We start from the raw sequence: 144,179 nt of genomic DNA, 5'->3' as shown, positions 1-144,179 counted from the left end.
TTTCAATATTGAACCAAAAGTACAGTGGGAGGAGGAAACTACAAAAGACATTTGCTTTCATTTAGGGAATCAGAAGATCAATTTCCTGTCATTTCTTTCTCTCCATTGATATTTCAGTTTGCAATTTGAAAATGAATCATGTACGAATAATGAACATGTGATTGCTAAAATGTATAAACTTTTGTTGAGATTTGAAATGGAAGGAGAGCAAGTTAAACAATGTATGGGCCAAAAAATTGATTATAATATTCAAATGGCTCAATGGGAAAAAATGTGGTTAAAAGTTTTGAAATATACATTGTCTTACAATTTAAAGAGAACATGTTAAAAAATGATATGACCATTGGTATATGACACCAGAGAAATTGTCTAAGATGAATAAAGGTATAAATACAGATATAAATATGTATAAAGGTATAATTATAAAGATATATAAATACGCCTCCCAGAGTTGCTTTCTATGAGATGGGCAGTTATATAAATGTGAGATATAAATAAATAAACTAAATAAAAGGTACTTCTAATTACTGCTGGAAATATGAAAAACACGAAGGGACATTTTATTGTACATGATGAACTTGTGAAAAGGCGAAAAGACGCTGGATACAAATACACATTGTGATACAGAGAGTTTTAAAAATTAACATTCAGATGAAACGGGAACTTTTCTTGTTAGGACTTATGGACACTCAGCTAGAAAAGGCCCAGGACGGTTGGTTCTGTCTCTGGTAACTGCGGCGAGGCTATTATCTGCCCAAAGATGGAAGACGACAGAAACACCCACAATGGAGGGAGGGATTGCGAAGGTGACTGAGTTTGCAGAAGTGGCTAAATTGGCCTCCTTGATCAAGGAGGGAACTACAAGAAACCCTTTATGGACGTTTGGCTGAAAATGGATAAAAATGAGCTGGTGATTTCAGGATTTATTGATTGGCAAGTTGTGTTTATGGGAAGAAGGGAACCATAATATGTAATTTGGGAGAAGGTAATTACTACGCCTGTAACTGCTGCAAAGAAGATCAGAAGTCGCTTCTTTAGATATCTTTCTTTTTCTTTCCTTTTTGTTATTTTTCACGTTTTCTTTTGCTCTTTTATATTTTCTTTCTTTTCCTTCTTTTCCTTTTGTTTCTGTAGTTTTTAAACCCTATGTAAAATCTTGGTTTTAAAAAAAAAAAGATATTCCCGTTTGCCATTTTCTTCTTTTGATGTGGATGAGTTACTTGTTTGGAGAACAGAATTGCCCCAGGATTTCTTGTTCTCTTAAATTATTCCATTTGGACTCTCTCTCCCTGAGAGGCCAGAAGCGAGGTATGCTTTGCATTCCTTTATGTGAAGCTTCTGCCTTAACGTCTGGTTTCTCCTTCCCAACACCTCAGGAGTGACCTTTTCTTCCACTAGGCTACACTGCCTCTTCTGTTGTCCCCCTTTCCTTGCTGTTAACCCCGATCATCCCTTGCCTTGTTGTTTCTGGGGTTAAAACCACCCCACCCAAAATAAACCTGCAATCTGTGTTCCACTGAAATCTGGTGGGGAGTTATCATGGCTTAGCCGTTGTACAGAGAGAGAAAGGAGGGAGCCAAGGAACCATAGATCAGGGTTTAGGAGAGTGCTTGCAGGGATCAGAGTTTAGGAAAAATGGCAGTCCCTAAACACTGTGAAAGTCCACTGTCACAATTTGCAGAGTGGAAGTTTTCTGATTTATGGGGAGCCCTGGCTGAGACAGTGGTAGCATAATGACAATGATGACGGCATTATGGGATTATAGGGGGGTGGCGCCAGTCTGGACGTTGCATCCCGAGCCCATACGAAAATGCCCTCCTTTCTGTTTGTATCCTGCCTTTTCTCTTTAACTTTGCTATTTTTGCCTTAAATACTGCCTTCTGTTACTGCCACAGTGTATATGGTGGTGCTTCATAAATGTGGTCCCTTGCTGTTACATCATCTTCTCACTGCTCTCCTGAATTTTCAGATATTAATCCCAAATGTGCATAGTTCTACTCCTGAGTTCCTGAAAAAAGTATATTTTCATCCAGAATATCTTGATTAAGGTTACTGACCAAAATCAGTAGAATGTCAACCTTCCTAAACAATATGCCAAGACTCGGGTAATTCAGAGAAGCTGAATTATGCATAAGTCCATTACTGCTGATTGATCCAAAATCCATTATGTATCTCCATTGGCTTTAATGTGTTTCTGGAAGACCACAGTGTACAGAGTGAAATTTCCCTATGCTCTTGTGAAATATGCCTCCAACATCATTAGTATCAAGTGGAAAGTGCATTTACTAGCATAGTGAATACATTATAAAATAAAGAATATCTGAAAGTTATATGCTGTGTGATGTTCTTTCCCCCTGTTCCCTGTATTCTTTGAAGTGCCTCCCAAAACCTCTGTATCAGGGATAGTCAACGTCGTGTCCACCAGTTGTCTTGGATTACAAATTTTACAATCCCTTTCCTGACCTATTCTAGCTAGGCCAGGTGACATCCAAAACATCTGGAGGCCATTATCACCCTACCCGTGACCTTTAAAATGTCTCATGTCCACCAAATCTCTCCTGGGTTGCACTACAGTATTAGAAAATGTTAGAAACCCATGCAAGACCAAATAGTTTGAGCAGTTATTTGATTGAACCCCCCCCCCCCAACCCTGCTGTTTTATTGTCTTTTGTTATTGTTAGCCCCTGTGAACTTTTAAGGTAGAGTGGAGAAATTAATGTTCTAAAGAAAAAAATGAAACAATATGCATGCTTAATTATAACAATGTCAGAAGTTTGATCTTTTATTATATCCTAAGATTCTCCCCTAACCCAAAATTCTTTCCCTCCTTTTTAACTGGGCAACCATGGTGGACTTTTACTTCATTCAGCTCAAAATCTGGAGGTAGATAAAAGCCTGTGCTGAGGTTTAGGAAGATGTTTTAGGCAGTCCTGCTCATAGGAAGGGCTAATTTGGACTGGGGACGTTGAGTGTACCTATGTCAGCCCCTTGAGATAGACAAGGTCTGGAACAGAAGCCAGAAGTCCTGGAAGGTACTTTAATGCACTTAGGGTGTTGTAGCAGAATACTTCAATCAAGGCAGCATTTCTTTCTCATCCTTTCTGTTTTCCAGGACTCAGATCTTTTTTCAGTAATGGCTAGGCATTCTCCTCCCTCTTTTCTGAGACAAACCCACATTCCTTCATAACATGCCAGCCTTACCCTAAAGGCTGGTTTAAAAGATCTTCATCCATGCAGTGTGAAGACCAGAAACAGAAAGAAAAGCACAGGTTTCCACTCACAGATGGAGGACAGGGGGGAAACATGAAATTATGTATATATTGGCTCAGTTTGCATATGGAATGAAGTTACAGAAATAAGAATGCTGAGACTTCATATCTGTGTGGTGGGGAATATGTAAAATGATTCCAGACATTTAATTTTTCTGTATAGCTGTCTTCTGTTCACTGCAATTGCCTTTGACTGGAATGATTGCAATTGTGTGGGTAATTAGATGCGCGTACAGCTATCTTGTAGGAAGCATTATAAATATGATGGGATACATATAAGTCCAAGTTTGATGGAACTTCCTGAAAAAGGCAGGGCCACACAGCTTTCTTTTTTTGTTTCCGTTCTTTCTGTTTTAAATTCATTTAAAAGACAGTAAGAAGCATGTTCAGCCAAGCTTTATCAGAACAGTCAAGCCCTTTCACTTCCCTAGCTTCACAAATTGCTTTCTTCTGCCAACAGTTCCTCTTCCTAACTGATATGTTGACACTGCCGATGCAAAAGTACAAAATGTATGTTAGGTCTCACAGTTCGGTTCTCACCCTTGAGCACTATGTGGACTTCACCCACTCAGGAGCAGATGACCTTTCACCAGTGCAGGAAACTGCTCAACCCATTTCAGGATCACTCATTCTCTGGATTAAGATCAACAGGCCATGTTCAGTCTTCATTTGGTATTTTACCCCTTGTAGCACTCTTAGCTGTTCACCATCTCCTCTATTGCCAAACTCCTCCTTCCCAGAATTCGGATGTTAATGTTAATCTTGGTGTTCTTCCATCTCTTTTGTCAGCTCCACCATGTCCATCCCTTCATGGTCATAGGAGAAAGGAGGCATAGCAGATATGGAGTTGGCAAAATTAAAGATCTTATGAGAAGGCCAACTATCTTCTCTTCCCAGTTTCTTAGCAGCAAAGCATAGCAGAGAGTGTTAGTACAAAGCTTGTTGGGGTGTTTATTTATTTATTTATAAATCATGTTTATACGGCCTATAGAGATGCAGGGATATGTGAAGAGCAAGCGAGATGCTATGGTAGAAAGCAAGCCCATGACAGTGATCTGACAGAGGAACTCAGCTATTCTGCTGTAGGGGTTCTTCTCTCTGATGTGCAATCTAGGTTGGCAGAATAGACCTCCAATTTATTTACATACCTACAGTGAACTTATGCAATGTCAATCTAGTCAGCTCAAAGCAGCACACAGTGAGTGATACTGCCAATAATAGCAGGAAAACAAAACAACAATATACAGTATAATATCAAGGCAGCTTTGGTACAACATCCATGGTGCCTCATCACATGAAGGGCCACAGCCTTCCAAAAAGGCCGGATATTTACAAGCTGATAAATGCTACAAAGGAAAGAGCCATTTTTTGCTCAGAGAGCAAGCTGATCCATAGACCAAGAGTCACTTTTGAATCTCTCCTTTTGGATTTCCTACAGGCATTCCCTATTTGTTGTCAGCCTTCAGGCCACAGGCACAAATGAACTCCAGATAAATAATATTTATTGAAGGAGGTTTGAAGCCATTCCAACGAAGTTCAGCAACTGCTTGAATTTGAGGACTAGCCCTGTTTATCTACATCTCCACCCTGACCCATCTTCTTGTTCTGTCCTGGGCAACTTATGCAAGCCAGGTAGGGCAAGGATAAAGCCTACTGGAAACAGAGACTATTTCCTTGAGATCCACAGGCTCAAAAACTCCCAGGTAATAATGCGAGACACATAAATTGGATTTTGCCCAGCTAGTTTCCAACTCAAGAGTGAATGTAAGTGATTTTAACCACACAGTGCCCACCTAAAAGGACACAGCAGCTCTTGAATGGATCTTAATTGTCAGAGAATGGAGCTCTTATTTGACCCTAATGTTTCTGTACTCCCTGGAGACATGTACTTGCTTAGAACTTTATTCTAAGATGTTGTCACTCATCCAGAATAAGAAGGCAAAGATCTACTACGGTAAGCCAGTAGCTGGGCAAGGAGATGGGACTTGTGAATGTAAAATAGGATTGTTTTCTCATTCTATTTTCTTTATTGCAGCCGTATTTGGAAGTGACTAGAGGTAGAGTACAGATATTAACACAAGAAGTTCCCTTTTCATAAATGGGGGAAATGGACTTTAGGTATCAGATGACAAATATTTGAGCGTTATTAGAGATTAAGATGGAATCTTATTCCCCCTTGTTTGGGAATTAGCTGTAATGAATTCAGTGAAATTAGACACACATGGACTTATGCTTTTCATTTATAATTAAGGATTGGGTCATAACTTCAGTATTAGATGGTACTTCTTGGTTCCTTTCAACTCCTTGAGTTTTTTCTAATCTGCAAATAAAGTCCAAAGTCCTGTTTATCCCTAAAAAGTGATTCTTAATGACACAAAAGTTTATAAGTAAGAATTATAAATGAGAAGAATAAAAGCCAATACAAAGTACAAAAAATACTAACAGAAACACACCCACACACCCACAAAGGGAGGGGGTGTAGAAAAAAGAAAGAAAAAAGAAAAAGAAAAAAGAACTAACTTCCCCCTTCCTTCAAGCAAGTAAAGACGATTTTAATCGCTTATCACCATCTCTAAATACAAGGCAATCCCTTTTCTCCCCGTAGCTCATCTCTTAAGTAAAATAAATAAATAAATCCAACTGCTCCATCAATCGTTCTTTGTCAGCAAAAGTCCAGTAAGGGCAACTAGATATGACTATTTTCTTCTTTTAGCCCTGATGGAACAAATCAACCTTGTATTCCTTCCCTGAGTTTTAAAAATATTCTTTAACCCCTTCAAAGAGAGTCTCAGAGGTAGTTTGTTGGCCATCTGTGTCTCAAGGCAAAATCTTTCAAAACTTTAACAAATTTCTTTTGTATATCCAATAAGTAACGTTTATCCTTTTGCTTGTCACTTGTAATAAAGTCCTTCAAAACCTTAACGGAGCTGTTTTGTATATCCAGTAAGAAAAAATTATTCAGATCAGTTCCCTGGTTTGATATATCTCCTTTAGGGAATAAGACATCCATCAGAACCATTTATGTTACATTTAAGTCCCCCTTCAAAGTAATTTCATAAACATCCTTCGCAACTTGCTCTTGTTCTATAACTTCAATACAAGTTGCTCTGTCCATTTTGTCAAGCAATTGATCCATTCTATCAAGAAGCTTGGTAGAGGGATATTCAGAAACTTGCAGTGTAGATTTCTGCTCCATATTCTTTATCTGCTCCATATTCTTTATCCTCTAGATCCTCTAGTATCCAACCTTCAAGGCCTCCTTACCGTGAAAAAGCCAAAACAGTAGAAAGCAATCGCTGTTTTCCCATGAGAAAATATCTTCTAATTAATTCAAAATTATAATTCCAAATCCCTCTGACCCCTTAATCCATTGTTAACTTTCCAAAATCCATACACTAAGCACCCTTTTGCTGCATAGTCCAAAAAAAATCATAGATTTTCAAAGCTTTTAAAATCAAATTTACACCACCGTCCTCTAAGGAGGAGGAAACTCATCCAATGAATAGAATAAAGCCTTGCCGGTCCGGAGAGTCTTAATCTCTCCAGTAAACCAAAATCATCATCATCCTCCAAAAAGGTGATTGAGAAATGAGGCTCAGTCAAGCTTAATGTCCGTTAAAGGCTGCTTTGCGAGAGTGAACTTGATGAAATCCTGACTCCCAGCAACTCCATCCATAAGCCAACCGTAAAACAGCAGTTTCTGCAGTCTACTCACAAGGAGTGGCTGCCTGGAGTCACGTGGATAATCTCAACAGTCTCTCCTTCTTCCAGAGAGGTTTTGCTGGTCTGGATCCATCATCCAGCCATGATTCTCCTTGCAAACGCTGTCCTGCTAACTAGCAGGACATCATCTTGCCATGGTGCTCACAGGAAGTCCCCACTGACGGCATTTTTAACTAGCTTTCATTAGCAGCTTTTAAAAATTGAAACCATGGTACGCTAAGGAACACATTGCAAAATCACTATTTTTAATAATGATTTATACCACAAAAACCGGACACTAAATTAATTGTTGTCACTTGGAGAGTAATTAATAGATACTTTCATTGGAACACCTTAATCTGTTCTAGCACAGCGATTATGTTTTTAAAGTGGATTATTCCAATTACCTTTTAAACATGTTAAAAATACTATCAAATCAAATCTAATTAGTGGTGGCACAGTATAGATATCCCAGTGTGTGTACAAAGAAGTAGAGAAGGCATAACAAAGCGAGATGACATTTATGCTTACTGCATTTCTCCAAACAGGGTTTCCACACACACAGTGTCAGGTGGAGGTCCAACAACGCACTTTTTCTCAGTGTCCACTTGAAATCGTTACTAAGAACCAGGGTCTTCCACGGGTAAAACACTCAGCAGACAATGTGCTTCTACTATACAGAAACATGATGGGCTTTGAGTTCTGTTTGCTTCAATGTATGGCATAGTCTTGAGACAAACTTCATTAGCAGAAATAATTTTATTTCTTCTTTAGTGAAAACCAACTTTATATTCCTTGCTTTTACTTCTAACAGTATTAATCTTTAATTCAATCAAATACTGTCATAGGATTTGATTTCTCTTCAATTCTTCTTTATGCCATCTTATAGATTTCTTCAAGGTTTTAACAAGCCTCTTTTGTAAATCCAATAAGAAATCATTTTCCAGGTCATCCTCGTGGTTTGTCATTTCTATTTCCCCTTTAATGTTTAAAACTTCAGCAAGTTTCTTTTGTGTATCCAATAAAGCATCCTTTTCCAAATCATTCTCTCAGCCTGTCATTTGTAGTTCCACTTTTGGTACTTCCTCTGTCTTGTCAGATAAAATTTTCTCCACATCTGCCACTCCCTCATTGACATCCTTTGGACATAGTCTTTCCATAGAAGCAGACATCATTACTGACAGTGTTGAATCTGTAGTTACTAATTTCTGGCTTCATTCTTCAAAGATTTCCTTTAATGTTTCCAGTGTTATGACATTTTGTGTTGTTTTGGAAGTCTCAGTATTAACTGACATCAAGAACAGACTTGTATTTTTTCCCTTCTGCTTAGAATCTTTAGTCCCCTCCAGCGTCCAGTTTCTAAAATCATAAAGTAACTTATCTGTGTAATGACTTGCAATAGCCAGGATAGACAAAATAAGTCTGTTTCCCATGAGAAGCTATTTATTTTTTATAGTTAATTCCAAAATCTTATAGTAAAAGTCAATATTCCAAATTTATTTGGACCCTTAGTCCATTTATACCCAGTGTACTCACCAGTTCCTTGATCTTTGCCACAGTTGTTGGCTCCGCTTTTGTGGAGACATCTTCAGTTCACCATACTTCCCCCAGAAGCCTGGTTCTAGTCTGTCTTCAATCAAGGAATTCACTGGGTGACTTTAAGGTGGTTAATCTCCGTCATCCCAAGAACTAGTATAGTGTAATGGTGAAGGTACTGGACTAGGTGTGAGGAGACCCTAGTTCTAGTCCCCCCTCAGTCACAGAAGCTCCCTGGGGGACTTTGGGCCAGTTGCTTCCACCCAGCCCAAGAGCCATTGCTGGGCCAGGAGCAGGGACCCCAGGTTCTAGTCCACCCGCAACCAGGGACGTTTGCTGGATGACTTTGAGCTGGCCACTCTCTTTTAAGCCAACCTACTTCACAGGATTGCTGTGGTGGGGAAAAAATAGGAAGGCAGTACTAAATAATCCATCTCATCTCCCTTTGATATTAGAAAAGGGGAAATAGGTTCTCTGGCTTCTTTGATCCATGTTTACACCTTTGCTTTAAGGTAATCCATAATGAAAGTCCTATTCACAGGAAACTTCTAAAAACCATTGCCAGTATTTGACTAAGATACTTTTATAGGACTTAGATGTGATATATATTGAGACAGACAGACACGACACACACATTCACGTGTGATCACTGCAGACAGTTAGAAATGCAATATTATGTTTATAACTGTCCTCAAAAAGCATCAGAAACAGTTAAGTAATTCTGTCTTATGTGGAAGATTAAAATGTAGTAAGCCTGAAGTCTAATAGATCTTGATGAAAAAATACAGGACATTAAATTTTCATGAAACTATATACCAGATAGAAAGAAAAACCAAAGCAGTGTTGGGTTAGACAGTTGCCCAAGCATTGCTAATTGCCTGACTCCTGGTGATTTTGTGGGCACAACCATGTAACTTCTTTGCCATTGCAGTCTTCTGCAATGATTTTCAACTTCCCAGTTTAGCCTATAACTCTAACGGAATCCCATTCAAGCACTAACCACTTGGCTTCCAAGTTTGGACAAAGTGAACCGGGTACTACCACAGGCTTGATAAAATTCCCATTTTATGCTTGCAAAATAGAGAGTTACAACACTACACAATCGGTGAATTTCCCTGAACTTAGGGAATCACAAACTAAGCCTGCACAGCTTTTCACTGTCTCTGTAGCCTTTAAAAAACTAAATTTCTTTCAAAGGAGAGCTATTTGACATACATATTTTGCTGCCAGATAAAATGGTGGGCACTACTGCAGAGACATAAATTAATATCACACTTAAAGGGATTTATAATTTTCAAAGTTTTTTTTTCTTGGTTTAGCATGACCAATAGTTTGCAGTGTGCAATAAATTTATAAAATGCCTTATGTGATCTCTACGTTGTCCTTCATACCAACATATGCTGTAAAGGAAGGTCAGTTCTACTGTTTTATATATGCAGGGCAAAGCACTTTCAGAGCATTCTAACTTGAATATATTTAAAATACACGCATCGTCCTTGTAACTCCAATCCAGGAAATTGCAAGTGGGGTTTAAGGAAGGGATTCTGTTCTCTGACACAGCTCTTGACAGAACTTCCGATCATCTTTCAAGCATTATGACTGGGGGATGTGAAAAGGAGTATGGTATGTGGGAATCTATCTTGGGAGACAGGGGGAAGAGCCACAGACAAGGCAATGGTCAGATAAGAGGCAGCTGAGCCCCCAGAAGGAATGAGGGCATGGCAAACATCTCAGAAGGGACCTTCCCTATTAAAAACGAGGGACTGTAAAAGCAAGGGGTGGGGGAGAGGTACTTTAAGACTTGCAAGATTCTGTTACTGTCACTTTACGATAAAGATAGAGCTAGTACTCCTGGGTGTGCTTCTTCTCTGGACTACCTCACAAGGCTGACAGGATCTAGCTTTTCCAGCCCATTCCCTCCCTCATGGCATCCTTTGCAACTGCCCTCCCCACAACACTGGTAGCACTGTCAGGTCACTTGATAGCACCCTATAGATTTAGCTGCCCAACTTGAAGGACTGGACTGAGCTGCTGCTGAGGACAGAGGGAAAGGCCTTGAAGGACAGGAGGAAGAGCCACAGACAGATAACTAGAGCTTGAGTCTGGGCTAAGAAAATAACATGAGAAATATATCAGACAAGCTCTTTCCTTAGTTCACCCATAGATAAAGTGAGGGGGGCGGGAAGCACATTCAGACTTGCAAGATTCTGTTCCTATAGCTGTTACAATAAAAGTAGTCCTGACCTATATGGCATTGGCTTCTTAGGCTGGTGTATCTTTTTGGGCTGACAGCTATACACGTAAGGGCTACCCCTGTCTGAAATCAGCACTGCTGCCCTGTGTCCCTACAGTGCCACGGGGCTTTGGAAAGTGAACTGATTATCAGCTCAGCTCCTGCACCATTGCAGCATTTCCACCGCAGCCGCAGCACATTGGCAGGGACTCCCATTTCATCCCACCTAGTTCAGGGATCGCATGACATGATTCCATGTTCGTTCATACAGGAAAGCTGGAGCTGCAGTTCCAGAACTCCTGATGCTTTGCTACCCTAGGGCATTAGGAATAAAAATGGGGAGCAAGGGGTTCCTTCTTTGTTACTTGCATTGTTTCCATCTGCTTTTCTCTGGCTGGGAATACTCTTAGAGTTTCCTTTTCAGCCTGCTTCCTTCTTCTCCTTTGACTTATTCTGAGCTTAGCTGTTGATTCATTCACTTTGATCATAGCTTTCAAACTTTCTCAGCCTAGTTATCTGAGAACTTTTTAACACTGGGGATGGGTTCAAGAAGTTCTGATACATTGCTAAGTAAGTTATTGTTCCTCTAGGTCAGTGTTGTCCAAACTTGGCCACTTTAAGATGAGTGGACTTCAACTCCCAGAAGTCCACTCATCTTAAAGTGGCCAAGTTTGGACAACACTGCTCTAGGTAAAGGAAATAATCTTATATAGATCACTGGTACAGGCAGGCTGCCATCAATGGGTGGGTGAATTGTAAGAGGAGAAGCATCACAGCTTGAATGGTCTGCAATAGACTGTTGTTGAAGGATGGGCCCTGCAGATATTCAAGGATACTAACCCCCAGCATCAGCCTTGACTTAAGATGTAGCATGGTTGAACCTTCATGATGGGCCCAGGTTTTTAAGGCAAAATTTTAGCAATTCCTCTGGTCATCTTCAAAGATAATATGCTCATTTTTATACCCACGGAAAAAGACATTGGTGCAAATCCTATAAATGAATTTAACTTGAATGTCTTGTATATATCCATTGCCATTTCTCTTACAGAAAGGATTATCTCAACCCACAGACCAGTGTGCCAACATATATGTGTCACCAATCACATTTTCTCAGCAATTTTTAGTCAGGAGCTGAAGATGATCTATTAATGGAATACCAGGAAGCTGGCAGAAATCTAGTGTGGGAAATATTTAGCACAAAGCTTAAATTGATTTTCTCAGGATTTGAGCACTTAAAGGTCCATGTAGTGCAAATCTGAATAGTTGTTGATCAATAATTTTTACATCTGATTCACAGCAATCTTTGTTATTTGAAATTTAAATTTTATTTAAATTAAATATAAAATTTAAATTTAAATTAGAGACAGCGAATTACCCAATGCCTCCAAAAAACTGGAAACTTCCTTGTCAACTTACCTCTTAAAACATACGTCTTTTCTCAAATACATGCTAATTATTTAATACAGCATGCACATTCTTAAGTGTCCATTGTCAGTTTTATCTAATCTGATTTATTTATGTTATGTAAAGGCTCCTTCAAATTGAAGGACTGGTGACTTCATGGATATCGTCCATGGAGTTTTCTTGACAACAGTGGAGAAGTGGTTTGACGGTAATTTTTTCTGAGATTCTTTGAACTTCCTAGCCTAGCCAACATCCCTAGAATTCTCTGGAGGTCTCCCATCCAAGTACTAACCAGTCCTGATTCTGCTTAGCTTCTGAGCCCAGTGAAGGTCAGCCAGATTTCAGCAGATAGCAGATTTATATTAAGGCTACAAATCTGGGCTACAAATATCTACATGCCAGCAAAGATATTTAGAAAACATACTTTACTGCCATCCAGTGCTTGTCAGGAGATTTGCATCCTAAATCTAGTAGACCTATTTATATATGTCCAGTGCTTTCAACTACCATTCTCTATAATAATTTATAAAGCTGGCTTCATCTCAATGGAGTTTTATATGTACAATAATTCTGCATTATCCACTTGAGCCTTTGATGATTTCCCAAGGATTGTAAAATTGTTTTATCATAATATAATGTCATAACTTTACTTTTATTTTGTCGCAACCCTGTACTCCTCTATACTTGTACATCACCAATCTCCATAATGGTCAGAACAGCAGTTTATAAATACTTTCGAGATAGAGATAGAGAGATAGAATGCATGAGAAGACATTATTAGGTATATTAGTTATAAAAAACATCTGCAACTTCTCTGGGACTGTCTCTTTTTAAAAAGAATCTATATATATTAGATTATAATTCCAAACAACAGTCAAGTTTTTTATAGAGTGAATGTATTTGGTTGCTGGAAACTATCCTGCCTCTTTTAAAATATAACATTTCTAAAGAAAATAGTAATTATTTCTTAATGGATTAACTATTCAGAAATATTTGCATAATATTCTGGTATGTTTGTTCAAGGTATGGTTCTTTGAAAGAGTAATTAAATGGAAATGATTAATTAATACAAGATTCATTTCACAGCTGAGGTTTCCAAGTAGAAACAATATTGCCTAGGGAGGACATTAAATGTGCCCTTATTATAAATGATGGCTTCCATTGTTAATTGAATGTGAGTTTGGTTGGGATCAGATGATGCCTCTTGATCCAACAACAATGTGAATGTTATGAGACAAATTAAATTATCTTTTAATTGCAACTTCTTGTGGATACCAAAGGATAAAACAATATATGAATGAAGATTATGAGGAATAATCTGTGGATCCCTATTTTCACACTAGAGTTTGTAGAAATATGATTCCTGTTTTTCATGTAATAAACATGCTGGCAAGAGATGTGTACCTTCCTCGTCCGCTTCTACAAATTGTTAATTTTGCAGATGCTTCCAGAGAAAAGATGATACAGAACAGATGGCACTCCTCACCATTTCCATTCTCCCTTTGTTCCATATCCATTGGAACAGAACTTGTAGACCATACAGTCATAGCATGTTACTTTAAAGAAGCCTCATTCACTCTCTTCTCTAACTCAGAATGAGCAGCAGAAGTTAGGAGAGCAAATCCAAAGGAGATTATTTCAATTTCCCTTTTTCTACAATTTATATTTATTGTACTATTGTATTTAGGATTTTACATAAAGTAAAAGACAAACCTAAAGAAAAAGATGAAAAGAAAGACCAAAGAAAGTAAGAAGTGCAAGAAAAGAAAAAGAAAGAAACTAAAGTTATGAAATATGACTTCCAACCTTCTCTTCAACAGATATTAACAAACCTCTTCTCTCCCCTCCCTCTTAACTCTTCCAGAAACCCCTTAGTTAATTCTCATCTCATTTAATGTTTCAATCATTAAATCCATAAATCACCATTTCACTTTTTTCTTCTTTTAGCAAAAAGTCCATAAAAGGTTTCCAGTCTTCTAAAAAGGCACTTGCTGTTTTCTCCCTTACCAGACAGATCAGTTTTGTGGTTTCCACTAGTTCTGACATTTTTACAATGGAATTTCAACACTGTTCCATTTTTGTGCATATAATAATCTTGCTGCTGTTACCGTGCACAAAACTAATCTTCTGTGAGTAGATGATTCTAATAGCTGCAAAGACATACCAACCACTCAGTTTGCTTCCTGGAAAAAAAAAAAACTACAGGAGGCCAGGTGTTCATCTGCAGATGTTTTTCTCCTACAGATTTCAGCCAGCTGGCCTCTTAACTGCCTTTTCTCTGTCAAATATTTCCTGCCACATGGGTTGGGACAGGAAGACCTAGAGAGTAATCTGAGAATTGAACCAAATTCAGCATTCTTAAGGAAGAAATCAAATCTTTTCTGGATAAATCTGAAAATGTCAAGCAAGCCACTATTAACAGCAGCAGAGCATTTAATTAATTTTTTTAAAAAAAGTATTGAGATATGTATGACTGTAAATACATGAGTTGAATCTTTTTGTTTATTTCTTCCGGCTTTCTCCCCTCCCCCATTCTTTTATAGTTTTGCATATTCTTTTTCTTTTCCTTTGTATTTAGTTAATGATATAAAAAACTATTAGGAAAAAAACCTATTTATTTAGTTAAATATATAAAAAACTATTAGGAAAAAAAGAAGTTAATTGTATTATTATTTAGTTTTTATTTTTATGATTATTATATTAAAAATTTAGTTAATGATATAAAAAACTATTAGGAAAAAAACCCTATTTATTTAGTTAAATATATAAAAAACTATTAGGAAAAAAAGAAGTTAATTATATTATTATTTAGTTTTTATTTTTATGATTATTATATTAAAAATTTAGTTAATGATATAAAAAACCATTAGGGAAAAAAACCTATTTATTTAGTTAAATATATAAAAAACTATTAGGAAAAAAGAAGTTAATTATATTATTATTTAGTTTTTATTTTTATGATTATTATATTAAAAATTTAGTTAATGATATAAAAAACCATTAGGAAAAAAACCTATTTATTTAGTTAATTATATAAAAAACTATTAGGAAAAAAAGAAGTTAATTATATTATTATTTAGTTTTTATTTTTATGATTATTATATTAAAAATTTAGTTAATGATATAAAAAACCATTAGGAAAAAAACCTATTTATTTAGTTAAATATATAAAAAACTATTAGGAAAAAAGAAGTTAATTATATTATTATTTAGTTTTTATTTTTATGATTATTATATTAAAAATTTAGTTAATGATATAAAAAACCATTAGGGAAAAAAACCTATTTATTTAGTTAATTATATAAAAAACTATTAGGAAAAAAGAAATATTCCATCTATATCCAGAACGAATAGCAGAAAAAGTAATCCAAGTGGGCTGAGCTTATCTCTGAGGAATGTTATGAGAAATAACGAGTGAGATAAACTACCCTAGTCTGGGATTAAAAAAATCATCCCGGTGGCCCGATCTGATGAAAATTCTAGGTTTACTGGCGTCTTGAAATGACGGGTCTATTCAGCTGCCTTGATCAAATAATAAGGGGATAGATTTTTGTCAATGCTGTGTTTAGTCTCAGCAGGTGGGTTGGCTGACTTTGGCCAGCCTGAAAAGCGAAGCGGGTTGTGGCTTCGTTAGTATTTAGATGGGAGGCTACGAGGCAGGGCGGCAGGCTGGCAATCAAGAATATGATACCAACAGAGGCGAATCAAGAATATGTTCCTGGAGGAACGCAAACGTGACTTGTTTTCATATTGTTCCCGAGAAAATTACAGAGATGTGTCTCTATGCAGTGTTTCTCAACCTCAGCAACTTTAAGGTGTGTGGACTCCAACTCCCAGAATTCCCCAGCCAGCCCTGGGAGTTGGAGTCCACACACCTTAAAGTTGCTGAGGTTGAGAAACACTGCTGTACAGAGTCAGATTCAACTAAAGTGCTTTCTTGCCTTTCCCTTATAAGAACTTAATTTTCAGCAAAACCCTTGCTATATTTGCTTCTCCATCATTCAGATAAGCCTTGCCTATTTCTACATCTTTCCTTAGCTTCCTACCAGATAGGTAGACAGGTAGCATTCTCCCAGATTCTGGCAAAAAGCTACTTTGAATGGGAAACGTTGGAATTTGTAGCAAATTTGGAAAATCCCTGGTTGGGAGAAATGTTTTTTTTCCATCCTGTGCTTGCTATTTTCCTCTAATTTCACTCCGAGCATCCCACATCTGGTATGAAGGGGTAAGAAGCTCTGAAGGAGCTAGGTCAATACGGCTCTGATGATGTAGCTTAAGTCTCTTAAATGGGAGTGCAACACACACATACACAGGCCAAACTCCAGCGGACATCTAGCTGCTTTAAAGTTTAATTAAGCTTCCTCCTGAAATCAATGTCTCCGATAATATACCCAACGTGAACTGAAAGTCAGTTTGCCTGAGTCGTTTTTGAAAAATTGCTTTTATTTCCCCCCAGCTGCATTTTCACATGAACTAATGGTTTATGCAGGGTGGTGACATCAGGCCGACTTCATGGTCTTTCCCTAACTGAGATCATGCAGTGAAGGTGAATGAAGATTTTTTAAAAACAAAGCTGCAGAACAGCCAGCCAACCCAGAGGGGAAGCGGCTGCAAACCATCATGAATAATTGAGGAAAATTCAGAATTATTAATCATAAACTGTTCCTTTGCCTTAGTTGATCATTTCCCATTTCTAATGGAATTAACATCAAGATGGCAGTTCTGATGAACAGACCTGTGTCAGTTGCAACCTGCTAAGCTAACGGCTGTGCCTTATCTGCATTTTTATAATCTGCCTACATAACTGGCAGATTAGAATCAAAGATTGGTCGGTTTCATTTGGATGAATAAACTATAAGTTATTTGGGCCAATTGTAGAAAGACAAAATAGTCTGGGACACAGCTGGCCCAATTTTTTCCTGGTGTGATGTGTGGATGACATCTCAAAGAATTCCCCAGCAGAAGTGTGAAGAACCTTTTCGTTGTACGTTGTTACAGTAAATCCACCTTTCCCACAGTTTCATTGAATTATTTTCATTGTTCATTTGTGTCCATTCCGGTGTTTGGATTTTTAGGGGAGGTCTGTACATTAAGGTTACACTAAAGGGAGGTGGGATGGCAAAAAGTTTAGGAACCCCTGATATTGTAATGGCATGTGGGAAAGACCTTGGGAGACTGGGCCAAGAGACGCTGCCTGGGGAACGGTCAGATAAGAGAGAGCTTAGCCTGCAGCTGGATACTGGGTTGGGCAAGGAGCTCAGAAGAGACCCTCCCTAGTTTCTTGGGCTGTAAAGGAGACAGTGGGGTGGGAGGTATGTTGGGGGGAGAACTGTACTTTCCGACTTCCAAGATTCTGTTCATGTAGCTTTACACTAAAGTAGAATTAGCTCACCTGGTCGTGTTCCCTGACTGGTCTACCTATTAAGGTGGACAGATATACCTGAAGAGTCTATTTTTTATTTCATTGTATTTTTTCCCTTCGAGATTGTGTGAATCAGGATCAATTTACATATACACACAAGCATATTCATCAATTGGTTGCCAAGGGGGTTAGTTACATGGGGAGCTAGAATTTGGCAGGGCAGAAACGTTGGTTGTGACAACAGGAGCAGTTGCCTCCAGGACTAAAAAGCGCAAGGCAAAATGCCTGTTAAATCAAGGTAAAGGTGGGTAATTAAACGGCTACTTCATGTTATCAGAAACAATCAACTACTCAGAAGGTCTTCATCCTATTTTGAAGATTCTCACTTAGTCGTGGCTTGCTTTTGCTGAGTCTGAGTTGGGAGGTTTGACACCAAGTCCCAGAAGAAGGACAGAAGACGAGATCTACCAGTATCTTCTGTCTCTCCCCCCTCTCTGACTCACAGAAAAGTCATCTTTCAATTTCATAAATAAATGCACAAGATCTGGGAGCTACACTAATCCTAATGGAAAGAGTGGAGAGTTTGGAGTTCATGGAAGTCTCCCTACTTTGTCCTCCATTCAGAGAGAACGTCATTGGATTAATTGGCTGTATTTTCTATTCTTAATGCTCATATTTTAAATGTGGCTAGTAGAATCAAAGTGCATAACATAATTACAAAGACAGTAACAGAAAATAACTAGGGCCATGGATACTGATGTTGAATATTTAGAAACACAGAAACAGAGAAGGTCCTTACTCTCCATCTAAATTGTTCTTGTGCTGGTAATATAGATGGAAAATGGATATGGTTCAGATCAGTGAATGTAAGAGATCCTAACCCTGTTTGAATGGAATTCATAGCTAAAAAGAAAGCATATACATTTCCTATTGTCCTTTGCAGTTTACTTAAAGTTAGATATAATTCTAATAACTTTGTGTTGACTTGCTACATGAAGATGGCATCCATTCAGTGAAATCATAATCTTGGTATGACTCCCTTTCTATTCTGGAGATCCCCAGAAGGCAAGACTAGATCTAATGGGCTTCAGTTACAGATTTCAGCTGAACTTTAGGACAGAATTACAAGAATAGTTTTACTATGGAGCTCACAAAAAAATAATTTATCCTTGCTCCTGGTGTTCAAGCACAAGCTTGACAGTTATTTATTGAGCCTGATCTAGCCCTGCACACTCCTTTTCTCTGTGATCTGCCCCTGAATATTTTTTTTGTCTGTCAAAGCCAAGCATTTACTTCTCTTTGATGTTGATGATGATGACCATTATTATTTCTCCTCTTTCTTGTATCAGTCATAGTGATCCCTCCACTTTTACCTTCTCTGGAAGAAGAGAGGTAGCTGCATGTATCTAAGTATTTATGGGCTTTGTCAGTAATGACTAGCACTTTGAATCACCCCAAGAGCCAAATGGAAATTAGTGCAACAGCCAAAGGGTACAGTAGATGTTATCCTTATGAGAGCAGGGTCTACAAGCCTGCAGCCTGGCCTCTGTATTCTGTACCAGCTGTAGTTTCTGAGTCACCTTCAAGGCAACCCCAGTTTGGGCCATAGTCCAAAGGCATAGAGATAAGAGTGTGGGTTGCTGTTGACAACATTTCCTATAGGAAAAGAGAAAACCGGCCAAGAACAGTTTTGGATTATCTGACATCTAACAAAGATCTCCATCTATTTATGTTACATTATACTTTATAGTCCTCTCTAGCAACAAAAACCCAAGAGTTAATGATGATCCTCTTCCTCTTCCTCTTCCTCCTCCTCATCCCCCTTTGCTTTACAGCTTAGCCTTCCAAGAGTTTATCAACTTGTATGAACCTTTCAGCTTTGTACATAACATGTGAAAGTGTTAGATTGTTCTAAGCAACAATATTAATTTAATCCCTCTGCTTATCAGTTTTATATTGATCTCTTGTTTGCTTGACTTTCCAAGTAAATGTAATGAATTTGGGAAATAACTACTTATAAAACCATCTAGCTTTTTTATTTATAAAATATCTATTGTTTTTCCTGAGCCCTATAGAAATAAACTGTAATTAATGCTACTCCTCTCTGATAGCCATTGGCCTGTAGATTTTTTAAACCATCTTATATACATTTTTCCCTGCGACGCTTCTTAAATTATTGAAAGACTTTGTTGAAAAGGTGTGTTATAAAAAATGTAATAGAAACCCTATGTTCCTTTTCTGAACCCTTCTCCATTGCGCTACTAACTTTGGAATTCAGAGTTCACCTGGGTCAAGAATACAGAGGAATGCAATAATTTCTTTGACATAAAGTAATTTCTTAATCATAGAGGACAGGTCGATCTTTATTAGAGACAGAAGACTGAGGAAGAGTTAGCCATTACCTAAGAAATCATGTGGGCTAAAGATACTACTTTTTCCCACAGAAGTCATTTATCTTTATGACAGAAATGAAAATGGCAATGTGTATATTGTTTCATAGTTAAGTTTTAAGCTGTTGGTTTACAAGCCAAAGTCTGAATTAAGACGTGGTCAAATCATCATCTATAAGGTCCATTTATGGGGAAAATATGATCGTTCTGAAGTTTGTTTATTTGTTTATATGGCTGCGCATCATAACTAAATAACTCTGGGCAACTAGCAAAGCATAGATAAAACCACTCTGTGTGTGTGTGTGTGCGCGCGTGTGTGTGTGCCATAGGCAATAACCAGATTAAAAAGAAATAATTGAGGCTCCTTACACACTGTCTGAAAGCATAAAATAAACACACATCCTGAACTACACCAACATCTTGGCTCCAACACCAGAGGGAAAAGCCAGGTGTTCAGCGCCTTCCAGAAGGCCAGCAGAATCAGGGCCGTCCGATTCTCAGAGGGAAGGCTGTTCCATAGAACAAGCACGGGGGCAACAATCATGCTTCCTGGGTCCCACTAAGCAACCTTGTTTCACAGAAGGCACCAGAACCCGTCCCGCTAGATCTGGTGGAATGGACTGAAGCCGCTTGAGCCGGGTGGTCCTGCGAGCCGTGCAGGGCTCCCAACGTGATAACCGGCATCTTGAATTGCACCCAGACGCCTATGGGGAACCTGTGCAGCTCACGTGGCAGTGGTGGTGTATGCATGTGCCTCGTTGTGCCCCAGCTGCATGTGCTGCTGCACTCTGGACCAGCTGCAGCTTCCGAACACTTTTCAAGGGCAGCTCCAAGTAGAGTACGTTATAACAGTCCAACCAGAAAGTGTCTAAAGCATGATCCAAAGGGGCTATTTGTTCTTTTTATTACTGCTCCCTCCAGCAGCATGGAGAGTCAAGCTGCTCAGTGTTAAAACTACTTAATTGTGACCTAAATACGTCCCCCCACTCATTCGCGTGGGGGCACTTTTCATATCACAAAAGCACAGCTCATGCGAAATGATTCCTCCTATTGAGCTGAAGGTCAATATTATTCCTAAATAGCTCAACAGAGGAACATTTTATAGACTGCATAACTACATCCTACTGGCAGAGGTGCCCACAGATTGGAATCGTAGCAGTTCTTCTCAAAGCTGAAAAGCTAATGATCTCTCGAAATGAAAAAGTAGGATGATCCCGTCTGGCTCACAAGGGCCGAATTGTTTAGAAGACTTCTTATCAAAACGGAATGGCACGTTCATAATTAATACCCAGCACTTGGGTTTGTTTTACACTGTTTTCCAAAGGAGGCATTACAAAATACCTAATCCAGATATTTTCATCATTCAACTTGCATCTAGGATAACCGTGGTGAATAATCTCTGATTATAAAGAGATATGCTTTATAGTGGTGATCACATTCAAGGCATTCCTTATAATCCAGATGCTTAGACATGGATTGTATAAAGTGGGAGAGTTTCCGTATTAAAATCTTGTACAAAGGGACTCATAGTCTCTTTATTTACATTAGTACAGAAAAAAGCAAAGCACTGAGACTAGAATAACTCAATAATGTTTAATGCAGTCTAATGTAAGACAGTTGTATTTCCATACAAAGTGTTAAATGATATTTGCTGACATTTAAAGTAATTATAGCAAGTAGAGTTGTGTAAACAACTGTTTATTCTCCATGAAATATGTAGGCAGAGAAACGGGGTGAATTTATCTGAAACAGGAGACGGAATTTATTTCATTCATGAAATAAATGAAAAAGAGAAGGTAATTTAAATAAAACAGCCAACGAAGGGCATCGTTCCCTGATGGGCTACGGAGAAATACATTCAGAGATATACCAGAATTTGAGGCAATGCTTACATCCAAGTGTGCTTTATGAATCTCTCAGCTGCATTTTTGTTTTAACCGTCTTTCCAAACAGATTCCAAAGTGATTTAAGGGGGGGAAAAAACAAAACAGCTAAAATAAATTATTCTGTTCTTCAACTTTGTCATGTTCTATATTGGATATACAGCATACTCAGAGAAATCCCGAATATTCTAGAAATGGCACCTGTTCTCCTTGCTTACTTTAATTATACAGGTGTCCACATCTATATCTACGGTGACCGTATTTTCTCGGAAAAAGTAAAGGAGAAACCTGGGAAAGGGGCAAATCTGAAAGAGGTTCATAAGGATAAAAACATCGTTTATGTCTGTAACTTTGCTTTACCAAGGAAAACTCAAGAGCAAACCCAAGAACAACTTTACCAGAACACATATCCTAATAAAAATATCTAAAATCAAGCAGCATTTAAACAAGACAATTCGATTTTCATATTTTTCACACGAACGGGAAAGTCTGTGCATTAAGCGGTACCATTCGCACGGCAGAAGCTAAATGGCCAAAATAAAGGACAAAAGCGAGTTGTTGAAAAATAAATCTAAGAGACGGTTTTCTGACATAAAGGCTTGTCTTATATGGCCACTGTGTCTATATCTGCATTCACATGTACATCTATGCCTGTGGCTAATTGGTCTGTCCCAGCATATTCTCTGTTTTCAGAACCTTCTGTGCTCACGTTATGCAACCTTGGCCTTGATTCGGTCGGCTCTGAGTTTCAAGTAGGCATTGCCAAAGGGAGTGCCCAGAAGCAATGATTAATAAAGCTTGATCGTGTAGTTTGGAGACCAAGAGTGTGGGAATTTGGGGGTGGGGGGTGCATTTTTTCCCCCCGCTCTGTTACTGAGGAAACCAAATAAGACAAGACAATTACAGAGTTTAAAAGAAATCTAAGAACAAAAGCCCAAAAAAGGAGAAGCCGAGTCTAAACATCCTCGTTCAACATTTTTATCCAGATTGCTATTTGCTCAGAGGAAAGTAGTCTGTTAGGAGAAACACTAATTTAGCGAATAAATGGCAGCCAGGTTTGAATAGCCTTTGTCGTAGGATTTTTGCAAACTACGCGCTGTTGTTTGTTTTTTAAGCTATTACACTTTCCCACGCTGATCCAATTAAAGGTGCATTTTAATTTTCCAGGGTTTTGCAAAACCAAATCTGGCAACTAAGGAAAAGAATTGAATCAACGTCTTATCTTGCACCCATTTATAGGCCTTAGGAAATAGGACAATAAACCAGTTGCAATATTGTGAAAGACGGTGGGGTGATTCCCCCCCCCCCCATTTTTTCAAAACAAAAGCACTGACTAATTGGACATTTCCAATAAGGCAATACGTTCCAGTTTGCTTACAACCCTGCCAACATAATCAAGAAATACTACAATTGACCTCCTGTGGATTTGCAGAGTGTAATGCTACTTATGGATTACCTTCAGGATCAATTCTTAACGATTGCTGAAAGAGATTTAAAAAGAATTCAGTGCCACAAAGGGTTCCAGTGAGATTTATAGATTTAATTTCCCCAATCTCTTTCCAGACCTTTAAGACTTTCAAGACTGTCATGCTTTATATGAGATTCTCTTGCTTTAAAACAGAATGGATCCACACCATTTTTCAATGCCTGGCTGAGAAAAGTTTCAGTTGATAATATATAGATAAATTTATGAAGATAGGGTAGAACTTGACTCATCTGCAAACTGTTGTAATAGAGTTTCCTGTTCAGGCTCATCTCAGAAGAATCTTCAGAAAAGGACCAAAGTTCTGATTCAGTAAAATCCTCTATTTCCCATTCTGCATGTTGAGCACGTTTATTCTCCCGCTCAAGAAAGAGAATTGAGGAGCAAAAATGCCATCAAGCACTTATCAAATAAATTTAAAAAGTGGATTTGAAAAAGTAGATGTTAAGTTCTTAATGTCGGGGAGAAACAGCATCACTCCGAGAATGAGTCAAAATAAGCCTCAAAACAATAGACATTATTTGTACTGCAACTACTACAATATGTTTGAATGCAGTCCATACTTCCTTTCCCCAATTATATACTGGCCTGTGAATAATGGACAGGAGCAAGGTGGTCTATTATTGCAGCTCATACTATGGTGGCTTATGCCACGTTGACGTCTTTTCTACTCCACGAAGGGGTCTTTCATTGACTTCTCTTCCCCGTTTCTTCCACCAACCTGCCCGCTTGAAATGTATTTTAAAGTTTTAGTAATGCAAATGAATTTATGACCTGTATGGATAGGTCTGTCAAAGGAAGTTCTTCCTCCAGTGCAGAAGATGCCAGTGACCTCAAGGACACAATAGATTAATAGAGGGAACTTTCCAGCATTATGAACATTATAGCCTGTGCTGCCTCTGTGATTGATTTCAAAGAGTATCTGTTATAAACCATTAACGCTGCGTAGTACTTATCCAAAAATTCTGCATGCTGGAACTTTATTTAATCTAGTTTATTAACATGGGACTGAGGTAATGTTGAGAGTAACTGAAGAGAGACAAGGATGTTATATCTTAAAATGGCTTGTAGAAAATCCTGACTGGGAATTATCATCCGCGTGATTCACCGTTTTAAGTACTGCGGTGAACTAGATTCGAGAAGGAAGGTTTATTAAGCAGTTGCATCTGTGGTGCCCTTTCGTACCTTTGGTCTTCCTTATGCACCGAAAGCCATAATATTCCATTCTAATCCAGCAGAGGAACAGAACTAGTGACCGCAGAGGCCTTCTCTGAAATCAATCGCAGACCCGGGGCTAAAACTGCCATTCCCACCATCACTCCTTTGAGTGGTTATGATTTTATAGTATTTTGGACACGAGTACCTGAAAGTTAATTTTTTAATCTGTCCAGTAGCAAAAGTTATAGGCTGAGATTACAGACAAATAATAACAAATACAGCAATTATTGGCATGAGAAAGAGGAAAAACTAAATGCAATCAAGTTGGGGAAGCGCGCAGCCACTGGCTTCTGGAATTTAGCAGCTCCGCCTTGGATCATGTGATCAGAAGGGGGAGGTGGCTTAAATGGGGCAGCCAGCAGCATTCTGAGTAGCTGCCCGATTGCCTCTCCCATAGGGATCACTGGGAAGCTTATTCTGGATTTCTGGATCCGGCCCATGTTCAAACCCAATCTCTCTTTTCTTTCCGGAGAGTTATGGATATGCCTTTCCCTAGGCAAAGGATATCCTGCAAAGGTATCCAAGCAGTTTCTCTCCTAGCTGACTTGGAGTTATAAATTCTGTTACACACAAGAGTGCCTGGAACTGATCAGAACCCACTCACTCAAAGTGAAATTAGCACTTGGCCAATAGTTGCCCAGGACATCTGGCACGAGACTAGATTTCTGCCAGATTTGGGGTTTTTTTTTTATTATTGTTTCTTTTCAGGAAACTGTATCCTTCCTCTTTCACGAGATATTCATAATCTTTTACATACTCGTCTGCAGAAGTTGTGAGAGAAAGGAAGGAATGCATTTATTCTCTGTTGCACTGCTGGGTGGGCCCAGAACATATTGAGACTGCAGGGAAACAAATTCAGATAAGATTTTAGGAAGAATGTCCTGCTGGTAAAAACTTTCAACCAATGGGATAGATTGCCCCATGAGATGGCACATACCCTTCAGTGGCGATCTTCAAATTGAGGCTGCGTGGCCATTTGTCTGAAATGCTTTAGCAGATCCTGCACCAAGCAGGGCATTACTCTACATTACTTCTGAGGTCTGTTTCAATTCAAAGGGCCTCACAAATGTAGAGCAATTATATCTGGGCTGTGACACTCTGGATGACTGCTCCATGGCAGCAACAAGTGTGAGTTTTCTACACCTCTCTGCTGCCATTGAGCAGTCATCCAGAGTGTTGTAACCCTGCACAGACAACAGTTCATCCCTTGACCTGTCTGACCCGGGCTGTTCAGCCTAGCCCTATTCATGGGGTTGCAGTAACCATGGAGTCCAAGTCACGCTATTGCTGTAGGCAATTTTACTTTCAAAATGTCGTGCAAATTTTTCACAGCAAGAGGTCAAGGGTGGGATCAATTCCTTTCCAGAGTCAGAACTTCATAAGCCCTGTACAACACAGCACACTTTTGCTGGGCAATACTGTGAAAGTGCAGTGGGGACTGAATGATCAATGAGAGACTAGGAGATCTCACTTCAGTTGACTCGTTTCAGCACAATTCTTCCTCCACTTGTATTCAAGCCATCGTTCTGTTTACATCATTGCCCTCGGTTGTAGAGCTCCATGAAAGAGGAGATGATCATTAAACACAATTACGTCAACTCTTGTACTAAGCTGCATGTGCCTGGCATGGGACATAACAGCAGTTCCCACTATGTGGGCACATTTGGAATATTGGGAACCTGTTCCAGGGACCCTCACAAAATGATTGCCATCATGGACGTCACCATTCATAAAAATAGGGTGCACCGGGCTGCAGCCACCCATCATTTTAATTTCTAAGAATGCCTCTTGGGTTAATGTGGGACCTAGCGGCATTACTAGAAATAAAGGTTATACCTCACTGGTAGTATACTGGTGCTTTGCTTTGAAGATCGCTGGCTTCACATTAAATAACAACAACAACAACGTATTAGCAAGCCCACTGTAATTTCCAGATGCCATGTAACACAGAGGAAGCATCTGGAGGTTCCAGAATCTACTGGATTTCAGTAAGAACTGGAATACATAGGAGCTGAATGAATCCTGGAAGAAAAGCTAAAGGGCTATGGTATTGGACTTTGTATGAACAGTCCCCATAGGTGCAGAAAGAAGACAACCAGATATGTAATTAAATAAACAACCAAACAATTATCCTAATTCATCAGGGAGGAGCAATATCTGCTCATTCAAGCTACGAGTATGGTGTTTCTTCTCAAAAGCAGAGGTTGTGCTTCAAATGTGATCTGTATTATCCAGTGACCCTTAACGCTTAACCTTTATCGGATTTTCAGAGCAGGATATCTTGAATGACAGAACAATCTAATGTTGAACACGAATGCTTATTGCATCTAGCCACTAGTTTTCAAGTTGGGCACCAAGGGGAATATAGTCAATGTTGAAAAAGATGAAATTTAGTGAATATTGAAAAAGATGAAATTTTGCATCAATACAGTATCATACTGAGTTGCTTCCCCACAAAAGAAAACCCATAACCACAGAGATACATGCTTACAACCCAACCCTTTCAGAATGTTAAGACCCAAGTGATTGTATGATGAGCATAATAAATAAATATGTAATTTATTTCTTTAATTAAAGTGGAATTACGGTGCCTAATGATACAGTGAAATGAAGCAAATCACGGAGGCCAATTCTATCTGATGTACATTTTAGACGAGAAGTTTAAACACAGAATATTTTGATGCATTTGTAAAATGGAAATGTTCACACATTTTTGTCTACCATGGAATAGAAACAAATACTAAGCCCTGCAACCCGGATTCCTGGTTCCATGCCTGTTTACTCCGCTGTGTCCAGGATTGCTTCCTTTCAATAAATGATTGTGACTTATTAGCATTTCAGAGACGCGGGTCTTGGAATACAAGAAAAAACTACCTATTGTTAACGCAGTCTGAAAATTTGCAGAGGGTGAAATTTGCAGAAGGTGAGCACTAAAAGAATCTTTGCATCATCGTAGGGTTCCATCCAATACCCTTCCATGTGATCATTTATTGATCTCACTAGATGTTGCTCATCACCACTAGCTGCTGGGTGGGAATGGTTACATTCCAGTAAGAACTCATGAATCTGACTGGACTCCTTGCTAATCTGTGTTCTGCATAACATTTCAATCCAACGTGGTCCTAACTCCGTGGATTGTCTATTTCCCAGTCCCTCAAAAGCAGGTTGAAGATGTACTGTACATATTTTTAGTGGGGTTCTCTGGGCTTAGGGACATCAGCAAAAAACCGATCCCGTTTTTTGCAAACGTCTCGCCTTGCATTCCAACAAGACTTCTGCAGGGCAACTGTTCAGGGGTGAGCATTGCCTTGCAGCATTTACAGTCTGTGCAGAATTTGGATTATGTAGGGTTAGTTGGTGATTGGATGCTTCTTGGAAAGTATCCGTTGATTGGGAACAGAGTTAGCTGCATTCTGATTGGTCTACCTCACCGATCCATGTGTAGTGTGAATCAGCACTTCACTGCACATTTAGCTCCATTCATCTGTTGAGGGCACCCTCATCTGAGTGTCAGGTTCCCAGAAATTCTTTGGCTATTGTACTATTTGCATGCTCACTTATTTCTGTATTATACTGGTTGAATTTGTGTTTTATTCTGAGGGTGTGCGAGTGGCTGTTAGGTACTCCTGTCTCAGTTCTTTGTTGCAGGTATGTGTTCTCTGATTCTTTGATATAGCTGGCACTCTGTCTGCGCTATCTAGGCTAGCTACAACTCAGGCAGTTGATTCTGCATATAATGCTCTTTCTTTCTTGGTGGTTCGTCTCAGGCTGAAGAAATCCACAACTGTTGTCCCATTTGTCAACCCTGAAAAGCTGAGAGCGAGGAGCAAAAGTCACAGTCCTACCTTGAGCTGTCACGGATCCTTGAAGTAACACCTGTCTTCTCACTCCTAGTCCATAGAAAATAAAGCAAGACGAAATGAAACGCTTGCACTATGCATCCCATCTGCCTCCTCACTTCTAATTGTGTGCATTTGTGTGGTTGGATGCAAAACCATTCCAGCAGCTCCTATGTGGGAGAGCTGAAAATGGGCCACCTGCAGAGCGCAGGATCCCTCCATCCTCAAGCCATTCTTTTCAAACACAATGCAGCTGAAACAGAAATAATTCAGCTCAGCTCTCCAATATAGCCAAAATCTTAAGATCATAAAAGCCCAGAGCTGCTTTCAAACTGGCTCAAAGTCAGCCTGAAAAAGAGGCTTGTATATTATGGGATGTAGTACATGCCAGAGAACCTGCATCACAGTGTATTGATTTAGAGCAATATGTTTATGCCAATAGCTGGGTAGGTAAGCAAGTACATAGATAGGTAGGTACATACATGGCTGGGTCTTGTTCTATGTGCATGGTGATGTGTTCTGTCACAGCTCAAAGAGAAGGGTGGCTTTCACTGGCTGCACCTGCCCAATCACCTCTGGAGTCAAAAGACTCAAGATGGTGGACATGACTGTGTGACTGAAGCGGCCATTTTGATTTTTCTTACTCCCCCTTCACTGCTGTCCCTGGTCCCTGCCTCCATATCTGCAAATGTTTATTCCATTGTTTTCCGTGTTTCATGGTTGCCTGAATATGCATATTGACAGGCAGTATTGCAAAACTAATAGAAAAGGTAAATGGTATAACAACATGTAGCAGCACAATTTAGAGCATCTGTCTGAAAACATGGTAAAGGTGAGTTTCAAAGGCCCGGGCCCATGCATGCATCTCTCCGTCCCTTCCATGTATCTGGTTTCAGTACATATTAAATTTTGCTCCAGTTTTCTGAGGGCTGACAATAGGGAAAATTTGAACAAACTGTATTCTATAATAAAATGTGAGCTCTTTCAAATAAATCAGCAGTGGGATGAAGTATTGGGACCAATGTTGATGCATTCTCGACATGCTCAGAATTCTCCAGAAAAGAAATACTAATTTTTTTTTAGTAGGCTGCTCATGACATGGGACGTATTAACCTGTTCTATACTGCCATTTTCCTCAGGTTATCTTCTGCTCCAACGCTGTTCCCAACTATTTATCACCCAAGCGTCAGCATCTCATTCTGGCCATCAGTCAGCCTTCTGTAATAATTTCAGGGGACTTGCTCACAGCCATCTGTTTTATTCCACTATGGCTCCTGGAGTATACATGTGCCATGAGGAAAATGAGTGCCATTTTCTGGGAAAAGATATGGTGGGATGGAAGGAACCAAAAGCTTTGGTGAATTTACATATGCAGAGCATTTTGTAGAAAATTCTGAAATAAGAACTGAATCATCCATCTGTTCATCCAAGTAATGTAATATAAATGCAGCTGGGGATTTATGCTGAGCAAGAACATCCTTTGACCCTCAAAACCAAATGTCTTGTTTCAGCAAGATCTGTTTGCCTCTAGAAAGTTACAGTCCTTGACTAAGATTTGTTAAAATGATTAAAAAAAAAAAAAAAACAGACAAGAAGTCTCATAGCAGTCCATTAGGAAACCAAGCAACATATTTTATCTCCCTTTTCATTGTTTCTAAAAACACGCCTAAAGGTCTTGTAACTTTTAATATTATTCAATGCTGTAATTTTACACCAACATTGTGTTTCCTGAACTACCTTTTGTATGCAAGTATAAAAAGAAACAGTAATGTTTAGGTAAGATTTCTCTCCCCTTTGCTTCATAGGAAGAACATAGGAAGGGGGGAAATGGCTGGGTTCGCCTGTTATATTTTTCCGTCCCCTTCATGATGGAGTTTACGGACATTTTTCTGTGCTCTGTTGCACAAAGTGTCCATCATTTTACTTTGTCAGGGTCTAGGAAAGCAGTGCAGTGAAGCATCACATAAATACATTTGCTGCTAATCGGTGATTAAGATTCTCCCTTGTCTTGAGACAGAGATGTCTGGAAAAGATCTGAGCTTTGCTGGTGTCACTGCTATGAAATAACCTATTATGAATCTGTGTTCTGAATGACAAGAATATAAACTCTCCTGCAATACGCTCCAGAAATCTGATGCACAGCGCACATCGGTTCCTAAAATCAAGGGCAAAAGAGAGGAGGAGGAGCAGGAGCAGGAGGAAGATGCTCGTAAATTTTGAGGGGCCAAGAAAAGAGAGAACAGTATTTTTTTCAGCCATTAGTAATCTGGTCGGTGTTTTAGATTAGGTTATACCTGGGGATGAACAGGGCTAAATAATTCTGCTTTAGCGTTACAGTATTCAATAGCGCATCTCAGAAATGTTTTTCCCTTTAGGTAACTGCAGTTTGTACATGCAGCAGGTGGGTGGGTGCTAAGCATTTTGTTGGTATCTTAAACATTTTTCTTTAAATCCATTGATTGCTTGACAAGTCACACCTTCAACTGTGTTGAAAGTTCATTATGCCTAATATGCCTTTGATAAGATAGGAGGGAATTCATAAACGGATGAAAGAAAATAAAACTTCCAGAACTTTCCCTGAGATACTACCATGGATACAGCATTGGCTGTTAAATTCTACCATGCTGACGCATTTTGCCCAGAAACACATAAAGCTACTTTTAGGGTCATAGTGAAGGAATCAGAGCATCCTTGGGTGACTCAATGGAATACGACCGTTGTAATGAAAGATTACAATGTATAATTACAGTATATATTATAATAATAACGTAGTGCCAGCTTCTTCTCATTCTTAGCTTTCTCCTTTGTGCATAGCTGATGTTGGGTGGCAAGACTTAGGGATTTCAATGGCCTCCTCTCTGGTCTGTTAATTGTCATCCTTCCTCTTGATTGAGGCGGTAAACAAATGCAAAGCCCTTAGAAGTTTAAATCGTTTAAATGGTTACAATGAACAGCAGACAGTCGTGAATCTATTTATTTCCTCCAACCTTTTCACCCAGAGAACATCTAAAAGCCATTTACTATGAGATTGGTTAAACTGTCAGCAGTGAATATGTAGTCCTAATTTTTTTCTCCAGTGTGAAAGCAGTAGGAAAGTGGTTTGCCACTGCCTTATTTCAGAAAGTTTGTTTCAACTCCCCAGTCTAGCCTATGGATCTTGTTTTCCTGACATATTCCATACAAGTGGTATCCAAGTCCAACCCTGCGTAGTTTGTCTGAGATAAGCCAAAACTGGCCAGATGTGGTCGCCTGCTGAGATGATATAAAACAGCATCCTGACACAAGAGGAAGCTGAACTTGACGAGAGGAGCATCTCCAAGAAACCGGCAACCCTTGGAAGGCAGACAGGCAATGGCCACGCCTGGGACAACTGTGAAAATCCTTACCCTTTTCAAAACTTTGCATTATGCTATTTGTAAGTAGACTCCAACCATTCTGAAGATACAAAATAATCCAGATTATTTTGGATTATCCTTTTCACCATAACCCTTATTTAAAGCATGACTTTTGTTTTGAATTTTGTTTGTTTTTTTAATCTGTTGAAATGAAATGTGAGGGCAGGATTTCTGGGGAATTTTTCCACTAACATGTATGTTGAACTTGAGAGCATTATGTCAAAAGGCCCAAGCAACTAGATACCATGTACGTGGTCCTGGACACGTCTCATCAGACCTGAAATGAAATGAAGTGTGGACATTTCATTATATCTAGAAAGATTTTTGCTGCCTTTTGATCATGACTTGAACTTTCTTTGCTAAAAACTGATGGAAGTTACAGATTCTTTCTCCAGCTCAAGAACACTGAAAGAGATCTAGCTAGGAAGCGAAACATATGCTGCGAGATTAGTTAGTTAAGTGCCATCAGATCAGACTCGACTAATGCTCAGAACAGAGCGGACAAGTATTTACCTTCAGCCTGTCTCTGGTGAAAACAGCTGCTCTTCCACTGGTATCTGAGGAGTCCTTGGGGTTCTCTGAGCTTGGTTGTCTTCTTGCAGAGTTTCGTTACCTGGCTAGGTGATCCCTTGGTATCTCTTTGATCCTGTCCATAAACCTTATTCATCGCCATCCCTCCTCCTCCTCCTCCTCCTCCTCCTCCTCCTCCTCCTCCTCCTCCTCCTTCTTCCCCAACCTTGCCAAACACACTCTTTTTCTGCTCCATCATCTCTTTTAAACCTGGTATTTCCATCTGTGATTTTGTGAAGACATTTGTTGTCTTTTTTGTTTGTTTTTGGCTAGCTAATAAGATCCTAGAATGTAGAATAATGTCACCTCCATTACATTCCTTGTTGTTCTTTCTATGGATTTCCCATTTTGGCCAGCCTCATTTTCTGTATGCTCACAGCGTCTACATCCTTTTTTCAATTCCAAGTCCTTCCATCCCCCCATCTCAGTTTCGAGGCTCCTCTTTGGTGATAATCTCCAACAAGTCCACATTTTAACTGGGATTAATTTCTGTGGAATCCAAATTTGCTCGCTCCTGAGTTAAGCATGTTTAATGTTCCAACAGCTTACATCAGGAACCAGGAACCGAAAAGGTTATGCAAATATATGGTTCTTGTATTCACTATGGCTGTTTTATTTATGAGCACTTAGTGTCATTTCTCTGGGGGCTACGATGCGATACGGAAGAAGTTATCATTATTTTGGGGGGGAAGAGCTGCGAGCCTGCTCACCCCGCGAAAGCGTATGGTGGTTTGGGCAAGGAAGAGAACCACAGCAGGGCCAAAGAGTTTTCAGGGTTTTGTCCTCCCTCCCTCCCTCCCTCCTCCAACGGTATTTTATACATTTTATCGAGCTCACAGGCGGCTTCAAATGTGAATTATTCTGGGCATTAAGCGTGAGCCATGAAGGCACATTTGCATTTCGCATCGCAGGCTAATTTACAGCCCTGCTCGCGCGGGACCGGGGCTTCTGGCTGCATCCAGCGAGCAGGCAGCGGAGCACCGCGCAGCCCCAGAGGAGCAGGGGAGGAGAGTCGGCTAGCGGGGCGTTGAAGCAGCCTCTGCCCGCCCGGGGCTCCGACAAGTGGACGGCTGAAAGCAGCCGGGGTCCGGCTTCTGTCCTCCTCCGGCGGGGCTGCTGCTGCTGGGCAGGTGGGCAGGCAAGCGACGTTCCAGCAGCGCCTTCCCCCAGATCGGCCCTTCCCGTGCAAACTTCGGGAGCGCGTTTCGCGGGGCGCGGGGGGCGCGGGCCGCCGGGCCCTGCGGCAGCCTGTCCGCGCTGATGCTCCGGGGGCACCCGAGGAGGCCACGGAGCGAGCCCCGAGGCGGAAGCGGAGAGCCCGCCAGCCGCCCCCGCGCCCCGCTTGGGCTCGCGCTGAAGCTGCCGCCGCCGCCCGGCTCGGCTCGGCTCGGCTCTGCCTGGGGCGGCCGATGGGCCCCTCCCCGCTGCCCGGAGGAGCCGCGGCTTCCCCGAACGGAGACCGGCGCTGCGCCTTTACGCGCAGGCAGACCTGAGGAACCGAGAGGGGGGCAGCCACGGGGGCGAGGGCCAGTGCTGGCTCGCCGGCTCCGGCCCGTGTTCTCACCGCCCAGGAAATGGGGGGGGGGGAAGGAGCCGAAGCCCCCTCCTCCGCGCGAGGCGGCGGCGGCGGCGGCGGCGGCAGCAGCAGCATCGCTGCCCGTTGCTAGGCGAAGGGAGACGGGAGAGCGCCGGGCGCTCCGCGCTAGGACCCAGCAAGGCACCGCGGCGGCGGCGGCGCCGGGCCCCCTCTGCCCTGCGGAGCTCCGGCTGCAGCGGCGCGCGCCGTCGCCGGGGTGGCAGCGGGCACAAGCCGGGCGGGCGGGCGGCCTCTTCCTCCGCTCTTCTGCGGCGCCGCCCCGCCCGGCTCCCGGAGCCCCCGCGGGGGCAAGCGGCGCGTGCCTGCCGCAGCCGCTGCCCGCCCGCCCGCCCGGCCGGCCGGCCGGGTGCGCAGATGCCGGCGCGCTCCTCCCCGCCCGCCTCCTCGCCCGCGCCCAGCCCCGCGCGCGGACGGACGCTGCTCGCCGGCGCTCGCCTCGCGCTCGGGCTTCCCCTCCTCTCGCGCGCGCCCGGGCACGCCGAGCCCGCTCCGGGTCCGCTGCTTTTCGCCGGGCGGCGGTGTGGGGCGGCGGGTGGCGGTGGCGGTGGCCGTGCTGCAGTCGCCTTTCGGCCCCCCCGCGCCCTGCCAAGTTTCCCGGTCCTCGAGCTTCCCTCCGTCTCCAGAGCCTTGCAAGGGAAGATCTTCTCAGGCTCCCCGAGCCCTCCTCCTCCTCCTCCTCGTTACAATTCTCGTTACTGTCATCCTCATCCTCTCCCTCTCTCGCTCTGGAAGCTCCTTTGAGCGCCTCCTGGTGCTCCCAAGGTAGGCTCCTCACTCCCCCCCCCCCGCTTCTCTCCACCCAAGGAAAAAGTCGAGAACGAGGGGCTTTGGGGGCCGATCCGTACACAAGCAGGGGAAAAGACGTTGTTTGCCTCCGCTTCCGCCGGTCTCGGCGTGGCTGTGCTGGTGCGCAAAGAGGAGGCACCGACCCTTTCCTCCCCCCAGCTGATAGAAGCCTCCTGCTTTGAGTAGAGCCTTTTTTCTTCTTCTTCTTCTTTTTTTTTTAAGATTCTGCAACTTTGCGCTGCGCGGTGACTTTGTTATTGGTGAAGTGCATATTCCCGTCTCCATCACCATGGCAGGTATTGTCTTCAAAGGGCTGCCAAACACGTTCAACATTTGGACGATACGGAACTGCCTTGGATTCCGGGGATGTCAGCAGAGCTCTTCCTCCTCTTCCTCTCTCTCCCTCTTTTATATTTTGGAAAATATATAAAATTGGGGGGAAGGTATAAAACCCGTGGTGGACTAAGTGATGGGTTAGTTTACTCCACAGGGAAAAGTCTGGAATCTTTTTACCTTACAGAGAAGGGTGGAGAGAAAACAACATTAGTTGCTTCGGTCCATATGTCACTTTTAGTTATGCACTGCATGTTCGAGCAAAGCATGATCTCCGGGGAGGATGGCAACGTAGTAAGTTGCTAGCTGGGAGAAAAAGTGCTTTGGAGACCCCAGGATTTAAAGTCCCCCTGGAAGTGATTTTGGGTTGGTGTTGCTGGTGGTGGTGATGGTGATGGTTGAGTTGGACTGAAAGCATCCTTAGGCAGATCTACGCTAAGCACCCTCTCCTTTTCAGCCTTTAGGTTTTGCAAAACAGCTGCTCTGAAGAGGAAGCAGATGCCCTACAAGATGCAGCTGGTTCTCCTCTTCTTGATATGCTTATCTGCAAGGTGAGAGGAAATTTGGGTTCTTTATCAACACCATTAAGGAACATCTTGTTTGCTGGTGCTTGGAAATGGCATACGTACAGAGATGTGTGATCAAAAACCATATTCCTAAAATAGGAGGTTTCTAACTGTATGCAGAACAAGTCAAGGAAAGGAAGAAGTTGTGGGGATGGTGAAATGTTGCTAAACTTGTTGTCGACTTGTCCTTCTAAATGACAAATGACATCTGTCGTGTTTATCCTAAAATAAAACAGAAATTCATTCAGGGGTTGTTTTTCTGTTTCTGTATCCTTTGATGTTTTGCAATGATTTCTGCAGTCCTGCTACCATTTAATTATCCCAAGCCTGTCCACACCGAGAGTAAGATTTTTCTAAAGTCCAGAGACAAGACAAAATAGGGAAGGTAGTGGGACATTTTGTATACGGACCAGTGTTGGGTTGTAGGGTATTTTTGGTCAAGATAACCAAACACAGAGTCATTTAATCTGTAAACCTCTAGGTGGAGATAGTATGCAATTCCATAATCCCATAAAATAAAACAATAATGTGATTTATTAATCAAGTTTTCTGACTGCTGAATAAATGGCAGTTCTAAAATAACAGCATCATAGAGCATACCTTGAAAATGTTCATTAAGTTAGGTGTCACCTGACCTCGTTATGCCTCCAGTTAATGGTGATTTGCCACTTCATGTTGGTTGTAGATTCACAATCTGGACTGCAGCATCATCCTGGCTAATTGTTTTCCTCAAGTCTTTAGAACTGCAAAGTTTATTGTAAAAATGTGATTTGGGGCCAGAGTGAAAATAATCGGCTGCGTATTTCTGTGGCCAGAGTGAAAAAGAGTTTTTTCCTCAAAACGTGTTTTCAGTTTTACCCAACTAGCAAAGATACTGCAGTATGAATGTGGCCATACTGGCCTGGCCTTCCTACCTTTACTCAAGTGAGTAAGTCACGTTGCTGTCAAGGAACCAACACGAATGACAGAAAATAATTCCTGTTGGCACATTTTTCAGAATTAGACTCACAGCGATTACATTTTGTGTACAGTACTAATTTGCCTATGGCAAGTCCTTCCTTGACTACTTCCACAAATACTTGTTTTTACATATTATATAAGCATGAAGAGTAGTCTTTAAAATATGGCTCAGGTAACTTGTGGCAAATAGCTTTACATGATTGCATGGAGAGGGTAAAGCAGTATTAATCTTATTTGAACGTGATTCTGTGATTTGAAATTTGTATGAAAGATGGTTAAGATTTTGCAAGAAATAAGGTTTTCAAAATGTAAGGGAAGGATTTGCGCAAGACAATTAACTACCCCAAGAGAACAGGAATAACAAAAACTGTGTTGTGTATTTTCCAAGCCAGGTGCATTAGCTTTTCAGCAGTAGTCTTAGCCAAACAGCAGAAGCATGTTGGATTTATTGTTCCTTTTAGTAAAAAGAAAGGAGGGAGCTAAGAGATTTATTGTCGTTGTTCCTGTTGTTATTTTCTTTTCCATGGCTTCTTTAAATTCATTGTGGATATAATGTTTCTTATTTTAGGAAATCAATATGTGTCTTTCACTGAAACCTGATTGTTGTTTTCAATGGTTGTGGTGGTTGCAAGAATTTTAACAGGAGTAATGCCAAGCTCAGTTTTTTTAAGGCTGGGCAGAACTCTTGCCATTTGCTGCTTTGTCATCCTGACTGTGCCCATTGATTACAAACATGGAGGCCAATTCAACATGGGGAGTTAGTCCGTGTCTTGCGAACCGTACAGTCCCTGAGAGAACACAGTCAGACTGTCTTTGTAGAAGATCATGAAGATGGTCCAGAGTAAAAGTAATTGATATTTAACATCTTTGGACTGATTGCCCCTGAAGAAGTTCATTCGCACAGCAACAGTTGTAGAGTTCTGTTCAACTCCATTTTCATAGGCAACCAGAAAGATCAGAATTGTAAATATTTCGGAGGGCTTCATGCACAGCTTCTCTTATGGGAAAAAATGACTTTCTTTCCAGTTCTGCAAGGCCAGCAAGATCATTTCAACCTTTTAGGGGTTATTTGTTACCAGCTACCTATATTTGTGTAACTAGGAGCAGAAAAGCAAGTGGCAACGTCTAGCTAACTTTGGCACATCTTGAAAAGGCTAAGCAGGATGGGGCCTGGTTAACGCTTGGGTAGGAGACCACCAGAAACCCTGGGTCTGGAAGACAGACCGAGTTTTGAGCAAATCCCAGAAGAAGACAACGCCGAGCCACTTTTGTGCTGTTGCCAAGGAAACCGCATAGGTGTGCCCATTGTAGTCACAAGTGTCAGCCTTGACTTTGAAGGATCTTTATTTTCACTTTACGTAGATATCGGAGCTTGAAACATGATGGGGAGGAAGGGCTCCCTACCTCACTCAAGCGTAGCACTTCTCTGCTATTTATTATTTAAAGCGGCGCAGCTCCTTGAAGGCTTCTTTGCAAGTCTTAAAAAAAAGAGAGAGAGAGAGAGAGAGATGTTTCTGCAAGTTCATGCAGAAGCCTAAAAAAAGATGGGTTGCTTTACCGAACAGAGCCGCTCTGCCTACTCAGGGTGTGAAGCAGTTCTGTTGAATTGTTTCTGAAACACAGGCAGCCCTAGTAAATACATACATTTAAAACAGTTGATTTTCTTCTCTGTTTTTGGATGGTTTGAATGTGCCAGGCTATTTCAAGTGAAGGATGAGCTTTTCCAGGCTCGCCATGTAATTAACTTTTTTGCAAAGCTTTCTTGCAACATTTTTTGAAAGAAGGCAGTGCCATCTGCTCAGGGCATATGCAGAGTTTTTAAAGAAGAGTCTGCTTAGCCTCCCTTTGGTTCCAGGACATTTTGAAAAGGAGGGGAAGTGTTTGCTAAGCCTGGCAGTGATTCTGTGAACAGCTATGCTTGAGCCTCACTAGAATTATTTATCGGTATTTAGTTATTCGATTTATTATGGCCACCCACTCCAAAAGGCTCTGGGCGACTTAGGCATCAAAATATGCAATGAAAACAGAGTCGCTTTGTGTGAGATGGGAAGCTATATAAATGTGATGTATGAATAAGTAAATAAATAAAAATAAATTAAAAACATAACAGCCTGGACTAAAAAGCAACCATACATTAAAAACAATAAAAACACAACAGGGGTTCCACAAACCCTCTAACCCAGTGTTTCTCAACCTTGGCAACTTGAAGATGTGTGGACTTCAACTCCCAGAATTCCCCAGCCAGCCCATGCTGGCTGGGGAATTCTGGGAGTTGAAGTCCACACATCTTCAAGTTGCCAAGGTTGAGAAACGCATCTCTAACTCCACACCTGGGACTAGAGCCAGGTCTTAAAGACTTCCAGAACTCCAGGAGCGTGGCCACCATACATATCTCTGTAGGGATGCAGTTCTAGAGGGCAGGGGCAATGACAGAGAAGCACGCTTCCTTGGTCCTACAAGATGACTACATTCAATTGAGGAGACCTGGAGCATACCCACTTGGCCTGAATGTATTGGGAGAGCAGAAACAATTGGAGAGAGGCGGTCCTGCAGATAACCAGGCCCCATGCCTGGTGGGATTGGTGGGCAGTGGTGAACCTTCAATATTGAAAGCCTCGCCCAGTTTCAGACTTCACATACATGTTTTCTAGCTGTTGTGACTCAGGCAAACCTGAGCCTGGGGAATGGAGTTGCACCATGGGCTCTGTTGTCATTTTCATATGTTTGAAAGATGCTGTGTGTCAGTGGTTCTGGGTTACATGCAAAGAAAAGAAGTACCTTCCTGGATTATATCCAGATGCGTAAGGTAAAACAAAGTCTCCCTCAAGTCAAATTTGATTCCTGGTGACCACATGGGCATCCTGTGCAGTTTTCTTAACAGAAACATGGCAGTGGTTTGTCACTGTCTTCTCCTGGTATAGTTTCTTTAAATTCCAGTCTTGTCTACAAGTTGAAGATTTCCTGGTGATCTACCATTCAAGTATTAACCCTACCCAATCCAGCTTAGCTTTTCCAAGATCACCCAAGGTCATGGTTACAAAGAGAGACAGAGTGGCAAAATATGCATCATCTGAGTATTTAATGTTGGGTGGACTTCGCTGTAGCAGAAACCAGCAGGAAATTGGAAACAGGAAAATGACTGCTGTATGTTAGCATTCGATATATATTAAAAGGTGATGTTCCAAGAAGGTCCATATCTGAAAAGCTATGGATCACTAAATACTCAAATCATAATAAATGTATATGGAGCATACTTAGCCTATTTTTCCCCCAATGTCTGTTAGATCGGCACTGGCTGACCCCAATGAAGACGAAGCAAAAAATAACATCACCATCTTCACAAGAATTCTAGACAGACTTCTGGATGGTTATGATAATCGTCTCAGACCCGGATTAGGAGGTAATGAATCATTTGATTCTGAAACAAACAAAACATCCTATAATGTTGCTAGAATCCCGGTGGTTAATCATTCTGTTTACTCATGTTGCCCTATTAATCCAAGTAGGAATTTTAAGTTGTGGGTGAAATTGTGATCCTAGGTCCAAGAAAGTGGTTTCTGAACCTTTAGTGTTTAAAATCACTCTTTGGTACTGATGGTGTGAAGTTTTGGGATGGGTAATGTTTTCTGTTTTATATTTTGATTGATTAACTTGGAACTGGCTTAGGGCTGTATGTAAGGCTAGTCTAATGGAGTAACCCTATATAAATTGTCCCAAGGGCCTGATGTGGGACTTTAATTCTATCAGGGAAAGGACTTTGACTATTAAGTTATCACTGAAGATATTGGCAATATTAATGAAAATTAAAAGCACCTGTTTCTGTATAACTAGTGCTAGAAGCCATGTGTAGCACAGTTATCATGGATTACTTCTGCTAGAACTATTAAAGGAAGTCGGGGATGACTCATGCAGTCTAGTGAAATGCTGTCTTTCATCCAGAACTTCCCAGGGCTCAAGCCCTTCCTTTCTGCAGTTGGATTTGGAGTGAACTAAACTTACTTATCTCTGATCTGCCTTTCACTAAGGAGACCCTTGTTGCCGAGCTGGGCTCTTTGTAGCACTACAGAATTTAACCAAGATTTGAGAGAGGACTGCATAGCAAATTGCTGAATACAACATATACGTGCTCTTGTGTTTAGACCATGGCAGAAAATTGTTGGGTTGTCCCAAGTTGCTGTTCTAATGCTTATAGGACACTCTAGCCTAGGGGTTTTCAAACTTTTTCAGGCTGTGGACTCTTGTTAGTTACAGTAACAAAAAAGAAAACAATTCCCAGCAACCCAGTCAAGAGGCAAAGCTTAGTGATAGAAAATTGGCTGCATTTGAATGAACGTTTCCCTCCTTGTAGTCTCTTACAGAACCCCGTGAAGTTTTCATAGCAATCACTAGAACAAGAGAAACACAAATTTAGGAGAGGAGAGGAAAAACTGCAATCTTGCAATGGTGAAGGGTCAGTAGGTTGGAGAAAGAATTCTGTATGTTGCATCAAAACTTTGCATTGGAGTCCTGGGAAAAGTCTAAACATAGGCCTTGCTGTACAGATGACTGTGTGTAGATCTAAAGATGAAGTAATAGGCTGACACGTCTCTCCCTCTTTTGGTTATTTCTGGCATCAGAATACGAATAAATGATGATTCACAAACCTTCACTATATTAATAAATAAAAAATAACACGTGAGAATATTGTTTGTCAGGAAATGTGTAACCAGTGGTGTAGGTAGACTTGAGTTCACAATTATTCCTGGACTGGAATAAAGACAGAGCAATGGAACTTGGTCTCCTCCTCTGGAGGCCTCCTTGGCTATTCCTTCCTGGTTTAAACTCTCTGCTTTGTTGGTCTTACCTTCTGTTGTCCCTCTACGTCTCTTGTATGGAGCTCCTGCACAGGAGTGGGATAGCTCATTTTGTTTTGAGACGTGCTCTGTATTTGTTACCTTTTCCTGATCCCATGGGCACATTTGCTATAGAAATTACTAAATGAATGATAATATATTTTTATACAGTTGGTTAACACTTCGATGACTGAGAATTACTTTTTTTGTGAAATGCTTAGCCCTTAGATGATCATTGCTTTTTACTGAGTTTATAATTTAAAGGATATGTGACTGCATGTGAGAACAGCGCCAGAGGGATTGGAAGGGCTCCGTCTAATAGATTATAGCTCTTTGAGGGAGAAGAAGGGTCCTGGTTAGTTCTAAAGAATTCAAAGCTCCCCTGTTCTCTTGGCAAAATATTGTGTTTTGGGGCCTACCACTGGTTGGAATAGGAGTACAGTTGAGTTGTAGTAATAGAGTTGTGTGAAGGATAGACATGGCCTCCACATTAGAAGAGCTCTTTTGCTCTGACGGAAGCATTTGCCTGCCCTGTCCTAACCTTCATCAGCAAACAGATCTAGGAGTTAGGGTTGTTCTGCTCACCACGAATAATTACCTGGAACCACAGTCAGCTACGTTCTATGGGTTCTTCCTCTGAGTGCTGTGTTTTGAAATACGCTACAAATACTGAATGTTGACTTTTGTGCATACCTTATCCTAGGCAATTCTCTTCTTTCTCCTCGGCCATTCCAACAGTTTTCAAACAGTGTTCTCAGAACAAATCAGGAGTTCCTTACTGAGATGATGAGTAAAGCTTAAAAGGACATCTTAGCCACCACTGCTGTTAATTTGCAGATAGTTGTTTGTTACAGGCAGGATCTTAGTCCTCTTGAAGATGAATAGAGCTGTCTAGCACTTTATTTACACAGAGGAAGAATATTTTCATGACCTGGAATCCTCTGTAACATACGGAGGGTCACTCAGCAGATAAGTCAGTCTGGGAAAAGAAAAGAAAAAAAACCTTCCTCAAAGCAGAAAGAGAGCAAATATTTCCATTGTTGTGAGATAAATGGAAGGTCTGCTACAGCAACAACGTTGGCATTCTGTATAAGGGAACAAATGCTGACAGTCTACACACAAAAAGGGAAGGGAGAATACGTGGCTAGGATTATTGACCAGGACCTAGTTCAGGGGACCTCCCTGCATGCGCCTTGCATGATGCAAGATCCTCTTAATGCAAATTGTGTGTAAAATGATAAACCATGAAAGAAGAATATGAAGAAATAAGCAGGTAGTACAATAATTTCATCTCTGATTTTGGTCAATAATTTGTTTTTAGATATTCTATTAATTGTCGGATATCATTCCAAGTTTTCTGAGGCATGTACTGTACATACAGGTAGTCCTTGTTTAGCAACTGCCTCATTTAGAGACCATTCACAGTTACGACAGTGATGAAAAAGTAACTGTAGGACCAATCCTCGCATTTATGACCTTTGCAGGTCTGTAAAGCAAAGGAAAGCTGAAGTAAGATCATAAGCACAGTCAAGGTTTCATTTAGCAAGTGCTTCGCTTAACAACCAAATTGCTAAATGAGGATTATCTGTAACCCTATTTTATGTTCCTATTCAGTCATGATCGGCGATTATCATGTTTGGCTGGAATCTTTTTTCATTGTTGCTTGGACAAAAAAGGACTTCAGCACAGAATAAAATAACTCTGGAATAAAAATGCATTGTAAAATATATGTATTACAAAGTGTATATTAGTATCAAGGTAAAAAATGTTTTAAGTTTAGATGAATTTGTGGGTATATGGAAGGAGAGATACTACTGTTGATTTGTGAGAAAGCACCAAGTCATTTTGAAAGAAACACTGTAGTTCTTCATCGATGGTTGTTAAAATTTTGTTAAAAATATTGTCTGCAAACACATAAAAAGAAAGAAAAATGCATGCATATGTTATATAAAAATAGTCTTACGTGTGGAATTAAACTACTTAAATTTATATCTGTTCATAGTTATTATGTGCTTAATTTATAGTGGAAAGTATATAAATCAGTATATGTGCCCAAATTAGTTCTCCAAATACAACTTTTGATAGCAAAATACTTGTTCACATATATTAGAAAAGGCAAGTTCTAATATATGTGAACAAGTTCTAAATTTGGTGGAAGACAGCACGTCCTTCACCCTTATAGTACCATTTTTTTCAACTATAAGAACATGCAATAGCTATTACTTTTGTTCTCCTGTTAGTTTCCAGATGATGGATGTATAATTCAGAAGAACAAAAGCTTCTGCAAGAATCTGAGTCTCCAAGAACAACATTATCCTAACGTTGCTATCTGAGCACTTCTCTAACAGTGCGCTTAATCTACCACACAGGTGTCCAATGGATCCAAAGCAGTAATTTTTTCTTAAATTAAACTTAAATTAAAATCTAATAACATATGACACGCCAAAATGGCCTTGCACAGAAGTTTGTGCATCAGAGTCGAGTTCCTTTTTTTCATTGTTGTGCAAAGAGCATTTTAATTCTGTGATGCTAGAGCAGGTTCTGAAGCCCTTTCAGTTATTGACTCATATCTAGATTTGGTGTTCTTGTACTTTCTAGCATATGTTATTTACATTGTAGCTTCTCAAATAACAAAAACTCATCGTTTGGTCCTGTTTATTGATCTGAGGAATGCATCATCGCTGTGCTTCAATGTGAAAAATCTAATCCTCCTTCTCTAACTGGTTATTTGCAGTTTTCCACCAACGAACCTCCAGAACGCAGCATTAGATTTTTGAAAGCACAATTTAGAAATAAGGAATATTTTCCATTTACCATATGGTACAAATTACCCTATAACTCAAACACTCATTTTTAAAATATTATTTTTTCCTCAGGTGTCCCCTTGTGTTGCTGATTCCAATAACAATATATTTAAATTCAATTTAATAAAGTGATATGTATCTCTATGTAGTCCCATTGCCCACCAATATGTTTAAGATCCTAGAATACTCTTTAATAATAAAAAGGTTGGCATAATTCAAGGCCTCTGTTTTTAAAGAAGCAAAATATATGCTAGTTTTGCTCCTGTTCCTGCTGCCCCCCTGCCAAGAGAAGGAAAAACCATCAGTTGGGATGGATATAGAATAGCTTCGCACTATGAAGATTTTGAAGGGAAGTGAATGAATGATGAGACCGAAAAAAAAGGGATCAGGGAAGTTGAATAAGCTCTATTTAGGGTATATAGGATGGTATTTATTTTGGGGCTTAGACAATTTAATTATTTGGTTATATCTCAGCAGAATCTGTATTTCAAGTCAAGCCATGGTCTCCATACAGTTTAATGAATCACTATTTTTCTAAAACAGTGCTTCTCAACCTTGGGAACTTTAAGAAGTCTGGACTTCAACTCCCAGAATTCCCCAGCCAGCATTCTTAAAGTTCCCAAGGTTGAGAAGCACTGCTCTAAAGAATGGATACTGCAGATATCCAGAGCAAAGTCCCAAACTCTTTTGGTTAAAAAGAGGTATTTAACATTTTGGGTGAAAATATGGAAGCATAGACTCAAAGGGCTGGAAATGACCATCCCAGACAAATGGCACTTCTGCTTGAAAATCTGTAGTGATGGAGCACCCGCTACTCCAGGAAGCAAGTCCTGCCGCTGCTTTATAGCTCTCACAGTCAGGAAGTTCCTCCTCCTTTTGAGTTGGACCTCCTGTAAAGCTTCTGCCTGTTGGTTGTTATCCTATCCTTAGGATCTGTGGAGAATAAACCCACACCCTCTTCTCTGTGACCACCTTTCAGATATTTAAGGACTGCGATCATCTCTCCCCTTAGCCTTCTCTTCTCTAGGCTAAACACAGCCCGCTCCTTTAACCATTCTTCATGGGATTTAGCTTCCAAGCCCTTTGCCATCTTTGTTGTTCTTCTCTGCGCTCTTTCCAGTTCCTCAGCATCCTTCTTGTCTCGTGGCAAGCAGAACTGGACACTGTATTCCAGATGCAGTCCGACCAGTGCAACTTTGAGCAGAATTATTACTTTCAGTGATCTCAACATTATACCTCTATGGATGCAGTCCAAGATGGCATTAACATTTTTGGCAGCTGAAGCAAAATGCTGGCTCATACTTAATCTGGGGTCTGTCACTGCCAAGCCTCTCTCGTACTTGTGCATCTGATTTTTCCTACAGAACGCTACATTTCTCACCACCGAAATGCAGTTTGGGATGTAAACAAATTTAAGAACAGCATTTTAAAAAAAAAAACCCTGTAAGTTTAACACATTTAACAGGGTTCCTCAACCTGGGCAACTTTAAGAGGGGTGGACTTCAACTCCCAGAATTCTGGGAGTTGAAGTCCACCCCTCTTAAAGTTGCCAAGGTTGAGGAACCCTGCACTTAATATAAAACTTGTATTAAAAATTGATGGGAGAACAAAAAGAAAAACCACACCGTTTCTATAATTATACCAGGAAGAAGGGACCTAAATGATGTACTGTAATAGTAGGGTCCCTTGAATATCAAAGAAGAGTTGCCCCCACCAAGAGTGGCTGCAAGATGGCCATCCACAGTTTCCCCAGATGTTAGTGAACATACCAGTTTATAACAGGAAAGGTGATCTTCTGGGTACCCTTGTTGCCAATAATGCTGTAGTGATAAACCATAGCTAATTTGTAGCCAATGATTTGCTTCAACATAGATGATATTTGGTCATGTTTCTTAAAACTGCAATTGATTGCCTACGTATGCCTCTGTCTAGGCCTGACAGCCACAGGAATCATGATCAGGGGAAGCTGAGTTCCAGACCACTGGTGATATTTTTAGGGGTCTGTGGCTCTGTTGGTACTCTATTCTGGTCTTCTGAATTGCTCAGTTCTGACTGCTGTCTTAGTGGTCTTGACTACTAAATAAACACATATTTATTTAAATAAACATGTGTTTATTTAAAATATTTCTGGGTCATCTTTCTTAAAAACAAAAAAAAGATGCTTTACAGCAGCACGTACTCCAGAATATAAGCAACGTTAGTATAAGCAACAGCATATAATGCAAATTAGCTATTAAAGAAGTTCTCAGTTACAGGGGCGATGAGCACACCATTGGGAGACCTGAAAGAACCCATTAGGGATAGATTGTCATGGAGGAAATCTATCTATGCTAGGAGTCGAAAATGACTTGATAGCACATAATCAATCAATCAATCAATTAAAGAAGTTAGTAGAGCAGATCAAAATGGCAATCACAACAGGAGATGAAAACATTAATGCTCCCCAAACCTTCCTAAACAGGAAGGTTTTAGCTCTTCAAAAGTAATATGTTAAAGGAGAGTCATGAGGAAGACATTCTGCAGTTGCTTATTTATTTACTCAGCCTTTACTTATTTAAGGAAACAGAACAGAAAAAAATAGGGGAAACACCCAAAGTTGTTAAAAAGCTGCTAGGTTCGTGAGCACTGGTTGGCAGCCAAGAGGCAGCATTTTGTAGAGGACAGAGGGAAGGACCTTGAAGAACAGAAAGAAAAGCCGCTAGTAAGGCTGTGGCCAGATAAAAGGAGCTTGAACTCGGGGCAAAAAGTAACTTGAGAAAACGTCCTCAAGGCCCTCCCTAGTTTACATGAAGACGAAGTGAGGGAGGGGGAAGCACATTCAGACTTGCAAGATTCTTGCAAGATTTATCGTAGTTGTTACAATGAGAGTAGTCCTGATCTACATGCCATTGGTTTCTTAGTCTGCTGTACATGGTTGGGCTGAGACGTTTTCTTTGTACCTTTGTTGCCATGTAGTGGCTGGCTAGTTTTTTGCAGCCCAAAGTATGGGAATTGCCAGTTAAAAGGTCCTCTCTCTGGGTCCAGGTGAACTTCCTGTCAGAAGTTCCAGGACACACAGGGAGACCTCCTGGAAAATCTACACGGGTTAGGGTCATACAAGAGCTGTCTGGCGCAATTTTTTTTTTTTTTTAATGCCGGTGGACAGGTTTCTTTTAACCCAAGGTGCTAACTGCAACTTTTGGTACTTTTTGAGAGGAAAAAAGATGGCCATTGCAGTTCCTTTTGCAAAATGATCTCCCAAGTGGTATTCAGAGGTCAAACCAGCCCTGTTGCAATCACACACTCACACCTGTGCACACACACAAAAGTAAAGTTAAAAAAAAACACCAGAGAAGGGTTTGTTTCACCACTTGAAATCAGGATAGTTGTAGTAGAGATATAATCTATTCCTTCCATTGAGAGAATGTAATGTTCTTATATAAACTAGGAATTATAAACATATGACTATGCTTTTCTTGCTAAGAGAACACCAAAATGCAGCTGATTTTATAAACATTCCTCAGATAATTACAGATATTTAATTCCTTCAAAATACATGAACAGCAGGGAATGGTTATCTTTAAATCTAATCATGGTCAAGAAGTGCAAAAAAAACTGTTTCTGAAAAAAATAATTATACTATTTATCTGCTCTATTTGTATACAATTTTTCTCCAAGGAGGGGGAAAAATTGCAATGTTTTTTTTAAATATAGGTAGTCCTCGGGTTACGACCACTCATTCAGTGACCGTTCAAAGTTACAGTGGCACTGAATGAGGGGGCCTTATGACCAGGCCTTGTAGTTGCGGCCATCACAGCATCCCTGCAGTCACATGATCACAGTTTGGGCGCTTGGCAACCGGCTTGCAATTATAATGGCTGCAGTATCCCATGGTCACATGATCACCATTTGTGATCTTCCTTGCTGGCTTCCCACAAGCAAAGTCCATGGGGAAGCTGCCAGGAAGTCGCAAGTCGCTTCTGCTCCCACTGCTTTTTCTCCCAAGGAGCCCCCAGGAGGCTTGGGGATCTCGTACTCCAAAGCTCCTGCTTGCCCACCCGTACTCCATAGTGCCCATCTGTGGCATCTGCTGGTCCACCCATACTCTGTAGCACCTGTCAGCCCTCCCAGGGAAACCAGATAGGAACATGACCAAATGAGCTACTTCTACTTTACTGTTAGGCTACATTAACAGAATCTTGCAAGTCTGAAAGCAGAAATCTTCCGCCGTGTCTTCTTACAGCCTGATAAGTTAGGGCAGATCCGTTCTAAGCTTCTTTTTCTTCCCATTATTCAGCTGCGGGCTCCTCCCCCTTTTATCTGATTGTTCCCCAGGCAGCATCTCTCCTGCCGTCTTCCAAGGTCATCCTCACATTCCATTACCGCGTCCACCCGCCTGTATTCTGTAGCACCGGCCCGTGGCACCTGTCAACTCACCTATACTCCATAGCACCTGCCCTCCCATACTCTGCAGTGCCCTCCTGTGGCACCTGTCCACCTGCCCATACTCCGTAGTGCCTGTCCGTGGCACCTGCCCACCCACCCATACTCCATAGCACCCGCCTGTGGTACCTGCCCGCCCGTAGACCATAGCGCCGGCCCACCTTCCCATAGCTCTCACCCGCTGGCCTGCTTGCCTGGAACGCAGTTTCAGCAGCATAAGCGAGCGCTTCTGGATTCCCACCTCTCCCCACATTGTTGTCATGAGTGGTCCTCGCTTAATGACCTGCGTGGTTCTCACTTAGCAATGAATGCTGGGATTGCCATCACTAAGTGATGCAGTCATGTGACATTGTGCTTTACAGCCACATCACTTAGAGTCAGAAATTCCCATCCCAATTACCATTGTTGACCGAGGACTACCTGTATAGTCAGTGAAGGAAATGCATGGTTGAAAACCTTACTACTTGATGGTGTGTGAGCTGGATTCTTTCTTGTACTGACCACAGCCAAATCAGTGCTTTATGATTTGGAGTTAGGAGAACAAAGGAAGGAGATGATTTTACACTGAACATCATGGATTTTCTTTTCTGCTTTATATTTCATCCCCGCCAAACTTTTTACAACTTTTATTCAAAAGCACATGATAGAAAAACGCCTTCTAACAAATTTTCTAATGACTCTGTTCTCATTCAAGAATATTTTCAATTTCTGTATGGTGGTTTCCTTGAGTGAATTAAGTAGAACCGAGTTCCACAGAATTAGATACACTTTAGCCCCAGGCATAGATCAACCAATAAAGGGCCGATAGAATGAAAAAGTTTTACTATAATATGATACTTCATGTCACTCATACTTTGGTTAAATAACATTGCAGGTATAGCTGTTGATAAAAAAGAGGCAGAAGGAAGAGCAGAAATCAGATAAATCTCCTCCTTCAGGGAGGAGGAGTGCTCCAACAGAAGCTTCCATCTTAACCTAGAAAGGACAGGTCTTCTTCAAGTCAAGCTCAGTTATTAGTGATTTAATGGACCCAGCCTATAGTTTTCTCAGCACCAATTTGAAGTGGTCTGCTGATGCCTTTTCCCCAAATATTTCTTTTTTAACTTCACATTTGTTCTTTTACTTTCCGCAGCTCTGATATTTCTTGGTGATCTCCCATCCATGCTCAGTTTTTCAGGATCAGCCAGAGTTGACCATGTGGTGCCATCTTGCTGGACAACCTAGGGGGAAAAAATCTAACATTCACTACAGACACATTTCATATGTACCACCAATTTGTGATATTAGCATAGTTTTAAAGGACTAAGCAAGGGTGGGTTTGATAGGTTGAACTCCTATACTATCCTCAAATTTCAGGGTTTTGCTTGAACCTGATAAAAAGATGACAAAAGATGCTTTAGGCATTGACCCATTCAGATCAATAGGACTCTTTACCCAGTACGTACTATCATTCTATAGGTTCACAAAGTTGCCTGCAGAAAGTTGGGCTGCCTTAATGAATAGTGGAAAAGGGGTGTGCTTACACTTGCACAAGGTCTATTGCACAAGGTCTAATTCTGTTGAGTTATTTTAGCAAATATCTTTTCTGAGCAAGCGTTATTTGATGCATGAGGATGAACTCATAACAGGTCTCTGCCTAGACTTGTAGACATGACAGTTGGAAGTAGACAGCAGATATGATACAATATATTTTGTATGAAATTATTGTGTTTGTGATACGACAGTTCCTGGACCTTTTATTTTACAAAGTCAGTTTTGGAAGGATTTGCAAGATAAAATTTTGGAAAGAAAATTCATTATTATACAAAATGGAGCATATTTATTTTAAGGAAAAAGACAGATTGAAGATTAAAACAGAGAAAGATACAGAACAGATATTCAGTAAACTAAATAAACTTGCTGTAATTCATCCTAATAATGTTCTATCTAATCAGAATCTAAGTAATTCCTAGCTTTTTCCCCCCTCCACTCTCTGATTTTATCAAGTGGCAGAGCTTCCCTCCTAACTGTCATCATCCCAGATTATTTTGTTACAGAGTTATGCATTTGAAAAATGTATAATGCAAAATTAAGAACATTTGCTGAGGCTTATGTACAAGGCCCAGTTGAATACAGTTCAGTAACTGAAAAAGTCAAAGACTGTATGATTAAATGGATGAAAAATTCAAACAGAACAATTGACATACAACAGTGGGACTATTGGTAGAAGAAAAATATTAAATTTACAGTGAATATTACATTTAGAGTAACTGGTACAAGATGTAATGATTGCTAAAATAGGTAATTCATTCTCTAAAAATGGTTGTAAATCTAATAATCAGATGGATTATTCTTGCATACTGAAGGGCAATGCTGTAAAGTCCAACAATTCTGGAAAATGATTTAGACCAGAATGAAAATTTTTATAAAGGTTGAGTTCTCTTTCCAGCCTGCTGTTCTTCTGTTATATATTACCAAATCTCATATACCAACAAAATATATCAAACCATATGTTAAAAGAAGCCCAGACTTTGGAAACTGCAAAAGCTCCTGTGGAATTATAATCCAGAAATAGTTTCCATGTTAAATTAAATTCTATACACGTTTATTTTCCTAATACAAGATTATTTTGACATATGCATACCCCGTTGCTGCAATTTTTATTAAATTTCCAGTGCCAGGTTAAATCCAAAATGCCTGTATGAATAGTTTTTGTTTAATTGTTATCTAAAGCTCAACAGTCAGCGAGTTGTTCAGATTGGGCCTTCAAGATCTTCTCTAAGACTGCAGCCCAGGTCTGCAGCCAGGTCTGCTGAACTACATTTCTCAGAGATGTACGTTTACTGCCTACCAACATCTTAAATTAGGCAGGATAACTCACACTCCTATCACACATGATTGCAATAGCTGCTCCAGTTAAAAACTCTAGCAGCTTTGTGCTGTACAAGTTACGGCTTCTTAGTCATCCTCAGTATTTCACACAGAATGTACTGTAGTCCTCCATTTGTAGAATTATTAGAGCGTAGATAGCTGAGGTCCGATAGTATCATAATTGACAAACCAGTGAAAGCTGGACCTAATCACAATTGGTTTATTGAAAAGGATTCCTCAGATAGCGTAGTTCTTTTTGAGAGGTCGTCTCTCTAATTCCCAAGACTGAGCATTACCTACTCAAGTCTCTTTCTACTTGTCAAGATGCAGCTTCAGTTCATTGATTGATATCCAGATAATTGTATCTGAATCCGTACAGTTGAAATGGGCAAAAAAACTCAGGGCTGTAGACTATGAGCAAAAAGAGATAACACCACACAGGTATCCTTGAATGAGGTATAAGGGTCAAGGCAATGTATATCAAGAGGTGAGAAGTACTTTGGATTAATAGCAATGAATAGGCAGGATAAATGAATCTGTTTTGATGGACATTCACACTCTACCATTAGGTAGAGTGACAGAGCTGTCTCTGGTGGCAAAGACCTGGCCTGCCTTATGTTCCTTCTGCTAGCATGCTTCCCTCAGGGATGGTATCTGATCATCGAAGTATCTTTCTAGTCAGGGACATCACCTTGTTCTTTAGTTCTGTCAGCAAAAGGTCTTGGCAAGGTGGTCATTCATAATCTTTAGAGGTCAGTAAAATTTTTCAGAGTGTAGGCATCCCTCAGCATTTTTATGAACTGATTTATTGTATAATTTAACAAACCATACACAGGTTGTCTGGTTTACAACAATGAATTACAGATTTTATTTATTCTACAATTTACCAGTCCTGCATAGCTTGTGATGATTCAGAGATTGCCACAGGAAAAAACCCAGAAACTAGCTGGATTTAGAAACTAAATTGCAAGTTATTACAAATATTAGCCAAAGGAACTTAATAGAATCGAGCTATAGCAGTAATAATGGATTTAATTATCAAATCTGCTAAAGTGGAGGAAGTTTCAATTTAAACAAATTGAATTAGCACATTTGCTTCCAAGATGTATTTCTGTACATTAGAAATCAGCTGTGTAATGGAGAAGCGAAGGTGGAAGCAGCCTGAGTTCGAAAGAATGATTCATCTGAATAAGTGTTCAGTGTCAGATGATCTAACCACCTTGGCCTTGCTTAATGGTGCAACGTCCTGCGGAGATCTGCCTAATAAATTGCAAAATCATCAATATGAATACAGTACAATGGGATGTCTTCACTAATTAGCATGCTTTGATTTTCATCTTTCATATCAGTTCATGATTCTTCTCCATCATTGCAACACAGAGAAATTGTGGATCTTGATGGACTTTAAAAATGCTGCTGATGAACAACACTGTCTTCATTGCTAAACTTCTGCTTAACCCTAGCCTAAAAATACCAATTTTTGTAAAGAAGGATTTAGGTGTATACTACCGTATGTGCTTGTCATATAGTTGCTTGCAAGAAAAATAGTTGCAGCAAAGCTGGCCCAAAGGTTTATAGGAAACAGTCAGTCATGGAATATGAAAATAATTGTGTGTGTTCCCATTTACAGTCTATTTTCTGAGATATAGTAATTTGGAAAGTATGATTAATTTAAGTTGGAAGTTGAGAATCTGTTGTCCTCCTAATGGTGCTGAGTTGGAACTCCTAAGATTCTTCATCCTTGGTCATGTTGGCTGAGTCTGCAGGAAAATTATAGTTCAACAACAGAGCTAATGTTTTGCAAATTCTTTACTGTTGATTCAGATAGAACCTCTTTCTTTTATATCAATCCTGTTCAGTGTCTGATTGAACAGGATGATGGTTGATACTCTGCTGAAGTGGAAGAAAATTCAGCCTCTCTAATTTGGCTTCTCTATATTGAGGTGTGGTTGGAAACTCATAATTTCATTTTAAATGTCAGAAGTGATAATTGAGGTGAGTAGCAAGAACTTCCATGGACCAGTAGTCCTTTACTCAGAAGTTTAAAATCCCTTGGGGAAAAAAATCTCCTTGTTGTATTAGATTTTTCTCTTCTTCCTAGTGCGTGGTAGTTAATGTACACATGCGGAAAGCTTAAAAGAGGAGATAAGTCAGAAAAGTATTGATAGATTCTACAGTCTGTCAGAGACCAGGTTGGTTAGCTTTGTTAATAAATAAAATTAAAGGAGGATAACATTGAATTTAAGACTCTTCCTGCTCCCAAGTAAGAATAGATAGCAGAAAATTATGTATACAGACAAAAATCCTGGGTAGTGCCCAGGTCCCCATCGTGTCAGCCTAGGGTTGCCAGCTCCAGATGAAACTGTTCCTGCAGGTATCTCCCCAACATAGAGCGACTTTGCAGTGAGATGGGCAGTGACAAATCTGAAGAATGAATGAATGAATGAATGAATGAATGAATGAATGAATGAATCAATGAATCAATCAATCAATCAATCAATCAATTGTATGTGTGTATCCACATATGTAAGTATATGTATATATACTCCAGAAGCCATACTCTAAAAATGCTTGCTCCACATTTCTTTCCAGTTAACATTTTTCAAACTCTGTGGACTATATTAACCCCCACATAAACCACCCTTATTCATTTTTCAGGAAGGAGAAGAAACATATTTATTTATTCAGAACATTTATAAGACTGCCTAACTGAACAATGTCATTCTTACCCTTTTTCTAAAACGTAGACATATGCAGTCTATTATGTAAACATAATTAGTGAACTATGGTGTCGTGCAGCTGAGTAATGCTCTTAGCTAGGTCTATTGTAAAAGTAGCATGAACATTTTCACAGGCAACATCTGTTTAAAAAGCTCATCAGTGCCACAAATATGGCATTGTAACAAAGACAACATGTAAAAAGGATCATTTGGGTAGAATAAACTTAGTGGTGAGATGGAAAGGGTATTGCTTACAAATACTACCTAGAAACGATCTTCTTTTGGGCTGAGATTCTAGGAAGTGGGGCAAATACAGGGAAAATAGCACTTCTAAAGGATTTGGATTAATCATTGAAAAAGAATTCTAACTCTCATGTTCAGCTGACAGCTTACTTAGACAAGTAGGAAAAATGCCTTTGGTACAAATGCAGATAAAAATGCATACAGTGAAACCAAGTAAAATTGATGTATCATTACAGGACAAATTTGCATGAAATAATTTTGCTTGGAAAGATTTTCGTGACTATTTAAGCTTCTGGCTATGTAGCCTACCATTCTAGAAGGTTCATTATTCTCCTTCCTATGTTGTCGTTGTCTTATAGATATCTTATAGCACAATTCTTTCCTTAATATTTTTGTGTGTGCCTCATCAAATAACTCTGGGCCGCTTCCCCCAAAGTGAATCCACAACATAAAAACAGAGTCTCTCATCACAATCCATATCAGTAATACTGTACTATCTCTGATCGTTTACCCATTAATACAGTGATCACTTCCAGTTCTATCCCCTTCCTTTCCAAAAACGGTCTGGAAAAGCACTGTTCCTGCAGCTTTTTGGAACAAAAGCAAGGAGGGGACTCTTCTAACATTGGGCTCCAACTGAGTGATTGAGAAAATCTGCTTATAGACTCCAACTCCTTTAATATCTTGTTCAAGAAAAGGATGAGGAGGGATCTGCACATCCCTTTCTGGCATGCAGATTCCACCAGGAGTAAGGGTCCTGCGGGGACTGAACGCCTGATCCATAAGTGGCTTTATCGGTGTCAACCAGCAACCTGAATTGAACCCTGAAGCCTATCAGCAGCCATTTGCTCATGCCAAATTGATGCTATCCTGCCTCCACTGATGGGGGCCGGTTGTTGTATTCTGCACCACTTGTAGCCTCTGAGCAGCTCCATATAGAGGAAACTGCGGCAGCCCGAGTGCACGGCGATGAAGCCATGAATCCCATTCAATTACTTAGACTTTCCTCCAGGGTGATAGAGTTACAAGCTGAAAATATCCCTTTCTGTAATTGATGGGCTGCGGTTTAGCTGTATTGATAATAGTGGGAAAAGGGAAAATGTTGTTAACTGCATTGGAGTATTTTTCTTTTAAAGATGGCATTGGTACATTTTCTAGTTTATTTTTTCCTCAAATCCAATGTCTTCTCCAAATATATGTATTTCCATATATGTATCAATATACAGTATTTTATTCTTTGGCTTAATTGACTTCATTCACAGATCTGTTTCTGGCAGATGGGAAGTGATCCCATTTTGAAGCAAACAGCTAAAAATGTCAGATTGGAACGCTCTGTATCTTAAGTACTAGATGTGAATTTGTTGAAATGTTTGGCATCTGAACTCTTTTTTCTACAGTCTCTAAGCAGTTGCATAAAATATATGTAGTACCTTAGCCACTGATTTTTCTGGCTATTATCTGGAATTAAATAAAGCCAATTACTTATCTGCAATGATAGGAATGAGAAAAGTGCTAACGTGTCTTGTATATATGTATTTAATATCTGAAATTTTAAAAACAGCTGCTTGAAAGGTTTTTCAAAATCAACAGGGATTTTTCAAAGGCAGATTTGTGAAACTGACCCTAAGACCTATCTGAAAGTTAGTACCAGTGATTGAGTCAGTAGAGGAATTGCCACATTCATAGGGTAAGTGGGTGGGGTTTTTTTGTTTGGCTTTTTTTTGGTACCTTCGAGTCAGTGTTGACTCCTGATGACTGCCTGGACTAGTCCCTGCTGTTTTCTTGGCAAGATGTGTGAAAGTAGCTTCCCGTGGCCTTCTTCCTCCTAGGTCTGAGAGAGAGAGAGAGAGAGAGACTGGCCCAAAGTGATCTAGCTGGCTTCACGCCTAGGGCAGGACTAGAACTCACGGTTTCTAGCCTGGTACCTTAATCGCTACACCAAACTGGCTCTCTCAGAATAAGTATATCAGGGTCTAATTAACCAGTTCAGTTTGCAACCTCCATATTTAGAGAAAATCTGTTTGTCAATACCACTTGAGAAAAACACAAAGGCATAGCAATATCTACCTTGCATTCCTGCTATGTACATCTGATGAGTCCCAATATAGGTTAAAACTAGTCATGTACTGCCTCCTGGTGGTTTATACGAGTAGTCCTCAGGTTACAATGGCAATTGGGACTGGCATTGCAGTCGCTAAGCGATGCGGTGGTAAAGTGTGTCAGTCTTACCAGGTAGACCAGACAGGAAACACAACCAGATAAGCTAATTCTATTTTATTGTAAAGCTACGTTAACAGAATCTTGCAAGTCTGAAAGTCCAATTCTCCCGCAGCCTCCTTTATGGCCCAAGAAACGAGGGAGGGCCCTTCTGAGCCTCTTGCCCTGCCCACATTCCTGCTGGGGGCTCAGCTGCCTTTTATCTGACTGTTCCCTACACAGCATCTCTTTGTCCCGTCCCCCAAGGCCTTTCCCACATACTGTTACAAGTGCGACATAACATGACCACATTGCTTAGGAACGGCAGTCCAGTTCCCGTTGTAACCCCAGAACTGTGAGATCGTTAAGTGGGAAGAGCTGGGAGTCCCAGGCAAGGAGCACAGGGTGTGTGTGGGTGCCATGAAGGGGTGGGGGGTGCTGCAGGTAGATTCTGGGAAGTGAGGATGGGTTGGCAAGGGCCACAGGCAAGCATGTCCTACAGAGGGCAAGCAGATGGAGGAGTACTACAGAATATGAGATGCCTGGGATCTTGTACTCTGTAGTGGGTCTCCTCAAGAGAAAAAGCGGTGGGAGCAAGTGACAGGAGTGACTTGCAACCTTCCCTGCCAGCTTCCCCATTGACTTTGCTTGTGGGAAGCTGGCAGGGAAGGTCGCAAATGACAATCACATGACCACGGCTCGCTGCGACATCATAATAGTAAGCCGGGTGTCCAAGCGTGACCACAGGGATGCTGCGACAGCTGCAACTTTGCGGATTGGTCATAGTCCCCCTTGTTCAATGCTGTTGTAATTTTGAATGGTCGCTGAATGAGTGGTTGTAAGTCGAGGACTGCCTGTATAACTAAAAATACCACATGGGATATGCACTGTGTAAAAATAGAGAAATTGCTCCCTTCCAAGAGAGGTGGTAGAAGTCATATAAAACTTTGTACAGAGGGATATGACATAATGTAACATCTGTATATGTATCTTTTTAAGACCTTAAAGTGTAGACTTTATACGCCATTCTAGTGCATTCTTGCTCTCTTAGAGCATTCTCATGGTCAAGGAGACCAAATCTTAGATTATTGGTGAACTCCAGAATAAGCATGTACTATATTTTTATGATTTAGAAATCTTGTTGTGCAGTAGCTGATTGTCTCTATGGTATTGTCCATGAGAATTATCAAGTTCATGGTTCATGTGATCAGTTCTAATATTGCCAGAAATTTGGAAAATATATTGGACTGAACCTCTGCATTCACAAATGAATCAGAAGGTTTTGATCCAGATAGACTGCATAGTCATAACAGGTGACAAATGAATCTTTAACTGAATGTAGTATTATCCTCCCCTCTCTCTTTTTGGGCATGGATCACATCTGTTCAGGTAAACTCAGATGCTAATTCCAGCTGGGGTGAACATAGGCCTCTCCTTCGTATATGCATCTCTGTAAAAAGATGCATTGCAAAGCGGTCCTTCACTAATTGGTCAGATGAACAAAGGAGTTTTATTACCAGTTGTCTTTCAGGATATTTAAATGCATTCAAAGTATCCAAATGCATTAAATAATGAAAGGCAGAAATCTTTATTACTACAGAGACAGACTCCTTGCTAACTGCCAAATAATTCCAGGTAGATGATTTGCACATTTCTACTTACAGTATTAGACTCAGCTGTAACTACTTTTTGCTGAGTGAACTTCCCATACGAGGAGGGAATTTCAATTGCATTTCATCACACCCATTTCCGTGGTCTAGCACATTTATTTTCTAAGTCTCAGAGTCTGCGAGGTCTTCAGGCTACTTGGATCATTGAGCAGAGGGCATGCATTAAGAAATCCATCAAATCCATATGTTGTACTGGGTAAACATTGAAAACAAGAGTAAACTAGACAGCATGGAAGGAAGAAAACTTTTCAGTAACCTTCCTTATGTTTTAAGTGGCTAATACAATACATATTTTGAAGTGTTAATGCCTGAAAATAATATACCTAGTGAGATACTTGGCTTTCAAAGAACTGAAGAAAAAATACATTAGAAAATCAGAATCAAACTTCAGTACACTAACAGGACATTGTAACAGAGGGAAAAAATAGCATTGCTGAAAGTGGATATCCTCAATTTTGTTTGGAAAGAAATAGTTTTGTGCAATAAATATTCCCCTGCAACCAAGTATATCAAAACTTCACTCTTTTATCTGTAGTCTCTACCATTTCCCTAAAGAAAACACCACCCAGTTCTAGCTTTTATAGCAATAGTTTGTAAGTATTAAGGAATAGTAAATCAATTTCAGGGTTATTGGGTGATTTTCTCAATTTCTTTACAAGCTTGTTCAAAGGCAATGACGGATTTGTATTGGGACAAAAGATGGTAACATCTAATAATTTGTTTACACCACCATATTCTGCAAAGGGTGGATGGCTTCTTAAATAGGTGTAATAGGAATTATGTGCCACAAAAAATTCCAGTGAAATTCATTGTTAGAATTCAAATAATCCTCTGAAAAGAATCTTTGTTAAGAACTTGTTATGCCATATATACGTAGCGCTTAAATAGTGTTGATGAGAGCCCTTCATCATTAAATGAAGCAGACATTAATCTTCGGAGGTTGTTGATAAACTATTTGTGTATGTGCGTGTGTGTGTTTTACAAAGCAATGTTTCAAGTTTATTCATCTGAAACCAGGTGGTTACTTGTATTCATTTCTTTTGCAAGCTGTATTTATAACTATACAACTGCCAACAAGAATCCAGATTCAAGGCATGTTTCAGTTGTAGCTAAAATTAAATACATTTTATGCTAAGGAAAGTTTTTAAATTTACTTCAATAAGTCATCTGCTACGTGAATTAACATTCATAAAGAAGTACAAAGGCAGCTCAAGAATTTACTGGGCTTCTATCAATCCAGATGGTTTTAAATATGTAGGAGTGATTCTTACAAAAGCTTGACACCATTTTTTAAAAAAGGGAATTAGAAATGCTTTAGGAGCAAAGGGTCAAAGCAACATCTTTAATTATTTATTGCCAGAATAGCAGCAGGTAAAAATACTGTCTTTATTTCAAACCCTCCGATTTCCATTGCCTGTTTCTTTATTGGGAAAGAAATATTCATTCATTTATGCATAATTATAAAAAGAACCAGGATCAGACCAGCTATACAGGAACCAAAAGCACACTTTAGGTTTAGATCAGTGTTTTTCAAATTTTGTGTATCTTGGACCACTAAATGTTCATTCAGAAAATGGAATAACCGATTAAACTCCTTCGCTGTGTTTTCATTTAGACCATGGAAATTCATATTTTTTGGTGAATAAGATAAAGATCATAGTTGCATAAGCTTTCCCACCCCTCCATTTTAAAATATTATTTCAAACTAAGTGTTGTAAACCTCACCCCAGTTAATTCAAAAGTAATTATATCCATTTCAGCAATGTATAATTTGAGACATAAATCTGGAGCTTTATGACATCAAAAAATCTGATTGGTGACAAATGCTGTTAGATAGGGGCTGAGATGTCAGTTGGAGGAGATGGGGCTGAGGACATGGCCAGCTGATTGTTGATACGTTGGTAGACCTCTGCAGACCACGCTTTGAGATTCATTGCTTAAACGTATCAAATGTGAAACATGGTTTTAATGTCTCTCAGTAAGACATTTTGTATTATAAGTACAATATAAACCAAATCAATTCATTAATAAAAATTCAGGAAATGTTCAGTGGGTACAAATTAATATAAGCATTAGACTTTATCAATTAAAACAAAACCATTCATTCTTCAAAATAATAAATTAATAACTGCTGTCATAAATTCATAATTAAAACCCCCATCATGAGTTTTGAGACAAGGGAAGCATTCTGATCCATCACAACAATTTTTCTACAGAATGTGCAGTCATTAATTGCCTCTCTTGGGTTCCTGTAGCAGAGTAATTAGTTCAAAGTTCAGTAAATAACTCTTGTAGGTAATATTTGAAGTTCTGCAGATAGTGTGGAAAAAAGATGGGAAATAATCATATTGGAGAATCACCAATATCAGCTTTTTCATGAGACGTATTGTTTAATCTGTCAATCATATCACCAACTAAAATGGTCTGAGGACCTCCTTGGGCATAGATTTCAGCTTTTCCATCAGCCTAGTCAACATGGCCAAAGGGAGCTGACATCCAATACAATCAAGGCCATCAAGATAAGGAAATTGAACTAACAATCCTTGATTATATGCAACTATATTTATGTATATTCATCTTTGTTTTTATTACTCTTGGCTGATATTAGAATAGGAGTTCTCCATTTTTTGTATGTTATTCTAGAAAAGCATAATGTACACCATTTGTGGCCCCTCCTCTACTTACAAATAAGAAAGACTGAAGGAAATACATACAGTGGGGCAAAAAAGTATTTAGTCAGCCACCAATTGTGCAAGTTCTCCCACTTAAAAAGATGAGAGAGGCTGATTTTAAATTCTTTAAAAATCAGACAATGTGATTTTCTGGATTTTTCCCCCCATTTTGTCTCTCATAGTTGAGGTATACCTATGATGAAAATTACAGGCCTCTCTCATCTTTTTAAGTGGGAGAACTTGCACAACTGGTGGCTGACTAAATACTTTTTTGCCCCACTGTACGCTGTAGAAAGTCTACATGAACCTGTAAAAGGAATACTTGAGGAGGGGAAAGTCTGAAGATAAAGACAAACATTTCATGCTTATTAATTATTCCAACACCTTCAGATCTTTGCTGCTGAGGTTAATTAGTAAATTTAAAAGTTACTTTAGTGAAACAATTGCGTTTGCATCTTTCACTGAAGGGCAGTTCATATTTTTATATTGCCAGTGTTACTTTTAATAAGTGAAATCAGTTCTAAGAGAATAATCAAAACATTGCCATGACCTAACATTAAGTACCTATTTATGAATTAAGATATACTGATAACACAGTATCCAATCCTTATACGCTGTTCCTGGGTTCCTAACAGTGAACTTCTTTTCTCTCAGTGTTGTCCAAACTTGGCCACTTTAAGATGAGTGGACTTCAACTCCCAGAATTCCCCAGCCAGCCATGCTGGCTGGGGAATTCTGGGAGTTGAAGTCCACTCATCTTAAAGTGGCCAAGTCTGGACAACACTGCCCTAACTGAACCTTTTGATAAGCTTTTCTGAAGATGTTGTTAGTGCTAGAAATTCTGTCGACCCTGATCTGTGGTTTTGCTCATGTTGACCTGTAATGACCGGAAATTCTGTAAGTAATGGTTATGAGAAGACAAGTGTGAGCAACCAGTTCAGCTAAAATGACCTGGGTACAGAATTAAACTTGCCACGGCAGTTTGCATCTCTTATCTTATTTTGTATCCTCCGTAGCAGTAGAAATTTTTGGATTGTAGTCTCAGGGATTCTATTTTCAACAATCTCATTGAACACAAAAGAACAATTCTGAACAAACACCACAGGATTGTATTGTTTACATATCATGAAAACTATAAGTCTATAGTGTTTCAGATGAAATGTGGTATTTATCAGATGGTGGAATGCCAACAATGAAGTAACCTTTTGAACCTTTTGGGAGACAGACAATATAGGAAGCTACGTTATGCTGTGTGAGGCTATTTATAAAATTCACTAGTGTTTTCCCTGATTTGTAGGAACCCTTCTGAATCTCAAGCAGGCAGAGATCTGTCTTATCTATTTCTCTCAAAGGCCAGGTGTCAAGGCTGGTGCAAGGCTGAAACCCAGCTGAACAAATCTCTGAGAAAGCAACTTCCCCACCCTCACTCGGACAGGTTTCGGTAATGCACACCACTTGTTTGCCCACTGAGATCATGAATGGACCTGGGCTTGTTGCAGAGAGACCTGCTGTTAGCCAGCCACAACTTGAGGCCATGTGCCTCGACAGTCTGACCACCAAATCTCCAAGATGAAGTTGCCATATTGGAAAAGGAGATCACCAGTACATTAGAGATCTCCCTTCCCCTGGAACAGCCAACTTGGCACCCTGCCCCCATATTTCCATCAGCCCAATATGACTGGAATAAAATTAGATTTTATTATCAAAAAAGAAGATTGGTAACAAGTTAACGTAGTACCTTTTGCCGGAGTAGCAATTTAGGTTAATTAGAATAAACCTGTAGTAGAATAAAAATATTATGGAAGACTGTTGCCCTCTTGAGGAGGGACGGGATGGTGGGGTTGCCAGGAAAGATATACAATTTTTCTGTACTTTATGCACTTGCTTGTTTTTCCCTGTATTAGTTACATATTCCTAAGGAACTGATGTAAGGGGATAGTAAAAGCCAACAAAGATACGGGTTTCATGGCAAACTGTGAGTTCAGTGTCCACGGGCCTGAGGAAGTTTGAGTGTCTTCCAAAGGGGGGAACAAGAGGATTTTTCTTTGAATTTCATCGTAGGCCAAGTTTGGCAGATGCTCACCATGGAAAAGGGATGGCTGAAGTCTATCTATTTTGGGGTATCTTAGCAACTGAAGGATCATCAGGTTACCATTTCATTTCATTTCTTTCTCTTCCTCTTTCCATTTTTAATCATCTTTTTGTAACACCTGAGTTCTGCTTCTTGATATAATCAGTGCTCTTAACAATTCATTACAGTATAGCAACTGTACCTTGCCTTCAGTGGGTTCACTACCTGAGCAAATCCTGAATTTGTCTCAATGCTGTTGGCAGTACAGCTTCTCAAATGTATGGAATAGTCTCTAATCTCAAAAAGACATAAAAACACTACATATAAATCAGAAATCCACTGATAATGTGTGGGGAGAAAAATCAAATAAATGGCTGAATTATGTTGCTGCTTTTAACTTAAACTACGGGTAAAAAGTATGGTATATACTACTTTTTGCTTGTACAGTATATACTACACAGAGTAACTTCTGCTGAATATACAGTATATGTGACAGCAACATCAGTTTTCATGTGCTGAAAAACGTAGGCATTGAATCAAAGTTGTATCAAGTTATTCCTTCAAGTTACGGGAGTGATTTACTGAACATGACTGAACAACTGAACAACTGAACAACAGTTCCAATTTTACTTCTTCCTTCTAGTTGTCTACACTGAAAGTGTTTTTTCTTGAAAAATAATTCAGCGGTGATTAATGAAATTGAATCATTAAATATTCTTCCATATCAAAAATTCCTTATTCAGGAATCCAGCCTTTCAGGAAGAACAGTAGCCTTGGTCATTTTTAATCAAGCTAGTGTTCTCAGTCAGTTTTTCAGGTAGCTATGTTGGAGGAGGAATGGATTATGTTTTATGAGTTGTGGTTGATGATGATGATGTTTTTATATATCTGTATACCACTTCTCATACATATTTCAAAGTGGTTTACAATCGATTAAAATACAAAATACAAATGGAAAATTAAAATTGTCCTACAAATAGCCTACTCAGTATAAAAGGACGGGCATATGGAAAATGAAATGAAATTAAAACCATCTTGCAGAGGAAGGTCTGTTTGAAGAAGCAGGTCTTAAACTGGCATATTTTATGAATTTCAGTTGAGGGAAGCACAGTCTAGGATTGTCAGCAGTTTGAGGTAGGCCAGGTCATGAAACAGATACCACAAGCATTACTAGAACTCTACTGTTGTAGGGTATAATGACAGAATCTTGAAAGCCAGAGGTTTCCTTCTGCCCTCTTTTATGTGAAAGAGAATCAAGATGGGGTTATCTTGAGTTTCATGCTCACCCCTTCTTCTTTCCCAGGGCTAAGCTGAAATTTTTGTTACAGCTGTTGCATACTTTCTTCAAGATTGTCTCCATATTCCTTTACAAGGATGAAGGGATTGATGGCACTCTGGGGTTCTTGGCATACACACAAGGAGTGTGTCAAGCTGTTGTAGCAATCAACTAGTTTGTAGTGGTGAAGGCAATACTTATCTTTCACCATTATTCACATTCAGTAGGTGTATTGTGATCATTCAGTGCTAAGCATTTCTTAGTGTGTTTGGTTTTGTGTAGATTTGTATGCTACCTCCTAAGATTCAAGTATATTTTGTTCAATGCACCAGTGTTAGAATAGTAGCAAATATATTAATTCAGTAGCAAATATATTAATCATATCGTGAATATATTTCAGTCATGTTAATTACCCCTGATGCAATTGTCAAGAATGAATCATCTAAAGTACGTATATCTCTTGGGTTTCAAAATATTCATAGCAGCTTTGTGGTTCTATTAAGTACTCTGCAATATATTTTACTCTTCAGAGGCATCTTTTGTAGAGACAGATGAAATGCCAGGAAGCAAAATTGTGCCAGAATTTCACTAGTATGGAAAGAGCTTTTCAAATAGTTTAATATAACTCTGACCAGGTTGCAAAACATTGTTAAGACAATGAAACAATATTGATGAATAGTAGAGTATATTGGATTTAGGGGGTATAAAATGTATACATATTTTAAAACATGTATAATTCAAATTCAGAAATACATCTTAAATTTCCATGAAGCTTTTAAGTTATTTTAAAAACTATAATTTCAATATAAATATAAATTATTTATAAATTATACATATCCATTAAAGCACTGTTGAGACTAGGGTAGCTTTCAAAATTCAGTGTGTCTGTGTTGTATGTTCTGCAGGTTTAAATTAATATATATATATATATATATATATATATATATATATAGTGATTTTTAATAGCATTTAGCCATTATGATAAAGGGCAACAACTAGCCAATTTAACTGATAAAAAAAAAAAATCTAAGCAGGGCCAGTCATGGTTAGTATTTGTATGGGAGACTTCTACAAAACCCTAGGGCTATATGTATACAGCTTCAGTAGTTCTGGTTTGTGTGTGAGGTATAATTTCAGCTTTGGTTGGCTTTGAAATGTGATGTTTTAGCTTCTGAATACTTGATACTATTTAGAGAAGAAGTTTGCCATTAAGATGGATATTTAATACAATAATGAGAACTGAATAAATGGCATAATATTTGTGTTATGGGAAAGGGGAATCTCAATGACAGAAAATATAAGATTGACTGAAACCTCAAAGTTCCAAAAAAGACATATCTGTTGCAAGAAGATCCATGATCCATTTGATCATAATGGTTCTTACCTCCACCTTTTCTACTTACTAAGGAAATTTGAGGAGTCAGGTCAAACAATAGCAGGCTTTGCCACTACTGTTCCTGAATTAACTGAAAACTATTATCTTTGTCAATATATATAGAGAGAATTTAAGCGCTGCCATATAGGCCTTGGTCACAGTGACTCATGCCTTAGTCACCTCCCATTTGGATTATTGTAATGTGCTTGAAGAACCTTTGGAAGCTGCAGCTGGTCCAGAATGCAGCAGCGGGGGCACTCTTGCTGGGCCCATGTAACACCGCTGGTTCTCAAGCTACACTGACTCCCAGTAGGCTTCTGGGGCAATTCAAGGTCCTGGTCATGACCTATAAAGCCATGCATAGCATAGGGCCAAGTTGTTGGTGGGACCACCTTTCTCCCCTTGTTTATGCTTGACCCACCATATCTAGCAGAGAAGGCATGCTCTGGTTCCCCTCTATTAAACCGTGTCATCTTGTTAGACCCAGGAGTCCTGCCTTCTCTGTGCAGCGCCTGCCTTGTGGAACAGTGTCCCCTCCCCACCCCAGAGATCTGGATGGCCCCAACTCTATTGGCCTTTTGTAAGGCTCTGAAGACCTGGCTGTTCCCCAGGCGTTCAGGCCGAGAGGTTAGGCTAGCTCTGTTACTGTTGTTGATGTCTTATTATGACTGGAAGTTGTTGTTTACCTGGGGCTCCATGGGTTACTCTTTTAATCACCGGGTTTTGATCTTTGTACGCTGCTTACAGTCACTGTTGTGAGATGGGCGGTCATATAAATTATTTAAATAATACATTAATTTTTAAAAATAAAAGTCTGAAATCCTTGCTCTGCCTATGGGCAATCAGTTGTGTTAGTAGCTTCATTCTGGTCTGCAGTAACATTTCTGTCTAGCTGAATCATGTCTGAGGGTCTTCTGCCAAATCTAGTCAAGTTTTGAATTATGGCTTTGTGGCTGAACAAACTATCTTATTCTGGTCCAAAAATTTTCCTACTCAATGGCAAAAAACAGAATTAGCCTTCCTGAAGGAATTTATCAATGAAAATTTGCAGAAGGGCTTTATCTATGTTCTCTTCCCCTGCCCACCATTTTTGTTATAAAGAATGGCTCTTTACATGTATTCTATGATTACCAGCTCCAGGGACCGTGTCTTCTTCTCCTCATTTCTGAACAGTTAGAATGGTTGTAGAGAGCTTATGTTTTTACCAAATTGGACTTCAGAAAGGCTTACGTTATGATATGTATGAAAGAGGGTCATTCATATTTAATTGCATTTGATTCTCATTATGGGAGATTTGTTTATAGGGTAAATTTGCACAAAATTTGAGTTGCTGCTGATTCCTGGTTCCAGATTTCAGGATTTAGGTGATATGTCTGTCTGAATAGGTCTGTATTTTCTTTTAAGGGATAGCTTTGCAAATCATCATCATCGTCATCACAAAATTCAAGATCTGGAAATAGAAGTAGAACGACTATGGAAAAAGGAAGCAAAGATAGTACCAATAGTAATAGGTGCCTTGGGTGCAATCCCAAAACATCTGGAGCACCCCTTGAAGACCATTGGCATTGACAAAATCACCATTAGTCAATTGCAAAAGTCAATTGCAAAAATTTGGAACAGCTCACATCCTGCGATGATATCTTTAATACCGTCAAGCAACAACATCTGCCTATCCTAGGTCCTTGGGAAGGACTTGATTGGTGGATAAAAATGCTAAATCCAATCTAAACAGCTGGCTGACTGTATGACCAACAATAATAAATTAAATGCGTATGCCACCCGACTCTCAACAGCTCTGGGCGGCTCACAACCATCAAAGAAATTACAATGAAACCAATAAAACATTAAAAAATATAAAATAAAGATAAAAGATGGCAAGCACAATGAAGTGAGGGGCCTTACTTTCCCTCGCCAAAGGCCCGGGTGAAGAGCCAGGTCTTCACGGCTCTTCTAAACAACAGCAGAGTGGGGGCCATCCGGATCTCGGGGGAACCTTGTTCTAGAAGGCAGATGCTGCTACAGATAGATCCATTGATACACATTGATGCTAGACTGACAGATGTTCTTCATGGCAAGAGAGCTTTGGGTCAACCTTGGCTGATAAATCATTTGCACTTTTATGCATGGAGTTTAAATGGCCTCAGCTCAGGTGACCTACTAAACCATCTCTTCCCTTACAGTCTGCACCCCCCCCCCCCCCATTCTCAAGTCTTCAGTGGGAGACCATCTGCAGATTCCATCAGGGGAAATCTCGTAGACTTCCTTGAACAAATTATTCTTATCCAATGTATGCTATGACGTTATTTAGTTAGATGGTCATGGAGTAGGGAAGAGCAATAAATGATACCTGTTGTGGGGTAGAGGAGAAAACAGTATCCATGTTACCTCCATCTGCAGTCTGCACTTTTCCCCTTTGCTGTTTACCAGCATATCTTGATCTTCTTTCTCTTTCTCTTATATCCTCTGCATGCGTTATTTCTGTCATGTTAGCTTATTCTCAACTCCAGTTCCTTGTCACTATCTGATACTCGTCAACAGTGAAATGAAACTGAACTATTTCAAGGGTGTCAAGTCTTAATTTGCGTTGGTCAGAGTTTATATTCAGAAGGCGCATACTTGGATTGCCTCAGCTATGACAGTTGAATGGGCATTTCTGTTAGTAGTGTTTGTAAGCTGCACATACCCATGTAAAAATCCTTCCTCCTGGATGCCATGGTGGTTTTTGAACTTTGAAGAATAGTTTATGGTAGGCATGTCATCATTTGAAGTCACCTAGTGATGGAAATGCAAGTGCTTGCTAGCAGGGTGATTTCAGGACATTATTTATTTTTTTAAGCATAATGTAAACATAATGTCCTAATGGTTCCAATTTATTGGCTCTCTCCTGGTCATATCATATAACTCTTAAATATATCAGAGATGCTGTAATTCAATTTAATTTTTTAAAACATTTAACCATGCACATTGGCACACTGTAGGCCACACCGTGCCATCAAATCAACCCTACTAAACTAAGCTTTCTACCATGTCACTTTCTTTGGCTCATAACACTTGCTTACACGGCTGGATTGGAGGTGAAAGTGAGTGATGGAAAGCTCCGGTGGCTTTTGAACTCTAATGTGGTGAAGCCGCGTCTCTAGCTCCATTGATCTGCACAATGATTTTAGTGTCACTCAGCTCCTCCAAAAAGCATCCTGGCATGATAAACAGCCTTATTCCAGCTTTTCTCTATGTGCTGCTTCTCCCTTTCTGTGCACTGCAGTATTAATTTGCTCCCCACTAGCCTCCTCTGTTCCTAGCTGGGCCACTTGCCACATCATTTTATACCATTAGGCAATTAGGAAGAGCCAATCCTCTAGGCTTCCCATATATATTTCTTTCTTCCAGCTGATCTGATCAAGACTGGAAGTGAAACAATACAGCTGCTACAACCTCCTCCTCCTCTTCTTCTTCCTCCTCTGCTTCTAATGAGGCTGTTTGCTTGCAACTGTGAGAAACTGAGCAGCAATGGAGTGATCTGCAGTTGTACAAAAAGATCACTCCTTGCTTTATACTCCTGTATTTCTTAAAGTGTATCTTCCAGCATGTTAGTGTTCTACAAACAACTAACTTACTGTTGGGCAATATTTGAATCCATGGTGTGGCTACCTTCTGGGTAGCTGTGCAGGCTCAGAAAAATGGGCACCCTGTCACTACTTCCTTAATGCCTCCTTAACTTAAATGCTATAGCTCTTTTCCTAAGCTTTTATGGTTACCCATAGCATGCCTAAGAAAAGGAACGGTTTCTTTAAGGAGCAGCTGACAAGTAGAGAGAGAGGCCTATATCAGGTCTGAAGGACACTTGACCATTTTGAGTCCAAATATTATAAACTTCTGAAACAGTTTTGCTGAGCTGATCCTGTGCTGCTGCTGAACACCTCTGCCCATGTAGAGTTGTACACCTTCTTCAGGGATGACTTAATGCATCGCTGTGGCCATTTCTGTGCTGTTTCACATGGATTATTATGACTCCTACCTTGACTCTGCAAGGCGCAGCAGCAGCAGCCCAGTTCCTCAGTGCTACGTGTCCAACCGCATGGTTGCAATGGGAGCCTCATCTGCACCTGTGCAGATTTTTTTGCTGGAGGTGCCACAAAGTGTAAGATGAGGGTGCTGAATCACTCCAACAAAGATGTGTGCAGCCCTGTTGTGAAACAGCTGCAGCTGTATTAGATTGAAGGACAGAACATCTGTGTGGAAGTTGCGGTCACAGCCAGCAGAATATACACGCATCTACAGGCAACCACCAGTGGCCGGTACAGTTAGATCTATGGCCAAGACTGTGATTGATGGCTCCACGTTCAATCCATATAGCAGGCTCGTATCTTCCACCCCAGAGGCACATCCTGAAGTGACAGCCTTCAGACTAGATACCACTTCCACTCTGCACGGCTGATCTTCAGGGCAGAAACAGGATCAGCAATTCCACATCTGAAGACTAAGTGCTGCGCTCAAGATAGAACTTTGTTCAGGCCAGATGCTCAGTAAAGTCTATTTGGTTCTCCTATACCTGTTACTATTACTCTTGCTGCTGGTGGTCCTTTGATAACTGGAAGTTGTGGTGCAGCAGGAATCCAGAGACCTCAGCTGTCCTCCATTAAGATACACGCACCTATTTCAAAATCCACTGAATCCTTCAGCAACTCTTTCTTTAATTAATCTCACTCCAGTCATAGATGCAATATTTATTTATTTAAAATATTTATATATCACTTGCTTCTCACTGGAAAAAAAAAAGGAAATGGTCTAACGTAAAGTCCAGACAATTAAAAGTTGGTCAAAGCAATGGATAAAAACATAAATTAAAACACTGCATGAAATTATATTTGTGTCTTCAAGTCAGTTTTTGACTCCTGGATTAGTCCCTGCAGTTTTCTTGGCATGCTTCTGTTACACACGCTGCTCCCAGGTTCGGCTTATGGCCGCTCACTCGCACACTCACAGCCTGTTGAGGCACACGGATCTTGTCAGCCCCCCTTGCTTTCTACCTGGGTTTTCCAGATAGGTGTGGCCGGAGCAGACAGACACACAGCCCTGGTCAACAGCCGGGAAATAATTAGGGATACACACAAATCACTTCCAACTGAACACTGAGGCACAAGAGGTTCTTTGTAATACACGGAGACCCAGTGAATTTAAAGTAACAGCAAAATTTTACTGGCTGCAAGGTACATTTGCTCTTCCTCATACACACACACGCACTTACCCACGTCCTTCCCAACTAGGCTGCCAGGCACTAGCTAGAGGGACGACCCAGACGACAGAGTGGGCGGGCTTTGGGACCCCTTCTATCCCCAAAAGTCCTTGCTGGGTTGATTTACAAGTTGATGGGATTGGGGTGAGGGCTTCCATGTGTTCAGGCCCAACTTCCTCTTTCTGGTTCAGGTCCTTTGTTTTTTCCTTAAGACTTGCTTCCTTCTTATCTACCTCCCTCATCAAGGGATCTCATAGACAAGATTCCTGGCTTTTGTCCTCTCTGCTTACCTGCCTGCTTCATCTTTAGGTTATGGCAGCTTCAGCCTAGTCTCACACTTCCTAGGGCTGAGAGAGGGACCGGCCCACGGTCACCCAGTGGCTTCACGCCTAAGGTGGGACTAGAAGTCACGATCTCCTGGTTTCTAGCCTGATGCTTTAACAACTGCACCAAACTGGCTCTTTGGTATATTTGGTATATATAATATGATATATACCAAATACATAATAACAGGAGTAAAATAACCAATAAAATAATAGCAGGATGTTACAGCAGCAATAAAAACTACCAATCAGAACAGAATTAATGTACTGTTGAAAGGCCTGGGAGAATAAATATGTCTTTGACAGGCACCAAACAGATAATAAGGACCGTGCTAGGTGTACCTTACCTGGGTTGTTACAAAATCAGTGCTACCCAATCCTCACACTTCCATCTTAGTGTGCAAATGGAAGCATATAGGAAGAGGGGTTCCTCCAGATCCTGCAGTCCCAACCCATGAGCGTATTATAGGATAAAACTAGAAGCTTAAATTAGGATATGCCATCATCTGCAAGATCATTTATTTCATTTAGATTTGTAAATGATTTGTTCATATTTACCATGAAATTTAAAGCTATTACCTGATTATATAATAATAGAGTATTAAAATATATTAAGTGTCGGGGAAAATAATGGCATTATTAAAATATGTTTCATTTTTACACTGGTTTTTATTTTTTGAGGGAAACAGTTAATAGGTGCTCCTATCCATCTGCATACTTCTTAGCATACTTTTAATATTCCAGGCACCAAACAACATATCTTTTCTGTCTGTCATTCTATTGATATACTGTCTGGTGCTCCATTACCGTGAAGATTTCAAAGAAGAATGGTGTGGAGAGCCAGTTTGGTCTCGTGGTAAAGGCCCCAGGCTAGAAAGCAGGAGACGGCGAGTTCTAGTCCCGCCTTAGGTATGAAAGCGGCCGGGTGGCTTTGGGCCAGTCCCTCTTTCTCAGCCCAACCCACCTCACAGGGTTGTTGTTGTGGGGAAAATAGGTGGAGGAAGGAGCATGAGGCATGTTCGCCACCTTGAGTGATTCGTAAATAATAATAAAAGGTTAATAAAAATCTAAATAATAATAAAATCTAAAAAAAAAATTCAAACTAATATAGCCCTATTACATGGCATGTACAGAAACACAAACAGATAGAGATATAAATTGAGAGGCAGGTGAAGGAAAAGGAGAACAAGAGAGAAATAGCAGTATTGGGATCTCTATGGCACCCTCTGAATCCAATTCCCCCTCAGTTCTAGCAGGATTGTTCATTCTTGATCTTTCAAGGATGCTTAAAAATGTCACCACAGTTACTGTAAAGTTTCATGTCTAAACACCCTATCTGTGTAGCGACTGGGCTGTGCTGCACGGCAGGGACTTTACCTCTTGAGGGAGTGACGTTGGGGTTGCCCTCTGTGCTTGGGAAAAGTCGCTGCGGCCAGGCAGAAGCGCTGCTCTCCCCATTTCCCTCATCCATTAACTCCACCTTTACTCACAAGCATCTGAGCCACCTGTGATAACCGAGCCATGCCTGGCATTCTCGAGGACCTGCCGACGCCCAGGAGGCAGCCTCGCCCGCCCAGGCCCTTCGCTTGGAAAAGCGAACGCTGAGACAGAGCGGGAGGGATGTGTGTAGGGGAAACGCGGTAAGCAAATGGCAGGCAGACAGGGAAGCAGAGGCGACGTCTGGAGCTGTTACAAGCAGGCACGAGGACTGCCATTCAACTGCCAGGACCACAAGTTATGGTGAGCAGCATATCTTGGTGGGAGCCCTGCCGGGAGCTCGGGAGCAGCTAGGAGAGGAACAACCACCCTGAGACAGCACCTCATCCCAAGTAGTGCCAGGACATTTGGAAGGAGGCAAAAGGTGTCTGCCATTTTACAGACTCATAGACTTTTGCTTCAACTAAGTATCAAAAGACTGAATATTAAAGACCTATGGACATGGCAGCATCACCTTGCAAGTCCTAGAAGGGTGGAGAGCAATAGTCTGTGGTTGGGGAAGGTGTGTGCTGTAATAAAGCATTGGGTACAGATTGTTTGTGGTGTGTGTGCCAGTCCTTGGAAAGCACCGAACCCTCACACACCTGTGTCACAGAACAGGGCACATCGTTTCTCCAACTCAAAGCAAATCTAATTAAAGCAAATTCAGTTAAAATTCAGTGCAGATGATATGATTACTCTGATTACTCATGCTTAAACTGTCTCCTCTTTATCTTCATTTTGACTGGGCTATCTACACCCTCCCCCCCCCCCCAAAAAAAAGAATATTGAAGTTGATGATTAAAATAATTGAAGCAGGCTATTGTCCTGACTGAAAAAGAGTTTTTAATCTCTCAAAATTTCAAGACTCAAGGTCCTCTCGTTGTTTATTACAGATTTAGGATAAGAAAAGAAACCATTTGTTCACTTAGCATTCATGGTTGTGAGAATCACCGTGTGATGTCAGGATAACTTCTACTTGCATAGAATTTTGAAAGAATTAGATTTATTCCCTTGGATTTGTCTATCAGTGAACATAAGATTAAGCATTAATGTTCATCAACAGGTTCTCATCTTGGATGAAGGTAGTCTTTTAAGCCCCTAGCTCTAATCACCTGAGTTATGATTCACTTTCTGATGAACATGACTATTATTTATTAAGCAGCGGTATCTGGCAGAACCCGGAAGTGGGCCTTTTCTCTTGCAGCATCTTCCCAGAGATTCTTTCAGACCTCACCTTACCTGCCTTCAAGCCAGCTGCAGAAACATGGCTTGTCCCTCAGGCCTTGAGTTCGGGTGTCTGGTGGGCCCCTTTAGGTTGGGTGTGATTTCAGGGTGATTGTGGCGTGTATGTGTATTCACGCATATATCTGTGTGTGCGATTAATTTTGTGGAGCTCCTCAGAGTCATTTCTGGGGTTAGGTGGCCTAGAAATTGGATGGCTGGATGGATAAATACAAACATATATGTGCTTGCCTTGATTTTAGCATCTTTATGAAATTGATATACTCAGTCTCCTACTGATCCTGTGGCAGGGTGCTCCTTGATGCTGCTCTGTGACCTTGTCTGCTCTGCATTTATTGTGATGTGCTGTTGGCCTCTTTTCCTTTTGGCTCTCATTCCTTGTTTTCTGTCCTGTGCTGTCCTACAAAAGGTTGTGGCCTGTTGTTTAGGGTTCTGTAGGCGGTTGGTGTTCCTTTGCCCCTTGTGGCCTGAGGGTTAAGATACTCGTTGATCATGAGGCCAGTGAGTACCTCATGATCACTGACCACATATCCTTGTGAAGAAAAGCTCACATCCTGAGTACGTTTTGGTTGTGCATTTGAGGTTTTAATTCTACAAGGACTTTACCAAATCTGCACACTATCCTAATTATTATGACCAATGATCCAAATTAAAAGTAAAAACATTAGAACATATAAAAGTGTAACAATCAGGGGCCCAGTATTTCATGGTGTATTTTGATTAGCAACACAGAATTTAGCCACAGTACTGGTAATGCTGGTGTTTTATCTTGATATAATCAGAATCTGTTTGCCCTGGGTACTGTCATGAAAGAGGTAAAAGACCATAATTCTTCACGTCTCTGTAGAAATCACAGTGCAGCAAGGCACGGACAATGGTTTCCATCTCTCCATATGGATAAAGGTGACTTTGGAGTATTTGCCCAGTAGGAGTGCAGATGGTAACACGTTGTGTCATGCCCAAAACAAGTCCTTCCTCAACCCAGGAAAGGTGACAAATGTTACATATTGGGTCGCCTTGAAACTCACGTTCTGCTTTTATGGGGCATGCTATTTACCTCCAGTTGGTACTCCATACCATCTATCCTTTGAAAGAATATGCGTCTGAGCTTTTTGTAGCCCAGGATAACAAGGAACCCAGCTGAGCATCTATGAAATGTAAGGTTAGATGCTAAAACATCACTCCAGCTTGAAGATTATCCCTCTGTCAATGCAAGGAGCAGTAGGCCAGTGGAGAGGAATTAGATCTTTAGCCGATAATTGACCATCAGCCTCCAGGCTATAACCACACACACACGCACAACCATGCTGGCTGGGGAACTCTGGGAATTGAAGTTTACACATCTTAAAGTTGCTGAGGTTGAGAAACAGTGGAATAAACATAGACAATGATGATATAATCATGTCCTCCTTATGAACTTCTAGGGGATACATCCACTTGATGTTGGAGAACTGGATAAGTTGGAGTTTTGCCCTGACCCAGAAAGGTGGTTACTGCATTTGTGTTCTCAGCTTATCCTTTAAAGGGCCATGGCACACGTCATGAAACATGCCAATAGATAAGAAGAAAAACAAGTTATGGTGTGGCTGTGAATACCAATTTATGCAGAATAGTTCATTATGAAAAGAAATATAAGAAAGACATAATTCAAATTATACCTTGTTATTTCCCTTCTGCCCAAATAGCTTTCTCAAACCAAATAATTCTAATGTTTTGCTGGTTTTGATTAATTACTCTATGTGCCACCAGAGAGAGAGATTTTTCTCCAGGAGATGTTTTGCTGAAGTTCAGTTCTATCACGTCCAGTAAGCCTCACCAAATTTAATGGTATTTGTTGGGGGTTGGGTGGGTTATTTATTTAAATTACTTAAAATATTTTTATACTGCCCATCTTAAAAAAAATAATGTCAGGAAGCTAAATGTATAATATAGAACAGGGTTCCTCAACCTTGGCAACTTTAAGACGGGTGGACTTCAACCCGTCCAAGGCTGGCTGGGGAATTCTGGGAGTTGAAGTCCACCCGTCTTAAAGTTGCCAAGGTTGAGGAACCCTGATATAGAAGACTGGATTTGGGATAATTACTAAGTATTCCAATTATTAATTTTTTATAAGATTTCCCCACCAAATAGTTTATAACAAAAAACAATAACGTGTTTTATTAATTGCAGTGTTTTCTAGAGGCTTGACCATTTCCTTTGGTGTCTGTGATATGGAAAATATACAATGGGCCATTTGGGGATGTACCATGAGAAAGACATATAAAGTGGAACAATAAATCAAGAAACAATAAGAATTTTGTTTCTGAAGGGCCTACTTTGTTTCTTGGGCTCCATTTTATTTTCCTATGATCTTTTGTCTCCCTTTCAGTCCTTTGTACTTGACTTTAAAAGTAAGTGTTTAATTTCCATTGTTCCAGATAACAAATTTATACTAATCCTTTGAAAGCTCAGAAGTTAGATATCCAAAACTATTGCATGAAATCTTCTGATTTATAAGCTATTTTTGTCTGTTCTCTTAAGGTTTTCTGTAGTTTCACACTTGGAGTTAAGATGTGTAGAATAAGGGGTGAGATGGTCTTGCTATTCACCGTTCATTTCACCTGTACAAATTATACTCCTTGCAAGTTTTACAGAAATTTAACCGGTTCTTCCCTTATAGTAATTATGTATTACTATATAATGTGGTCCTCAGTGGTGACAAGGGACTCAAAACTGTATTGAAAAGGAGAAACAAAGAAAATTCATTATCCCTATTCGTTAAAGGAAATGTAGTGCTGTTTGTTAACGAAAATACATTGTAGGATTTCTCTCGGAATGTAAGTCAGTAGCCTCCCAAGGAGAAAACACATATCCTCACAGTTTTATCTTCTTTTCTTTTTTATTCTAGACAGTACAACTGAAGTTTTTACAAACATCTACGTGACCAGTTTTGGACCAGTTTCAGATACAGACATGGTAAGTTTGGCAACTGAAATAACCTCTGATTTAGAATACGTTGTAGATATTTCTTTCAGATATTTGTCTTTCGGCCAGTGGTCTTTCGGGGTTTTTGTGATTTAACACGTGGGTCAGGTCCACATGCAGAGACCTATTTGAAGCCTTCTAAAGCCTACAGAATTATTTGGAAGGATCCCTGACCCCCACCCAACCAGCATGGCTCCCATTGAGCCCCCTGTCTGCTTGATCACCCCAGTGTTAGTGTGTTCATCACAAGTTCTTCCAGCCTCTCCCAGCAAGATTTGGCCATTCCATGCATTCTTTTCACGAGGGAATGGTGAGGGTCCTCACCTGCATGTGAAGTAAAGGGGGGAAAACTGACAGTAAACCTTCTCAGCAGCTGCCCCACGCTCTGAAACACCAAGAGTGTTGCAATCATTCTAACTTACAAGCTATTCTTTAGCAGAAATTTTTAAGGCAACAAATTCTGAAATTATTGCAGTATTCCTACCTTCATCTAAATCCTTTACCATGGCAGTTCCATCATCTCTTTGAGAGATCAGTTAAATTCTCCATCTCCCACAGAAGGTCCTCAAGTCTCTGCTATGCTATTTTTGATACTGAGGAAATCATCCACTAAAGGTTCAAAGACTTCTAAGAGGTCTATCCTCCCACTTCCAAACAAGGCAAAAAGGAAGAGGGATAAACGGTTTAGTGACTCCCTGTATCCCATTCCAGCAGCATCAACTTTCTCTACAGTAACCTTTCCCAACTCTTCTACTGCAGTTCCACTGTTGATAGACTCTATTGTCCAGTCTTTACTGGTTCCTCTTCAAGCACAGGAGTCAGTGTTGGAAGAGGAGATTCAAGAGAGATTCCCCTTAATTTTTACTATTCTGGACCACCCTTTTGTCCACCGAAGTAGTTAAAACCAAGACCTTATGCTATCTCAAGATTTCCAAGATCATAATTGGTCACCTCTTGCTCATTCTGTTTCTAAAATGTATTTCTCCAGCATTTCAATGAGATCCATGCTGTCTTGTTATGCTAGGGCAGATCACTGCTCCGCTTGGAATCAAGTTTTTCATGGTCCTCATGAGTGGACCTGCACTCAAGATATACTGAGTTTTCAAGGTATGTGAGCTTCCATAACCTACAAATGTGTTACCATATTGAATTCTGGACAAATGCCACACCAAACCATCCTGTTGCTTCTAAGATCCCTCTAGAGATACATCAGGTGGCGTCTCTCCTACAGAAAGGGACTATTGACAGGGGACTGCACTCCCACTTTCTTTCGTAACTATTTTATCATTCCTAAGAAGGATCTGTGGTGGACTTTTGTCATCTCAACTGGTTTTTGAGAAATTCCTATTTCAGGATAATACTGATTGCTTCCATCTTTCCCACCTTGCTGAATGGGATGTGGCTGGTATTTATAGATTTGTAGGACATATACCTTCATGCATCTGTAATTCCCTACCATCACTTCTTCCCTTGCTTAATAGAAGATAGATCAATTTACTGTCTTACTGTTTGGCTTCTCCATGATACTAAGAGTTTTTTTCCCCCTAAATGTATGGTAAGAGAGCTAGTTTGGTGTAATGGTTAAGGCATCAGGCTAGAAACTGAGAGACCATGAGTTCTAGTCCTGCCTTAGGCACAAAGCCAGCTGGGTGGCCTTGGGCCAGTCACTCTCTTTCAGCCCTAGGAAGGAGGCAATGGCAAACCACTTCCGAAATCTTGCTGAGAAAATTGCAGGGACTCGTCCAGGCCGTTGCCAGGAGTCAACACTGATTTGAAGGCACCAAAAAAAATAAAAAGGTAAAGTACTTGTCATCATGTTTCTCCACACTAAAGTATCATTTTGTCTCTCTAGACAACTGCCTTCTAGCTGTGTATTTCTCTGCCAAGATATCTTACCACAAAGTCCTTCTGGGCTTTCAGTGGCTTGGTCTCTGGGTGAATTATGAGAAGATTTGGTATCAGGTTCTCACCCTTAGCTACCTTGAAACCTCTCAGACACTCAGCATGGTGGGTCTTGTCAAGTCTCTTTATTGTGCACTAAGACATTCCAACAGTTGCTTTCCCTTATCAGAGTGAAATCATAGCCCCTTCTTATATTATGTAAACTCAATATATAACATAATATGTAATATTATATAAGCTCGGCCCTTCTTTCTCTCACCTTTCCCATAGCTTAACAGAAAGCCTGTTTTGCATTTCTCATACGTAATGCTAGGCGGCAGTTGGTTATTGACATATTTAGCATTCCTGCCCTAGGAATTATATTTCCCAACGTATCTTCCACATAGGGTATTCAGGTCATTATGACAACAGATACTATCGGAGACCTGTCTTCCTATCATTTTCATGACTCTGAAAGCCACTCGGCAACATTTTGAAACGACTGGGCCATATGGTGTATAACGAGTTGTTTTCTTCCCCTGTTCTCAGGTCACCCTCTACAGTCATGACACTGAATTTTACTTCCCTGGGTAAGGACATCATCTTGCCCTGTATCAAGAAATCTGTCCTCATTTCATACAGCTTTATGAAAAGCATTTCTTTGTGCCTTTCTCTCTGACATGTGTCCTTTCCCCCCAAAGTGTCCATATCTGTATCCAAAGGGCTTGATCCAGCTGTGAAGCATTGAGGCAACATGCAGTTTGGAGGGTCCTCTGAGCCTTCGAAGATGGTCAGACTATCCAAGTAACATCAGACAATGCCACAGTAGCTTACATACAAGTACATAACAAACAAAGTCTGTATCTCTTCTGCATCTTACATTACAGATTGGCATTGATTTGTCCATTATCTTAATCTTTCATCTTCATCCTAGCCAAGGCTTATCAGGCATTCCATGAATGGAAACTGCATCTGTTGATAATGGTTGTCATCAAATCTCATTGGGGCAATTCCAAGATCAGTCTGCTTGTGAAGAAGGATACACTCTCAGTGTCTCAGAAAATACTTTTTTTTCTTTTAAAAAAAAACGACTCTTGCTTTATATATTTCCACCAATTCCCCTGCTGAGCAGGGGAAAAGACCAACAGATATTGAACCAAATGCATCCTCATTACACTTTAGTGGTCTGCATCAGAACTCTCCTGTTACGTCCCTTCATAAGCACACTCTGTGTTTACTACTTTGTTGTCTGGCTCTTCCATTTGTATTCCACTCAGCCAGCTACTCAGGGGAACTTAAAATTTGCGTGAGAGGGTTTGACATTCAATTATTTCTTCAGGCAGCTGCAGTAACATGTACTGTTACCTAGACATAAGTTCCGCTAAACTCAAAAGGGCTTTCTGTGGAGCAGATGAGAAATCTGGAAATAGGATTTGCATATACAGTACCTTCTAAACATATTGCTCTGAGATTGTGCTACCCTAACACAAATATACACTTGGTATAAACTGAAAAACCCATCGCAGTCAACTGGACTAAATTCAGCACAGAGTACTGTATATAAATGTTAAGCTATATCCCAACCAACTTCCTCTCTCCCTTTTTCACGCACTATAATGCAGGAAAACAATAAGAAACTACTTTGCTCCTCCTCTTCTTCCTCTGTCCCATAGCACTGGTAATGTATGAACTGTATCACAAGACATGTAGTTTTAACAAAATGTTCAGTTGGAATTACATGTAAGAAAACTACAGCTGCTATTTTTAAGACAAGCATGTCATGCAAGTAAGTCACTGCCATCTTCTCTACTTGCCATTACATTGTTGAGGAATTTTGACAATTATTACCACAGGACCACCTTGATTTTTTAAAGAATTATTCTTCAAGAAAAAACAAAAGTATATATAAAAGTATAGATTCAAAGTATAGATTTTCACAGCTTCTTTTTATTGATGAAATTACTTCTGAGTAATGCTGTGTGAGATAATGAGTATGTGCTGACTATGCCCAGCAAAATGTCAGCACGTACTCACTGTCCCACATGGCATTACCCAGAAGTTGTTTCACCAAAGTAAAAGTATGTATTTGAAAATTATCTAGTTTTTTCAGCTGGTAAATCTCAGCCATACATCAAGTAATATGCACCTAGTGGTGGTAGGTACATTCAAATTCATATGTGCTAAATTTTACGAAGCAAAGTAAATAGTTTGATTTTTAAGGATTTCAGAAAATGAACAGGAGAATGCAAAAAACCCCAATCCATCTTATTTCTGATGTTTCCTTATTTCTAATAACGATGGATGGTTGAAGTCCAGTGCTTTGTTTGTTAAGTCCACCCTCTGTTTCCTTCCTCAGAAGATAAAGATCAATTGAGATCATAGAAAATATCCTGAAACTTAGAGTGATAGAGAGCATCTTCATCAGTTTACTTTCTGGTAAATGAATGTGTTGACATTGGCTGTGGCCATCATGGCAGCCATTTTGTGAGAATGCCCATAAGATGCTCTTAACCTCTGAAGGTGCTCATCAACTCAAAAAAGTTGGGACCCCATCTATAATCTTCCTTATTTGCAGTGAGAATTCTGTTTTTCTTCCAATGTTTACTCTAATTGATAAGACCAAATATTTGTCGAACTTTCAGCTATATTCTCAGGTTCAGAATATGATTCCAATTAAGATTAACATACCTCTATTTCATGATAAGTTGTTGAAATGCATATCTTCTGTACACATTTTAGATAACTTTCTAAGAAATGAATACCCCAAAGAGTATTGTTCTTGTAGCATAATTAGGGCGAGTACATAAAGTAGAGAGAAGGAAAGTGACAGCATGTGGACAGGGTCACAGTCTGTCTCTTGATGTCACAAGCAGCCAGGGAACAGTTGTGGCATAAGGCTGTTAGAGAGATGATCTGGATTGTAGGACCAGTTAAAATAAGGTCTAGCGAGATTGTATTGCTATGATAAAACCAATGTTTCATTGTCCTGATTGGTCATCTGATTTCTGTTTTGGGCACTGAGGGTTAAAATTAATCAGCATGGCCACAACAGAAAGGAAATGACCCTGGAAATGGAGCAGAAAGATGGTTGGTAAGGCAAGTGAGCGGAGTGGCTTACTTTCGTCTTCCCTGAGGTTACCATATCTGGGCTGCTTACTTCTGGATGACCCCTAGATGGCAGCAAAGAGATAAAACGTTATGCATCCCTTTACTGCCATCTACTTGTCAATCACATCTTTGCAGCCCAGATCGGGTAGCTCTCATTTTTCCTGCTCTTACAACCTGCCCAGCTAGGATTCAGTGAGGCAGTAATAACGTTGAGGAAAAGAGAAATTGGAAAGAGAGAAGGACAGAGGCAGAAACACTTTTAGGATGGGAAATGAAAAAGATTGACAAAGTTTACAATGTGCATTAGGAATGTGGGCTCTGGATTTGAGAATATGCTTGAGGCGATAGCAACTTTGGTTTATTGGTATTTGCCAGTCAATTGCTGATTGCAAATTTTTTTTGCATGAAAATGTAAATCTACTCTAAGCAAACCAGCTTTCCATATAAATTGGAGACCACTTGTAAATAAACTTGGAGGAACGGTTGAAGGAAAATTGAGTGGGCCTGTGCCGCAGAAATGCGTTATAAGATTTTGATATCTAGAGGTTGATTAAAGTCTGGATTTGATTAATGTCTAGATTTTGATGCCTCAAAATAGAAACATAGTTGGGCTCTGTAGCAATAATAAAAAAGTCAAGCTCGGTCTCTCCAGGAGACTGTATGGACGCAACCACCCAATTTTCTTGGCAACGCTAATAACATTGTAATAAATGGCGACATAACTTAGCTTAAAAATGGTTTTGCAACATTTGCAAATGGAACATTTGTCCTCAGGTGGGCAAATTTATCAGTTCAAGGTCTATAACTAAAAAAAAAACCAAACCCAAATGCAGTTCTTCACAGGAGTTCCTCACAAGAGGTACATCATTGTCTTCAGAAGACGGAAGTGCAATAATACCAGTGGACTGTCACTGCAGTGTTTTTTTACTGTGTCGAGAGCCAGATCAGTTTAGGGCTGAATATGAGTCCAGATACTAAAGTAGCACTTCCTAATTTACTTCTAGCCGTAATTACTCTTTCAAGCTCTGTGAGCAAAATTCAAGTCTGACCCACTATCAAACTCACCAGATCCAATTACAGTGGCATGGTCCGTCAGGCACAGCTGAAAACACGGCGGGCAGTTTGGGGCCTACCTTTTAAATAATCTGCAGGCTGGCAGCTTGAGATGGTTGGCATCCCAGAGTCCACAAGAACAACATTCCTCTCACGGGAGTCCCATGCAAGTTCAAGTTGGCTCAAATAATCAATTGAGATGCAGATAAATGGAGAAATGGACAGCAGACGAATAGTTGCATAAGCTGTTCCTGACAAAATGTAGAGTAACACTGTGTTTTAGCGAACATCTTTGAGATAAGGTCAGACTAATTTGGTTAATTAATGGTTGGGCTAAAATGGGAGCTTTACCAAGAAAGCGTGGCACAGAGCAAATGGATGGACTGGTTCTATGGGCAAAGCGGTTGCTGCCCAGGCACCATCTCAAAAATCTGTGGACAGTGGAGAGGGAAGCCCCAGAACCTAATGAATGGCATCTCTTCGATCAGGTAAACTCTACTTTTACTGGGGTTTGAATATGGCTTGATCTCCTGCTTGGCTGTTACTTGAGGTGTACAACTTGCCAAGTGTGTTATTAAGAGGCTGACTAATCTTCATTTGAAGATTGGTCTCTATCCTGACTGCAATTTTAAGCTTTTCCTTTATAGAGTTTATGAAGGTTCTTTCAAGCATCATGTTTTTTTAAAAGAACTGCTTCCATAAAAAGCATTTTTTAATTATTTTTTTTCCTCTGCTATATATCCTCCCTCTGTGGATTTTTTGTTTTTTTCCTTTTTCCCCCTTTTCTCACTTTATTTTAAATATTGTAGAGGCAGGGATGAGCACTTAGGATGGAAGGTGAGAGGTTTCCACCTGGAGACCTCTGGGTCAATTAGACATGCTGGCCTTGCCTTTCCAGCTTCTTGTAAGTCCTTGATAGTTACTGCTGTTACCACCTATCTTCCAGGAAAATAGAAGATAGGTGGTCTCCTGCCCCTTAAACCTGTCAAGTGAAGCTAGGGACCCTGCAGCTAGGGGCCTACTGGCCAAGAGACAGGAAAAAAGGATAATTAAAGTGAAATAAATTTCCTCTCTGGCCTTTGGGTGCACATGGCTAGGAAAATTAGCTCCCCTGCCTCGCGTGTTAGAACATTATCCTAAGGTATAATTAAAATCAGACTTTAGCAAGGAAAAGGAAAAGGAAAAGGAAAAGGAAAAGGAAAAGGAAAAGGAAAAGGAAAAGGAAAAGGAAAAGGAAAAGGAAAAGATAAGAATTCCTTTTTAACTTTAGGTAGCCACATGTATAAAGAACCGGTGGTGGAGGAGATCAAACATACAGTGCTGCTAAAATCACAATCAGCGCCTGAAAGGGATGTCCCATAAAGGAGAAGATCAGAAGGTGTGATGGATCTGCTGCTCAGAGACCCCAGAAGGCATTACACGTACAATAACTGAGCTTGTCCAGATACAGTAAATATCAGAGACAGTAAAAGATCTCAACCAGCACCACAAAATAAGAAGTTGCAATACTGACAAGACATTTCCTTGAGTCAGAAGTTCCTTTCTGATTCCATTTTACCTGGTCTTGCTTTTTGTTTTACTGGGAATTTCTAGCTTTAATCTGGAGCCGAAGGGAGCTCATTGCATCCTCTCATCCGGTAACTTCTGCTCTTTGTTTTAAATCATTTCTCAGATCACAAATCATTTCTCTTTCTAGCAGAAAGGGACAAGTTTGAGTAATGTCCCTGCGTTGGTGAAAGTGGGGGTGATACCCTGTCAACTTGTACCCTTTTTGTTACTTTTTTTTTGCTCAATTTTATTTGGTGTTCTATTAAGTATAAATTACTTTATTGGAAAATGAAGAAGTAAGAAAAAACAAGCAGGGCTTTTAGACAGTTCTCTCATATGAAAAATGGAGAGAAGGCAGTGAGATCACGATACGTCATGGCTGTTTCTGGATTACACAAGGAATGGAGACAACCAAACTTAATGCGTGTCATGTGTAATGCAATTCAATGCCATAACCAGTTGCTAAGGATGAATCTTACTCTGGATATAGTCAGAGGGCTTCTTGAGTAACATTCATACAGATTTAGCATCATTATGATCATCTTTTCTTCTCAGTAGCATATTTATTTCACTTGACTAGTATTAGCATTCACATTGGCCCAGGTAATTCTCATTATGGCAGATTCCTGGTTTAATTCCCAAGTTGCCCCTAAAATAGCTTATGCTGAATTTAATAAGGCGTTTTAACTAGGCAGCTGCCTATAGCGCTTATGTAAAGTTTTTCAGGTGCAGAAAAATGAAAAAAGGCAAACAATTCTAGCATATCTCAGCCCCCCCCCCCACCCAAGGGCACAAAGCATTATCATTTACTTAATAGATACATTATGCTATTGATTGGGCACTGGAGCCTTGATTTGCTGTTGCAGTACATGTTAGCATGAAACCTATTTTTTTGAAGTCTAAATTGGTGGGGAGGGAATTCGCTTGGCAATGTTGTAGACCTGCTTTGCTTAGGTGTAAATGAGAACGTCAGACACACAGTAATGGATAACGGAATTCTATTTAGCATTGGTCAACATGATGGCCCTCCCGGGAGCCCTTACGGAAATGAAAATCCGCGCCTCAAAAGGACAGCTACGTTCATTAGTTGCGGGTCTGTTTGTAGATAACCAGTTGGCTGTCCAGAAGTGGGGGAAACGTTCACTAATCCCAAGGATTGACAGTTGACTTCAGTGTTTTTTCATTGCATATCAGCATCTTTGTTTAAGCGGATCATTCTGAATAGGCACGTGCAAATACATACATGAAATTATGAGAACCCATAATTCGAGGACAAAAAGGAATTCGAGGTGGGCCTTCACATCACAAGCAAATTAAAAATGGAATCTAAGTAACACGTTCATTTCCCATCGAGCTGGGAAAATAAAGGTAAAAGGGAATGACAAAGGGCTGTTTGATTTTTCCCCCACTCCCTTTACATTTTTAATATAAAATTATTTTTATTTTTTTTAAAAAAGAAGATCATTGTTGCAGTTATCAGGATTTATTTAGCTTCTGCATTTAGTGGGGGGGATTGCAAAATCCCCACTCACAAAGGTCCCATGGTGATCCTAGGCAGAGCATTACACGTCAGCTTGTCCTACCATACAGTATATTGTTATGCCATTTTTAGGAAAGCGGGATAAAACAATATATTAACAAAAGGAAACACTATGAAGTTACTGTTGACATTTCTGGAAACAATAATTGGGTGGGAAAACAAGTTTCCATATTTGATTTACTTCTATAGTTGTTAATGCTTTGCAACAAAGAAAGGTCCTGTTATTATAACAGGTGAAAGAAATGGAGGGAAGGCTCTTATAACGGATTGCATATTCTGTTGTTAATACATGCCATATTTTGATCACGATTGATCAAGATTCTGACTTTGCCTTTAGAATTTCAAGAACACGATTGAGAAATCAGTCCATCCTTTATTACAGCCATTGACCAACCAGCATAAAAGAACAATGCATAGGGGGTCAACAGTACTCTGGTTACTTCTCAGATTGTATAAAACTTTAGTTTTTTATACACATAAATGCATATGCTAGTTTATATGTAAAACATCATATGGAGAGAGAAAACATAATGGGATGAGGAATTTGCTCACCTTTGTATTTCCTCTTTTGTCTTCTAGTTCCGATTGTGTTTAGAAAGTACCGTTAATGAGAGTTTTGCTTTCATTCTCCTAATAAAATAACTTGAGAGGAATGCAAGGTCTGGATTACGGTGAAGTATATACAACGTTGTAGGTTGCTGCCATAATGGCTGGCATTTGCAGTACAAACAGAGGCAAATGCAGATCAAAAAAAAAAAAAAGATTAAAAAAAAAAACCACACCCCTACTAAGAAACATTACTAGGAAAATGACTATGGAAGAATTCTAGAAAACATTTCTGTCCACAAATAGAGTAGAAAAATTCATAAGCCATTTGCATTCAACTCTATGTCTGAAACCTAGAAGTATCACTCAGTAAGGTACCTTGTTAAACATGCCTCCTCAAGCAATTCTGCCAGGGAACATAGCTTGGTGTATTACAGGTAGTCCTCATTTAGCAACTGCCTCATTTAGCCACCGTTCGCAGTTACGACGGTGATGAAAAAGTAACTTTACAACCAATCCTCACATTTATGACCTTTGCAGGTCTGTAAAGTAATGGAAAGCTGAAGTAAGCACTTTGCTTAACAACCAAGTTGCCAGTCCCAATTGTGGTCACTAAATGAGGACTATATGTACAAGTGAACCATGTATCAGCACAGCAGCCACCTTTAACAAGCTTAAAAATAGCATTCAAATCTATTATGATAAACATATCCACTTATAGCACAGACAGGTAGGATACAGAAAAATTGAAGCTATAAATGCTGTTGCAAAAAAGTGAAAACGATGTCTACTCCATTTCTCTTTCAGCCAGAACAAGATCATGTATCCTCTGCAAATTGTCCATAGTGACATTTGTAGATCCATGAAGATTCATTTATCAAATGAAATACTGTAATACAGTATTACATGCCAAACATTTATCATAATAAAAACCATACAGACATTGATGTACTAGAGAAGAGCCTCTTCATGTTATTTCACCTTTGCCCTTGTAACAATTGCAGGGCTGATGTAAGAATTTAGTTCTAAATTTTGCATGGTAATAATAATCAGACAATAGGAAATGCAGTTTTATAAAAGAGGACTTTTAGTTAGAAAATGTAGCACTTTTCTCTAAGATTATATAATGCAAAATTTAAGGATAAAATAAATAGTATACCCAACAGAGAAATGCAAAACCAAGAAATATCCTTGATGTGCTCTTCCTAGACTTTCAAAGCCAGAACATCTAAATGTGTCCAACAAAAATTAAGTTGGGTCTTAATATTTTGGAAACTTACATCATGGGGAAGCAGAACAAGCTAATACAAAGGTACCAGGGCTAGTCAGATGCTCCACAATATTTCGTTATTCTTTTTGATCTACTCAACCCTGGCTAAATAAACTCCACCAAACAAGATGATTGATTGATTGATTGATTGATTATGTGCCATCAAGTTGGTGTCGACTCTTAGCGACTACATAGATAGATTTTTTTCCCATGATAATCTGTCCCTAACCTGGTCTTTCAGGTCTTCCAATGGGATTCCCATTGCCACTGTAACTAAGTCTATCCACCTTGCTGCTGGTCGTCCTTTTCTTCTCTTTCCTTCCACCTTTCCCAGCATTAGAGCCTTCTCCAGAGAGCTGGGTCTTTGCATAATACGTCCAAAATAGGATAATTTGAGCCTGGTCCTTTGTGCCTCAAATGAGAACTCTGGGTTGATTTGTTTGATGATCCATTGGTTTGTTTTCTTGGCCGTCTACCTCACGAGTCTTCTCCAACACCAAAGTTGAAAAGCATCAATACTCTTCCTACCCTGCTTCTTCAAAATCCAGCTTTTACTTTCATAGAGTATCACAGGGAATACCATTGCTTGCACTACTCTGATCTTTATAGGCATAGATGCATCATTATAGGCATCTGAATATCTTTTTCAAGGCCTTCATGGCTGCTCTACCAAGGGTTAGTCTGAGGCATATTTCTTGATGCTTGTTCCTTTACTGTTGGTGGTTGATCCTAGAAGGCAGAAGCTGATTACCATTGCAATATTTTCATTGTCAATTCTAAGGCTGGTTGTCGTACCTGTTGCCATTAGTTTGGTCTTATCTATATTGAATTTTAGTCCCATGTTTTCATTGTGCTCCTTGACTTCTATTACTAGAGCTTGCAGATTCCTTCCATTTTCGGCTATCAGAGTAGTGTCATCAGTGTAGCGCAGGCTATTGATGTTTCTTCCTCCAATTTTAAAACCGCACTCATCTTCTTCCAGTCCATTTTCTCTTAATATATATTCAGTATATAGGTTGAGAGTATACAGTTTTGTTTGTACTATGGCTTCCTGACCTGTATATAAGTTTCACATGAGGACAATGAGATGTTCTGAAATTCTGATTTTTCTAAGCACAGTTCCACAGCTTAACATGATCAACAATCAAAGGTTTTTCTATAATCAATGAAGCACATAGTGACTTTTTTGGCATTATTTGACTTTCTCAATTATCCAGGGTGCATCAGCAACAATGTCTCGTGTTCCTCAGCCTTTTCCAAAGCCAGCTTGAAAACCTGGCATCTCCTTTTCCATGTAGGTCTCCAACCTGTGTGGGATGATTATTTTGCAAGCATGGAAAATTATACAATAAGGATATTATACAATAATTTCCACACTCCATTAAATCTACTCTTTTTTTTAAAGAGGTATGTAGATTGACCTCTTCCAATCTGTTGCCGCTAGGTCTCCAGATTTGTTGGTGTAGCTTCATTAGAACCTTTATTGATTCCTCTTTTGTTGTTTGCAATATTTCTGTGGATATTCCATCAGGTTTTGTAGCCTCCCAGCTTGGTAAGGACCGGAATGCTGATCTAACTTCACCTTCTAGTACTAGAGGACCTTGGAAGTGGGGAATGTCTTGTAATGTGTCACATCTTTACTGTTTCCTTCCATCTTTCTTTGATCTTTTTCTTACTGTCTGTCCATTGGCATTCTTTAGCATACCAATTTGAGGTTGGAACCTCTTTCTGACTTCAGAGATTTTTTGGAAGACTGACCTTGTTTTTCAATGTTTCCAACTCCAGTGTCTTTGCAGATGTTGTATAATGCTGCTTCTTGTCTCTTCTAATAACTCTCTGAAATTCGTTATGAAGTTCCTTTCTGAGATTTTTATCTTTCTTAGCTTTGACTTCTCTTCTTCAGAATTTCCACGCTTTGTTCCAACATTGGTTTTTTTCTGTTTCTTTATCTTTGGCTGTCTGTTTTCACATTTATCCTCAATGACTTCTTTAAGTTCATTCCACACTTCCTCTGGTTCTATATCAATGAAATTCAGGACTTCAAAGCAATTCCTATGTTCTCCTTGTAAATGGTAGGTATATGTTCAAGGTCATATCGTGGAAACTGGCTGGCTTTCTTCTTCTTTACCTTAACATGGACCTTGCACATGAGCAGTCATGATCTGTTTTACCATCAGCACCTGACCATGCCTTTGATGCTATAATTGAACAATAATATAGTCAATTTGATTTCTATACACTCCATCTGGTGATTTTTGATGTATTTGGTTGTTTGAAGGCTATCAAGAAAACATTGGAGGACCAGAAATTGATAAATTGTTCTCCCTCATTTTTGTTTCTTAAGGCATATAATCCAACTATATTTTCCTCAATATCTGTGACTTTGGCATTCCAGTCTGCGATCACAAGCAGCGCATTTTGCCTGCATGCTCTGTTGATTTCAAATTGAACTTGACCAAAACTCATCAACCTCCTCTTCTTCTGCATCAGTGGTTGGAGCATAAACTTGGAAAATTGTCATATTAAAGGGTTGTCCGAAGTCTAATTGATATCATTTGACCGTTGATTGCATTGTAGCCAAGTACTATTCTTGTGATACCTTTCCTAACTATAAAAGCAACGCCGTTCCTTCTTTCTTTTTCATGTCCTGAGTACTAAATAGTGTGACCTTCTGACTGAAAGCATCCAATTCCAGGCCATCTCAATTTGCTGTTTCCTAAGATGTCAATTTGTAATCATTTCATTTCATCTTTCACTGTGTTGAGCTTTGCTGTGTTTTCCAGGGGGGAGTTTATAATATTTGGCCAAGGGGTGATTCTTTGAGAAAGACACTATCTGCCTATAGGAGTAGGGCACCAACAGCACAAGGTACATGGCAAAACCAGACAAGTGACATTGAATGTATTCAGAAGAGGATTTAGCTCCCAGATAACAAAGCAACTAAGAATAGACATCTGCTAATCAAGGAGTCACTATCTACAGAACCAGTAAGTGTATCCATATCTAATCAATTTGCAGTTTTAGTACAACAAGGAGAGTAGTTTCTTAAGTAGAAGCTGACAGCTCCCAGGAAACTACCTGCAAGTGATGAAAAATTAAATGATGCCTTCAGGGGATAAGCCAATAATGTAATCCTATTGCCAAGCCTTCATTCAGTTTTTTGGCTAAGTAGCACCTTTTACAAGCACAGACTGTACTTTCCCTTGTTGAGCAACTTGGTATAATTTTTAATAACACTGATGAACTCAAAAAGCTTATTTATTTAAGAAACTACTCTGCTAAATTGTCAGCAATGCAGTCTCAAAGACTTCATTTCTGACAAAGCGTAGTCAGGAAAAGATATCACAGAATAGCCTGAAGGGTGTGCAGATGGAGAAGAAAGGGCAAGAAATGTGTGCAAAATATCAAAGACTTCCCTTAAAAACATTGCAATTAAAATTTCTTTAGAAACCTTATTTAATAGTTCAGAATATAAATAAACGAAATAGCAATATAACTATCTGAACTATATTACTATGGAAGAAAAGATTGAACCTTAAAGATTGAAAAAGAAACTTAACCGACTATATTTAAAAAAGAAATATGTAGTGAGGAAGAAGGAAATTAAAAAGGACAGAAAAAAAATGTAACTATAGAGAAAACATAACTTAAAAAGCTGACCCTAGCTAGAAAACAAAGAAACGAAAACTGTCTTAAAAAACCCCAAGCAAAACTAAAAATTCAATTCTTCCTCCTAAAACAAGCTTCCCCAAAGTGGTCAATATCGACCCCCAAGGGTCAGTGGGACTATCCAAGAGGTTGTTGTTGTTTAATATTATTATTATTATTATTATTATTATTATTATTATTATTATTATTATTATTATTCCTAGAACTACTGTCCTAGTAATATTTATTAAATTATTTTCATATAATAAATGTTTGGGGGTCAATGAACAATCTGAAACTTCATGAAGGGGTCACTGAGCTGAAGAATTTGGGGACCCCTGGCCTAAAATATATCTAATTCTAAATAGATATATAAAAAGCTCAATTTATGTGAGAACTATCTATCACTATTTTCAAATATCTTTCTTCAGTGTCTACATTATTATTCTGTTTTTAAACAATGGATTAAATACATACAATATAGAATCATCTTGTCCAGTTTTGATTCTGATCTGGTATAAGGCAAATTCAAAGGGTGAGAATTGACGGATTCTGTTAAGCTAACTTTTGGAGTCTGAGACACAAGCATTTTTCCATGAGTATATAATCACTTTTTTTTTTTTTTTTGGGCAATAATCCAAACTCCATATATCCTGGGTGCTTCATAGGTTGAAATATTCCAGGTTTGGAGGATGTTTGTTATATAAAGAATTACTCTTCTTCAATCTTTAACCCTCTTTAATCACTTTCCAAGAACATGTTCACCGTAGTAATAATATCCGACCAATAAGGAATTACAACTGGACACTCCGATAACAAGTTCTTTCAAATCTGTTACATCTCCAGCATAGGAAGGATGAAAGCTAACCTTTAAAAAACATAGACCCTAAGAAGATTTTTTTTGCTGAACTAAATGAGAAGTGTATTTATATTAAAATAGTGAAGATACAGTTATGCAATTTTAATCTGAATGATTACTCAGGCTTTGTAATATCACCACTAGGAAAATACCAACACGGTTGCTACTCACAAGCCAACCAGAGCATATCTTGTTTCAGAAAGGAGAGGCAATTATCAGCAGGGTCAATCAAAAATAGGCGTTTCTTTAATTTTTATGAACCAGAGACAAAATGGAACAGTGGCACATGCAGTTCAGGAGGCCAGTTGGACTCATAACTATGATTAGTTTTCGAACTGAGTTGCTCTGAACCAGTACTGTTACTGCCACACACTTGAATCAAGGACCCCAGTTAAATGTATAATTGATCTACTCCAACAGTGGAATATCTTATTTGCTGCATAGCTATATTCTCTCCCTCCTTCCCTCCCTCATCTAAGCAATCTTCTCTCTACCCATTTTATTTCTGTTGACCTCGTTTATTTTTTAATTTTTTTCTGTTACATGACCGCCCCTCTTGCCAAGGAGACTCTGGGTGGCACCATAGCAATTTTTAAATGCCCAAATGTTTCTTGCAGTCTTTTGCTGCCATAAGGGGTATATTGAACTACAGTATATGACTTTGGCTGTAGTAAGGGATTTATAGAATAGCTCTGCAGGAGATGACTTTTTTTACAGCTTTGGCACGTACACTAATGCATTTTCAACATGTGCAGAGTTGGTATATGGGTGCCATTTTTTGAGAATATACATTAAATGGGGCCACCAATGACTTCAGTGAGTTCTCCCACAGATGTGAAATCCAATATATTGATTGTATGTTTACTGTGATGGAATGGAATTATGAAGGCCAGACTCAGGGAGAAAAACATTTTCTTTCATCTCCTGAGGCGAGAGGGGGAGATAAGAGGATGAGACTGGCACCTCCCTGAGGAATTCACAATGTTGTGGCTGGCATTGCTTGGGAACTGGGGTTTCAGTCTGGGAAGAGTCTTGCTGGAGGTTGTAGCTAATAAACATTGCTGGACTGAATTTACATGGTCTCTTGGAGTTCCTTGGGCTAGGCCTGACATCAGTCTTCCCAGACTGAAACCCCAGTTCCCAAGCAATGCCAGCCACAACATTGTGAATTCCTCAGGGAGGTGCCAGTCTCATCCTCTTATCTCTCCCTCGCACCTCAGGAGATGAAAGAAAATGTTTTTCTCCCTGAGTCTGGCCTTCATAATTCCATTCCATCACACTTACAGTGGAAATCATTCTATTTATTTAGATTCCTAAGGGGAAAACTACATATTACACTGCCATGGACCTCCATGTTTTGTAACTGTTTTCATCCCCACCATCTATATACTACTAAAACTCTCATGTCTGTAACCTTCAACTGGGTGAAATGATGTTTCATAGGGCAACAATTTTTGAACCAAGGTATCTCAAATGGGCTAATTTACAGAATGTGTCCAAACTCTAGGACCCATTACTCCCATGGGATTGAGATTTGGGAAATTTGTGGCTGCTTCAGCACTGCTGTGCTGCTGCTCCACTGTGGTCAACCCAGATCACATGAACATCATGGGTGTATTCCTGACCTCTTTCCCACCTCCCTCTGTCCCCTGCACCCAATTGGCTGGTGGCAAGGCCTGACAGGCGAGTGGTGATTGGCTGCTTTGAAAAGGAGGCAGAAATGTGAAATCTCTTTACAGCTGTGGGTGTTGAGGGAAGGATGAGGGAGCGACTTGGAGGCCTGCTCATGAGGTAGGGCTGGCTGGGGGGGCACTGGTGGTCCATGGGAACCCACAGAATGGGGAACGGGGGTGCAGTTTTCCTTATGGTCCGTGGCCCCCTTTGTTCTACCTCCCCCCAGCAAAGTGGCAGGCAGTTGTGCTAGTCAGCTGAGGAGGAGGAGGAGGAGGAGGAGGAGGAGGAGGAGGTTTCACCAGGGCTGTCCTGTGGGTTTGAGGGGAGGGCAAATGGCACAAGCCTATATTATATATGGGGAGGGAGGGGGGAGGGAGGGGGGAGGAAGGAAGGAAGGAAGGAAGGAAGGAAGGAAGGAAGGAAGGAAGGAAGGAAGGAAGGAAGGAAGGAAGGAAGGAAGGAAGGAAGGAAGGAAGGAAGGAAGATTTCTGATATTTCCTGCCAGCTTCCCACAAGCAAAGTCAATGGGGAAGCCAGCAGCAAGTCGCAAGTCACTCACCCTCCCACTGCTTTTTTGCCCTTGGTCATTCTGTTTCTGTGTTTAGGTAAGGAAATATCTCTGAAACGATGACCCAACGGGTCACAGGTTGTCTAATTAATTCTAAACACCTATTTTTCTTGCAAACAGCACTTCAGAAATATACAGAGGTAACTATAACTGGTAGTGGTGGATTTTTAGAGAAAGTTAAACAGGAGTTGGGGGAAGGATTATTTCCTCCCCATTGCTTTCCACTTCAGAAAACTGCCCTCCCATTGGCTTTTTAAAACAGAATGACTTCCAGGGTTTTGTTGGTGCCCTTTGCCACTCATGGCATGCAGTTTGCCACCCAGTCTTTTGAAACCAGCCAGTTGCTTCCTTTTGCTTCCAGTGAGAAATTTATTTTTAATTGTTGCTTTAGTAGCCCACAGTAAAAAAATAAGTTCCTTGGATGAAAATATGAGATGTGATTTCGAATTTAGCTATAGAGAATAATGAACATTAACCAAAAGAAGGTAAAGAGCAAGAATCAAGTAGGTTGCACCTTTGCTGATTTATGAAATTGGTAAGATTATCCTTGTGATCTGATGCCCTAAAGAACTATGGAGCACTAGTAATGTAAATTTATCATGGCACTACCCTAAGAGGAAAAACTGTTCATTTAAAAACAACAATAATAAAAAAAACTATATCCCCTAAACACAAGAGCAAACCACAAAGTCTGTAACTCTTAATGGGTAATCACCACAATGGTAAATGGAAACATGTAATATTAAATCTAGGTAGCTAATTACAATTGTTGCCATTTTCTCAGAAAAACATATAGCATTTTCTTAAAATAAGAGCAATGAAAACTGGATTCAGAAAATCTTGCTGTTTGTTTCCAAAATGTCCCCTCATTGTTGAATGTCCTGTGGAGTAATAATTAAGAGTTATAAAGATGTTGTAACTGGGAAGTCTACCGTGCATTAAACCCTGAGGTCCTTGTTCCAGTTTATTCCAGTCCTATCCCAACTAAATACTTTGGTTTCAAGATGATCAATTATTATTAGTGGGGGTAGTATTGCATAGATTTATAATTTGCTTTTCAGGGTAAGACCTTATGAAAAAGGATTTCAATTTACTCCATAATGCAAAGTATATAGTGAAATCTTTAAAAAAAATACTCTGTACATAAGCAATTTAAATTCATAAGACATATAATGAATAGTAGCAGATTAATAATGATCAACATTAATCAAAAGCAAACTAGAGTAAAATATACATAAAGGCCTGAAAACATGTCACGCATACTGTATTTTCCAGGTGATTTTAAAGTTGGTGAGCTACCATTTAAGAGGTCCTATTGCTAGTGCTTGCCAGGCTCAACTGAAGTAACTCACAATTTTATCACAATATATCAAGGGGTTAGGGGGAGTATTAAGACAACCTATACAGATGTACGAATGAATCTGTCAAAAATCAAAATAACAGCAGAGTAGTTGATTGTCACAAGCATCTGCAGTCCATGTTTATTCCATTCGGCAAGCAGCTGGAGGCTATTCAAGAGAAATACTTCGGAGCTAATTGATAAAGAAGAGGAGAAGTGAGGGGTCTCTTGGGTAGAAAGAAAATGTTTTAAAAGAGAAATATACAAGTTTTCTGAAGAGGAGAGTTTGAAGAAGAAAAGAGCCTTAGGAAAACTGCAGCAGAAAAATAATAATTTATCGCTTGTAGTGTTAAGAGGAAGGAGAAATTTGGAAGGAAAACCTGAATAACTCTGGAAAAAGAGGTATGATCCTATAAATGTCATATAAAAACTTGGGTGTTGGAGAAACTCTCCCATAAATAATCTAGATTCTGATATATAAAGACAGCTAAGGAATTTTTTGTAAGCCTGTTGAGTACACCTTTGCAAAATAAATCTGTTTGCTTTGGAAACCTTTGTTGTTCCAAGGAGGCTTTCCGAAGGCTCTCCAAAGCATTGAGAGAATGGGGTGCCCTCTGCGGAGATTCTTCGGACAGTCTTTGGAAAGCTTCCTATAGGATTTTGACTTACACATTCATACTTATTTCTCCCACTACCAGAAGAAAGTATGATCACCTAGTATGGAAAGAAGGAACTACTTAGCAGGCAGAGTTCTAAGCAGGCAGATCTCAGCAGTAGTGCTGGTAGAAAGGGATGGGAAGACTCTGACTCAGAATAAAAGGTGTAGGGGGAATCTGATCTCTGGGCTGTAATGGAGTCATATTATGATCTTGGAAATCTATCTTAGATACCATCTTAATGGGACCAGCAGGTTACTTTCCAAAGACATGGGAAAAAGCTTTTACGCTAGCTCCGTCCCTAATAAGATGCTTTTCCAAGGACCATAAATTCAGTCCCCGTGTAAATTTCAGGTACGATCAAGAAACCCATGACTTATTTATTTATTGGTGGGTTTTCTTCTTTAAAAAAATGGCTTTTCAAGGCTCCCCCTGTCCCCTTTGCTGTTTTTAGTTGACCGTTACGTTGAAATATTTTTCCACTACAGGAGTACACAATAGATGTTTTCTTCCGCCAAAAATGGAAAGACGAAAGGCTAAAATTCAAGGGTCCCATGAACATTCTCCGGCTGAATAATTTAATGGCCAGCAAAATCTGGACTCCAGATACATTTTTTCACAATGGGAAGAAGTCCGTAGCTCATAACATGACCATGCCAAACAAGCTGCTACGAATCCAGGACGATGGTACCCTTTTATATACTATGAGGTAGGTGCTTTTCCCCCTTTTCCTCTTCCGTTTGTATTTCTGGTACTGTCCGAAACATTGCTTTGATTTCGGTGTCAACTGGTTTGCGTACGCCACGCTCTGTAGCGGATACCTGCCCTCGGTAAGAAGGTTCCCAGTGATAACGTAATTGCGCTGTGCCTCAGAGGTCCTGGCACAGAGAAGAAGGGCGCTCGTCTTCCCACCACCTGCCCAGGATTGTAGTGCTGCAGTCCTCCTGCTGACACAGACATGCCACTCTTCATAAGGTTGCTATTTGCTGGTACACACTGCAACGGAAAGTCACGCATGTATGCATTTATTTATCAATTTATCAGTCATATTTATATAGCCGCCCATCTCGCACAAAGTGACTCTGGGTGGCGTACAACAATTAAAAAGAATAAATGCATAAAAACAGTTCCAAATAAAAAACTATAAGGCACACTATGCCACGCCTTCACAGGCACCCCTTGGAAACAGGAGTGTACATTCAAGGTAGATAGACAGACATGTCTTACATGTTTAGGCGTGGACTTTTTTTTGCATTCACAGCTGTTTTCCGCTAAGTCAAAAAGCAGCCAGTGTGTGCAGCTACTTTATACGGTGCACAATAACGAAGTGACTTCCCCTTCAGAACTTTTCATTGGCTGAGACGCCTGCCTGTCATCGCAGGTCGACTCCACTCTTGGGAAACCACCTTTCGGATTGTGCTGGTGCCCAAATGTCTTGTCCTAGAGACACGTCCATGATTTATACAATATTCATATTTGCTGCGTACTCATGTGTGTTCTCATCTGTACATTTAAAGTGGAAACAAATGGGGCAGCCTAACCGTTTGTACTATATTAAACAATTCAAATGATGACATAACAATGAGGAGGCTATTCTGAGGTAATTACAATGCGTATGACCCTGTGGCGCATTTATCTCCATTTTGTATCATGTAATTATTTGGTTGAAATGGCAGAAATTAAATTAGCTGTTCGTTTTCCCTGAGTATAAAATATTTGCCTGCACTAGGAATTCTGTAGTCATGTGGCATTCTAATTGTTATTAGGCAATCCATAGTTCTATAATTTATATGCTAATTCAGTTGCTCTTTCCTGATAATTTTGAATACAATATTCCTAAAGTTTTGACATGACAGTATAAGACAGAGACCCTTGAAGGTGTCTATAACATAAATCAGCAAACTGTGCTAAATTTATATTTAGTTTAATATAATTGATCTTTGAGATTGACCCAATTAATTTTTGAGGAATTGACTTTCATGATCTCAGCAGAAGATAACCATTTATTGGTCTTTTCCCTTCTAGGCTTACAGTCCAAGCTGAATGTCCAATGCACTTAGAAGACTTCCCTATGGATGCTCATTCATGCCCACTGAAATTTGGCAGCTGTAAGTAGGATGAGTAAAAATTCAGCCCCTACCTGATACATACCTTATATGGGTGAACATCCTATTCTTTCATGTAAACCTGCCAAGGATAAAAGAATTTAAGGTCAGGAATGGTTCTTGAGGTGGGAGGGTGGGGTAATGGACATGGAAGTAAAGGAAAGAGATGAAAGTAAACAGAATGAAAGCAGAGCAATTGCAGGAAGAGAAACTACAAGTCCTATTTGAAAAACTAATTTTGCAATATAATGAATGGAAAGTGTACATAAGGAAAGAATATATGAATGCTGCTTAAAATAGAGTGAAAAGAATTTTGTTACAGTGGCACAAATGCGTGTGATGTTTCCTAATGGAAATGCTTGGTGGAGTGATGACGTGAAAGAAACTCTGGATGAAAAAAAATGTATGAAGAGAATGCTGCAAAAATGAGGATGAGGGGAAAATATTGCATAACATGTGACCAGTGGATGTCACACATTAGATCTGGTCTTTGTCTTGGGGCAGTGGCATTGTGATCTGGGCCTGGGAGATGTTCATGTCTGTCCTTTGCTATGGACAGATCACACCATCTTGGCGCTGGAGTTCTCTGTGTCCACCCCTCACTGAAGAGGGATGGGACCTATTTGGTCAGCCTACCCCAGATGACTGATGGAGCCAACTGAGTTTCAGAAGGAACTTGGTTTTTTTCCAGAAACTCTGAAGCATGGTTTGGCTGAGGCCTTTGTCTCAGCTTGGAATGGGCATTTGACAAGGCCTTGGCTCAGATTGCACCTGTGTGGACTGCCTGTGAGAGTAGGGAATCAACGGTTGCAATGGTGAAAAACTAGAAAAAGCAGATGAATTTGTTTACCTTGCTAACATGTTTACAAACATGAATGGCTGTGTATAAGAACCTACTTCTGCCCACTTTATAATATGAAAGTGAGGTGAAACCACAGCTGGGTAAACATAAATGTTGAATGTAGTGGGAATCAGATATTTAAGTGTATATGGTGAAAGAAGAAAAAATAGAGATGAAAATGAATGGGTGCAAAATGAAAGTAGATTCAATACCAAAGTGAGAAATTAGTTCAAAAGAAACAAATTAAAATGATTTGGTCATATTGAGAGAATTAATGAGGATTAAATTGCAAATGATGGCAAAATGGATATGTGGAGATGAAGGGAAAAGCCAAGAAACATGTGGATGGAAAGATGAGCTCCTCAGAAAGAGTGGTGAGAATTGTGAAGAACAAAAGACATGTGCATGAATTGGTTTATGGAGCTGGTAGAAACAGGGATGATTTGCAAGGATAGAAAGGCTGGAGAAAGATAATGAATAGCATTAGTGTAAACTGCATTTACCCAGAAGTTTTAGCAATACAGGTAGTCCTTGAGTTATGACGGTAATTGGGACTGGAATCTCCATCGCTAAGCAATGCAGTCATTAGGTGAGGCATCACGTGACTGCATTGCTTAGTGATGGCAATCCCAGCACTCCCCATTGCAATTGCGCAGTGGCGCTGGAGTGGCTGGCCATGGCACAGGGCTTGAGGCGGCACTCCTTGCTGGCAGCGGCAGGGGTGGGGCTGAAGTAGAGGCCCAGAGGCGATGGTGGCCAGCTGAGACTGCTGAAGGCCCTGGGCCTCTACTTCAGTCTTAGTACTGCTACCAAGGAGTACCACTGTGCAGGGTGGCTGAAAGGGCACATATGGGGGGGGGGAGATAGGTAAGTAGGGGTTGTTGAAGCACCCCTGCCAAGCGCCTGAATTTTGATCACATGACTACATGGCCACTGCAACGGCCATAACTTCAGGGACTGGGTGTAAGTGCCATTCGTTCAGTGCCCCCATAACTTCAGACAGTCACTCAATGAATGGTCGTAACTCAAGGACTACCTGTACTATATTCAGTGTTTTAATGTTTGAACATACAGTATTTGATTCTTGTTTCTCAGAAGATAGGGTCATCACAAACTTTATTGCAAGTTTCCTTCCATGAAAAGCACTGTATTTAATTGATAGATTTAAATTGATATTGATATTTTAAGAGTTTGATAGAGTTGCTTTGTGTTAAGATAAGAATAACTATACACCTGTTGTAGCATGGAAACAGAATGATCTAAGATATTGGAGAATATATGTATGTGAAATTATATTCAGCTAAATAAACTTAAGTTTCTTTTAATATTAAAATTCCTTTTCTTAATAAGTTTAATCAGTTAATCAGTGAATAGAGTTGTAAGTAAAAATCTCTACAAAGTAATTATGCACAACTCTAAGGATGCATCAAATCTGAGGCCATAGCAGGTCATCAAAACTTCCTAAAGTGCAATCCTGTGTACATTAATCTGAAAAATAAGCCTCATTTAATATAATGAGCCATTCTTCTAAACAATCTCATGTAAAATTGTACTGTCAGTCAGTAGTTTTGCTGATTTAGAGTTGGTTTGGGTAGGGCAAACATATTAACATACGCTCTCTAGCTTTATATCCCACTGGTGGAAGGAAAACATGAAAACTCTGACATATTTTTTCAAAGTACAAAATACTGCAGTTTTGAGATTTGCCACCCACTTTTACTGAAATAAGCACTAACAACTGGTGAGAGCCAAAATTCAGTATCATACAAAAATAAACTCTAACGTGGTGGATAAGATAAGCCAATACGTCTGTTTTTTCAGTTGCATAAAAGAAACTGATTAGTATTTCACGAGGCTGGTGAAATGTGAGCACACGTTGATAAGCAGAGGTTTTAGAAATAGAGTGCTTCCTTATTTATTTCAGCACTAGGTTTTCTCTGAAAAACCTACAGATTTTAGTCAGGTAGTAACCAGTGATTCGGGGTGTTAAATCATCCAGTTTGTTCTGAAACCTGAATTGTTAGGCTTCACCCAGACGCAGATTTAAATTTGAAGGTGTGCAGGGAGAGGTTCACAGATGCAGCTCTTGATAAATCATGATTTTATTGCCAGTAATAGTGAAGGAAACAGCTACTTCAAACTGCAAGATTCAGCCCACGTATTTATAGCAGGCTGAAGGTTCAAATCCCAGCGGTGCTTTGTACCAAACTGAGAAGTCGTGTTTATTGCTGGGAGAAGAAAGCAACACCTTTGCATTGTTCATGTAACAAGCCAGTCTGGTCTTGTCAACTTTCCTTCTGATCGTGCCCATTCTAGCCCTCACCTTAACTGAAGAACTGTACTTTGTGATTGGCCAGCAAATGAGAAGATGACATTTTCAAAGTAGTTGTGGGTTACACTGTGGACTCCTCATTATAAATTGTAGCCTGGAAAATGTTCTTGGTATATTCTGGTCTTGTTCTTTGGGCTCTGAAGCTCCGCCTTCTTGGGCAGCAGCATTGGCAGCAAACTGTGATGACACCGGAATGATGACCCAATACGCACGCAGTTGCACAAATATTTGGATGAAAATCACAGCATTGGCAGCATGATGTAATGGCAGACATTTCATCGTCTGCTCCCCTTTGTCTCCCCTCCTTCCCCTCCCCCGCATGGACACCCACACTTTCTAGAATACTTTAAAGCTACTACACCCCCATCATCTCAACCAGAAAACAGAATTTGGGCTGACGAGCGACTGTCCATTTTTTTCTGGTTCTAATCTGCTTGCCTGAGGTCGCTCTTGCCCAGGTGATGAACATTCCAGACATTCCTAAAACAGGATCCACAAGAAAAAAGCATAAAAGTGAAATAGAGAAGTTGAGTGACCCATGGTTGTAGCCCCCCAAAATAAACATCAGCAAAAGCTCAAAGGAATTGGAGGGAAAATATGCTGATATTGTAACTGATTGGGATCGTTCTTTGGAGTGGAAGACAAAGGCTCCGGGAATCTCCGTTTTTGGTCTTTAGAATTGACTTGGCTGTTGAAGATAACTGAGCTTTCTCTATTTAACATCCAGGGAATTCTCTGTGTTTTGTTTGAATCATCGTGACTGTGTAGGAAATCACATTTTCCCCCTTTCTAAAAATATTCAACACAATTACTTGTTCATCACAAACATTTATATTTAAAAGAAGCCTAACCCATGTAGTGTTTTCCTCCTTGCTTCTCTAATTTGGGCGTGCTTTTGGATACATAGCAGATACCTTACATTGAAGAGGTGCCTTCATTTAGAAACGTTAACGGGAGGGGACTTCTTTGTCTATCCTGGGAGGAACTAAAGAGCAATGTGCAATCACTGCTCCTTTCCTCCTGCCTCCCCCTAGAACTGGTTTCAGTCTCTGGTATCCTTGAACACTTTCCAGTCCACCAGCTTTGGGCCCCATTCTTAAAAAAAGAAAATTGAGATTCCCTGATACACATTTGCTAAGTGCTGACACCTACTTCTATTAGAAGTAGAAGATGACTTCTAAACCTTCTAGAGTCCGCCTGACGCAGCAGCTGGAGAAGCACCTCAAGGCTAGCAATATCCGTCTACAGCCCATTCTCCCCATAGCAAAGTGTCATCGTTTGTAAATGTCATAGTTGGCACAAATGTAGCAGACCCTCTTAGAACCACAGCGCTTGCACCCAAAATGAAGCCAGAGTGATACACATTGCAAAAGGTGGTGGATGACACTGGATACCTTTCTCTCAAATTTTCCAAGGACAGCCTCCTGAATCTCCTGTTCTTCTAGAGCAGTGTTGTCCAAACTTGTCCACTTTAAGACGAGTGGACTTCAACTCCCAGAATCCCCCAGCCAGCTAGGAATTCTGGGAGTTGAAGCCCACACATCTTAAAGTTCCCAAGGTTGAGAAACACTGAACATGCTTTTTGAAAACCTAGCTCAAATTACAAATACTTAGGGATGCGTAGATGTGCCATGCATGCAGAACGTACTTATCAAAAGATGTCCACCCCTCAAACCATGTATCTCCCCCCAGATGCAGAGGAAAATGCAGCTTTTTTTACATGCAGAATAGCAGTGTCTTGTACATTAGTAGGCCTGAGGTGCATGTCTGAACTAACATTAGCAGTAGAGAAACGTTGTGTCCCATTCGTGAAGCTCCATTATAACATTTGCCACCAAAACTCCTTTGAAGGAAACTAAAGATAGTGAAAAAGTGTTTTTATACTACTAGAGGTAAAGGGTAGCCTACAACAATCACACAAGGCCTGCTTCTACTGACATACCTTTCATTTCATACGTAGGTATAGAAAAAGTAGGGCCCAGCATAGGAGACAGGGAAGACCCAGATAGTAAAGGGCCCGCAAGGCATTACCACAGTAGTGGAGGAAGAGGTGTTTGGAGAAGATATTCTGCAGAAAACAGAACAAACTGTACGAGGACCTACTTAAGTGTTCATGTGTTCAACCTGGGAGAAAGGGGGCGAGTAGATTATGCGCAGTGTGTGAAGAACTGGGTTGCTAACATGCTCTCCTTTCAGGAGCAAAATAGAAACAAGTCTAGAAGAAATGTTTTGGTCATCTAAACCAGTGTTTCTCAACCTCAACAACTTTCAGATGTGTGGACTTCAACTCCCAGAATCCCCAGCCAGCATGGCTGGCTGGGGGATTCTGGGAGTTGAAGTCCACACATCTGAAAGTTGTTGAGGTTGAGAAACACTGATCTAAACTAATAGCAAGAAATTGTGATCATGGCATTAATAGTCATTTTAACAATATACATCCAGTCATAGAACGTATGTGCATTTTGGGGAATAACATTTTGTAAGATGGGGGGCTACATAAATCAAATAAATAACCAAGTTTCCATTTTCATTTTGCCACGTGCAGTGAATAAATATGAATAGATTCCAGTTTGGGTGTCACGTTTGTGCCACTAATTTATCACCCATTTGGGGGAACTGGTGATAAAAATAGCAGAGATGGTGTTGGTAGTTCTCCTGGCAAACGCTGCTTTATTTTCCCTATATTTCTCCTCAGATCCTATTTAATTTTGCTAAAATCCCCAGGCACCCCATCATTGTGAGGAAAACGGTGGATCCTACGGAAGAGGATGCCTTTGTGGGACAGTTTAATGTCTTTGGAGTGTCCTAAAGAATTCAATAGAGAGACAGGTTGGTGTAGTGGTTAAAGGCATCAGACTAGAAACCGGGAGACCCTGAGTTCTAGTCCCGCCTAGGCACAAAGCCAGCTGGGTGACCTTGGGCCAGTCGCTTTTTCTCAGCCCTAGGAAGGAGGCAATGGCAAATCACTTCTGAAGAACCTTGCCAAGAAAACTGCAGGGACTTGTCCAGGCAGTCTCTGAGATTTGGATACGATTGAGCAGATTAAAAAAGAAAGAAAGAATTCTATACCCAAAGTATGCTGGAAAAACACATAGTGATCGCTAGGAGTGATTTTCAAGAATCAGCTCTGCCTTTTCCCCCTGAAAATAGAAGCAAAGGAGAAAATTTTAAATACTAAAGGCAGTAAACTTTTTGTTCTTACAACTATTATGAACTTACCACAATGCAGTGCTCTTTACTCCCCACTTCCCTTGCAGTCTTCATCCATCTGGATCCATATAGTATCCACGCTACTATAAGCTGTGTTCAAACCGATTCCTTTAAACATATTTGAATACTGTCTGTAGGTGAAATATAGCTATTCTGAAGATTGTTGAAAAGGTATTTAAATATAACCATTGATGTATTCATTCATTTTCATGTTCAGTTATGTACACCACTGGAAGCTTGAAACGAAGTATAAAAATGAATGTTTTACCAGCAACATTCATAGGGATTTGCTTTTACATTCATTACAGTCTTTGAACTTAAATGGTGCAGTGTAGATTGATCTATGATCCTTTACCAGTGGATTGGAAGTGTTAGCCAAATAAAAAAGATCTTCCACTGAACATATTTTGTCTTTTGGTAAGTTTGTGAATGCCGAAACATCAAACCCATCATAGTTTGGTCAAGGAAGATCATTAGAAATAATATTTTAGCAATTTGTAGCAAGGAATTGTTGGGTGATGATGCAAAAAACTCCACAGTTCATAAAACGAACACCAGTTCACAAACCATTATTAATTTTATTGGCTGCATAGAAATGTGTTAGATAAGTGAGGTCACTAATGGATCTTCAGCAAGTCTTAAGTGTAAGAATTATATGATTTTAGGAAAATGTATGTATGTCAAGACAATGGGGAAACGTGGGTTGTAAAAAAGTAGTTTGTGCTGTTGTGCATACAACATAGGAAATTTAGGTGGGAAATGGCCAACAGCAGATTCAGGATTTTTATTAACCTATTTTTTTATGATGAATGTATAACTTTCCAAAAACTCTAGTCTATCTTAAGGAAATAGGGCTGTTTAATGGAGAGGAACTGGTCCTCCTGGATAGCTTTCAGTTCTGTTGAAAGACAATAGCAATGATCTTTTCCATTGCATGGTAACTGGTATGAAAAAGATTAGGAAACAGAGGTAGAAAACTTCCTTGGCTCAGGGGCCTCTCTAGATCTTGCATAGCGTCTTAAAAAGTAGATGGAAGGAAGGACTTCTTTGGAGGTTACAGCAGGCAGTTAAGTTTACTGACCTTGGCTGATCTTAAAGTGAAGCGGGGTTGGACCTGGGTAGTATTTAGATAGGAGAGTATAGGCTAGATTAGAAAGCTGGAAAGAAATTCTGGAAGATGGCAATGGCAAACAGTGAGATAAGTCATGTGGTCAGCAGAAGTCAAGCTCAACATTTATTTATTTGTTTGTTTATTTACTTATTTATTTATTTATTTATTCATCCCTCAGTCAAATTTATATGGCTGCCCATCTCACAGAAAAGTGACTCTGGGCGGCATACAATAAAACTATAAAACAGTTAACATAAAAAAAGCAATTATTAGTCAGAAAAAAAAATTAAATCACAATTAAAGGCTAAGAGAGGACAGCAGATATCAACAACAATGGAGCCACCTCAGTACCTCGCCAGTCCCCTGGGACCCCCAGACCTGATGGCATAGCCAGGTTTTGAGGGACTTCCAGAAAATCAACAGGGATGGAACCAGCCTCTCTTTGGGGGGGGGGGGGAGGATGTTCCATGAGGCAGGTGCCACGACAGAGAAGGCCCACCTCCTAGGACCTGCCCGGTGTAGCTCCCTAGCAGACGGGAACCGTGGCACGCTTGTTCTGCTAGATCTGGTGTGACGAGCAGATATAATTGGGGAGAGGTGGTCCCTCAAGTAACCTGGCCCCATGCCATGAAGGGCTTTAAAGGTCAGCTTGAGGGATTCTTACCTTTTTAAAGACTTTTAAGGAGTAATTTTCTTAAACAGCTGGAAGGCTTATGCCACCCATTAAACCCATTAGGGTTCCTTGCCCTCCCTTCCAAGCTCACCAAAATACCATAATGACTTACATATCCCTACCCCACCCCTGAGAGGGTTCTGATGGGCACAGAAAGGACTGTATATAACTCTTAGGCCAGACTTGGACTTCTCTGTTGCTTTGTGTTAGAGGAATAGGCCAACCACACATCTATGCCGACTACTTTGCTTGCAGGAATACTTAGCTCAGCAAAGTTTAGGACTTGGCTTGCTAACATGGAAGAAATCTGATTTCCACTTCTGCATTCTTTAATTCTTTAGGGATACTTTTGAAAAACTCCAAGAATAGTTTGTTGCTTTCATCTAATCTGTGGTCTGCTAAGCACAATGTTTTCATAATTGTAAGCTGTTTTACTTTCGGAATCTTTTAAAAGTGTATGTAAAGGTCAAATCAATATATCTTGAAGATCAGAATATAAATCTTGCTGAAGTTTACAGGAAAGTCATAGCCATACACATTACCTACCTAATATTTGATTGGTGACATTAATGCACCATCTTGGCATTGGCGTAATTACTTCAGCCTTATGTAGTCCTAGTTATTAGGTGCACAATTTAAAATATGCCCCATACTGCTTTTGTTACTTAAGAGCTTGCTTTCAGAATATTGCTCATTCCTGTCAAATGCCATTCCTTCGCAAGTTGGAAATAACTGCAGTTGAAATAGAATTAAATGCTGAAGCCATCATTGTTTTGAATCTTGCTTCATGGAAGTGGATGAATTAGAAGCTGGACTGGAGGTTTGAAGGAAGACAGTAGGCTTATGGAAGTGTAGCACTCTGTGTTGGCTAAAAAGCAGAGGGAGGAGATAAGGATCTTTTTGTTGAAACCAGGTGATACAGGGTTTTGGTGCTGAGATGGGGTAGGATAAATTTGATTTTATTTCATTTATGTATACATTCAATTAAACTAAATATAATTAATTAGGTTATTCTCAGAACATTTGTCATGTCCCTAGCAGCAGAGTAAACCCAAAGAGAAAGATTCACATTGAGCCTCAATAATTAGACTGACTGTAAAGAAAATATGGGTTTAACATACAGAAATTTGGAAACTGAATAAGCCAAAACTCTAGCACTCATTTATTGGTGGATTTATTGAGGTGGGATCTGTGAGAGGTGCTTACACTTATTATCTTAGAAAGCAGGACCGAAGGTCCATCCATCCTTTTTCCAAATCCATAAGACTGACCTTGAAACATTCATCTGCTCATCATCACGTTTCAGGACTGTCTCTTTCCTAATCTGAGTCAGCCCTAGAGATCTAAGATCATTTTTTCCCTTTTGTCAGATTAAAATCTGCTGTTTGTATGGAGAGGTTTCCAAAGCTTTTTTAATAAGGCATATAGCTTTGGAATCTCAGGCTATGCGTTTCTATTTCAGGACACAGTTTCCTGGATATTTGGGCTATGGATCTGAGGAAAAGATCTGTCCTTACACTTTATTTAGTTGTTAATAGGAGAGCATATTCATGCTGTCCAAGTATTTTGAGATTCACATCTATACTGGTCTGAAACCATATTCAGCGTATCTCCATGTGTACTGAATCCAGGGGTGCAGTAGAAGACTTATTTTCTACCCACTCAGAATTTGTCCTCAAAGTCCACACAAATGCCTTGCCAGAAGGTAAGCCATATAGGTAGTCCCCGGGTTAAGGATGCCCAGGTTACAGATGACCCATAGTTAAGAATGGAGCCTATTATAGCAACATTCAAGTTAAATACACAATGATTTGAGTTAAATACAGAATGGTTCAAGTTCATTACACAATACTACTTATACAGTATTATACAATCATGCTGTTCTGGCTTACATACGAATTCGACTTAAGAACAGACCTTGGGAACGGAACTCGTTCTTAAACTGGGGACTACCTGCATTAACAGCAATCATCATTCATTTCTTGAGGCACAGAAGTTTGCAAATTCAGTGATATATCTATACTTAAAACACTTCACTGTTCTTATGTGATTGACTAGTTTATTTTAAGCCACAATATGGATTAACACTTGAAAACTCCCAGGGAAGTTGGCAAATAAAGAATCTTTGACTATATATTTGAAGCTCATCGTTTTTCTAAACTATAGCTAGGAAAACCCATAGTTCAGTGTTTCTTCTGAAAGAATCTGTAATTTACTGTATATAGAGTGAATATTGATTCAGGTACTTCACATCAAATTTACAGCTTGAATTTTAGTTAGATGTACAATACGCAGTTACTTACCATGCATATTCTTACCCTTTTCTCAAGGCATTGATGTTTGATAAGTTTTGTTCTAAAACCTTGACAATGTTTGTATTGTTAGAACGAATCGTTTTCCTTCTATTTGCTCTTTACATTTATTTTGCTTTCTGATGTCCTTCTTAATCTTATATTTTTCTAGACTCAGCAGGGTAATTCTTTTTCATAAGGGTGTTTCATTTCAGTTACTTTGCTTTTGCATTTTCTGAAGTTGTACCACTGGATTTTTAAAAAATCATTCTGAATTATGAATAATGGGAGCAAATTGTACATATGTCAAATAATATTATGATGGATATGTCTTTCCATGAAACATTCTACATTCCTGAGATCTTTTCAGTAAGAAAAAAATCTATTTCCCTTAGAGATAGTCCTTCTTTAGCAACCACAACTGGGACCAGCAATTTGGTCATTAAACAAAGAGGTTGCGAAGTGAAACCACAACTGTGCTTATGATCATACTTCAGCTTTCCTTTACTTTACAGACCTGTGAAGGTCATAAATGTGAGGATTGGTCACAAAGTTACTTTTTCATCACCATTGTAACTACAAATAGTTGCTAAATAAGGACTTAGCCGCCATTTCTATGTATTGAGGAATTTTTGATACATGCTGACCTTCAGTATAACAAGAAACAGAATGATTATACACACAAGCTTCTCTTTCAATCATAATTCTTTCAATATTGTAAATTAGCGTTCTTATTTCGTTGTTTTGGGTGTATACGTCTGTGGGTGAGGGTGACGTTCCATTCTCCAAGGGGCAGCAAGAAGAACCTTTTGTTGAAAAAGCTCTCTTCTGAAGTAACCTAGTGTTACTTAACAGTAGGCCAGAAAGCAGGATCTTTAAAACCATCTCCAAGCCCAAGTGGTGTATATGGGTCCAGCCAGCTATGCAGATAAGTTGGCCTTAGGAGCCTAAGGTCAAAATGCTATTAGCTTTATACTGAGCCCAGAAATGAATATGTAACCAGGACATCTGGTGCAGAACAAATGCAGCTTAATTAGAATGTCTACCCCTGTGGCTTTCTCTGGGTTGCTACAATAAAGTCAGGTTATAGTTGTAATTGTCTTAAGATTTTAAGCTCCCGCTCTCTCTTTCCTTGGGTGGTTGCAGCCCATGCAGAATATGTGCATAATTATGACTCATTTTTCAGTGGCCTGACTGTGTTTTAATACAATTGGTAAAATAAGTTAGTTTCATAGGATAAAACTACACACAAACTGACTGAGGCTGCATCTCGCGTGAAAGTGGAATGTAAATAATGACTGTTGTGAATGTAAGATCTTGCCCTGTACGTGTGAAGACACACCTGGATTTATTATTCATATATTTATAGTAGGGACAGGGGATCACCGTTTGCATTTTAAATCCACAAATTGGAGTGCATCGGTTTGCCTAGAGCTGAGTCTTCCATACATTTTGTGACAGTTTCCTGACCCAACGCCTATTATTAATATTAATAAATTAATAAATATTAAGGAATCTGCCGTGTGTGTGAAAAAGGTACCTATTGCATGAAAATGAATCCAAAAATCCATACACATTTTGGACAGTAATGTTTTTCCATAGGTCTCCTTGAAAAATTACAAACTGAAGCTGAAACAGAGTCATCTTGTCCCAATTTCTGCTAGAAAAAGCATGTATGTTATAGAAAGAACAACAGACTCCTTTAATGTGTAATTTTGGTATTTTTCTTCTGTTGAAAAGAACTACATTCTTTTAGTGGTACAAAGCTATAAATGGATTAATACGAAATAATTATTAGCTATGTACTGATATCTGAATGGGCATGAGATTAAATAAATACATCAAGTACGTTGCATAACTATAATCTTGCTATCGCTTTATCTATGCCAGCATGGAATCATTTTTTCCTCCCTGTGGATTTAAAGCATTCAGCTAAGATAATAAACCATGTGCATTTTTATATTAATAGCTCTGATGAGTCTTGTGACAAATTTGAAATATATAAATAAATAAATAAAATAAATAAATAAATAAATAAAATAAATACTGATTATATTTAGTATGGCAGAAACCTGACTTCTAGTTTAAATGGTTTTATAAAATTTCGGAGACGAAACAGAACAGGTTAACAGTATTTTCAAAAGAGAAGAGAAGAAATCAGTGGACAGGCTCGGAAAATAGAAAAGTGTCATCAGGAGAAGGAAATTAAAGTGACTTTAGCAGGCATCCAGGAGGTGAAACACATTAATTTTGGGTCTGGAAAGAATTGGTTTTCAGTTTGCATGTCTGTTTACATTGGGAAATACTTTCTGCTTAAATGTCCCTATCGCTATTTGGAGATTTAAATATTTAATTCATACGGATACAAATTATTTGATAATCTCAACTACTTCTGAATGACTCTTCCTCTTTTTGCCCTTGTAGATGCATACACCACAGCAGAAGTAACCTACAAGTGGACGTTCAATGCATCAAATTCAGTAGAAGTAGCTTCAGATAGTTCAAGGCTGAACCAGTATGATCTCTTAGGCCAAACAATTGGACAGGAAACTGCTAAATCCAGTACAGGTTAGTAAGATGAAGAAGAAATATTGCACGTTGTTTGTTGATTAAGAATCTGCTTCGATACTTGTGCTTCTTTGTATTAACAGCCAAGATATGGCTTATTTCTTTCTGCCTTTTTCCTCAGAAGTGTGCAAAGCCCTGTCGCCCTGCCAGTTTAACTTAGAATGTAGAACTACATAATTATAATATTGGAAGAGACCTTAGCGGCCTTTCTCATGTGCAGAATGCAAGGAGTATCTTTGGAGACAGCAAGCTTCTGCTTGTGGACATCTAGCAAAGGAGAACTTGTCATGCCGCCTGGTAACCTCTTCCGCTGGCTGACAGTTTGTACAGCCAGGAAGTTTGTTCTGAAGTCCATCCTGAACCTGCTTCCTTTGGCTTTGTTCCTGCCCTCATGGACTATAGAGAAGAGGGCTCAGGAGAAACTGTGTCATGTTATGACAATACAATAATGGATTTGGAAGAATTTCACCCCGTGAAGAGTCTAAATTTATGTCAGGTGGTTGAAATTGATTTTTGAACTGCTTGTGTACTACTTATGGTGTCAAGAAAATTTAAGAGCAAAAGACTGTGCATCGCCCTTCTTTTTCTCCTTCCCTTCTCTCACATGCTGCGTGGCAAACCACGGTCAAGAGCTTCCAAATCATTTGTATCTACTGTATAATTTGTATCTATTGCTCCAATAAAATCTTTTTGATCTTTAATTTTTTGTTCTAGAAAGATGGTAACATCTAAGATATATTTGCCTGGTTCCGTTAAACACATTTTTTTTCAAAGTGATTTATCTGTGGAAGAATGTGTAATTATTCTATTGTTATTAATGTGTTCTGATTTCCCCCCCCCCAGGTGAATACACAGTGATGACAGCTCATTTTCATCTGAAGAGGAAAATTGGTTATTTTGTGATTCAGACCTATCTTCCCTGCATCATGACAGTCATTTTGTCTCAGGTGTCATTCTGGTTGAACAGAGAATCTGTTCCTGCAAGGACCGTTTTTGGTATGTAGTCAGTAGTAACTTATACATTTCGTGCACTAGCACCGAAGGATGTATGATCTCAATTAAGGGGTTTTCCATGGTTTTCTTTCAATAATCTTTTGTGTATGATCGAAAGTCATGAATGTATCCATTTCTCTCTAATGCTGCTTTAGGTATACTCTGTTCTACAATTTTCCAGGAAGTTGGAAAGAGAATTAAGATGTGAAAAAGATCATATTTAAATCCAATTATTTTGCTGAGATGGAAGGAAGATGTATATTATAAAAGTCATAAGCATGGGTTGCGGGAGGGCACAAGATCTGCAAGGTGGTGGGGACGGCATTGAGATCAAAGCCCTCTCCCTTTGGTGTGGATGTGTTAACTGATGTAGAAAAGTGACAGGGCTTGGGCTGCAATGTCCCACCTCCCATCCTGGAGATGTTGACCTCCCTGCAGAAGCCGCTGGTCCCAAAGTTAAGAGTCTTTGCGACCAGCTCTCTTTAGCATTTGGATCAGTTATGCATGGAGCATCCTATATCCTAAACAAGACTGCTCCTTTGCCAAGAGGAACTTTAACCCACTCTCAATATCTTCTCATACTGAATGTAGTCTGGATTTAAAACCGTTCTTCTGAGTTATGGTTCAAACTTGGAGGAAGGGAAAAGGAAGGTTGACAGAATGGGAACCCAGTCCCAGAGTGGTAAGGTTATAAAGAATCCCTTTGTTTACTGGTATTGCTAAAGCAGGGTTTGTGGGGCAGGTCGTTAATTTGTGACTTAGGCTGAGGATTTCTGCTCCTTTCATATACTGAAGCAAAGGTGAGAAATCTCACATTTCTTCCTCTTTTAGGCTGTACATCAAACAGAAGAAAATTGTAATGCTTCTTTCTGTAACCAAGTGGCATCATGTCTGATTTATTCCAGTTTATAGAATAACCAGACAGGATCCCACACCCATGTATTAAAGAAATAAGAGTATGTATTTTATTTTTATTCTGTTCTTAAACAACCATCAATATACAATAACATTTTATACTCTGGCCCCCCACTGTATTCCATTGGCATTCTAACCTTTTCGGAATTTCTAATAATACTAGCAAGGAATTCAAAACCAGATTTTAAACAGAAGGGGAAACAGGGCATCCTTAATGTGCACCTTGGTGTAAAATTAACCAAGGAGAAGACACGCCATCAGTAATTACCCATGATTTAGGAACTGAGTAAAACATAATTTACTTTAATATCAATCCAAAACATAAAACTTTGCCAAAACCCCAAATAAATGAAAAACTGCTCCAAAAACCATCAAGAGAATATACCAAAGGCTTTCTTAACTGTTAAGAGAAGATATAGCTGTTAGATCCTGTCCATTTTGAGTTGAAGTAAGAACATCGAGTTAAAAACCTGGCATTGTCAGAAATATGACAGCGGTGTATAAAACCAGCCTGAGATGAGTGCACTGTAATCTGCAGAGTAAAGCAGATGTTAAAATCTGAGCATCCACATTTATCAAGGAAATAGATCTATAGTAGAACTTCTAGTAGACTCCTTGCCCAGCTTGGAAATAACCAAAGGCAAGATAGGTTTGACAAAGCCCTGTAGAGTGTTAGGAATGTCGCAGTAAATGGCCAGGGCTTATCAGAAGCACAGAGCAATAGCTTGGGCGTTGTGGTGAGCCCTATCGGTGCCTACAGTATCTTACGATCTTCTGGAAGAGCCACGTCAAAGCTCCAGTAAAGCGAATCAGCTGGCTTTTCTCAGCTCCTGGTGGAATTCCAGTCACCTGTAGATTATGTCACCTAAGGGGAGAGTGGGATTCCAGAGACCCTCAGCCACATTTATTAAACCAGTGGCAGATGCATTGACCGGCTTCTCATGTGAGGTGTAGTCTGTTCTCAGCCACATCTCTTCTGGAACCTAAATTCTAACGGGGTCTTTAATGGTGTTATATCTTCTCTAACATAAAGGTGTGTTAAGTTCCTATAAGAAATTTTGGACTGCCTGATCTCTTCTCTTCAAGAATTCTTGAGTCAGAGATCGATCCGAGCACTGTAGGTGCCAAAGAGAGCAAGAGGCAAATGGGAATGCTGACATTTTGTGCTTCTTCGTAGAAACGTCTTATTTCTCTTCGGTATTATATGCAGAAGGAAGCTTGCATTTTGTATCAGAACATATCTTGGTTAGATTTAAAGGGAAGAGGGTGTCTATTTTAAAACCAAGACAATAGTGGTTTTTTAAAAAAAAAAAAAAATCAGAGTTCTGTTCCTTTTTCTTCTCCCTGTTCCATTCTCCACGCATAATGTACTTTTAAACAGTAAGATACGCTTAAGGACTTGGCATAATGAGGCTGTTTAATAATCAAATTCTTCAGTGGTTTTCATTTATGACATCTGTTTAATATGGTTGACCTAAGGCATCCGTGGTGAATTATAACCGAATGGTTTGTTGTCTTTCCTTGCTTCAGATTACTTTGCATAGAAAGTTACAGTCCGGCTAATTGGATAAAGCTGGAATATGTTGTTCACAGAAGATGCATGTGAAAAGCAGTTGATTATGCCTTCAGGGACTAGGAGAGAGCTGGGACGCAATTATATGATTTTTTCCCCCCCCAAAATTAAAGTATATGTATTATTCGTGCATTCCCAACCATGTAAATAAATAATGAACAACCAGTTAAATGGCAGCCTTTTTTCAAGCTTGTAAATGCAGACACTGGAGCCAGTTTGGTGCAGCGGTTAGGGCACCAGGCTAGAAATTGGGAGACCCTGAGTTCTAGTCCTGCCTGAGGCACAAAGCCAGATGGGTGACCGTGGGCCAATCAGTCCCTCTCAGCCCTAGGCAGCAGGCAAGGGCAAACCACTTGTCCAGGCAGTCCCCAGGAATCCAAAACTGACTCGAAGGTGCACGTGCATCCACACACACACGCAAATGCAGACATGCTACATATATTGGCTTCAAAATGTTTGCAAAAGCAGTCTAGAATCAAACTCTCTACCTGAACAAAAAAATCTAACCAGGAGCCATTCTAGACTTCGGAGGCCAGTCCTGGTGTTGTTGCAGGTTCATATTACAACCTGTTTCATCAGGAACTGAAGATAGATTTTGCCTGTTAGTGCAAATTTTGTCAGTGTTTGCTAAGCAGGTGAGCGTAGAATATGTTCTTCAGATCTATGATGCATGAATTAGAATGCGTGGAGGAAGCAGGGAAACACAAAAATTGCAAGTAAAATGTTCATTTATATTGATAGGCACACTTAAGTTGTTCGTGCATATAGCAGTTTGAGGGATCTAATAACTAATGCACAATTAATGCATTTTTCTGGTTTATTTTTTTTTTTAAGAGCAGGCTTATTATCCCCTTTAACCATGGCATGTTACAAACAGCGCTTCAAAATCAGATCTGAATTTAAAAAGTGCTTTCCCTGGAAGTAGGGGAATTTAAGTCTAAAGATGAATACATTTAGACTTATATTTGGCAAGGTGCTTTCTCTAAAAAATTAGGAATAGATACCAAATATTTCTCTTTTTAATACTCAACCACACCCAGTAATCAGAAATTATGCTAGGTTGGACAGTTAGGAAACCTGTTAAATGCAACAACAAGAAGTTTTTTTTTTAATTACAGTCACAGTCCAGAGTTACAGATAGAAGCACAATGATAATTAAAAATGAAATAAGAACAGAACTTGATAAAAATATTGCAATTGGTGATGGGTTCATCAATGGACAATCAGAGCCTAACTGATTTTACAAGTAGTATAATGAAATTTGGCTACATTCAAGGAGATTGAGTCATACTGATCTGATAACAACAACTGTACCTAAAAAAGATCAGAAGTTCTATAATGGTATGTGGGAATGACCTTGGGAGACAGGGAGAAGAGATGTAGCCAAGGGAATGGTCAGATAAAAGGCAGCTGAGCCCCCAGCAGGAATGTGGGTGAGGCAAGTGGCTCAGAAGGGACTCCCCCCCCCCCCAGTTTCTTGGGCTGTAAAGGGGTGGGGGGAGAAATGGACTTTCAGACTTGCAAGAGTCTGTTAATGAAACCTTACATAAAGTAGAATTATCTCATCTGGCAGTGTTTCCTGTCTGGTCTACCTCGCAGTCACAATTTCCCAGTGTTTTACCAACAAGAAAAGGATATTTACTTTTTTGAAATTGGGAGTTGTCAAGAAAATGTTAATTTCCTAAACTGAATGAAGATACAGAGATATATACCACAATATTACCTAAATGTTAAACATTCAGCACAATGCAAGTCATTTGTAGTAGATCTAACTTTTTTCTTTTTCCCCAATTTTTTATTATTATTTATTTTCAAAGAATGTAAGAAATAAGTAGCACAAAGATGAAAATCAGGTAACCTGTAAGCTTCTAATGATGTATTAGAATATAATAGGCTTATAATATTTCAGATTTATCTTTTATCTGTCCATATTTTGGTACCTTTTTTCTAAAGATATGTCAGTTCTACAGTTTTTATTGTCATTGCTTTGTATAATTACATTTGCTTCCTTGGCCTTTCCTAATTTTTTAAACAAAGGCAGATCATTGTAATTTTGTGATTCAAATACAATAAAGTAGGGGGAAAAAAAGACAGATCAGACAACAAGCAAATTGTCTTTGGGTAATGTTCAATCCTGAGGAAGAACAGATAACGTAGAAGGTTCGCATTCTAAATTAGCATAGTGCAAATACCGTTTCTATAAAAAGAAACTATAAACCAAAACAAAACCCAACATTAAACCAATATTTAATAAAATTAAATACTGATGCACTGTTATTTGGAAGAGACTCTGATCCCGCCTAGGGAACGATCAGATAAAAGAGGAAGGAGTCCACAACAGAGTAGTGGCCAGAAAAAGAAACTTAGAAAGGACCCACCGTAACTACTCAGGCGGTAAATAGGGAGGGTGGGAGATTTGTGCTTTCAGACTTGCAAGATTCTGTTAATGTAGTGTCAGGGAAAAAAACCTCATTAAGCACGGGAGACAGACACACCATAAAACAAGTCACCTCAAAGTTCCAAGTTCTTCTAAGAGCTTTATTGAAAGTTAGTTCAGCAAGAAAGTAAAATGCAATCAATAACATACAAGGTACTTACTTAGATACACATTGCAATGCGGACCGACAGGAGCAGGCCGTCACTGGGACAGCCTGACCCGTGTGGGTGCAGACCCCCAACTTGCAATCCTTTTTATCCTTTAAAACCGCAAACCACAATCATGACTCTTAGGATTGTCATAACGTTCCCAGAGCTAATTTCACCACAGTTTCCTGTTCCCTTTGTCCCTGTCACCTCTGTTCCCATCAACAAGTCTGCTTATTTAACAGTTTGCTCTGGTTTTGCAAGTATTATTTCCTGTCAGTGCCCCACAGGTCATCTCCAAGCTAGCCCTTGCTTTTATTATTAAATGTGATTAAGCAACATATATCTATATCAAAATAAGTTTTAGGCTACTCGCATTTTTCCTCTCACAGTAGCCCTACAATAATGTAGAATTAGCTCATTTAGTTGTGTTTCCTGCCTGGTTTACCTGGGAGGGCTGACAGTTCCTTACATCAAGAAACTTACTTGCTTAATTTCTCAACCCTTTCCATAAATTTACCTGATAATGTTCATTTTATGGCTAAATTAGATCACAGTGAAAGGATTTTTTAAAAAATCCTAATCATCCCTCAAGTAAACATATAGGCATTATAAATTTAAAGCAAGAGATGTAAGCATGTTTTCCTAAAATGTCCATCTTGTGCATTTATTTAACAATATTTGCAACCTGACCCAATCCCAAAGAGCCCATGACGTGAAAACAAAAGTTGTAGCATCAAAGCAACATACAGTAAAAAAAATATCTAATGAAGGTGTCCTTAGTCTAGAGTAGGGCTGAAGTCTTATTGAAGGAATACCAAATTTAGTTGCTTATGGAATGTTAGGAATAGAGGGGCCACATGAATATCTGTGGGGGGCTACCATGGAAAGGCCTGTCACTTAATCCGCTGGCTCCCCTTATCTTGGGGAGGAAGATTTTAGATGCTTATTTCATTAGTCGTGGAGTTCATGGGAATCTAAGGGAGGGGAGAAGAGGTGGTGGTAGAAAAACCAGATATGTTTCCCCTTTATGTATTTGCTAGATTTATATCTCATCCGTCTTCTAAGAGCTCAGTGTGGAGCACAGAGCATTCTCTCCTCTTATTTTTCACTTAGCAACAACCTTGTAAAGCAGGTTGCACTGAAATTGCCCGAAGTCACCTAGGGAGATGTTATGATTGGCGGTGGGCTTGCATCTGCCCAGTACTAAGCCCAGCGTCCTAATCACGGTGCCATGAGGGGGAAGCTAAAATAGCGTTGTGTAGTTTATTGTTCAAAAGGTTATGGGAACTCAATTGTTGTCTTAGCATGTTGGGTTATTCAGGCCATTGTATTAAGCCATAATGTGATTTATTTCTTCAGGTGTGGGAAGAACTCAGCTTTTCTCACCCCCAGGCCCTTCTTCCCTGTTTCTCCTGAATAGTAAAAGTCCAAAGTCAGCTGCTCTTACATCAAATTTGACTCTTAAATAATCAGTGTGGTTGAATTGGCAATGGGAAGTAGAAATAAGAATAGAAATTTTAACTTAGAAATTGTGTCTAAAACACACCCATGAATTAAAACTAGTACTGTCTATATGCAAATTAGAAAATAGTTTAGAAAATGTGTCTGAAAAACCATTCATAGATGAAGAAAAAAACGATTCATTACAAAAACTGAAATAAAAATCGGTAGATTTGTTGACTAATTCCAACAATTGTCAATGATCCTGCGTCCTTTAAGGCACATTGATCCTTCCTCCTGCTCCTCTTCTTTCATCTCATTTTGCGAGAATCGATCTGCAATTTTAATCTAGAGCCGAATATATGTTAGGGGGATCTTCTAAACCTCATGTTGCATTAGCCTCCAGATTTCTTAAACAAGCCCTGCTGATTTTTCTCTCCAAGGTTGCAGTTTGCAAAGATATGACATTTAAAAGTTAACGTAGAACTGGGGGGAAAAAATCAATAATTCACAGGTCATTCAGCTAGGTTTTAAACTTCAGTGGGATGTCCAGAAAGTATCTTCGGATTCCAGCCATGTGGTTCTTCTTCCATATTAAGGCTGCGCTGTGTCATTAGCATACCATCCTGTTTTGGTACATTTGTAGACCTCAAAAGGGTATAAACAAACAATAATTTAAATAATATCAGATATAGATGATGGGCTTCTCATAAGACCATCCTCTTAAACTTAAAAAAAAAAGTAAGATTAACTACTTTTTTTTTAAATTTCACAGCTCCTTTTGTACATATCAAGCAGAAACCTATCAGCCGTATCTCAGCAAAAACATGATTTCAGGTTAAAAGTGGAATTCACACGTTACCTTCCAGAGAGCGACGCAAATGATTGTTTCATAGGTTATACCGTTTACACCATGCAAAAGTCTTGGATTTCTCACGCCTCAGTCAGTTCTGGCTATAACATTAGTAACGGAAGAGTCTAACTCTTAGAGAAAATGTATGTAATAGTGAAAGCCCTAATAAATACATCAAGTGCGTCTGCTGGGGGAGGTAAAAATGTCTAGATGGCAACCGCGTGATTGAAGGTCACCCTCTTTTAATCCGTGTCGCAATGCCCATAAAAAGAGGTGAGGCTCTGACTGCACGGTTGCAGCCGCCATCTTGACTTTTTGGGTCCAGATACCTCTAAAATAATAAACAAAAATGTTGTGTAACTGTGTAGTTGTTACTCAACACCTTATTTGCGATTCCTGCATCCCTTTGTCTCCGTCATGTCCCTCTGTTGCCTTTAGCTCCAGTGCTGTACTCTCACATGCCTTTCACATCGCCTTGACCAGGTTCTTCCTTTGCCTGCTTCTTTTTCTCCCCCACAGGAGTGACCACAGTGCTCACAATGACGACGCTGAGCATCAGTGCTCGTAACTCCCTGCCCAAAGTGGCTTATGCCACCGCCATGGACTGGTTTATTGCGGTTTGCTACGCGTTCGTATTCTCTGCCTTGATAGAATTTGCCACTGTAAATTACTTCACAAAAAGAGGATGGGCGTGGGACGGAAAAAGCGTAGTCAATGATAAGGTGAGTGCTCAAAAACATGTTTAAAGTTCCTTCCAATTTGGAAGAAATCAATTTAGCAGCATCTGTGTTGATGGTTTTCCATTACTGAAAAATAATTAAAGCCTTAAACCAATATGAAGACAGGGTACATTAAAGCAAGAGTGATTAGGAAGAGAAGTAGAGAGTTTGGGTCTGCATTTCAGCAGAAATTAAACAGCTCATATGGAACCTTTCTCTACCTGTTTCATCCTGAAGAAACAAATATTATCCCAAGGCTGTCCATAAATTAAACCATAGCCCATTTATGCTTGTTTAATTTCTCCCCAAACCTTCAACAACGTTTCATTATCTTCAACAATTATTTATATGAAAATTACTGGAACGAAAGATACTTCCCTAAAAGAATTTTATGCAGTATTATTTCGGTTGCATATTTAACCTGTACCGTGGCTTTGGAAACAAAAGTTTTTAGATAAATGGTTGAAAATAAATAATTTTACTCTAATATAAAGAGTCAGGTATCATCAATATGCAGATGATTCCCACTTGTATATCTCAGTCCCTAGTTGATTAAGAGTCCTGTTTTGGCATATGGAGCCTCTAAGGATCTGGATGGGGAGAAACATACTCAGGTTCAACCTAGCCAGACTGAGTGCTATGGATTCATGAGTCATCCGTATCTGAGGACCTTCAGACTTTCATTGTTGACAGAGTTGAGCTTCCTCAGATGGAAGTGGCAAGTAATTTGGTGATCCTCCTGGATTTATAGCTGTTGCTTAAAGAGAAGGAGGCAGCTGTGGCCAGGAGGACCTTTGCACAGGTCCATCTTCTGCAGCAGTTGTACCCTTTCCTGGATCAAGAGGCCCTAGACACAGTCACTCACTCAACTGGACTGTTGCAAAGCACTCTATATGGGCTGCTCTTGAAGATCACTAAGAAAATGCAGCAGGTCCATAATGTGGTAATGCAAGTGCTTACGGGCATACCTCAGTTCACCTGGGCAACACCTCTCCTGTGCCAGCAATTACAAATGTAGAAGGTCAGACATAGCTCTTAACAGCAGTCTATAAAACTCATTTGCTACATGCTCTCTAAATCTTTCAGGGCAAAAGAAAGGAAAATAAGCATGATAAATGAAGAGCTGTCATAGATTTATATAATCTTTTTATATAATTGTATTAATATTAATCAGATTCTCATTTGAATAAAGCAATAGTTTTATTTTAAAAAATGGGTTCCTTTTTCAGAGATGTTTGATCTCAGTAAAGGAATTCTGTGTTTAAGATATACAAACGCAATCCCTAAAAAGGCACAACAGCAATAATAATAATATTATTATTATTATTATTATTATTATTATTATTATTATTCCTTTTTATTTATCAAGGAGAGTTTTTTAATTGGGAAAAAACAGAACAGCTGGTTCTATTGAACCAGTTCTATTGATCCATCTGAACCCAAAACACGTTTTTGATGTTTTAGTTTGAAAATAGAGTGAAAAAGGCCTGTTTGGTTTTGGGTATGAACCAAAATGCTGTTATTCCGGGAGAAGAGGTTCCAGGGAAGGATATGAGTAGGAAAAAGCAAGGATGAGGACTTTCTGATGCAGCCATTTGCAGTGACCATGGGGGCTGGTGACAAGGGAAAATAACAAGCAGCAAGCACAGATGGCATTTATTCTGCCATTCCTCTTCAGGACCTTAGCTGACTCTGGAAAACAAGCAGGGCCAGACCTAGTTAGTATCTGGGAGACTATCAGGAAATTCTAGAGCTGGGAAGTTGAAAAAGCAACTCCAGCTACTTCCGTATTGTATTATCCTTATATTGAAGAATACAGTATAAGAAGAATGTACATTTCTTATCACTGAAGCTGCAAGTTACATTGACTACAGTAGGCATTACAAATCTTCTAACCTCCCCCTTTTGTTGAAGTTTGGCAACTAATAATACATCTATGCAGAATGAATGAACAAAAGTCCATGATACTTTCTCCATCTCTAGATACTGCAGAATAATTTGTTTTACAAAATAATAAATAAAAATACTCTGCCCAGTTGGCTAAGAGCTGGTTCACATCAAAGCACAGGCATCTACAGAAGCTTCCAGCTTTCGTCAACAGCATGAATGCAGCATCGCTCCGTCACAGCGAAGAAGTCGAATCATACTACCATGGTCGATTCACACACGGGCTATCCTTGGTCTTAGCCCAAAGTCCGAGAAGCTTTCTGCAATGCAGCATCGTAGTCAGTGAGGTTAATCTGAGGCACAATTACTGTGAATTGAAGCAAGTAGATAGTAACGTGTCTATTGTTCGAGCAGTTATAAGATACTTAATCATATATTATCTTTTAACAGAAAAAAGAAAAGGCGTCTGTCATTAAGAAAAACAATGCCTACGCAGTGGCGGTTGCCAATTATGGACCAAATATCACCAAGGACTCAGTTCTCCCAACCATCTCCAAGAGCGCCACCGCCACGACAGAGCCGCACAAAGCCAAGCCGGAAGCCAAGCCACAAGAAGCCAAGAAAACCTTCAACAGCGTTAGCAAAATTGACAGAATGTCCAGAATAGTCTTTCCGGTTCTATTCGGCACGTTCAACTTGGTGTACTGGGCCACCTATCTAAACAGGGAACCTGTCTTGCACGGGTTTGCTCCATCACACTAAAACCTTAACTTTATGCTGAGGGTACGTAACATCATTACGATCGAGTTGTTTTCCTATGTACAGTACGACTAATAACTGCTAATCAGTGAACTAACATGTACAGGATGTATATAGGTGTCATGTTTGTTTATCTCCAAAGGAGGTGCACAGAGTTTAGCCATGGGATCTGTAAGCAGATGGCCCACATGGCAAATATATTCTGCTCTCCTATCTACGTGAGTTCTCCTAAATTTGGATTTGACTATGCTGAATTATATCCATACAAACCATATATGGTCCTACATAACTATTTAGTAACGCTATTTTTTTAATTTAAAGTTTAAGATATTTTTCTATAAGACAACTGATTCTACTTTAATGCAAAGAAGCTATCATTTAAAAAGAGAAGGATTTTTTTAAAAAGAGTAATCTTAATAATTTCTTACAGTATCAGTGCCCATGTAAATATTATAGATGTGTGGTGAGCCTAAGTACTCTCTTGTTAGCAGTCGTTAAGAATGCAAGTTATGCATAAAAGCATCGGAATGGCAGGGATAATAGTTTATTTTAAGCAAACTTTGAAGTTGCTGATTATTGGCTTATCCTGTGGTGGTCCGTTGATCAACGAAAGGGTTGAGCTTGGAGGTTCCTTCAACAATTCAAGGAAATCATTGAATCCGTTCCCCATTGCAGAAGATGTTGACAGCATGCAGAGCAAACAGCTGTGAGACAACAAAACTAAACCACTAAATGTGTATTGTTGATTCCTGGTTAGTTATATTAATTCAGTCTTCTGTTTTAATTGTTTTCCCTCTTCTGTCCCCCGTGTGTTCTGGATCAAGTGACCTTTTCTGAATCATCATTTAAAAGCTCAGATAGGCAACATTGCACAGAAGTTCAAAGAGAAGCAATATGGATTAATAAAACAACCTCCATGTATTCTTTTTTTTAGGTCTCTGTAAATGTTTTTGTAGATTGCTTCACGTGAACCCCATTTTGTGGCAGTCTTGGTCCTGAAATGTGTAGTTTATTATGGGCAAGAGATATTTCTATGCCAAATGGGGCAGAATCGTCACAGTTGGAAGCCTAGGTTTTAAGCCTGCAGAGGCTTAAACAGGGTGGAATTTACCAGATTTACCCAACGAGAAGACCAGTTTCTTCCCGGAAGGATACATTTGCTACTAGAGATAGAAAAGGCTGTTGAAAATAGAACAGCGGTAGATGCAGATGGCTTCAGACATCGCTGCTGAAATGCAGGGATGTTTTTGAACATGGACATGAAGATTTGCCTTTGCTTGGAACAGCTTGCTTGCCTGGTTAAGTGGTTAAATTTAATTTAACCATTAAATGGTTAAATTTAACCATTTAACACCCAGACAGAACTTCTCTCTCTTCCTTTCCTTTCCTGCAGAATTACTTTTTCTCTCCCCTCCCTTCCATCCAGTGTCCTTCCCTTCCCTTCCCTTCCCTTCCCTTCATTACACATCTATCCCTTTTCCCTCTTCTTGATTGCTTCCAGAAGGAGAGAGAGGAATATGCAGATGGGTCTTTGCATGTGTGTGTCTGTGTGTGTGTCTGGTACTTGCATATTTCTCTATATAAGAAAGGTTTATGTTTGAGAATGGTTGATATATGCAGATGGGGGTTCATATAAATAAATTTGGTATTTTATTTTACGGGCAATTGGTTTTAATCAGTAGGGATTAATTCAGTTTTTTTTTTTTAATTTGACCTGTATGTGCCCTTTTTTGCGGGGGGGCAGTTGGTTTCTGACAGAGAGAGGGAGGGAGGAAGATACACGTACACAAAGAAGAGAAACTGGATTTTTTGTGCGTCTATAATATATTTTTCTACCTACCCTACCTTTGGAGGAGGGTCCTCTTAAATTCAGGTTTGTCTTCCTTTTGGGTAAATATGATCCTTCAAATAAGCCATTCAGGATTAAGGGTACAGTAGTAGCAGTAAGATAGGGCCAGTTTATATTTTATGATTTGATATAACCTAGGAGAGTATTTGTTTTCAATTATTATACTTCCGAATTTTACAAGTGAGCAGCCTTAGGAATAGTTTGCGTTGATTGCTGTGTGCACAACGATTTGCCACTAATTGTACAAACTGACTTCACTAATAAGCATAAAACTGGATCCAAAGGTGGGTTACAACAGTTCCCTTCCATATGTTGAAGGTATCTTTCACTCTTGGAAAGGCTATTCTAAATCTCTAGAGTATTGCATGAGAAAGGTGCAACTAAATCCAAAGATGTTCTTCCATTTGTGCAATCTTCTTGGGCAAAATCCCGCTCAAGTGGAAGCATAAAAGCTACCATCACGTTAGTTTAGCACCGTGCAAGTGCTTGAACAAGCAGTTTGCAGATCAGCATAAACGATCGTTTCCTTTCGGTACACTTGCAGTCTGTCTTTATGTTCAAGGCAATGTTTTGTAGCCATGGTGTTGCAGCTGTAACATTAACCCATTCGTCTCTCCAGTAATGAAAAAGCTTCTGACACTTGATTTTAGATTCCTGTAAGAAGCTCCAGAAACTAGACAGAGAAGGAAACTTGCTCTGTGAATAGGTCATAATCTCATGGGCAATTTGCTTGTCATAACGCCACGAGAAGCAACCTTCTAGATTTTTAAATACAGGTTTATGAGTTTATCTAGAAGCCAACTGCACATACTAGACCGTCACAAGACAATTTTCCGTATAAATTCTGCCTTGTGAATTTACATTTTTATAACTTTCAAAAGAAATGCCAAATATCTAGAACATACTTTCAGATATTGTTCAGGGAGTTAAATGTATTGGTAATATAAGATTTCTGTGTGCAATTTTTTCCAAAGTAAAGTTTCCATGAATTCCACTTTAAAAGCCTTCCTCCATATTATTTCTTTGTGGACAGGAACAAAGCATAGGAAACCGTGCATTTCAGTGTTGGTTTCATAACGTTAGTTTCATTAGTTAATTTATCATTAATTATTACGGCTGCTTTTGTAAAGTGCAGCTTTATCTTTTCCTGGCATAAATTAAAACAGCTTTTAAAAAAACGATTTTACTAAGAAGTGGATTTTTTTGTTTTGTTTTGAAAGAAAATAAACTTTAATGCCTCGTCAGTACTTAAACGCTTATGCTGAAGCCTGTATTTACCATTTTTGTATTATATTTAATACGATCCATTAATTTCATTCTGAAGCTTTTACTAAGTCCCAAAAGCCCTTATAAACCATACCGTCACTGACAATTATGTATCTTTTTCAATTTTTCAATAGATTTGGTCAATCAGAAGTATTTGATTCACGTACATATTAGCAGTTATTAGTTGACCTTCTTTTTAAAAAAAGAAAATACACCAGTAGGATGGTGTCTTTATAGTAGAAATGTGTAGTTGTCTAGTGTCATTTATTGTAGTTTTGTACAGTACTTGACTATAGTGCATAAACTAGATATTGCAAAGTTTAACAACACTGTATAAATATTTCTAAAGCAAATTTAAAATTAAGCTGTGGAAATTCATATGTAAAAAAATTCCAAGTGATATTTTCATTGATTGAATTATTTTTCTGGCTTTTATTCAATATGATTTTATGGTCTTTGCTCTGAATGACAAGTATTAACAACAAGGTCACAAATACATTTTATTGGTGGTAACATAGAAATAAACCAGATCTTCTAGTATTTACATTGCAATCCTATACCTTTCTACTAGAAGTAAGTTTGATTGAATTCAATAGGGCTTGCTTCTAGGAAGTTAAACATAACATTACCCTAAAATGTAGATATTTCATGTAATAGGAGAAAGCGTAAAGGATGAAAACATATTGCCCCATAATGTATTTAATCCCCTCTAATGAATTCCCCCTTCTTAATTAACAGTAGCCGAAAAAAATAGCACTTTATTTCAAACATTATTATAGAAAATCCTTATTTTCATATCTATTTATATATAATGTAGATCTATGTAACTCAGAAATGAGTGCAATAGCGTGATAATACTTTATAAGGTTTGAAGGTGAGCAATAAAAAGTTCTTCACGGTAGAGTTATACATATCTAAAAAGTGTTTTATTTGTAAATTAGCAATTGGCTTTTCAGTGCTATGCTGTCCATGTACAAATACATGTATAAGTATGTATATATGTAAAGCATTTGTAAATACCATAATGTAGAAAGTTTTTTTTTTTCAATTTTATTGTTTTTGGAAAAAGGGCTCCGACAGCATAATTCTAAGGCAAAGGCCGTGTCGTTGGTCTGAATCCTCCTCTTCAAATGTTACGTTCTGGGGACAAGTCTCAATCCGTGTTGTTCTTGGGAACCTGCAAACTCACTGCTCTTAGTAGGAGAGGGGAAAGAACCACCCTTGATTATCAGTGACATCCTTCTCTGTGGTGCCCCGACGCTAATGCTTGTGGCGCATTCTGAGTGTACTGAGGTGGCTGACAAACAATGCAGCCTGGTTCATCTGTGACTTTCTCCTCACTGTCACCAGTACGCGAGACCCGGAGATGAATCGCGGGTGGCAAGATCTTCCAAGAACGTAACATTTGAGAGTTCGCTACCAGTCAGGGCTCTTCTGTCACAAACTGCGCTGTGTTTTCTTCTCCCATTAAGTTCCATGGGAGATGACACTTCACAGCACTGAACAGGATTAGGTCTTTAAATAAGGAGGGTGTGTTTTATAACCTAAACATTTTCTTAAAGTTTGGTATGATGCCAGAGATTTTTTTCCTTCCAACAATATCAGATCAGAAATTTGCCTCCCAGAAATTAGGGAAGAGGAAACATTAAACACAACTGATTATGCAGTAGATTCCTCTTTGTGCTGTCTAGATTAATATATCAGGACTGGAATTTCCAAATTTTTCAGGCAGCAGGTAGGGCATAATCTGAAAAATATTTGCCTGGATAAAATCCTTTTTAAGCTTTGTGGAACCTAGTTTCAAATAATCATGCATAGTGGTGGGCTTGCAATGAACTTCCCACGTACTTCTATTACGGTCCCATGCAACAGTGATGCAATTGCTCTTTGCGTTTAACCTCAATGAATTGTTTTCTCCAGTTTGTATAATAATATCCTGATTCTAAAGATAAGAACAGCTGCAGTGGTGGTAACATCAACCCACAGCTCTGTCCATGTTCTGCAGGTCCATCTGACTGTGTTGCCTTTGAACTAAGATTGCAGTCTAGTGATCTCACTAGCAGATGTGGACAATTGCACTGAAGTTGATGGCCCCGGTGCCTAGCATTTGGGGGATGCTAAATATATGCTAAATAGAGTTAGTCATCAACCTGAATTTAGGACGGTACATAGCCTATTTGCCTTCTCTAGTTTTCCGTTACACCCATCCTTGTGCTACTAACATGGAAGTCAGATAACAGTGTCTGTGTTTTTAGGGGATTAAAATTGGTAGCCTCATTTTTCCCCATTTCTGAACAAACTGCTATATATAAAAAGAGGTGGTTATTAATAAGCACACTATGTGACCTGAGGATGATACTGTTTCATTTTCACCGATGGGGGTAGAATGTGCCCATTCTTTATCTTTTTCCAGCCAAAAAGCTTTACGTAATGCAACTCTGGGATATATAGCTAGGATCACTATTGTAGGGCTGTTAGAATACAGGGTTAAAACCTGTATGTTTCTTCTATTTGCTGTTCTGATTCTTGCCAACTCTAGGTGTGCTGGTCCATACACAAGCTCTACCTTTTCCTTTAGTTTTTCATATTAAGTTTTAGAATGTTCTACCCATTTTTGCAATATTCTGGTTTGTTTTTTTTAGGGGAATAATTAAAAACCATTTTTGAGTGACCTCTGTGGAGCAGGGCATGAAAAAATACATTTCAATAACTGCACTACTAAAAAAGACAATTCGGTGCAGCTCTGCTTTGGTGATAAGCCTTACAGAAGGTTCTTCTGGGCATGCGCACACATGCTCAAATAGCATAGCCAGGCCCCTGAAATGGCCACATTAAGTTTTCAGGGGGACCTTATAGCTTTACATCTCCAGCAGTGGGTTGGCACGCCAGACATTGCATGAAATCTCTCCAAATGCTTTGCCCAGCCCTACTAGACACATAGCGCATTTTGTTTGCTAGATGTTTTCCTGTATGTGGTCCAGCATTTCAAACCTGGATCAAAGAGAAAAGCTAAATTCATTCGTGCTAGTTGAAATGAGCAATTTCTCATCGTGTTTCACTCCATACCGCTCATTCAGTGTTAACAGCTTTTTTGAAACTAAGGCCTAGCAATCCAAAGTGTGAGTGTATTGGTGCTGCAATCCGAGCATTTGATCTATTCCTTCGTAGGAGGCATGCAAGCACGGTGCAGGGTGGATGCAGAGGCTGCTCATAGCACATATCACACAGACAGCCCTTGAAACAAGATTAGACTCCATGGGAATCCACGCGCCTTTTACAGTTTGTGAGGCCAAGCTTTTGGCATTGCAAAGGAGAAGGAATGACGAGTCACATTTCACGTTTCATTTACATGTTGATGTAGAGCATATTGTCATTTTGAAGCCTCCAAAAATGAAAACAGTTTTTGAGAAGATGCATTTCATGACGTCAGTTGAAGTGGACAGAGATTGTAGCACAGTCTGAGTATATTCGCAAGATAATTTATTATCTAGAGAGAGAGAAAGCTGCCGTATAGTAAGTCAGGCTATTCCATCTGGATAGGCATTGTCTACATCAGTTGCCTCCTTTTTTCTAGGATTTTAAACAGGAAGCTTCCCTTTCTAGAAATGCTTGGGGCCTTTTTGCATGCAACACAGATGGTCTACCATTTGCTGTCCCTTTCCTCCGTCTGTTTGCTTGGTCTGAGTGTTTGTAATGACGTTTTACTTCTCATGTAATATGCTTTTTACATGTGTAAGCTACATCCATGGATTCGGCAGCATCTCCAGGGAAGGTGGTCAAAACAGCCAAGATTGGGGTTGTGGCATCGCAATCGAGGCCCTGCCCCTTTTTATGTGCTTATGGATGTCGTTGTGCCTGCTTTGACACACTCATCTCCTGGAGACCCCAAAGCATGGATCTGTGTTTCTGCTGTATTAGGCGGTAGCACTGTATATGGCCAAGTTGTATGGGGAAAGAGTAGGGATGGGACAGTTGATATCGTATGAGGGTCTCTGGGACACTTTCTGGTAGAATTTGAATTGGTCTGAGATGCAGGTTGTACCTGAACATCACAGAAAAGAATGATTGGTTTCTCTATTCCCATCTGAATGCACAGAAGCTTTTCAAAAATGGTGCCTGAGCTTATTTAGAGGGCAGATAATATATATTTTCTTATGCCTCGGGTGATGTTTTAACTTAAATCATTCTTCATGGTTCATTATTTAGTCTTTTCATCTTAAATAAGGAATCTCCTAACTACACATCTACCTTATTTTCAGTTAAGATTCTCCCCTAAGTACCCCACTGCTCATATTTTGGGTCAAACGTCTTGTCCGATGTTGTTTAAATAAAAAGCTCAGTGAATTTCAGGTAGGGAGGATGGTACCAATTACGACCATAAAGGAGCTCTTGCGGTCCTGAAACCCTTTGAATTTATTCCTGCAGGGACCTTGGGTGACAAATTTCAGTGGCGGCATTTAGTTCAGTGGGAACCAAGACTGTCAGGACAAATTTGAACAGGCCAAAAATTAACTTTTCCTGTGCCCTCCAGAAATATGTTCGATTTCTGGGATTTACACTTCTGTTACCCGGCAAGTTAGAATAACCAGCAATTATGGATGCAATGGAGACGGCTGCTTCAGTATCTCTGTGATAGGAGGAAAGTCCCGTGTTAGCTTCTTCTGTGAGAACCGCAAAAGACACTGTTACACTTGTCTTCTTGCCTCTGGGGTAAAACTTCACCAGTTCCTGTCTTAAACAAATTGCGTTTAGCCATCTCAAGCACGTCGCACTTAGCCATCATGTAGTTAGTAGGGTTTTTGCTTGGAAAAATCCATAGCCTGGTGCAGTGTTACAACCCAGCCATTTTATAGGGGTGTCTTCTGATATGTCTTCAAGAATGAAAAACAGGTGTTTGGAACAGGTGTGGGTGCTAAGGTCAGTCACGTAGTTTCAGAGGCTTTATGAGTGTGTAAGGTATGAATTGTTCCCTGCTCACATAGAATCGAAACCCAGTTTAGTGTAAGACTTTTAAAAGTTCTATTCTTTAGATACTTAACAGTCGTACTCTTTAAAGCAGTTATGAACAGATTGCCTTGTTGACATGATTTGATACAGAAAAAAAAATTAAGGGAAATCACTTTAATAAAATAATAAAGCAGGGACGCTAAGTAAGTTCTCATTTTATTTTACATAAGGTGAAATAACCACTTGTTGGAAGCTTATTTGTAAAATAAATGTATGCATGTCAGAAAAAATATGTGTTAATTGAAATCCTAGGATGAGAGAATTTACTTATTAAAACATATACAGCATTTTTTCTCGTGCGCCTTAGAACAGCTGCAAACCAGACCTACTTCCGAGATATCCTATTAAGGTAAATGGGATTTCACTCTGGAAGTTGCTTGTGGATCTGGTCAACATGTCTTCCAGTGATACAGTATTGATTTATAATTAATAATATTCCAGCTTCTTTAAGCACTGCGGTTCCTTTATCTTTTCCCCCTACATGTCTGCATATTAAATTTAAAGCCACCTAAAATTATTTTATAATGGAATTTTGAAATATGTAGATAATCTGTTTTCCAGAAAGTAAATCCAGCTGGATTAATGGAATATGAATAGTTATGTATAGGCTTAGTGTGGAAATCTTGTTGGCAGATTAGAGAGGCATGTGGCTGGTTTACAAATGTAGATGTATTCACTTGATCACTCTGTCCTTGGGGCCTGGATAGGTGTGGGAATCGTCTCTATCAAGGGGCATCTTAAAAAGGGTGAGAGAAGGGATGGGCTTTTATGAACCTGTCTATTCTGTAACATTTCAAGGTCTTCAGTGCTGTGATCGTAGGGCCAAGTAGAGGAATCGTTCTATGGAATCAACGCATAGCCAGAAAACTTGCCATGCGGTACCTCGTAAGTTTTTAGGATACCCTGGGAACCGCCATGCTTGACATGACCATAAAAAGTAATAACATTAGCCTTCTGTCTCGAGTGCAATGGCTCATTCATATACGAACAATCTCACAATGTTGTAGTAATCAAGTGACAAGCATATATTGGTGAACCAGCCCGGGTCTCTTGTTTTCATATTTCATTGATTTAGTTAATGCCAAGTTTTTTAAAAGAATTGTGCTGTCTCCTGGTATTTAAATGTTCCAGGCCTTGCTTTTACAACAAGAACACCCCAGCTTGAACAATTTCTTCACAAAATCAAGGCTTGCGCTTTTACCAATTTATAACATGCTTTATTCCAGCTCGCACTGAAAAAAAAGTCTAGCTTATGCTCTTCACGTCTCAGTTCTTTGCATAACTCTGTGGTTTTCATTTTCAGAGATAAAAGTAATCACACATGATCTGCAGAAGCAGTTCTGAACCTGTATTTTCAAGATGCGTATAGGGATGACCTTTCAATTTCTTTTCATTTCAGTTTAAATAGGGTGATTATTCTGCTGAGTAGTTTAGTTTCTTGTGGTTAAACTAAAAGAAACCGCTTTGAAAGAAGCCTATTTCTAGCTGCTTTTCTTGAGCTTAATTTAACTCAACTCTTATTGTTGTAAATCAGGAACACCAAGAGAATGTTGTGCATCATTGCTCGATATATTATTTCTGAAAAGTATTATAAATGTGTTTTTAAAATATGCAAGTTGGTTTATACATTTTTCCACAAAAACAATTCATTTATGTAGACATCTAGCTCGGTAGCTTGGTGATATCGTTTCTTAATTGCTCCATGTTGGTTGGTGTTGAAGTGTTTGGTTGGCCTGGAGCTCATGTGATTTCTGTTCAAGGTGCTCAGAATTGCACTAAATTAAGTTTTGTTAATTATGTTAAAAATATGAGCTTCCACAAACTATTTGGCCAAGACAACTTTTGTTACGCTAAGTCATTGCTGTTGAAATGATCATGGCAAATGAAAGAGGGAATCTTTTGTTTTCCGCACTGCTATGTAAGATGATCATGTTAACTGCATCTAGGACTCACTTGTTTATAGTATTTACCTTTTCGCACCGAATGCAGCAAAGTATTTTATATTTATTCATCAAAAGATGTATATACAGAGAAAAAAAAAAAGCTAAAGAGACTATAGTTAAATATAATGAACATAGAACTATATAGAAAGTAGAATTCCTTTATGAAACAAAATAGTTTGATGACACGTCTGTTTAACAGAAGAGATTGCACTGAAGATTAATTCGCTTGCATTCTTTGAAAAAGATGCTATTTTATAGAGAGAAGTGATTGCAAGTGGTGGCTTCTCTAAGGCAAACCAATGATCTCTAAAATGTTTACAACAGGCTTGTGCAATGTGTGTCTCACTAAGTCAAATGTAACCTCACCAGCCATGCGTTGTGGTCAACCAGGCTGCTTGACAATGCCACCATTTCTTCAAGTCTTTGCCAGCAGCCGGAGCGGTTGTAGGGAGGTCCCCATGAGATTAAGCCATATATGGCTGGTGGACTATATTTGCTTTCATTGATGGCCAATTATGCAAGCCTGGCTTAGAGCCAATATATTTTTGCATATCATCTGACTTTAGAAACATGAGAGACCCAGGCTGTTGTAGGATCAAAACTAGCACTTTGAATTTGGCTTGTAAATAATTGGAAGGTGAGCAAAGATGACACAATAACTAAGCACATTTCAAAAACAGACGGACTTAGAGTCCATTGCAGTAACCCAGCGGATGTCACAGTTAGGTGGAGCAGTGACAAGAGCCACCTTTTCAGGAAATGATAGAGTTGGCAACCAGTTAAGTCAATGTTTCTCAACCTTGGCAGCTTGAAGATGTGTGGACTTCAACTCCCAGAATTCCCCAGCCGGCATGCCGGCTGGGGAATTCTGGAAGTTGAAGTCCACACATCTTCAAGCTGCCAAGGTTGAGAAACACTGAGTTAAGTTGTGCGAATGCCCTCGTAGCCTGGGAGTTCAGAAACAGTGGTAGAATTAGAAGCCTTCCCAAGCTGTAACTTTTCATTACAGTTTTCGTTTGGTTCAGTAACAAGGAATAAAAGGAGGAGGACTGTTTGCTTTTCTAAATAGGGAAATTTGCTCTCACTCTTACAGACACCGGTTCAAGATTTGCACAATAAGGGAAAAAAAAAAAAATCTGCATGATAAATGTATCTGTGTACTTTAAAACATCAGTGTCATTAACACAAATCTCTGGATGACAGTTCACTTCTTAATATTCTATACTCATGGAGAAAATAAATGCAAACAAAAACAAAAGGATCATAATATTCTGTAATTTGTGACCGTGTTTAGCTTGGGAAAAAGTTATTGCTTTCATGAAAATGTAAAAGAAATAACTGGACCAATGTTTGAATGTGTCACTTTGCTTGCTAAAGAATATTTATTAACCCCCATGCAAAATAAAGCTTATCTTTTTGGTACTTATTAAAAATTAATTTAAATATATTACATTCTGCTTTGTTTTGGCTTTGATGATGTACCTGCTCTTCATCTTTCTGTGTCTTGGAAAACAGAAAGAAGGAAACTGCTATGGGGAAAGCTCTGCGCATAAAAACGAAGGGAAACATGTCTGCTACTTTTCCATTTAACCTCCTTTTAGGGTTTTATTCTCATTTGATATAATGCAGTGTCTATGAATGCTAATGAACTGGCTAGTTTTAGTAACTGCTCCTTTCGTTGCACCGTAGAAGCAATTAATAATTTAACTTGTTACGATATTGGTGGAAATTATTTTTCAACATACAGTCGAATGTAGTCTACATCGCCTCAAAGCTGAACTCCGCCTAACCAGTTTCTCACACCTATTCATACTTCTGCATTCCACCATCATACAATATAACACATAGACCATTCCCTTACATACAATTGCCACATCCCACCCCCAGATTTGAGGAGGCAAGAAAATGAGCAGTAAGGAATTGGTTGTGTTTACACTCTTCTAAGAAGAATTCCCAGTTGATCGCTCAAAGCATTGAATTATCAAGCTAATTTCCTACTTTGGTTTAAGAGTGTCGTCTCCAACCACACACTACACATTAGTCCAGCTAAAAGACTGTGTCCACCATTAGAAAACTGCAGCAAAAATATTGAGAATTTACAGGAGAAAACTGGTGTTCTATCTTCATGCATTTCTATCTTCATTTTTCTGTGGGCAAGAGGAGAAACATCTAATACATTAGTCGCTATCTATACATGAATGGAAGAACAGGATGAGCAACAGAAAAGGGTTACCCTGAAACTCTGGCCACCGTTTGAAACAGGATGCTGAACCAGATGAACCCTCTGTATGATTCCTTTATTTAGCCTGTAAAAGTCTTAGAGCAGAAGAGGAGACTACAGTTTAATATTATGTTCCAGTTCTTGGGTAGGAAATGTTTCCTAATGGCAAGAGTTATTCAAAAGTGGAGGTGGTGGAACTCTGTCACTAGATGTTTTATACAGCAGAGGCCACGCAGTCGTTTTTCACAGATGCTCAGATTCAGATTCCAGAACATGGAATGGGATTCAGTTGCTTAAATGGCCTTTCCAACTTTATGATTCTGTCAGAAGTACAAAGAGAAGAAATGCGGGGGGTGGGAGATTCTGCTGCTTTCCAAAAATCCCCCCCCCGAATAATGAAGAGATAGTGGGGGGGGGGGCCCTTCCCATGCCATTTAGGAACCCTCTTCTGGGTTTAAGAATGTGATGTTATTAAGTGGAAGAAAGCCAATGAGTGCAACCCAACAGGGTTACCGCTTTCCTAGTTTTACCCTCTATTCAGACTAGTCTATATCACAGGTCAATTTATGATTTAAAAGGAAAACTTTTTGAAGAATATATTAATGCTAATGGAAGCTAATATATTCCTCTCACACCAATTTAGCATGTACGATATGACAAGAAATTCCTATTGCCAGTTTAAATGTAGATATTTCTCTGGATATATATCATTATCCCCTTCTTGGTAGTCTTTTCGACTATCTTGAAGTAATTGAATACACATGTTTTGATATATATCAGAATCCAGATGTACGATGACTGCTGCGCTTCATTAGTTGCTCATGATTACAACTACATTGGAACCCGGATGTTTTACTAATTAGCTTTGAATCCTTGCAAATTATCTTTAAACATTCATGGATCATCCTAATCCCCAAAGTGGCCTTAATTCCAAAAAGAAAAAGAAACCCTGTAGGGCATATTAAGAAGCCTTAACATTAGAATGATGGAATAGGAGACACCATCTCACTTGACAGAATTCATAAAAGGTGTTCTGGACATTGGATAGAACCTGGTATTCTGAAATCAATAACATTTGTTGAATTTCTATTAAGGATTTCTCTGTTTTCACCGTGTCAGTGACTCCTAGTTTGTAACCTCCAGAACTGAGGCATTACGCCACTAGATATCAACTGGTAGGAACCACAGCAGCAATCATCTATGGTCCAGCTGGTGGACTTCTTAAAGGCATCTGCTTGGTCACTGTAGGAAACAGATGCTGAAGCAGATGAGCCATTGTCCAACAAGTCTCCTATGTTCCTTAAGATCACGCACCAGCATCAGATGACCATTTACCGTTTATCATCTATGGGATATTTTCTGCTGAGTCTAAGAGGAAATTAGTCTTTGGGTTGCTCAATTCCCACCAAAGCCATTGCAAAAATAACAATAAAAAGACTCCTTCTCAAACATGGTTGCACAGAAAGCTCAAAACCTAGAAAACACTATGTCTCACACACACACACACACACACACACACACACAGAGTATATATGATCTCCCCTTGTCATATTGTCCTCGATTCAGATTAAAAACCACTGGATTTTATTTGATGTAACATACAAATCCCAAAGGTATTATAAAGCTGTAATAGTAATGTTACAGGAATGACTGGAAAGCTAAGCCAGCCGAACACAGGCTTATTAAGATGAATGTGCTAATGTAAAAGTCTGGTACCTCGAATAATTTAATTTGCTAAGTCAATTTGAACATGGTTTAGAACTTAGTTACTTGCTAAATTTTACTTTTCTGCAGAGTACTTTACTCTGAAGAAACTGGTCTTTAATGAGCCCCCTTCTATCTTCCAGAAATGGCCAGTCTGCCATCTACTGATCCTACACAAAAGAGTGAAAAGTTTATTCTTCAACCCTATCATTATCTTCAAAGAGATAAGGGATCATAAAGACCCAAATGCCTTAATTTGCTAGAAAATTGGGGGGTGGGAATGAATACACATAAACAACAGGATAAAAAAGAACAACGATCTGAACAAAAACATAAAGGAGAAATGCATTTTGTAAGGTCCCTTACAGGCTGGGATTTTGAGACAGAGGCACAGGTTCATCAGATCATCACTGCATCTTTTATTAGAAGATACAGCATTGATAGGTCGATCCTAATTTGGGCTTTTGACAGCCCTTTCAGAGATGTATAAAGATGTAGAAGGTGATCTGTGAACCTTGACAGAATGGAAACAAATGTTGGTTTTAGTGTAAGGAATATAATATAATATAATAAATATAATATAAATAACTTATACATTTTCCATTTACCCATAAGAAAATTGGCACTTTTTAAAGAAATTGTTTTTAAAAGGTTAATTTTTTTTTTTAAAAAAAACCTTTTTCCATTTTTAAAGTGAAATTCAAAGTAATAAACTATGCTTAAATATGTGTGTTCTTTGGTCACATGGAGGCTAATTTCTATGGCAAAATTCTGTTCTGTTTGAGAACAGAAGGATCTCTGAGAATAGAAAAGCTTTTTTAAAAAGGACAATATGTAAGAATTAATTAACACAATGGCTGAATTCATACATCTTACAAAGTCATAATGTGTTTTATCTAACCAAGTTGTTGAGTCTTCATCATAATCTGAAACAGTAGCTTGTTTAGATGCTCCTGCTTAACTACGATATCCCATATTATCTGAGCTAAGGGGGATGTTGAGGAGAGAGTTACTCAACAGTTAACTTCCCTTCCAGCATCTGAATATTATATTGAATGGTAGGAGTGACCACAAAGTGGAGGTTGTCCTATAGCAATGGAACCATTTCTCTGGTCAGATTTTTATCCCTTTTGGTTATGTCTGGGATTCTTTGTAAAAGCAAAGTGGTTGCTTGAAAAAATTAACTAATCAACCACTTCAAAAGGGGTTGGCATTCCCGCAAGAAAGAGTGAGATTTCCAACTTGGTGTTTGTGGCCATGTTCTGTGTCATCTGTAATCACCCTCCAGATAAGTGCCTTCTCTCTGCCTAATACGAAACACAACTCAACAGATCTAGTGAGCAGATTTTAAGTATTGCCACTGCCCACATGCCCAAGAATTGGGGTAATGTAATAAGTCCCTTTCTTCAAGAATGGTAACTGAGAGATACCCTGTCAGCCTCCTCTGTATTGTGAGGAAGGTGTGTGTGAAACATGAGAGCAATTGATAGACTGAATAGTACTGGAAACATCTTGGTGTATGAACAGGCTGATTTTAGAGCCAGCTGTTCCACCACCGACCAAATACCAGTCCTTCAACACTTGATCCAAAATATTCCATGAAACCTAGAAAGCTTTATGCTGCATTTGCTGATTTCAAAAGCCTGTCGGAGCCCATTTTTAGAGGGAAATTATAGCATAATTATCTGTTGACTTCTGCCTCCTTTTATTATAGGTGAGGTGCATTTGGATTCCAGCCTAAAAGTGAGATATTGTATATTAGATCATCTGACAGGAGAAATTTCAGTCAATAGAGGTCAGGCAAGGTCTGGCATCAATATATTATATTGACATTATCTTCTCTGTTGAATTGTTGTGCAGTAACATACACAAAACAACATGCATCGATGCTCATCTCCAGGTAAGGGACATTATGCAGAGTACAGAAAAGTAGTATAACAGTAAGCAAAAGAAATTAAAGGCACATGATACAAAAAAGAGTTAAGAGTTCATCTAAGTTGAGTTCGCACCACTCCTCTTCACCATATCTTTTCAATCTCTATCCTTGCAAAGCTCCTACCACATCAGTGCACCTCTTGATACGCTGGCTCTCGTTCTTTTGTATTTTAAAAATGGGGATTATGTCCTGCTTCTCTTTTTCTCAGTTGATTATGAGCCGTTGAAACATGTAAGTATGGTACAGGATACTTCTGTTGAGAAGTACATCAACAAAACTTTACCATGCTTGTTTGCAGAATGATTGTCACAAGGACAATTGGAGTTTCTCTTTTGTTTTTAGGTATACAAGTTACATTCTTTTTCTTTCCTCTTCTCTCTTTTTATTCTTCCTCCCGCCAACCATTCCGGCCAGTCAGAACTGCCAACTGTCAACCCTAACTGCCCACTCTTCTGGCAGCCTTGGATTAACCATTAAGCAAAATAAGCCTGTGATTAGGGCACCAATGGAAGGGGGGCACCCCAGAGCTTTCTCCCCTAGCTATCATGCCCCAATTCTTCCACGGCCACACTCGAATTTAGTTTTCAGCACCTGCTGGGTCTTAATGTCTTGTCAGATAAGCAATGGAAGGGTGGAGGGGCACCTTCACTGGGCTCTGCTCAGGACATCAGCTGGATAAGGAACCATCCAGATAATCTTCCTGCAGTGTTTTTGGCAAGATTTCAGAAGTGGTTTGCTTCCTAGGGCTGAGAGAGTGAATGGCCCAAGGTCACCCAGCTGGCTTCATGCCTAAGGCAGGACTGGAATTCATAGCCTCCTGGTTTCTAGCCTGGTGCCTTAACCGCTATACCAAACTGGTTCTCCTCCTTGCTTTAGTAGAATGCAAGTAACATACTGTCCCATCATACATATTGTTGTACACTGCCCCGAATAATTTCTTATGAGATGAGTGGCTATATAAATTTGATCAATCAATCAATAAAAATAAAATACTCCTCATTCCCTGCTATTAGAAGTAATATAGTTGATCCATCTTTTTAGTGAACAATTTTGTCCCACTACAAGGCTGTCAACAACTGCATTATCGGTCAAAGTGACAAAACATTGCCTCCTCAGGGGAAAAAAAGAAAACTTTAGTCTTGTTACTTGGAAGAGTGAAGTCTTTTCACTTAAGAGTAAAGGATCTTATGTTCAAATAATTCACTTTCTCTCATTACAGAATGTACAATAGAGGGTAGCGCCCTTTCCTAGATGTTGTGATGAGGATGTCTTGATAAACATTAAGAGTTTTCTTCAATAAGGACAGATAATTTTGGAGAATTACGTTCAAAAGAGGATATATTGTAATTCAGAAAGGATTAATGCTATCTAATGAATCACCAACAGATATTTCATTCTGAGTTATGAGAGTTAAGGGAGATGGGTGAGTGCTGTTTTTTAACTGGTCCAGAACATGGCATTGCTGTTTCTAGAGATTGCTTTTAACTCTTAAAATGAAGAGAAATTCTCTGTTTTACAACTTCAGAACTTTATACAATAATGCTTTAGTCTGGGGGCTACTTCAGTCACGGCTCGGCCGTTACAAAAACTGCAACAATAATTTGTACACCAGACATACAGTGTTCATGCTATTTCCGCTATAATAGCCCTTTTCAGGTTTAACATTTTTGGTCTATGAACCATTAAGCAAGAAAGAACATCAGGGTTACCTTCAGCTTCATTGATACTGGTTTAATCTATTTAAACCAGAGGTCCCCATTAGGTTCAAAGCAGAGAATACTGATTTAACCTTAGTTAACTTTCCAGAATCAAACCATAATTTAAGAAAAGATTATAAAGCAACAGTAAAACAGAGCTTCCTATTTTATGTGATGGAGAAGTTTGGTTTAAACCAACCAGGATTAAAGAGTGCTTTACAATTAAAATCTATGCATGAGGTTATTAACTTGTGGTCGACACCACTCACTTTGATATGTATTTTAGATGGAATGGAATGGAATCTAAACCATTTTTTCCCTTCCCTGATCAGCATTTCCCGAGGGCAACACATCGGCCATCTGTTTCATAGATGCCCAGAAAAAATAGTTGCGTGCTGAAGCTGGTCTGCAACCCTTCTCCTCTACAAAGGGCTATGTTTATTGATCTGGAACTTTATGTTTCATAGAATCCAAATTATCTGAGTATGGATCTAGCAGTGACAGGGAGACTTTTGAAAGTTTCAATATATTTCAAAATGTATGAAGCTCTGCAGGAATTTAAAATGTGTAGCGGATAAAAATGAGCTATTATTCAAAGTCAGTAGAACTAGAACCAGAAGCCAACTAGAAATTCTCACTTCTAAGAGATAATAGGCACAGAGTCTGGCAGCATCTTCAAGACTAAATAACTTTAGTTTGACCAGGAAAAAAATACATCAGATACATAGAGGGGGTTCATTATTACAGGCCTTTAAGTATAGAGACTGGCCAGGAAAAAATAAGGTGAGAGGTTAATGGATTTGTGCAATAGAGGGAGCTGAGAAGAACATTTCACAGAGAAAGTGAATGGCTGTTTGGTTATCGGTTAGCAAATGTGATAGGCTAGTCACAGTTGAAGAATACCCCAAGTGAAAACAACCCAACAAGATGGAAAGAGTTAACAAGGTGCACCCTAATTTTTTTGTAAAAAAAGGCCATTGTTCACTTTTCCAGAAATGGAGCTTGGATAGAAACAAGATAGAATATATGTGTTTCCAGTATAGCTATTGTTTAACTAATACTCATATAGTTAATCATGAATAGCCAACAAGATTACATTATGTCATACGACATTGCTCTTCTAAACAATTCATAGCACCTGCGTTCTGAATAGGCATTCTCTTTTTATTTATAAATAAGGACCAGTTCTGACCAGTATATGACTAAGATGAGAGCCAGTTTGGTCTAGTGGTTGAGGCATGAGGCTAGGAACCAGGAGACCCTGAGTTCTAGTCCCACCTTAGACACGAAGCCAGGCAGGTGACCTTGAGCCAGTCGCTTTCTCTCAGCCCTGGGAAAGAGGCAATGGCAAACCACTTCTGAAATCTTGCAAAGAAAACTGCAGGGACTTGTCCAGGCAGTCACCAGGAGTCAACACTGGCTCAAAGGCTCAAATAAAAGAGGACCAATTCTGACCAGTTTATGACTAAGGTGGTCATGTCAACTCATAAGGCTACTAGAGATCAAGAGATTTCTTCAAGGCTATCGAGTTCCTCATACTGCCTGCCTCATCCTCTTCCTTCCATTTATTTCCTTTTATTAACCAGGGTGCCTCTGCATAAGCCATTGTCCCCAGGTCAGGACTTCTACTGTATAATGGAAGAGATAGCGTTCAAGATGTTACTTCAACGAAAGCGGTTCGCAAATATGTTTGCATATACAGTACACACATCAGCAAGCCAAGTGGACGCTTGCATCAGGAGGAGACGTATACAAAACATACCCCTTAAGAGGAGAGACAGATGTTGTACTAATCACCATTTGGAAATTGTGTGCTGGTTCCTAGAGGAGCAATCTGAGAAGCCCTCTCCCTGAAGAAACTTGGCGAAATGCCCCTTCCCCTTTTGGTGTCCACAAATAAAATAGTGAATCATGACAGGCCAATTCCTTTATTTCCCTAACTTGAAGAGGCTGAATGAGGGACCTTGGTGACGTCTTTATCTGATCTTAGTAATTGTACGCTTTCGCTATTTTTATAGATCATTTTTAAGAGTCATCTTAAGAAACGCTGGTAAATTAAGTGCAGGATATATTTTGTTTGGATTTGTTTGGCTTTTTGAAAAATGGTTATTGTACTGTCAGTCTAGCCTTAAGGAAACGATGGCACATGCAGAACATTAGTCACAGCAAAAATTGTTTAAAGAAAACATTTTTAAAATATCGCCAATAACAATGACCGGCATTTTGAAGTGTCCTTTGAGGAGGAGGCAGCTTTAATTTAGATGGCATCAACAGTAGATGATAGAAATTTAACATCTCTTTGTTCACTTGTATTAGAATAAATATACAGGGGAAAATCACAGTCTTTGAAACAGTCAATATCTCCGCTAGGCAAGAAATTATATAAAGCTCTTATTGCCTACAGTTAAATAACATTTAATTAAGATCTCATCCCTGATATATTGATTATCTGCCTCAATTGTTTGCGTTATTCATTAACATGATTTCTGGCAGGGCAACTACAGCAAATGCAACAATTCATTGGACCAGCAAATACAGAGCAAAGTAGTTTTTCTATTCCATTTTACTTCAAAGAGACATCTGAGACCCAACCGAAGAGCAACAATTTCTAGGGTAGAAGTTCAATACCCTAAGATAGAGAGCATCTCTCAGCAGGATGTTTTGATAAAGGATCTCAGGAAACAACAATGAAAAAGAGGAGAAAATAGAAGCCTACAAACTCATATGGCTACTACTATTTAGGGGAGTTTGGGGGCCAAACTATGGTGCAAGTTCCTATCAATTTAGACCTTGTATCCCTATTTGTGTGCTCAGGGAAGAAAATCCCCTTTATTTCAACAATGAATACACAGTCTGTCCAAAGTATATGTTCTACTCAACATTGGAGACACTGGGTTAGACACAGTCACCAGATGAACATGGTGACCATCCTTTAGCAGCAGAGTTGTCTGGTCAATACTACCAACGTAGCAGCTTCACAAAGAGGTCCAGCAGAGCCCTCTAAATACCTCATAGCTTGACTTTTCCAAACAGCCATCGGCTGATGGAGCCTTCCTGCCATTTTAAGTTAAGCATGTCTTGTAGAAACTTCCACCCTGCTCCGCAAGGCAAA

General features: G+C 39.5%; 1 protein-coding gene across 1 annotated transcript; it reads left to right on the top strand.

The window, feature by feature from the left end:
• The first annotated feature begins 35,510 nt into the window (after positions 1-35,510).
• On the top strand, positions 35,511-123,447 carry GABRA2 (gamma-aminobutyric acid type A receptor subunit alpha2). Its single transcript, XM_007423344.3, has 9 exons — positions 35,511-35,551; positions 39,811-39,926; positions 76,822-76,889; positions 97,077-97,297; positions 98,614-98,696; positions 111,576-111,719; positions 112,563-112,715; positions 120,599-120,801; positions 123,136-123,447. Exons 1-9 carry the CDS (start codon positions 35,511-35,513, stop codon positions 123,445-123,447), a joined length of 1,341 nt encoding a protein of 446 aa, XP_007423406.3.
• Positions 123,448-144,179: the final 20,732 nt, after the last annotated feature.

Source organism: Python bivittatus, unplaced genomic scaffold, assembly GCF_059951505.1.
Source record: "Python bivittatus isolate LINGU-HERP-01145 unplaced genomic scaffold, Pbiv_v1 ctg000970_np1212, whole genome shotgun sequence".
NCBI lineage: Eukaryota > Metazoa > Chordata > Lepidosauria > Squamata > Pythonidae > Python > Python bivittatus.
The sequence above is the reverse complement of the archived record's forward strand: the minus strand, read 5'-3'. Positions and strand labels throughout refer to the sequence as shown.

Coding starts and splice junctions, on each gene's coding strand:
- GABRA2 (XM_007423344.3), top strand. CDS start 35,511: ATGCAGCTGGTTCTCCTCTTCTTGATATGCTTATCTGCAAG. Junction 39,927..76,821: donor TCTCAGACCCGGATTAGGAG/GTAATGAATCAT, acceptor TTTTTATTCTAG/ACAGTACAACTGAAGTTTTT. Junction 97,298..98,613: donor ACCCTTTTATATACTATGAG/GTAGGTGCTTTT, acceptor TTTCCCTTCTAG/GCTTACAGTCCAAGCTGAAT.